The 144,179-nt window shown below is 38.0% G+C and overlaps 1 pseudogene; it reads left to right on the top strand.

Annotated features, from left to right (window-relative positions):
• The first annotated feature begins 134,851 nt into the window (after positions 1–134,851).
• LOC116635748 lies at positions 134,852–135,286 on the top strand (annotated as a pseudogene).
• The last annotated feature ends 8,893 nt before the right edge of the window (positions 135,287–144,179 follow it).

Below are 144,179 nucleotides of genomic sequence, written 5' to 3'. Positions count from 1 at the left end.
CTGAGGATTCCTTTACGAAGCTGGTGAGACTGTGGGTGAGTGCTGGTTCCCACTGTAGAGTGGGGCTCCTGTGGATGAAGCAGGGGAGAATGGCTTATAAGGCAGGGGCAGAGGAAGCAAGCACATCTGTAAACACATGTACATCTCTAGTTATTTTAAGGGTTTTTCAACACTCCAGAGAATGGATGCATGAGCTGCTGTGGCTGATTGTAGAGAACCCACATCTGAAATATAGTAAGACCACAGGGACTTGTAGCAGATGCATCTTGATAGCAGAGACCATAGAATCTGGGTCTTTGAGTCCCTCCCCTCCCCACCCCCTGCAACCTTTTCTTGAAGATGAGGTCCACAAAATGAAACACTTCAGCTTTTCACTTCTCTTTGACAAAAATACGCTCTTTAAAATTCTACATGCATTTATTTTATTGCCTTCGGCAAACCAGCTGCCTCAAAACTTTAGGCCCAAAGTGGGGCATATAAGTGAATAAATAAATACCATGGGCCATCTCTCTGCTTTATTATTCATGGGAGCAATTGTTTGGAAGAGAGAATGCTCAGGAGAATGTTCAGGAAACAGTGAGTGGTTCAGCAAGACTGGTGTATAACATGCCTAGAGAGCCAAAGAATGAGATTTGTTTGGAAAGATGGATTACATAGACTTTCAACATGTGTGTGTGTGTGTGTGTGTGTGTGTGTGTGTGTGTGTTTGTGTGTGTGTGTGTGTGTGTGTGTGCTCAGCTCCCCAGCCTGGCCACTGGGTATTGTCTGATGTGGTGGGATAATTGGGCTGTTCCACCACAGCCCTTCCTGAGAAGGTAGAGAACACAATGACGTGGTTTCCTGTGTTTGCAAAGCAGCTTATTGGCAAAGGGACAACAGACCTGCCCCATTTGGAACTGCAGCGTGGTAGTCAGGACTCAGCTGGTACTCGGAACCAGGAGCGCTGATTCCCTACTCAGAGGCAGTCTGAGGTGTCAGTAGGCCCAGCACCTCCTGTCCCCGGGATAGACAGGCCCCCCGTGGGAAGGAGGGGTGAGGAGCAGGGTGGGGGTGGATTGTGAGAACTTAGGAGAGGATCTTTGCAGGTGTTCGAGAATAAAAGCTAGGTTTTTCTGGGTGTGGTTGGCTGTGCGGTCCAGGTGAGAGTCATCTCCCTGCCCTGTCCCCCTGTGCTTCAGTGTTCTCATCTGCCAAATGGGGGCAATGGTCTCTGTCCTATAACGTACTGTCAGTGTAAGGATCAGATGTATAATGTACGTGAAAGAAATAGATGCCATTTATTGACCATCTATAGCGCACCAGGAACTGGACCAGCCCTCTGTTAATTACCTCATGTAACTCTTAGGAGAACCCTCAAAGGCAGCGCCTCTCCATGTTACAGGTGTGGAAACAAGTTTGACGAGATTAAAGTTGCTTGTGTTTAACACACTTATATTGGGCATGTCACATGTGCCAAATACGGTCATAGACTCTGGGGATAAAGTTGTGAATCAGCTGGATAAGGTCCCTGAGCTATTGGAGCTTATATTCCGCAGGACAGATGGACAGTAAAAACTAATTAATTAGTCAATTAATTAACACAGAAAAACTAGACAAGGTTATGTCAAATGGAATCTCCCTGTTCTCTATTCTCCAAATTTTCTATAAACTTCAAGTTAGATATAAAGCTCGATTAGACTCGGGCTCATCTTTTCTGACAAAAATCGACCAAGGGGTTGTGTGGACTTCATATCAGGGCACATCAGGGGCTCATCATGTCTAGTTGTCCCAACTTTAGAGATGATGACAGGGACAGCCTGACCCCTCCAGTGTAAAGTTGTAGTCCCCCTTTATAACTAGGCATCAATCCATGCAGTAATCATTTGGCATCCTGTAAATATCCAGCTCCCCATCAACCTTTCACCAAATGGGTTTAAAATCTATTGATAATCAATCCCTGACACCATTTATTTATTAAGGGTTATAAAATTGTGATTGTATTATGTTATCATTTGTTTGATATTTATTCCCTGGAATTTTTCTGTAAAGAGAACTTTCCCTCATCAACCGGTATATTTGTTTTACTGAAGACTGCTCATATAGTTCATGTTGAAATATTTAAGCATTTAACTTTTCCCATTCGTTTCCAGTAAGCTTGCCAGTTGGTGCCAATGCTATCTGAATGGTGACTAATGAGTTTATTTTTGGCTTTCCTTCTTTAAAATATTATAATGAACTTATGAATTTTAATATAATAATATATTTCAACCTATTACAGTTGGTCACTTTTGAGTCCAAGCTAGTTAACAGGATTCTGAGGGGGGTGTGAGGGAAAAATCACCTCTGACAGAAGGAGCATCAGAGGAAAAAATGTTATTGGGAGGGTGTTTCATGTTTGTCAAGGTGAAGTAGTTGGTCAGGTGGCAGGTCCAAAGCCATTGCGCCTGCCATTACCCCCAACCCTTTCTAGAGGGAAATGTGAAAGTACGTTAAAGTTAAGCATATATGTCTTTAGGAATATCCTGCTTAGAATGTATATTAATCAGCTTTTGCTGTGGTTACAAACAATCCCCAAATCTCCATGGACTGAAACAACAAACATTTATATCTTACTCATGATATGGTCTTTGCCTGTGACTTGGCTGTGGCTGCTGGATGGCGCCCAGTGCCACTCCATGTGTCTTCTCCCTCTGGAGCCCAGGCTGCAGGAATAGTCTCTAAATTTGGTATGGTCTGGTGGTAGAGCTGAAAGAGGGAGAGAGCTGGAGGAAAATGCTGATGTCTCCTACATCTTCCAGATGTGGTTTATTGCACATCTGCTCACATTCCATTGACGAAAGCGTGTCCTATAGCCAAGCCTGGTTTCAACAGAGTAGGGATGTATATTTCCCCAATACAAGGCCCTATAAATCATACAGTGAAGGCAGAAAACTAACGTTTTCTCACATGGGGAATGGGGGACAAATAATTCAGAAAAAGAATGCAATCTATCACAGATTGTCATTATCTGGTAGCCTTCATAATAGGAATAGACATGAGTATGGGATTGTGCAGACATATTTTCTAAACAATCAAAAGAGATGCAGGGGATATAAAAGTCGAAAGAGGTCATAAATGTAAAAGTGATTAATATGCCATAAAGGATTATGAGGTGTTAATTTTGTTATTTCAGAATGTCTACGTGTGACATCTGAACTTCTTTACTCACAGAGGTATCCTTTAGGCCCTCACTCAAAATCTAATCGCTCTTAATTTACTCACAATTCTAAGAAGCAGGTTAGAAGTAGAGAGTTGTAGATTGTGGTGGGCACAGAGTCTTCTGAAGGGAAACAGTGACAAAAGGAAAGAGGAATGGTTGACAGCAAAGGAAGTCATAAGAATAACTAAATCAAGTACAAATAAAATCTCAGGAACTGGAACTATTTGGGATGACTTAGACACAATTTTCTACAACAAGCTATTTCTTTTCTGTTTTAATTAATTAATTAATTAATTATTTTAACAAGATATTTCTTTAATGTCAGGGCTCTTATTTTGTCTCTAAGTACATTCTCTCCCCCACAAGGTGCATACGCACACATACACACAAACATGCACCTATAATCTCTGATACGTGAAAATCACATGCATTTAGCTCCTGTTTTCAGGAAAATCACTGTTACAGGGCACATGTATATCAGTTTGGACAGACTAAGTTATGACACAGTAACAAACAACTCCCAAATTTTGGTGGATGAAAATATCAAAGGTTTATTTCTTTTTCATGCTTCATCTCCAACATGGGTAAGTAAGGAGGGTGATTTGCTCTTCACCGTTACTCAGGGCTTCGGCTAATGAAGGCTCTGTCTGAACACATGCTTTACTATGACTGGAGGAGCAAAATGGAAAGTGGTGAATCATGTGCAGGCTCTTGAAGCTTCTGTGTGCAGAAGCTACATGTCACTTCTCCGCATCCTATGACCAAAGTAAATCACAGGAGCCCTTTCAGGGGTGGGGAAAAGATAAGAAAGAAACACAGGACCCTTCAAGGGCAGGAAAATGCAATTCTACCATAAACCCAAAGGGAAGAATTAGAAATATTTTGTGAATGGTGTTAATGACCAACACAATGTATTCCCATGTGTGTGGGTCTCCTGGAAATCCAGAACAACTTAGTTGGACAGCCTGCCTGACTCCGAGAAAGATGCAAGGCTCTGAGGAAATGGGACACTGTGTTGGTGAGGTCTGATGGGATATGACAGAAAAAAAGGAGTTAGCGTGGGGTGGTGCAATTGGGGGAGGCTGAGGACATCCTCAGCCTTGGGGAGGGAGCAAATCCCCCAAAGTGTTGAAGATTTTAGTGTATTAAAATCTTTTCTAAATCTCTTTCTGTTCTTCCTGCTTAGAGAGTTAGACACTCTGCAAGCTCCTCATATTCTCCATCCCTGCCATTTTCATTTTCCTCTTTCAATACTGTCTGGATCAACTGACTCCCCACCCTTTGCTCCATACCACTGCCAGGTTTTCCCACAAGCAGAAGTCTGAGAAAGGTTCTCCTTAACATTTCATCTTTTCTTTCTGTTGAGCTCTGTGATATGAGGACTTGGGGTCCTGTTAGATGGATATGAGTTTACATGGCACGGACCACTAAAGGAATCTGCTTCCCACAATGTACCTCATCAATGTCCCTTTAACTTTGGGAAGGGTGGCTTTGAAATCAGAATTAGGTGCTGGCGTGTCCTAGAGGCCAATACTGTAATCATGGGAAGGGGAAGGAACAGTTCTGCAAGCACAGATGAGAATTCAAGAAGCAGAGTCCCTGGTAATAAGACCATGACTTTCTGGAAACACAGCACAATGAGGAGACTGGAAATATGCTCTGTCTTTTGAGAGTAAAACCTCACAATCAGCTCTGGTCCTTCTGAACAGGGTGTTTCTGGATCATTCTTTCCAACTGCAATTAGTCACACTTTTTTTCATTGGTGGCCTGACGGAGAGAAGCATTGGCCACACACTACTGTGGTATGTGAACTTACAGAGCTGGGAGGCACTGCTGCTCACAGACATGATCCACTCCACTCTTGAGGATCTACACTTTCTGTTTAATGAAGCAATGAGTTTGTGGGAATCTCAGGCATGGAACATTTGTAGAATAATGGACTTGAGTGTTGGTAACTCTCTTAAATAATAGAAGTCAGGACCGCAGACCTCATGGCCTCCGATCTTCCACAGAGACCTGGATGGAGCTGAGTATTGTTTGCAAGGCACTGGATGCGTAACTCTGTTTCCAGCTGTGTCCTCAGGAGACTAAGGCCCAGAAGACCCTTGGAGTGTGTGTATGGATTTGTCTGCAAGACCACACACAGCGTCAACAGCCTCACTCTGCACGTCTCCAGTCCTGTTTAGCCAGGTCCTCCAAGGTTGACTCAGACATTTCCACGCTTTTCAAAGGCATTTGCAGTCCATTCTTTGGTCTGGCTCTGGGTTGTCCTTTCTCATTTACATCTAAATTGTCCTCCTTCATGACCCTTGACTGGAGTTTGAGTTTTCCTGCCTTGCTCAGACATTGTCCCCTACATTTCAATAGACCATCCTGGTTCTAATTGTTTTTGAGGTTTGAGTTCAAAACTCACTTTATCTATGAGTCCTCCCTAATGCCTCCTGCTGGAAGGTGTCTTGCCTCTTTTTTCTCATTTTTCACATAGACCAGAACTCTCATTCCCCTTACTCCTCATTTATCTCATGCACATAAAACCATCTTGCATTTAAGATTGTAAATGTATCTCATACTCCCAGGAGTAATGTCCTTAAAGACCAGGGCTCTAAGTGTGGGAAGTAGGAGGGAAAATGAAGAGATGCAAAGGCATCTTACATTCTTTTATGCATCTTGGTTGCAACCTAAATAAAATTGTCTCCCATCCTCTGGGAAATTCAGGGCTTCTCCTAAGATTTCTATAAATTCAGGGCGCCTGAGTGGCTCAGTCAGTAGAGCGTCTGACTCTTGATTTTGGCTCAGGTTGTGATCTCAGGGTCGTAGGACTGAGCCCCGCCTCGGGCTCCACCATCCTCAAGGAGTCTGCTTGTGATTCTCCCTCTCCCTCTCCTTCTGTCCCTCCACCCCAGCTCTCTCTCCCTGTCTGTCTCTCTCCCTCTCTCTAAAATAAATAAATAAATAAATCTTTTGAAAAAAAGACTTCTATAAATTCTGGGGGGTTTTAGCCTCATTCCCATAATTAATTACCATCTTCCCCATTTCCTATTTGTCTGAATCTCACACATGTCTCATCTCCTAAAGACTTTACCTTACCAGCTCTGCACTAACCTGGTCTTGGAAACTGCTCCTTTTCCTCACTTTCCCTGATAAGCTCGCTCATGTGAGACATTTGTAGTAGAAGACTATATTGAAGTCATAGTAGTCCTTGGACTCCTTTTGGTACCACATAGTAAAAATAGGATATTTAAAACTGCTTTTCTTCAGTGTCATTTCAGCACACTTTGATGAGAATTTCTCACTAGCTAACATTTCTCTATAAGCCCTGCCCTATGCAGTGGGATGAGCCCTATACACCTACATCCCTTTTTTTTTTTTTTTCTGCATACCTCCAATAGCACAGAAATCCCCACCCCCGAAATTCTCCTTAATTTCTTATCAAACTTTCTTACTAGCACATTTCCAACCACGTGTTCGGTACCTCATCTGTCACACCCAGAGCAAAGTGGCTGGTCAAGGTGGCAAGCTAAAAGGAAGGCCATCTACCCTGGAGAGGAGGCATGCTATTTACTCCTTCAGGGGCAGGAGCAGCTCAAGTTGTTATTTTAAATAACAAGTGTTCTATTCATTCTGGTATATTTATATCAAACTTTTGTCTTGTTTTGTTTTAGCATCCTTTTGGAGCACCATGCATAGTGCTTTCCACAAAGCTGAAATTCACATCTATATGTTGACTGAATGAGCAACTGAAAAAATGAAACCCAAGATACTTCCCAGCTCAGGGAAAAGGCTGTAGCTCTGACAGAGTTTCTGGTCTCCCTCACCTGCCTCATCCATCCCCACTTCCTCTCCCAGCCTCTAGATTCCTGTCTGCAGCCTGCTATCTGCTTGTCACTTTTATTTTTTAGCTTAAAAGGTTAAAAGGCTTAATCTCTTGTGACCCCTGGGTGGCTCAATCGGTTGAGTGTCCGACTCTTGATCTCAGCTCAGGTCTTGATCTCAGGGTTGTGAGTTTGAGCCCTGTGTTGGGCTCCATGCTGGGCGTGGAGCCTACTTAATCTTACAAAATTATCTTGTAGTGGCATAAGGCATGTCTACCACTCCCTTCCATTTCTCAGTCAGCTACCATAAAACAGAAAAGTCTTCAAGATCTAAAGTAAATCACCTGAGTGCATAAGCTCCTGCCAAATATCCCTTAAGTGTGACTTCCTTTATGGCCCTGTATATTATAAGACAGCTTCTCCAAGTGGATTCTCAGACATGTATCCAAATCACTCTGGGTGCCTGTTAAAAATATAGAATCTTATTAAATCTAATCTATGAAGGTTCTTTCTGTTTTCTTTTTTTTTGTTTTTTGTTTTTTGTTTTTTTTTAATGAAGGTTCTTACTGCCTTCTTCTTTCCCTGGGGGATTCTCATGCTTTTTTTTCATCCACATGTTGAAGAGAAAAGAATTCTTCCCTTCTGAGGGCAAGTGCATCTTCTGTCATGACCTACCTGCCTTCTGGTGGAGGGAAAGGATACGTCCATTATGTTGGGTGGACAGCCATACACTTTCCTATTTTGTTTCCATGTTGGCCACCATAACCTGTTTTTTTTCCTTGAGAATAATTCAATTAGACTTATTCATCATAAACAGATTACTGGACACGACCTCTTGTGTTGTAAACTTCTCCAACCCACTCATATTTCAAATAAGTAGCTAGAGAGCAAACATGAAGCATATGGATGAATTTGGTGGCATTTGAAACCACAGGCGGAAGTGAGCCAGGAAGAAGTAACCTTAGCTGGAGTGTGGCTTGCAAACAGACGTTTCAAATATGGTATACCTGGTGTGAGCTTGGGACATGTAGGTAGGGCCTTCCACTGCTGGACTTCAGCCTCATGCCTTCTTTGGAAGCAAGCCTCTGGACCCTCAGAACCATGGGAAATTATTGCTGGCACCAGTGGGAAATACCTCCCCACACAGTCACCTATGGCAGCTACTGCCTAACTTTTGAGCACTCCCCTCCCCACCCCCCACCCCCGCCCCATGCAAATGTGGCCCCTGATGAGTGTGTGAGCTCTGGCGCAGCACCCAGGTGAAATTGGCACACCCCCCCTCCTGTCTGCTCGAGTGACTCACTGAGTGTTCAGAGCACATTTTCCTTTCCCTGGCTGCCAGCTGTAGCTATTGGCTCACTCCCTCTCTTTTTGGAAAGACTCAGCACTCCTGTGCTAATGCAGTCGCTTGAACTGATGGGCAATTGTGGAGAGTCCTGCAGGAAAGCCTGAAACTCTTCACCACGAGGCTGAAGGCTGGGATCTGTCCCATCTCTTGGAATATTAGACCTGGATCCCTACCACTTTCTACCTGTTGCTACTCCCTAATCCTATCCGGGGCCCTCTTCTGGCTTCCCAGCCTGCAGAGATTTCGCAAACTGCAGAGGCACGGAAGTGCCAGTGGTCAGGAAATCAAAGGCAAATGTATCCCCTTTCATCTGTGTTTTAAGATGAAAAATGAAGGGCTTGTAAATCTGGAAATATGGGCGATTTTCCTTCCTTCTCTGCTATCCTTGGCATTTAGGTGTAGTTTGGAGTGCATTCTCTGGAACTTGTATATGGGACATAGATCTCATGGAAGTTAATTATCTTCCCAGCTAAGCTACTGTCTTTGTTAAGAACAAGGGTTTGGTCTCCAACTTCTTTTGTGACTGCCCGAGAACCTAGCGTCTTCTAGTTCAATGCAGCCTTAGAAACTAGGCTTGCTGAAAGAATGAATGGGGCAAACTCCCATGGAAAAGCCAAGTATGTTGAAGGAAGGGCTGTTTCGCCAGTCATATTAATTTTTCCACACACTTTCTACACCATCAAAGGAAAGCTTCTCTTATTCTTGGATAGGAAAAAATGCATAATAAATCAGTCTGCAGTAACCTAATTTCACCTCATGGGTCAAGCAAATAGCTAGAATGAAGTTTTGAAAAAGAAAAGTGTGGGCATCTGGGCACACAACAGAGGCTGGGTATTTTATGTACGTGTGTATGAATATCTAACTTTTCCAGTTATTGTTCAGTGTGTGGAAGAGGGGGCAGGACCCTGTGAATACTGCAGGTGTGTACAGTGGTGAAGACACTGAGCGCTGGAGTCAGAAATTGAATCCTGGCTAAGCCACATACCAGCTGAGTGAACATGGGTGACATCAGTTTACCTCTTTAAACCATTGAGTGCTTCATTTATCAAATGCATGTAATAGAAGTCCCCTCAGAGCTGTGGTTCGAATTAAATCAGACTATTGACTTCAAATGCCTAGCCGGGTAACCGATATGATCAATAAACACCCAATAAACAATAACTATTATTATTAATGGCATCAGATTAAATGCAGGCCTTGGGGGATGCAACAGTTAAGGCTGATAGCCATGTTTTGGTTTGTTCTTAATATTACCTGGAATCCCTAAGTAGTTCACTTTGAGAGAAAAGGGAAGCCTTACTGAACTGTCACGAAAAACAAAACCAGACTAAAGTAAATGAAATAGAAGCGTTCGGTGCGCTCTCACTGGCTTTCATTAATGCTTTATCTTGTGGAAAGCTGGCTGCATGAGGGACTTTGTGGAAGACAGAATTGTTCCATCATTTTTACTCCCAAATATGTAACTAGTGTTCTTACTGACTCCTTCAAAGATTGAATTTCAAGCTTATGTAACTGCATGGAATTACTCGGTGATTTGAGTGATTCCAATTCCTTGTGACAACTTGGACCCATAAGCCATTTCCCAAGCCATCCCAAATAGATAAAGATCATCTACTGTCAATGGAACAGGGATTTAAGTTAAAAAAAAAATTGGTGGCAGAAGATATGTTTTCCATGTGCTCCCACAGTTCTTCAGGGCCGTTCTATACCGAACTATCAGAAAGTATTGATTTTACCCCAATGGCTTCTGTATTAGAATAGATGTAAGAAACACACTCACCACTTATGCATTTTCAGTCCTTAAAATTAGTGAAATGACGGGGAGATATTTATAGCAAGAAGCTTTGAATTTTCTGGGAAAATCACATTTTATTTTTCCAACTGAGATATCCAAATGTCACCAAGTAGGTTTTATGCAACTGTAAATAAAAAGATGACGTATTTTAAAGAATAATAAAATTGCCCACCATATCCTTTTAAAGTAAACATAGAGAGGTGTTTTCTTCATTAAAAATGGATATTTCTGGAACAAAACAAATGCTAATGTAGAAGTACTTGCTTAATTTATATTTCCCATGAACTCTGTTTAACCTCCACTTCAAGGACACGCAGCAGGAAAGCTATCTGGAATACCCCACCCTAAACAGAGGATGAATTTATTACATCCCAGAGTAAAGACTGCACAAGTATTGGCTCACTACTGATAGAAGAAGAAAAACAAAAATACTCTCAAGCCCTTGTTGTTTAGGGAAAGTTTGGTTTTCAGGTTTATCTTCAATATATTGAAACTGAAGGGACTTGGAGTCTATGGCTTAGTGGTATATTTCAGCTGTGAATAATAAGAAATATGAAGACTTGGTTGCCATTGTAAAAAGCCGGAGAGCTCTAGGCCAGGATAAATCAAAACTCTGCTGAGATACTATTTTTGGACCAAACTCATCTTCTTGCCTTGAAATTATAGAGTCACATGGATGCTTTTCAGGCTCTATCTTACTTGACAGCTCTGTAATATTTGTTTGTTCTTTGGACTCTCCTCCATGAAACACTGTTCCTTGGCTTCTGTGATTCTCCTCTCTGAGGGAGATTTCTCCACACTCTACCTGGCAATGGCACTTTTTTCTCAGCTGATCCCTTAATACTTGGTCTTCTTGTGATATTTGTTGTGATCTTGTTACATCTTATACCGCATACACAGTGTCTGGTGATGTCATTCATTTACGACATCACCTACCACATATAGAGATAGAGAATAAAAAAATCTATTATTTCCTAAGATTGAAATCTATATTCCCACCTCCTTACTAGAATTTTTTTTCATTTGAATGTTCTTCTGGTACCCCAAATTGAACATCTCCAAACCAAAAGCATTATTTTTTTAAAAAGATTTTATTTATTTATTTGAGAGAGAGAGGCAGAGTGCATGTGCAAGCGGGAGAGGGGGGGAGGGGCAGAGGGAGAGGGAAAAGCAGGCTCCCTACTGAGAGCAGAGCCCAATGCTGGGCTGATCCCAGGACCCCAGGATCATGACCTGAGCCAAAGGCAGATGCTTAACTGACTGAGCCACCCAGGTGCCCCTGAAATCATTATCTTTTGCCCTGCCCTGCTGTTTCTGTTCTTCCTTTCTCGGTGAACACTATCACCTAGTTGCCTAATTCGAAAACCTAGATGTCGTCTTTTACTTGTATGCCTCCATTATTCCCCACAATCAACATCCAAGACCTGCTATGTCTCCATTCTACTCGCCTCTCAGGTTTATTTGCTTCTGTCCCTCTTTACTGCCAGAGTCTCAGTTCAGTTTCCTAGCATTGGTTCCTTGATCACTGCCTCAGACTCCTAACTGGTGTTCCCTGACTCCTTCCTCTATGATCCAGACATTCATCAAGTGTTATAGACATTTGATCATTTCTCTCATCTGATTAAAATCCTACAAAAATTTGCCATCATCCTTATGATAAAGTTCAAATTTGTAAACATTGGCATAAAATATCATGTTTGCCCTGACTCCCTTTTCTTTAAACCTTTTTGGTTTCAGCTCTAGGTATTTCTCCTCTCCTACCATTCCCTATAGCCATATCCAAGTACTCAAATGGGCCATTTTCTGTTTCCTCTAGGCTTTTGCATATGTTTTGTCCTCTGCCTGGAATAATCTCTCTTTGTTTGCTTGGCTTACACCCCCCACCTCTCCCTTCAAGTCTAGAGGGCATTTCATCTGGGAAACTTTCCTTGATTTCTTTCTAATTCTGGATCTGAGTTAGATGCTCTTCCTTGTTACTGCTATAATACCTGATACATTCATTTTTCATGGCACTTACAAAAGATCCTGCCAATGCCTATTTATTTATCTATCTCTTCCAAGAGCTATTTGAGGTCAGGAGCTATATATCTTTTCAACACTGCATCCCTAATGCCTTGTTCAGTACTTGGTACACAGTAGACACTCAATAGATAGGCTTTAAATTAACTACTCATTTGTTGAATTACCACCCAAGAAGAAGGACATGATTCAAAAATCTTGCCTTATTTTGAAATCACCAGGCATCAAATGAGGCTCTCTGGGCAGCTTTCCATAGCTGGTGTACCCTTTACTCACATTCTAGACATGAGAGCAATAGAGAGAGTTGACAACTGAACTGAGGCTTTAGTAGCCACGAATTGGGTTTTGAGAGTCCATAACCAGAATTCCAGGAGCCTTCTCTGTGTTCTTCTGAGGAAGCAAAAGAGAGATCTTTCATTGTTCTTGAAGGCATTATGTGCCCTATGGTTTCTGAAACCAGGAAAATATTGAACTCCACATTCATGGCTTTTGGGAACTCATGTGGAATCCAGAATGTTGGACCTGATGCTCCACAAGGCTGTGGGAATCAAATCAAGGTTGTCAGTGGCTACAGACTGCCAAGAGAGCTTGATATTTCCATAAAGTTTTCTTCTTCCAAATGAACCTTGGGATTATTTGTCTATAGTGCTGCCAGGGGCCTCTTCAGACACTGATTCGTTGGGAACAAACCACCATGAACATGTTCTCAGGTCTCCATCTTGCTGCCATTGCATGAGAAAGGGAACTTAGCAAACATGTAACAGAGCCGGATTTTCAGAATTCTACAGGACTGTTCAGAGGGCTTGGAATGACACACACCCACAATTAAGACAAAAAAGAAGGATGAGTAAGTGAGGAACTGAGAATCACATATTTTTCTAAATTAGATTTATCTGTAAGCTTTAAATACATGCGAACATACTTTGAATGATCTGGTATGAATTATGGTTTTGTTATTAAACAACCCCATTTTGCTTTGTCCTTATGTGTAAAGTAAAAAGAGACTGGCTTTGCTGGATTTTTCTCTTTGGTAAGTATTGAATTTTGAGGGGATACTAGTCTTTTTAGCCAAATAGAAAAATTGCTCAGAATTTAAAGGATACTCCATCTGAATTCAAGCTGTGTTTGGGTTTGGCAACGGATTTTTCTTTGGCAATGAAAAGTATGTTTGATTCTTATGACTTGGTAGACCTCAAACAGGCTCACACACAAGCTGCAGTCCCTACGATGTAGATGGGGAAACCGACAGATGGGAGCCAAGTTTGCCTCAAAATGAAATACACAAATGAGGATTTTAAAAGAGAGAAAGGAATTGTTTTGAATTGAAAGCTTTGAGATGTTGAGCCCCTTCTATTTTGTTTTTCAATATTTTTTAAAATTCTGAAATGTACTGGATTTTCTCAGCCTTTGCTGTTTGTTTCAGGTTCCTCTCCATAAATAGTAGAAAGTGGTTTGGCTATTTTCAAGGCTTAAGAGAAATACTACTATCTATAAGCACCTATTATAATGTCACAAAATTGAGCATGGAGCGTCTCAATTTAATGCTGACCTCTTCCCTACACAACGGTACTATTTCTCCCACTTGGCAGTTGGGAACAATGAGGCTCAGACAGGTAGAGAGATGTGCCCACTCACATACATGGATCGTAAGCCTCCAGCCCTTTCCAGCCAATGTTCTCCGTGCCTGGAATGCTCTACCCCATCTCTCTTCCTCCTCTGGGAATGTCCTACCTTCCCTACTTTAGCTGGACGACTCCTATGTCTTTCAGAGCTCAACTCTTTCAGGAGCCTTCTCTGATTTGCTACCCTGCACCCCAGCCGTCGGATAGATGCCCTTCTGGGGTCTGCCAGTTTGTGAGGCTACCTCCAGAAACACTTATCACAAGTATACTGAGTCTCTCTCCTGTCAGGCTCATCGTGTGGACCGTCAGCCTCAGAGCACTGTGCCACCTGTATACTTCGGTGAGTCACTTAGCCCTAGTCAACAACTTGTATCTGCGGAATGCAAAAATAAATAAGTAAATTAGCAACTCCCTTAGGATTTCCATAAATAATCATCCCATTGTCTTATCTTTAAAAAAACCCCAGGATCTAATAAAAATTCTTCTCCCAGCCCTGCCCAGTAGAGGCCATTCACTGAAAGAGTGGGAAAAGGCCGTTTGTTCCTTGTTCCCCACACTGCTTTCCTACTCGTCCAAAATAATCAGTTAAATCGCACTTCAGAGGAAAGGCTACACTATTTATCATGCTGTTCCTCCACACTTGCATTGTGTCTGGGTTCTGTCGTCTAGGACAGAGAAGAGAGAGCCTCAGATAAAGGTTTAGTGCTAGTACTTTTTTGGAAGTTAAATCCCAGGGCAGTGAGAGTGAGAGGAAAGGGAAGCCAAGCAGGGGAGAATGGGTAGCCTCACCACTCCAGTTGCCTTTTTATGGTGAGCTGCAAAGAGGCACTTCCTGTTGTTTGGCAGGAGCCTACACTTCGTCACACAGGACATGTTCAGCCAGGCTGGTTGCGGGAAGGAAGAGAGAAGAAATTGATCTGTCCAGTTTTCTCCTGCCTCCCTTTGGCTGAGATGGGGTGCTGTGAGTCAGCTTCCTGGCATGCCAAACTGTGTCATATATGTCCTTTGGCAGCCTCTGGGGAAGCCAGGTGTACACTCTAGGGTGGCATTTCCCCAAATCTAGATGAGATAGGAGAAGCCAGAGGCTGCAAGCATGATGTGGTTGCTTTTAAAAGACTGACTGCCTGAGCCTGCGTGCACACATATGCTGCATTGGTAACAAAGTGGGTAAACAGCTGAAGCTTCCAGAACAGGTACAGCTGAGAGACTCAGAAGAAACTCATAAGTCTCAGGCAGGTGCATTTTCACCTTGTCTATCCAATTCATTTCTCAATTTACACAGTTTTTGTCATGAATCCCACTGCCTTCCCAAATTATGGTGTATCTGGTCCAAATGTCTTCTATATGGACAATATGCTCACCACTCAAGCACAGCACAACATGTCCAAAACCAAATTCATGTCATACTTTTCTGTCAAAACAGTTCCCTTCCCAGCTCTTCCCCATTTCTCTTCATGGCAACACTAATACTTATAGTCATTCAAGTTGAAACCTCTGAGTTATCTCCGATTCCATCCCTCCTTCCTCGTATAGGCAGGGTCTATAATGTAAACCTATCGCAACTCCCCAGCAGTGACAAGGACACTCGCTGGCACAAATTACACACTCAGTAAGGCATGACTCAAATGACTGGGTGTCTTTGGTTTTCGGTTCGCTGCTGTCATTGTGCAGGAAATGCTACTCACCGGTGAGGAAGGAGGAGAGGAAATAGGGAACTCAATAAACCAGGTACAGTTTTACAACAAAGCCGTACCATCCAACACAGTTATAAGCTTTTGCTGGGAGGTTGGGACGCTCAGGTCCTGTGGGTCTCCATTGCTTCCTGATGCTCTCATGCCATCACTAGCCACTGTGGTTGGAACTGTAGGCATACAGGGACATGAACCAGGTGGCCTTCAAAAGAGAGTTTTTAAAAAAAGATACATGTATTAATTTGTCATGATTACCTGCTTTTGATGGAAGAATCTTAGAGGTACTTATATTGATGATCTTGGGACCTTCGGTTTAGCGCTGAGCTCTTACAAAAGCTTGCTAAGTTTTTGCTAGGTAATTTCTGTCTTCTCTGATAAAGCAGGAGACAAGTTCTAGGAGGAAGCCAAGCATGTTTCTCATAAAGCTCACCTTCTGTTTCTCCTCTTCACATAGAAGATTAACGAGGGCATTTTGGAGGATTATGGGAATAAGACATGTAGACATTTGAAATTTTATGAGAAAGATCATGTCAGATTTGGGACTTTGGAAGTTTTAGACAGGTCGAAAATGGTGAGCGAAAGCTGTCACCTTGAACGTAGGGTTCTCCATTCCAACTGTCACAACCTACTACTAGGGGACCCAGTCTGAGGGAGTTCCTTCACATCATTATTGAATTTCCCCTGTATAGAAAAACTGCCTTTAGTGAAAAAAAAATTAGACTCCAGAAGTGATATTTTGCCAGCAACATCTCTAATGGCCTTTTCGTTTCCCTGATGAACTCACTCTAGCCATGGAAATTCTAATTTCCTATCTTGGGTCAGCTTCAGAAATGTGCTTATTTATGTGCTTCAAATGGACTTATCAACCAATGAACCAAGAAATGATTTTTGTGGGGAGGGCTGTCTTTAGATATGTCTTGCTTGGATTTTAATGATCAGGGCATTTTAGGGTTAGGTTTGCACCACAGTTTTTCTATGTAACATATTCACTTCCCATTAAAACCTAATTTTCTCTACCAGGAAGGTGTTAGGCTTCTGATCTCTCATGGAAATTGTATTTCGCATGAGCATTACCTCATCCAAATGTATGTTCTCAGTGAACCTGTCATCAAGTGGACTTGATGCCTTAATTTTTTCCTTTTGTAGCAAGATGCCTAACTGGTTACTTATGCGGAACTTGTTAGGGAAATTAGGGGGAGTTAAGGGAATAAAAAATGTACCACAATTACAAGCATTAGAACTAAGCACAACTGTTACTGTAGCATCAGGTGTTAAGATTTTATGGCAAGCCAAGTTGTTTCTTCAAAATCAAAATGAGGGTCATTGGACTCAATTCATTTATTCAGTACTTGGGCCAAGGCCACGAACTCTAGAGTTGCGAAGATAACTGTGCCAATGGGTTTTGTTCTCAAGGATGCTAAGACTATCTATGGTTTGTCTATTTATTCAACAAACACTTTCTGAGCATGTTTTGTCTACTGAGGTAGGCTCTGGAGATACAGTGGTACATGGTACAAATCCTTTTTAAGTACTGAATATGGAACTAATATAAAGTAACAGGCTGTGAATGAGAAGAAAATAATGCATAATGGATATTCACAGGCTATGGTAGCTACATGCCTGTGGATTGGATTTAGGGCTTCATGAATGAGGCAGTATTTTCTCTGGGTCTTGAAGGATGGGCAGGATTAGAAATGTGGGGATGCTAAGGAATATTTTCCTCCATAGAGGACACCTCATAACTGAGGACCCCTCCAACACTAATGCTCTCTATTTATATGATTCCAAGCTCAGGTAACTCAGAATGGCTCCTCAGAATTGTGGCAAACTGAACTCACTGGTATAGATTCTCTCCACTGAGGAGTCAGAAGGACCTTAGAAAAGATCAACCCAAAGGAGTACATGCACCCCAATGTTTATAGCAGCAATGTCCACAATAGCCAAACTATGGAAAGAACCAAGATGTCCACCAACAAATGAATGGATAAAGAAGATGTGGTATATATACACAATGGAATATTATGCAGCCATCAAAAAACCTGAAATCTTGCCATTTGCAATGACGTGGATAGAACTAGAGGGTATTATGGTAAGCGAAATAAGTCAGAGAAAGACATGTATCATATGATCTCACTGATATGAGGAAATTCTTAATCTCAGGAAACAAATTGAGGGTTTCTGGAGTGGTGGGGGGTGGGAGGGATGGGGTAGCTGGGTGATAGACATTGGGGAGGGTGTGTGCTATGGTGAGTGCTGTGAATTGTGTAAGACTGATGAATCACAGACCTTGTACCTCTGAAACAAATAATACATTATATGTTAAAAAAAAAAAGAAGAAAGTAGAAAGGGAAAAATGAAGGGGGCTGGAATCAGAGGGGCAGATGAACCATGAGAGACTATGGACTCTGAGAAACAAACTGAGGGTTCTAGAGGGGAGGGGGTGAGAGGATGGGTCAGCCTGGTGATGGGTATTAAAGAGGGCATGTATTGAATGCAGCCCTGGGTGTTATACTCAAACAATGAATCATGGAACACTACATCAAAAACTAATGATCTAATGTATGGTGATTAACATAACATAATAAAATAAAATAAAAAAAAAAAAAAAAGAAAAGATCAACCCCCAGGAGAGTCTAGGCTATCATATGGGTGTGTCATGTTAGGCCGTGTTTTCTTAACAAAATTTCCACCCACTCACTAAATACTCATGGACTTATATTCTAGGTTCACAGGCTTGAGAAAAACTCTGGAAGCCTTTCACAGAGAACTGGGTAAAATAAAAGCTACCTTTTACTGCATATACATTGTTTAGGAAGCAAGTTAGTCTCCATTATCAGAAAGTTCTGAGACAATATGAAATGTGACCCCTTGCTCAGCAGAAGATAATGATGTTTTTGCTTACATTTTCCATGTGCCTTCAATTCTGTTTCAGTTGTCTTAATTTACTATCTAGGTACTTTAACCAACTAGGATTCAAAGTGACCTGCAATTGCCCTAATTTAGATGCATCACTTGTGCAGAGTTAAATTTGCATTAACATTTCCTCTGGAACTCCTTGATACCAAATGATGTCCTCTATCTACCTATCTGTCTATCTATCTATCTACCCATCATCTATCTATCTATCATCTATCTATCTATTTTTTTTTCTTAGTAAAACCATACTGTCCCTATGTAGGTAGGGAGACTACAGATATTTGCTGGTATTGAGCAGGAATAGCACAGATCTGAAGATTTTTCTCTAAGGGCTCAAATTTCATACAGTAGGTGCAGAAAGTAAATGTTCCCCCCAGGGCTCAGGCAAAAGGGGTGATATATATACACATATAAATGTCCCCGTCCCTTATTTCCCATTTAGGCCTATAGGAATCTATCAAGGGGAATTGACAAACCCTGTTTCATCTTCTTCAATGTCTCTTTTGAGGATCAGGATGAGTTTGTTTACCTGAGACTTCATGGAAGTCAAGGATACATAAATCCTGCAATGAATGGATATCTTTTCCCTTCTTATCCTTAGCCCCCATAGGAAACTACCACCATCTTGTTGAGTTTTGGAATTTTATTGCTTTATTGTTTCTTATTATTAAAAAATCTAAATGACATAACATTGTAATACAGTTGCAATCTTTATATTCTCTGAAAATACATCTTGAGCATTTTTCTATATCATTAAATAACCTCCTATAGCACAATTTGAGTAACTATGAATATTCCATTATATGATTGTGTTATACATTTTACCCTTGATGTGAATGTATTATAATCATAAAAAAATGCTTGTAATATACAAATCAATATATTTGGCTTGCTTCACCTACTACCCTAACTCTCACTCTCCTTTATAGAGTTAATCATTCTCCATGTTCTGAAGTTCACTGGTTTGACATTTTTTTAAAAAAGATTTTATTTACTTATTTGAGAGAGAGAGGGAGCATGCACAAGGAGGGTGGTGGGGCAGAGAGAGAAGCAGACTCCCCACAGAGCAGGGAGCCGGACATAGGACTTGATCCCAGGACCCTGAGATCATGACCTGAGCCGAAGGCAGATGCTTAACCAACTGAACCCCCAGGTGCCCCATGGTTTGGCAACTTATATATATTTATATCTGTATCATTAACAAAACTTATTCTATAAAAATATAAATGCTTAATATTTGAATGGATATAATTAAGCAGAAAAATATATGTCTAAACTATATACAGGGTATACAAATAACAATACTACGGAAACCTGTGGACCCAACCAGCCACTTCAGAAGTAGCACATGACTGGTAGTTTAGAAACCACCTTCTTGTCCTCCCCAACTGCATTCTTCTTCCCAGCTCCCAATGGTTATCATGCTCTGAAAATTTTCTGTACATCATTCATCAGCTTTTCTTTATAATTTTAAAACATACATTTCCAGCCCTGAAAGTGTCTTAAAATTTAAGTGGTTTCAGACACTGTAGAAGTGGAGACATGTTTTCCAAATGTACTAGATTAGAAGCCTGCCTTTCACGAAGCAGAGATACTTCCATCAGCAACAACGGTAGGAGAAGGCAGCATAAGCTCCTCCCACACTCTCTTCAGAATTATGACGCAGATGCCATCTCTTTTCCTTCTGTAGATGTATATGGTTTCACTGGGAAGTCAAGATTGATGCCACCCTAGTGGGTTCCTGCTGCAAGGATTGTGAGGACATTCTCCTTCATCTATAGGACATCAAGTACTTAGACATTGTGAAACTTTGCCTTTCAGTTATGACAGGAACCCAGGACAATGTGATATGGACCCCTCTCTGGATAGATCGAAAGGGCCATACATTTTTTGTGTTTTTCCTTGTTTTCACTTTTGGAGAACCAAATTTTGACTTTGTTGAATCTTTATATTGTACATGTTTGTTAATTCATTAATTTGTGCACATATCTTTATGTTTTTCTTCATTATATTTGGGAGGGGGCTCTGTTTGCTTTCTACATCTTAAGCTGAGTGCCTAGCTGAGTAAGCATGAGAAAAAATGGGCAGAAGTAATATAAGGCACTTTTGTCTTGGCCCTTACAATGTCATGAAAGTTCTTCCTTCTCTCTCATTTCTTTTCAACCATTAAATGCAGAGGACCCTGTGGACTCAGTAGGATTTCAAGGGCATCTAAAGATGAAAAATGCCACAAAACAGATGGTGTCATAATCCCTGAATCCTTGGTGACTGATATAAGGAGAAACAGACTTCCACTATGTTAAGTCACTGAGGTTTCAAGGTTTCCCTAATTTGGCACCGTGAGCTAGCATGGCCTGATGCATAGTGTTGTTCAAGTGCTCTGTGTTCACAATGACATTTTGTGTGGTTGATCTGGGAATTACTGACAAAATATATTAAAATATTCCACTCTGATTGTGGATTTTGTAAATTTCTACTTCTATTTCTGTGATTTTCCTTTTTAGATATTATATTTCTATTGTCTTTTTATATTATTAGGTCCATATAAATTTAGAATGGTTTTATTTTCCTGATAAATTTAGTCTTCTATCATTATAGAGTGACTTTTTATTTCTATTAATGGTCTTTGCCTTAGACTCCATTTTGTTTGATTTAGATATAATTATTCCCACTTTATTTGGCTAGTATTTGACTATGATATCTTTTTCTCTGCTTGAACTTCTATTCACTCCATACTTGACATCTTTTAGGTATGTCTCGTAGCATGTAGATGCATTTAAAAAATCTAGTCAGCTATTTTTGTCTAAATGGTACATTTATTTATATTTACTGTGGTTTCAGGTAAATTTTTATTTATTTATAATACCTTAATTTTTCTTTGTGAGTATTTCTCTTTTCCTGAGTTTTTAAAAACTCTTTATTGTCTTTAAAAATAGATTAAATGTCTCTTCTCACTCAATTTTTTAAATTTCTATGAGTTTGGAAAGCATATTAGTCTTCTTCTACCAATAATACATCCTTTAGAATTTTCTTTAAGGAAGGTCTCTTAGAAGTAAATCCTCTCAGGTTTTGCTTGTTTGTTTATAATTCTCTTAATCTTATCATTGTTTTAAAAGTACACTTTTTATTGGGAACACAATTCTAGACTGAAGCTTCTGCTTGCAGGAATTTATGGACTAGATTGTAACAGACCGATTTTCTAAGAATAACTAAAAAATCTGGATAAGTGGGAAATACTGTTTGAAGGCCCTGCAAGGTACTGAGGCAGCTGTAATGTACACGGTCAAGATCCTGAAGAGAAAGGAATTGAAAAAGGGTAAGCCAGGCACCACTCACTGCTTTTCTTCCCAAAGCATTTGCTGATTCTTAATGCTGCATGGGCGAAATGTTGAGGGGAGATTTTGATAATCTCTGGGGATACAAAAATTACATATGTAGCATATTCATTAAAGGATAGTAAATAAATGTGTCACTAAGAAGCTAATAGAAGAAGGAAAGTGGAAAATATTTTACTAATCCAAAGAAGGCAAGAAAGAAGTAAAAGAGGAATACAAAACAGGTGGAACAAATGAAAACAAATAGTAACATGATAGGTTTAAAATAGAATATATCAATGTTTGCATATCAATACTGCAGTGGGGGCACCTGGGTGGTTCAAGTCGGCTGAGCTGTTGACTCTTGATTTCCGCTCGGGTCATGATCTCAGAGTCGAGAGATCGAGTCCCACTTTGGGCTCTGTGCTCAGCAGGGAGTCTGCTGGAGATTGTTTCTCTCCCTCTTCCTCTGCCCCTTCCCCCTGCTCACAGCACTCATTCTCTCTCAAATAAATAAACTTAAAAAAAAATACTCCAGTGATTAGATGAATAATATTATACTGGAGAAAAAAAAAACAGAATTCAACTCTTTACTGTTTTAAAAAGATATGCCTTAAATGTGAAAACAAAAAGGTTGAAGATGAAAGAATGGAAAAAAAGAATGGAAAAAATATAACATGCAAACGCCAATGATTCTAAATTGACATTTAGTTTCTGTCAACACTATGAAGTTACTCTTTTATTCTTTTCCAACTTCCACTATTGCTTTTGAGAAATCAGTTGTTAATGTACTTGTCATTCATTTGAAGATAATCTGTATTCTCTGGCTGATTTTTTTTTTTAAAGATTTATTTATTTATTGTAGAGTGAGAGAGTGAGGGGGAGGGGCAGAAGTAGAGGGGGAGGGGGAGAGGGAATCCCAAGCAGACTCTGTGCTGAGTGTAGAGCCTGACTTGGGGAATCAATCTCATGACCCTGAGGTCATGACCCGAGCCAAAATCAACAGTCAGGCACTGTGCCATCCAGGTGCCCCTTCTCTGGCTGATTTTAAGATTTTGTCTTTGGTGTCACATAGTTTTGCTATGGTGTGCTGAGATGTGGCTTTCATTTTATTTATCTTACTTGAGATTCATTGGCCTTCCTATAGCTATTAACTAATTATTAGTTGTATTAATTTCCTTATCCTTTCAAATGCTTCTTCTGTTTAATTTTCTATGTCTTTTTCCATTTATATTTAAATGGATGTTGGTTGGATCTTCTTATTCTCCATGTCTCTTAACAATTTTGTCATATTTTCCATTTATTTGCATGTGTTATATTCTAGAAAATTTCAGATAAATATTCCTGTTAATTCATTTCAGTTTTGGCTATGTCTAATGCCTAATATATAAAATTAAATATTTTATATAAATTATAATAGTTTTATTTCTAAAGAAGTTTTATGTTTTTATTTTTCAAGATAGGCTCCACCATTTTTAATATCTCTGTGCTCTAGTCATATATTAAACCCCACATTTTATTTCTTTAAACATATTAAGCATATTTGTTATATTTTTAATTGATAATTTTAGTACCTGAGGTCTTTGCAGGTCTCTGTAACCTTGTAGTAGGCTGAATTGTGTCCCCCCTCCCCCCGCCTTAAAAATGTGCTTCCTGGAACCTCAGGGTACGATCTTATTTGGAAATAGGGTCTTTGCATAAGTAATTACTTAGATGAGGTCAAACCGGAGTAAGGTGGACCCTTCTCTTATTTGAAGGAACACTCTTTTCATAATAAAGATCCAGAAATAGTGAGTCGTGCTAGAGGAAAAAAATTTCATCAATAGTTAGTGCTCTCCTGGGTCTTTTTCATTACTGAGAAAAATCTTGTACAAATCTTTTTTTCAGAATAAAAAAAAAAAGTAATGAGGGTGCCAGTGGTTTGCATTGTGGTGCTGCCCACTTAGGACCAGCCTGAAAGCAGCAATCTTGTTTCGTGTCTGGAGTTTAACCAGTAGTTTAGCTTGGCCAGTTGAGCCAAAATCTTGAAGCAAGGGGTGGAGTACTATGAGAAAAGTTAAATTTAATCTCTGGAGTTCCAACATCTTCATGTTCCTGTGGATCAGAATTAAAGTGTGCTTTGAAATAAATTCCAACATGAACAAAGAGAATGAATGAACATTGGACTGAATGGTGTTATTTTTAGAAAGTGGCTTTTTCTTTCTGTTGTTTCCTTGTGGATTTCAGTGGGTAAAGCAATGACAGAAACCTTGTATGTTGTCATGGGATATAATCACTTCTACATGTCCCACTTCTTCTAATATGTTTTGATGCTCTGAGAATAATCCTAGATGTGGTATATGAATAAAGAATAAAGTCCTGGGTTGAATGATAGTATCTTAATTCCAAGATAGATTGTTTAACTCTATCTAGACTGACATCAAATTGGGAAAGAGCTAGAACTGTCTTTTTAGTTATATATTCTATATTAAGGAGAGATCCCCCCCTTTTCTTTAAGGGCTCAATTCATGATGTGATCATATAGTATAGTTATGTACAATAATTCAATTTATATAGAGATATCACTCTATGTAATGAGGTTAATCAAAGAAAGAAATGATTCAGTTACACTTTAAAGAATCAGATCAACTAATATTCATGAAGAACATTTTAAAAGATAATGGAATAAAAGAATCTGCTAAGACTCTTGGAAATTCACTCATTCATTCATTCACTCATTCATCCATCCATATACTTATTCAAAAATATTTCATGCTGACAACGGACCTGTACTAAGTACAGAATATAGGTAGGGGAGGAGATAATGTACAAATTAAGTAAGTAAAATAGTAAAAACTGCTTGTTAGATGGTGTTGATTAATTTGGAGGAAAATAAATGTGAGGAGGAAGATAGAAAGTCAAGGAATATGTTGTAATTTTTAAAGGGATTGCCAGGGAAGGCATGAAGGTGCCAACTGAGTGAACATCTAAAGAAGACGAAGACATATTTAAGTGAAGTTGTTGAGGAGGGATTAAGATTTGTAAATCTGAATTACAGGGAAGAGGTCTGGGCTGGTGATAGCTCACACAAATAGGTTTGGAGAAACTTATTAGAGTATACTCTGTTTTTAAGAATTTCATATTTATTTACAGAGGATACTGGAACTCTAGACCAGCAATACAAAATTTTCAGTTTATTCTGAAGCTCTTTCTCTGCCAGTCTCTATTTGTTCTACAAGCAGTTCCAGTAATTTAGCCAAGGGCTTTGATCACAGGCCATTCAGACACATGGCGGTAAGTGTGCCCACAGGTATTAAGTGTATGATTGTGTGGTGGCTTGAGGTGTAGTCTACATTTTGCAGTCTTAGAAACACTGTGTTTTGCTCTGGTCCCCCTCAAATGGCAGGAACCTTAAGCAGGGCACGTGATTAACTTGCTACTTCTGAATCTCCATATACAAAAATAAAAGGATTAGACTAAATGGCTTTTAAAAAGACACTTTTGTTCTCACATTCCATGATTATATGATATTTACCTTGATTCCTATGTGGAACATTTGCCTACTTCAGCACATTTTAAATTGCGAACATATTGCCTAATTCGGCAGATTTTCCATACAGAATTTTCTTTGGTCTTGTTAGTAATCGTGTGCTTTACTCACAGGTCTTCTCTCACTGAGAAAAGTTATTTACAAATTTGACTCTGGACTGAGGGAAAAAGGAATGCCGTATGAGATAACCTTAGAATATTTCATAAGGTGCTTATGGGATTTTCTGTTTTGTTCTCCATGACACTTAAAGCAGAATTAATACAAATCTAACCTATTTTTGGATCCTAGACAATCATTAAATTTAGAGAGATTTTAGGCTTTTGATGTCTTGAAAAGAAGTGTTATCTTCTGGCTCATTCTAGTCTTTCTCATCATTGAAGCAGCCATCACGCTGCCAACTCCTTACAAGACTGTCATCTCTCTGCTTTGTCTATTTCTCTGATGCCTCATCACTTTTCAAGTTGACTCTTCTGTCATTCAAAAGTAAGGATCTGTACACTTGCTTTGCTTCAAAAGTGTCGTTGGTTTTATTGGTTTCTGGTTATTGCTTTTCTTTGAAGTGGTGTCATTAATAAATCCACTGAACAATGAGATGCTTCCCTCTCTAAAAAGTAGCACCCATCACCAATTGAATCAGGAGAAGCAAAGTTTAGGAAAACATAACCGACTCAGTTAGTATTACAGTAGCCAGCCACATGATTTAAAGCCACTCAGGAAGTTTTTATTCCAGGAAGGGTTGAGAACAAAAACGAAATGTCTCTTAAAACATTAATGAAAGCAGGAAGCTCATTTAACAGGTTGGCACATAGTGAGTGCTCAGTGAGTACTAGTTGATTGAAATAAATAACACACACACACACACACACACACACACACACACACACATATATATATATATATATATATATATATATTTTTTTTTTTTGTCCACTCTCTGATAAAAAGTGCCAAGGAAAACTTGCAAGAAATTATGTATATAGCTTGTGACTGTATTTGGTAGAAGGGTGTGATTATAATTTATTCTTTGTGTTCATATAGCACTTGTGGTGGTGGCTACCGGAACCTGTTTCCTCCAGAATGAACTCCTGAGACGTGGAGCAAATCAGGTGAACTCTCAAAACCTGGCAAACAGACAGAGAGGTGGAGACACTTCAGCTCTAAGGCTATAAATCAATCTCTTTGTTTGGATTTTGCGACCCAAACAGACCTGAAACAAGAAGAATAAGAACAAGAATGGGAACACTGCAGAATCACTGTGTTGTGAGCAGAAATAGGAGCAAACCATAAGGAGAGAATACTCTGAGACACGAAGGCACCGTAAGATGATGATAGTGAGGACAAAAAGAAGAACTGGTATTTGCTAACTACTTATTATATACCAAGCACTAATTTAAGCAGTTCCCATAGATTATTTCGTTTAATCCTCACAATGAATTTATTAGGAAGTTACCATCATTATCCTCTCTTTCTTCCTTTTATTTGTGGGAAAGGGATTTGTCTGAGGGGGTGATGTCTGCTATCATAGCCTGGTGAGAGCAGAGAATCAGGGAGTGGGAGAAGAGAAGGAAGGATAAGCCTAGATATATGTCTGTTTCCGTCTTTTCAATCAAGTTGAAAAATATAAAAAACTTTCCCCACGGTTACATAGTAAAGAAGTGGTAGAGTTGGGAGAAGAATACATGTAGTGTGATTCCAGAACCTACATGCACATCCAGTGCGGTGAAACTTATGACATAAGGAAAAGCTCTGGAAAACTAAAAAGAAAAAAAAAAGCAAGAGTGGAATTCATTTTTATGAATTAACACTTGCACTGGAGGCAATAAAGAAGGAATTGATAATGTTAAACCTTTAAATCAGTGATTGGAAGGCCCCTTGAAACTATTACCACAAAACAAAAAGATGCAATGTGAAGGGGACTTGAGGATCGATGCAGAGGGCAGACGGTGGACATCCAGCCTGACAGTTTGATGTACTTCTGAAGAAGAAATCACGAATGTGGCAGAATATAATGAAAGATATGCTTGAAGCAGACTTTTTTGTTTAAGTGTAAAAATACCTAGAGACGCAAATCAAAAGGACCACTGAATTCCAGGAAAAACAGTCACTGAAGACAGACCGTGTCCCACATTTGCAACATTGTGAGGTGGCACAGATTTAAAAAATAAATAAATAAAAAGCTCCTACAAGCACCTTGATATAAAACTCAGGCTGACAACAAAATTTACCACTCCCAGCGGTGAATATCAGAGAGCCATGGGAACAATCTCTACAGAGTCAGTCGTGTGCGAAGGCAACAGAGAAACACTCTCAGATACTCATAGGCTCAAAAAATATAATAGCTGTACCCTCTTGAAAAACTCCTTGAAGACATACGTCAGGAAACAGACATCTGTAGGTTGTCCCCAGTGAACGCAGCACTGAAACGTGTCTAATAACCCTGAAGAATGGGTGGGTGTTCCACGGGCCACAGGTCACATGCTTGACGGATGTCTGGAGCCAAGTTAGCTTTGGCCACTAAGCTTGGAAGAAAATATTCTTCTTTTGAAATATTTGCTATTCCCCCTTCTGTGCTTTGTATTTTTTTCTTCTTCTTCTAACTGAATTGGAGCTTTCACCGGAGTTTCCTTCAACCTTGCAATTTCTTCAAACCATTTGGATGCTGACATCTCAAATAACAGTGAGATTCCCAATAGTTAACTTCATAGTAACTTTCTCAAAGGTAATTTCTCCAAAGTCAATGGAATTGCTCCACTTTCAGCAGAAATCTTTCCTTTCGGTGATATTTACATAACATAAAAATTTGCTGTTTTACGCAGAAATATTTTTCAAGTGGGCTAGTTTTTATTCCTTTCCCTAAAATACTTATATAAACAATTTATCATTTTAACCAAGTGTGCCAGTGTATTTGTTTTTCCCAGAAATGCCAAGAAGGATTTGTTAAAAACGATGGATTGTCATTTCAATCCTACTTTATATCCCCAGAGTTTGTAAAGCATAATGACTGGGTGGAGGGTAGCAGCAGAGAAAGCCAAACATTTCTTAGACCTTTATGTAGATCTGGAGTGCCTTGAAGCTCTATAGGATTAAACGTAGCAAATTCTGGAATAAAAAGCAACCACATTTTCTGCATATTTTTCAATAATATCTCAGTTTCTATTATTTCCATGAACTCTTTCTCTATGTTTCTTTCCTTATACTATCTTTGCCATGAATAGCTTTTCCCTCCTTCTTATGTGTCCTGAAGGAAGTGTCTGGTTTTGTACTTCACTGTTAAATGTTAAATTTCTCCTCTGTGGTATTTCTCTTGACCTCACATCTTCTTTCCTTCTCTCCACAAGTACGATCCCAAGTACAAGCAGCTAACAGAAGCATTACAATAGTTATTTGATGCTTTTAATAAGGCCATCATCAAACAATCCCAAGGCAATTAATTTATGATGCTATGCAATCTTTTACACATATGCCAAAAGGCAAAACTGAAGTAACATATGAAGGCCTTTTTGAGAAACTGGAAATGTTTATTTTTAAACACTTGCTTTATTGTCCATGCAAGTAATAAATTGGGTTGATTTGCCAGTTGATTCTGGGTTTTTTTTTTTAGACCAAAACCTAAATATTATTATTAGTTGTAGAAATCCTCTGATTTGTATAGCCCTGGGACTTGAAATTGCTATTGAGGTTATTTACTTTTAAGAGAAGAATAGGATAGGAGCTAAATTCATAGACTTGGGAGCCAAACTGCCTGGGTTTGAGTCAATCCTTTCTCTTCTGCTTTCTGCCTGTGTAAGCATTAATTTACTATCTGCGTGACTTTTCTCAGCTGTAAAATGAAGATAATAATAGTATCTATTTTATGGTCAATTAAGGTAACACATTTAGAAGTATTCTTGGCATATGTTATATGTGTTCAATATTATTAATCTCTAAGTTATTATTTTTAGAATTTGGATTTCCCTAGAAGACCCCTTAGCCTACATACAGATGTATAGAATGGTATACCTAGTGGATGTTTCTTTCATAAGAATGAGGTAAAAAATTAAATTTTCTATGCGGAACATGTATCTTTTTAATAATTTCTGCACTGCTTTTCTTTTTCCTTTTCTGATCACACTATACTTCATTTGGAAGTATCTGGAAACTTAGCAAATATGTGTTTTCTTACTAAAGTCTTTTTTAAAGTTAAGGTAATAACAATTATTTACTTAAGGATAGAGACTATTTTCACCTGCAAGATCTAGCAAAGTGGAAAAGAAAAAGAGAGGAAATAGAAAGAGAAATTTGGAAAAAAATGGAGGCAGGTCTTAAAGAAAACAGATCTGAAAATTTCTCCATCAGTGGTTCCTTCTTTGTTCATTCAACCAATACTTTTTATTTTTATTTATTTATTTATTTTTAAATATTTTATTTACTTATTTGTTGGAGAGAGAGAGAGAGAGAGCACAGGCAGGGGGAGCGGCAGGCAGAGGCCGAGGGAGAAGCAGGCTTTCCGCCAAGCAGGGCCTCGATGCGGGGCTCGATCCCAGGACCCTGGGATTATGACCTGAGCGGAAGGCAGATGCTTAACGACTGAGCCACCCAGGCGCCCCTCAACCAATACTTTTTATTTTATTTATATATTTATTTATTTTAAGATTTTATTTATTCATGAGAGACACAGAGAGAGAGAAGCAGAGGGAGAAGCAGCCTCCCAAGGAGCAGGGAGCCCAATGCGGGACTCGATCCCAGGACCCTGGGATCATGACCTGAGCCGAAGGCAGATGCTTAACCATCTGAGTCACCCAGGCGCCCCTCAACCAATACTTTTTAAAACACGGTTTAGGAAATGAATTATAAACACTACTTCCTGTCCTCAAGTTGTCTTTTGCTGAATAAAAACTCCTTGTGGTAAATGTTGCTGTGATATCTAGCACACTCTTTCAAAATAAGTCTTGCTAAAGACAGAATTAGAGCTGGAATTCTGGTTTAGTTCAGAGAAGTTCTTCAGACTGGGACTTTATGAAATCTCCAACAGAAGTTGTTGAGAGTGATGAAACCCAAAGTCAACATTAAAAATGACATAAACTTTAATGCCATCATAATAGCTAATACTTTATCATAATAACTAAATACTTATTAATTATTGCTTGCTAACAACAATTGCATGCATTTTGTTCATTTACAGGTATTTAAATAGAAACTCAGAAAGGAGAAGGAGCTTGTCTGGGGTCACTTGGTCTGTCAGTGGCCTCAGAGAGGTCTTACATGACCATCATATCTAAAGCACATCCCAATCAGGCCCATCCCTCCATGACACTTTGTCCTGCTCTATACCCTTCAGTTGAAATTTTCATTTATTTATTCATTTGCTTATTTGCTTTTATATCCCTAACACTCTGTTGTATATCACAAAAAAGCAGTACAATGCCTGGTACCTAATAAGCTGATTTTTATTAAATGAATACATGTTTAATACAACTCCATATAATCCTTAAAATAATCCCATAAACAATAATTATTTTAATATTATCTTCTTTTTACAAATAGGGAAATAGAAACAGTGGGTGAAAACAGAAGAAGACCCAAAGACCTAGAATAAACTTTGGATTCAAAGTGGTTTTATTTTTACCCAAAGCCCATGCACTTTCTTATACCCACACTAATAGGCTCTCCCCAGAACACCTTTGAATACAATACCAGCAAATAAGGAAGATAAAACCACAAGTTTAAGAATTAGTTAAGACATTGAAAGAGCAGAAAGGAATGGATACTCTTTAAAAAGTGTCATTTCTGTTTGGGTGTCAGATCAGTCTTGTTCCTTGGGATGTGTCAAAACCAGTAATCAATGCCATCTTGTGATTTATGCTCCTTGTTTTAAAATAGAGTGTAGGAATAGAAAATTTGAGGTGTAGTAAGACTAACAGATTAGAAAACGATTCCTATTGAAAAGACAGTTGTTTACTCACAGTTTCCAAGAGGCATGCCATTCCAGTGAGGGCTGCATGAGGAAGTGTTGGGGTTGGTTACGGGGCACAGGGAAGGGGAGAGATGTGGGCAAGAATCTTTATTGTGGTTTCTGTGGGAAGAATGGCAAGGCAGAGTAAACAGGTTTAGGACTGGATAATTTGAATAATTTCAACACACTTTAGACTACAGGGCCTGTCCCTAGTTGTCTGGTACATGGCCCTGGTGATTAGGGAAGATGTATAGTGGCCCAGAGTGTGAGAGCAAGATGGTTTAGGTATATGCTTCTGACTGATTTGCATTTGAAAAGCACATTCCTGGGCAAGTAGTTTACTATCTCTAGGAATTAGCTAACCCTGGGAGGGACAGTCCCTCTAGAGTCAGCAAGGCCCCAGATGTCAAAGTATCAGAATACAGGGAATAGATAGGGTTAATACAATCCTCAACTGAGCTTCTGAGATACTGATTATAGAAAAACTGCTGAAATCACATTTCTCATTCACCTGGGTTTGCCTGTTACCTTGAAACAAATGACAGATTTATATTCAACCAATTGCCTCTTAACCATTTCATATAATTTGCATTATATAGAATCAAGGCAAATGTATGTGGTATATTTTCTATGTTGTCTTTTTGTAAACTTTCTTAACTTCTTGATCTTTATCTTCTAGGAGAAGATATCTACCTATCTATATCTATCATCTATCTATCTATCTATCATCTATCTATCTATCTATCTATATCTATCTATCATCTATCTATTTATCTATCATCTATCTTTCTATCATCTATCTATCTATCTATCTATCTATCTATCTATCTATCTATCTATCTAATATAGATATAGACATTTTAATATAACAAAACTGTTCTCAATTGGGGGCAGTTCTGTTCCCCAAGGTGACATGTGGCAGTATCAGGACACATTTCTGGTTTTCACAGCTGAGGGGAATACTAGTGGCATCTAGTGCGTGGAGACCAAGGGTACTGCTAAACATCCTACAATGCACAGAATAACCCCAACAACAAATAATTATCTTACTCAAAATGTCAATAGTGCTGAGGCTGAGAAACCCTGTTATAATATAGTGATTCTGAATTCACATTCTATTTTCTCACCTTCTCAACTTGCATAGACAGAGACTTGGAAGCTCTTTCTGTTATACCAATAGAGAATATAGCATAAACTTGAGAAATGAATCCTGATTCTGATTTTTCCCTTGCTATTCACATCCTTCCTTCTCCTTGCCTGATTTTAGAGACAGAAATCAACCCTATGTAACTTCATTTCCTTTATCTAGAACTCAGATTACTATTTGTCAAGTCTGTGTTATAACTGCTAGATTACTTAGAAAAAAACCTTTAAATTTGTTTATATACCTGTTGAAAAAGAATGAGAAAAAGTGGATGGAAGAGGTCATTATTTGGAAATACTAACCTTCAACACTCAATGAATGAATCTTTGCTGAGTGAGAACTTAGTCTGATAAACTCATAGCATCAAGAAGTGTGGATGTTATTTATTTTACCTGAAGCTTTCTTTTCAGTAACATTCAGGCTGGATTAAAAGGTGGCATCATTAGTGTTGTTCCCTAGTCTCTTTTTATAGGACATTCAAAAAGAGGTTAAAAAGTAAAACCCAGAGATCAATAATAAGAAGAAAAAAATCATATCAATAGAGGAAAAGTGGGACTCTTGAAAGAGAAGGGACTCCAGAGTTTGGAAACTTCAGCAAAACAAAACATCAACTGTATGTGTCTGCATCTTCCAGATGACACCTGTGAGCCTAGGGATCATAGTGCCCAGCTGTAACACTGAAAGTTTTTCAATCCAGAACACTGAAGAATTTTTTGTTTCTGATAGTCCTGCATCTCCAAATTTACAAAGCCAGGGCAATGAAAAAATTATGTGTGTGTGTTTGTATGTGTGTGTATAATTTTATAATATGGGCTATTTTGAAAAGCTGTATAAACTTGTATAAAAAGTATAAATCAGGAGTGCCTGGGTGGTTCAGTTGATTATGCATCTGCCTTTGGCTTCCAGTGTCCTGGGATCCAGTAACCGAGTACTCGAGTCCCGCATCCCTGCATCAGGCTCCTTGCTCAGTGGGGAGCCTGCTTCTCGCTCTGCCTACCACTTGCTCCCCCTGCTTGTGTTCTCTCTCTCACAAATAAATAAAATCTTAAAAAAAAGTGTAAATCATTTGAATGTTTCAGTTCTTACATTTATAAAATATAAATCCTGACATATTTGAACATTTTTATAAGTGGATTGTATGGATACATATGCAGATTTGTTCCACACATGGATTCACCGTGATGAAAATAATACAGATCATAATTATAAAAGAAAGCAGTGATTTTTACAGCAGGAGGGCTTTTTCAGACACAGATTGCTGGGCCCCACCCCCAGATTTTCTGATTCAGTAGGTCTGGGGTGGGACCTGAGAATTCACACTCCAAACAAGATGTTGCTGAAACAGCTGGTGCAAGACCCCACTTTGCAAACCGGTGGTTGGTAAATTTAGCGATTCCCCCTCTGTGATGTTATCTTACCACAACCCTGGCCAACATGTATTATTATTCTCATTTTATACAGTGGACACTGAGGCTCAGAGGGTTAAGTAGGTTACCCAAGCTCACCTGAATGATGTGACAAGCAACAACAAAAGAGAATTCTCATCTGATACCAGTTTTCTGGTATCCCTTCTTTGATAGATGGGGTTATTCTAGCACTCTATTTGATCATGCTTTATTTTGGAAGGAGGAGTTTTGCTCTGTGTATTATTTCCTCCACTATTTACAGTAGGTGCTATATTTGTGTTTGATCTAGGCGGTTTCATTATTTCTTCATTCATGAATGAGACATTGTCTATGAATTGCATACAAGTCTTAAATATATAATAATACACAGAATCCAAGTTTCAGAGAGGGTGTGGATGATATTTTTATTACTTATTTTAGACACAGTGGCATTTGGCCTTGTGTCACATGTTCAATTAGTACTACACTCTCTTTATTACTAGCTATGGACTTGGATTTCAGAGGTTGAAGCAAAAGAAATTTGGAGATTGGAAGTGAATTGACTTTTATCTAATGTTAATGAAATAAGCTGGACACTTATTAAGCTCATTATTTCATTTGTTTTCTATACGGAGGACAGAGGGAAATTAACACTATTGTAGGGTGTGGATATGCAGGCAAATTAAAGCATTCTTCATGAAGAATGAATGCCTTAATGAACGAAGGAGAATTTTAGGATTTTTAATATGGTAGTGTATTATACTTCAGATTCAAATTAGGTAGCAATGGATCCATGCCTTTTGTAATACCACCTTGTGAGACAAAATTGTGCCAGTTGATGACTCCCATTTTCAGAGTTCGGGAGCTCTACATTTTTCAAGTCTATAGTTTTAAAGTTTTTAAAAAAATTATATATATATATATATATATATATACACACACATATATATACATATACATATATATATACATATTCACATATATATACATATATATATGTATATATATATATATGTATCCAGATTTATTTCCAGGCACTCTGCCTACTTTTGTTCTGGTCTTTCCATTTTTTTTTTCTTTTTCCCTCCTTCATTGCTCAAGTCCAACACAAACGGTTCCCTTTCAACACACAGTTCTGCTCATAATTTAAGATGGAAATAAGGCTAGAAAGGCATTTTCTCATGCTATTTCTAGGACACCTCAAACTCAGCTTTGCCTGTAGGCCAATTTCTATGGAAAACCCAACCAAAAGCTTCTGGAAAAACCTAACCAGTGTCTTCAGCAAAAGAAGTTTTAGATTCCATGGCCCATTTACCATCTTCCCCAGTGAGTAACAAATTGGTTGGACTGTATGGCCATTACAAGACTATCATAGCAGTAAATTTTATGGAATAACTCAACCATAATTACAAAGAAAAACCAACATAGCAATAAAGCAATTTTAAAGAGTATTTCTCATTTAGACCAAATTTTCTATTCTCGGAAAATGGTCATCCTAAACCCAAGAAGGGTCAGCATGCAGGAGGCAAACAACAGCCTGCTGATGTGTTCTTTAAAAAGCACCTCTCTTCACATGAGGGCTCGAATTTTAGGCTGTAAAAATGCATCCTCAAATTTTATGAGAACAAAGGGTTTCTAGAGTACTGATGGTGTAGAATGTGTTCTCACAAGAGGATCTTCGTGGACTATAAATGTATGATTGCTCTTTATATGCAAGGTCTCTGCTTGCCTTGCAAAGGTTTGTAGTTTGAACATAAATGCTGAGAGCACAGTGCTCACCATTAAAGCTGAATGTTAGTTTCCAAACAACTTAACTTGCCCTCCTTTTGGTCTGATGGGGCACTGAGTACGTTGGCCTCCTTTTTTTTTCATCGTTGGCATGTCCAAAGTTCAAGACCAATTGCTTAAAAAAATAATCAATCACTTTTTAAATGTCTTTAACCACTTTTCCTCTTTATTATTCCAATAACATTTTATGAAGCCCCTCCTTTGTGTACATTTCACTTTGTTACAATTTTTCGTCATACCACTGAAGCTCAAAGTTGAAATTTCTTTGTCTCCATTAACTTTAAAATAAATTCACCATGTCTTCTTGATGCAATAGTCATTGGTTGTTTTGACTTGGTATGCCATCGTATATTAAAAAATGTTATATCCATTTAAAAAAAAGTCTGCATTTTCCTAAGTTCTACCACAGAACTATGGTAGAGATGTAGAGGTGAATATTTTGTCCTTGCAGTATGAAAAACTAAACTGGACTCAAGGCTTTCCTACATGCTCTTCTGGTGCTTTGTTATTATTACCTGGACTTCTGCAAGGAAAAAGCAAAGGTCCATCTTGAGTTGGGACCTATACTCTTTGTCCCAATCTCCAAACTTCTGGCATTGAGGGCTCCAGGGTAGAAAAGTGGAACAAGCAATGTGGCTTGGTGGTTAAGGGCATGGGTTACAGTGCCCGATAGAACATTGGTTCAAATCCATGTTCTTTTGCTCCTTAGTTAAGTGACCCTTGAATTCTTATTTACCCTCGGTTGCTTTATTTTTTCTCCAAAGATTTTATTTATTGCTTAGAGAGAGCGAGCGAGCATGAGTGGGCGCAGGGGCAGAGGGAGAGGAAGAAAGAGAATTTCAAGTAGACTCAACACTGGGTGGGAGCCTGATGTGGGACTTGATTTCAGGACTGTGAGATCATGACCTGAACTGAAACCGAGTCAGATGCACAGGTGCCCTATCAGTTGCTTTATTTTTAAAAATGGGATTATACTGGGGCTCCTGGGTGGCTCAGTCGGTTAAGCATCTGCTTTCAGCTCAGGTCATGATTTCAGGGTCTTGGGGTCGAGCCTTGCATCGGGCTCCCTGCTCAGCGGGGAGCCTGCTTTTCCCTTTCCTCACCACTCATGCTCTTTCTCACTATCTCTGTCTCTCTCTCTCTCAAATAAATAAAAAATAAAATCTTTAAAAAATGGGATTATATAATTTCCTATTCGAAGTATTCTTTTGAATATTAAACAAGTAAATATGGGTAAAACATCAGGCATAATAACTGGCATTGAGCGAGCACTTGATATAGAATAGTTCTCGGTCATGTTTAAGTTACCTGATTCAGTGGCAATATTGTTTTAATTTATATTATTAACATCTGTTGTGGTCAGAACAATTCCAGCAGTACCCTACTTCTTCCTTTCTATATTTATTTCTCCAGGCTTCTGATGTATTTCTTCCATGACTCAATTTGACAAGTAACTAATTTGATGATGGCTAGGGAAAAAGGCAGTTTCTAAGTCCTCCCAGAATGCATGGCTCTTCTGCAGAATTTGTTCCTACTTTGTTTTCAAGGGACGCTAAAGAGAAAGCTGGGTTTTGACAACCAAGTATGAAAAGTTTAGGAGACAGATTAGCTTCAGTGCATGCATATTAATATGTAAATGATACTGCTTCTTCTCTCACCGCGTAAGCTCCATTTATATAGAAATCATTGAGCAGTCCTCCCAATTTGTTGACCTAGCTATTTTTTGGGCAGAGGCCTGCACTTTGCTCAATTTAGGGGATACTTAGTTTGCAGGCCAGAGGAAAATTTCAGGGCACAACATATTAAAGGAACTTTGCTATTATCCTGAGCCAGGGTCCCATAAATTTCTGGACACTGCATGAGGCGGAAAAGTGGGCAGACTGGTGATTGGGAAAGTGGAGAGATGTTTTTCTGGTTCTCCTCAAACATCTCTGATTCTTAGGGCCCCTTTCGTCTCTTTGCACATTCAATGCTGAGATTTCCAGGGTTCCTTCCTTACACTAGTGCTCTTCTCACTACACACACTCTTGACTGATCTCGTCGACTCTGGGGGTCTCGATGACCACTTGTATCTCCCTCACAGACATTACCTGACACTCATATTCTTAGTTCTGGCTGCTGGCTGGGTATTTTCTTCTATGAATTTTGTGGGCTGCTCAATTTCAGTGCATGTCAAAGTAAAACCTTTGTGGGACCAACTCAACCAGCTCTTCTCCCTGTCTTTGTCAGAATCTCTTACTGTCCACCTCATACCCAGCTTAGAAATCTGTGGGTCCTTCCTTCCCTTCAGCACCTATACCCACTAGAATCTGACAGTTTTACTTCTGATTCATTTCTTGAATCTATCTCTTCCAACCTGTATCCTAGTTCAGTGCATGTTGTTGTTGTTGTTATTATTATTGTTATTAATTAATTTATTTTTGCAATTTTGGCAGTAGACTTCTGGCTGGATCTATCTTCCATACAGCTACCAGAGTGGTGGGTCTGAAATGTAAATCTGACCATGTTTCTCCCAGCCATGAGATAGAGTTCAAACCTTCAAGGCAACATAAAAAGTCTTTCATGACCTGGCAGTGACTGGACACTCACTGTTCACACTTGATGCTCCCGCCATATGGAGAGGCGGATGAATCCCTGCAGACCGCAGATGACCTCTTTCTTTGTGTCCTTTTCTGTTTTGTTTTTGAATTGTCTACTTAGTCTTTTAAGCTGTTCCTTACTTTTCTACCTGCTGAGCTCCTATATATTCTCCAACTATTAGGTGAGAAGATCATTTCTTCCCAAAGGCCTCGTTGAATTGATTTCCCATTTAGGTTGGATTGCCATTTGTTGTCATTTGGGTTCTCCAGAAGCAGACCCTGAGAGGAGAATTCATGTGGAAATGTTAAGAAAACTTCCCAGGAATTACTAACGGGGTAGTGGGGAAGTGAGACCAGGAAGGGAAAGGAAGCAGACAGAAAAAGCTGTGTTACCACCCAAAGTCTTACCTAAGGGAACCTTTGGCTCAGGCTCACAGGGGTGCTCTGAAAAGAGCATAGGTCACACCTCAGAGTTGTCTTGATTGGTGTGAGGGAGAAGGAGTAGACATAGTTATGCATTTTTCAGCCATTGTTAAGGTTCTCCTCCAGGAGAATGTAAAATCTCAGGTATTTTAAGCACTATGTGTAAATAACCAAGCCAGGGTTGCCTATTTTGAGTAAAAGCACATTCCAAGAGACTGCATAAAAACAGAAAAGGGATTGAGGAGTAGAGATGGAGCATCTGCTCTTGGATTCGATTCTGATGGTCCCACAAGATCATCCTACCCAAACAGTGAGGTTTATTTAGCTTGCTGCAGCAAGGGGAATGCACTGCAGAGGAACTTCAGGGCATCTCAATAAGACAGGGTAGGGAGGGCTTTTCACAGGGTCAGGCTTGTGCTGTAGGATTCTCCTGAGGGATCAGGGAAGTGGCCATCAGCTTTCTATTGATGATGTCAAAGGGTGGGGCAGTGTAGCAGCTGGGTATCTCCTTGATCTTTGTGCAGGAGGCAAGAAGAGTGAAGCGGGGCTGTGGATGTCACTGGGGGAAGCAACAGTTGACTCAGAAGAAGGTGTTAGTCATTGTGCAGCTACCATGTGGCCTTGGAGATGTCACTGTAGAAATATTGTTCTCTGTTGGCCTTGTTCATGTCTAATTGGAAATACTATTGATATTCCATTAGGAAACATCATAGTTCAGTTACTAGTGGGGCTGACTTTCACTTTCTCACTAATTATCACCATCATGAGTTAGTCCATAAATCCTACCATATAGGGAAGATTGATCAAATAACATATTACTTACTTTCAGGGGTTTATGGTTTAAAATAATTTCCCCTAAAACAGAGATACAGACAAGCTTACAATATATCACAGTTACTTTGTTGATGTAGCTACAACGCTCCAGTTTGTATTAGAGGTACCATCAAGAGATTTTGGACAGAGGGTTGGGATTGACAATCTTGTTGATGCAACAGCCTGGTACTCAATGCGCAACTGTGCTTTCTTGGAGCTTGAGGAGGGTGGCGGTGGTGGTGCAAACCAAATGTTTCTTCTTTTAAGATGCGCCAGATTTCCAAAGTGACTCTTACTTTCTAAGTGAAACTCAATGGAGCTACCCTACCACCCAGCAATTGCACTACTGGGTATTTACCCCAAAGATACAAATGTAGCTATCCGAAGCGGTACGTGCACTCCAATATTTATAGCAGCAATGTTCACAATATCCAAACTATGGAAAGAGCCAAGATGTCCATCAACAGATGAATGGATAAAGAAGATGTGGTATATATATACAATGGAATATTATGCAGCCATCAAAAAACCCGAAATCTTGCCATTTGCAACGACATGGATGGAACTAGAGGGTATTATGCTAAGCGAAATAAGTCAATCAGAGAAAGACAAGTATCATATGATTTCACTGATATGAGGAATTCTTAACTCAGGAAACAAACGGAGGGTTGCTGGAGTGGTGGGGGTGGGAGGGATGGGGTGGCTGGGTGATGGACATTGGGGAGGGTATGTGCTATGGTGAACGCTGTGAACTGTGTAAGACTGATGAATCACCGACCTGTACCTCTGAAACAAATAATACATTATATGTTAAAAAAAAATAGTAGGAAGGGAAAAATGAAGGGGGGTGGAATCAGAGGGGCAGACGAACCATGAGAGACTATGGACTCTGAGAAACAAACTGAGGGTTCTAGAGGGGAGGGGGGTGGGGGGATGGGTTAGCCCAGCGATGGGTATTAAAGAGGGCACGTACTGCATGGAGCACTGGGTGTTATACACAAACAATGAATCATGGAACACTACATCGGAAACTAATGATGTGCTCTATGGTGACCAACATAACATAATAAAATTTAAAAAGTACCATAAAGAAAAAAAAAAAAGAAACTCAATGATCAGTCAAGGTCCCTGCACAAAACAGATGGCGCAGTCAAATTGGGTAATTTCAAGAGAGTGTAATAAAGGGGTCATTTAAAAAGATGTGGGGAGGGTACAGGGAAACCACATAGGTAATCTAGGACACAGCAGACTGAGTAGAAAGGGCAACCTAATAAGAAAGTGACCTTCATTCAAGGGATTCTCTAAGGTGGGTAGATCCTCCTCTGAAGGATCCAGGAGATAAGTGCCTAGACTTCATTCTCCACTATCCTACTGGTGTTCCACTGACTGACACAGCGGGAAGGCAGCAAACAGGGAGCTCTTTGATACAGTCCATTAAAATCAGCCTCCTGGGACACAGAATAGGGTGGATTAGGGTGGAAAGTGAATCTGAAGGGGCAGATGGAAGGAGTCTGGCACAGCTCATCGAGAAGTCTCTGAATTTGCTGTCATGTGAATTGTCATATTATGTCAACACAGAAGAATATGAACCAAATTAACTCAGGGGAAGGTTTGCAGTGGATAGCAATGTTCTGGAACCTGCTGCATTTGACCATAAATTATTCTTCTGAAGATTACTGGAATGGTTTTTACCAGATTGCAATGTTTCCAATTACAGGTAAAATAATAGACCTTGTAAAAAACAGAAACTTGGATTGCAGTCATCTGTGAAGATACCTTCCATCAAGTTATCTCTGAAATATTTGTACTTGGATCATTTTACAGTAGTTTATGAATCTGCCAGAGGATTGTTCTGCAGGTAATTCACTTGTATCATGACATGTAGACTTGTTTAAAGTTTTTCTATAAAACTTAATGTATCTGGGTAGAATTAAGACCCCTATAAAAAGCAAAGAAAGACACTTGGGCATTATGTAGAGAATTCAGAGAATGCAGTTTTGAACTGAGAAACAATCTATCCTATTTGGATGGAAAAACAATTGAATAAAAAACACTTAGCAGTTTTCTCACGGGCCGGTTTTGCTGTCAAGGTCTCAGAAGTACTTGAGAATAGAGAGAAGGTGTTGGTAGGGAGCAGGATGGGAAATACCTCTGAACTGCTTTTCAGGGAAAGACCAGTGGCAGGTAAATTAGGTGAAAAAAAATCAGAGAGGACACATCTACCTAAAGCAAAGCCGTCCATGTTAATATCTACATTATCTCCTTCTTTATAGAGCAAAAGAGCAAAGATTATAAGAATTAAAATATGGTGATATGATAAATATAAAATGACTCAGGTAAAAGGTCTTTCAGGGGAATGGAAGGAATCTCTTTGAAGTTTGAATAGGTACAGTTCTTGAATTTTTATGAAATGGTTGAGATTAAATTAGTACATGTGAAAGTACACCTCTAGGGAAAATATGTTTTCCTGATTATAGGTATGAAAGAAAAGATTGGAATGTTTAGTCTAGAGATGCCGAGAATAAAGAGGAAAAATAAATGTGATCAATGTGAGAAAAAATTAGGAAACTGGTAAATATCACTAAGAATTCAATGGTACATTTGGATCTTCTTTTTAGGAATATGTGGCACATGAAATATATTTTGGAGGTATGACCAAAGCATGGAAAACATGTAACAGTTACGCATCTCAGCCCCTGAACATCTGTGTGCCCTAGGGCAAATCTCTGTATCTGTTTGATGCCAGTTCCCTCATCTGTGAAGAACAGAGTAGAGGTAGTTTACCTTGAAAGATTTTTTTTTTTAATGCTAAATACACATTACTCTAAAAAACCTTGATCCTATCACAGACACTAACCCTTATTCGTTTATTGAATGAGGTGTAACTCACAAGTAGTCAGTTTGTATGTGTACAGTTCTTACATGTAGAGCTCAGTGACTTTTTATATGCATCGGTAATCACCATCCAAATCAAGACAGACTATTTCCAGCACCTGAGAAAGTTCCCTTGGGTCCTTTCCCAGTCAATATCCTTTTGCCTAATCTGATACCTACTTCAGTAGATTAATTTTGCCGGTTTTTGAACTTCATATACACAGAATCATACAGTATTGATTTATTTTTTATTTTTTTAAAAGATTTATTTATTTATTTTAGAGAGAGAGAGAGAGAGCATGCAAGTGGGGGGAGGGGCAGGGGGAGAGGGAGAAAGAGAATCTCAAGCAGACTCCCTGCTGAGCATAAAGCCCTACATGGGGCTCCATCTCGTGACCCTGAGATCATGAACTGAGCTGAAATCAAGAGTGGAATGTGACTGAGCCACCCAGGCACCCCAAATTGTACAATATTTAAAATTATTTTACTTAGCTATTTGTGTTATTCAAAATAAATAACCTTAACTCTAATGGATGTTAATCACCTCCGTATGGTGCTATACAACTTTATGTGCTCTCTGTGCTTTATGCAACTAAGGTGGTTCATGTAATTTTATTTAATGTGCCAAAGCCATTCGGGTAATTTTCTTCCAGGTAGGAATATCCTCCTATCTCAACTATAACTGTCCAATTCTCATTCAATTTCAGGATCCAGTTCAAGTCCACTGTCTTTGTGAAGCTTTTTTATAACTATTCCAGTCCACATTACTGCTCTGTTTTTTGACCGCTGTGTAGTTCTTTGTCCATAATACTTAACATAGACATTAATCATACAGTGCTTCATATTATTTAACTCTTCCACATATTTGTAATGTCTGCTTTCTAAAAAATTGCATGTGCCAATGAAAAGACAGTTTCATTTATTATTATTTTTTTAAATCCCAGAATAATGTAAATACCATTGAATAAAAATGGTTGACAGTACACATATGTGTGTTATTCTCTCTGTTATATAATCACCATACAAGAATGTGGGCTCTAGAGTCAGACAGCCTGATTTGAATTGAGGCTACTATTTATAAGCAGTGGGCTCGTGGACAATTTATTAACTAACTCATTTAAGCTTTAATTTTACCATCTCTAATATAGAGGTCATGGCAGAATTTATGCATGCAAAGGTGCTCAGAACTTTTTATTTTGCCTATGATTTTCAATCTTATTATACTCTATTGCAAAACCATTCTTCATATGTGGTTTGATCCCATTTCACTAACATTGTTCTAGTCTTAGAATTGAGCTAGTGAAATGTGTTTGAATGCTTGTCCCTCAGAAAGTAATTTCAGAGTGACCCATTGAGATGATCAGTTAAAAAAATAACTTTCTTTCCCACTTAGGCCCCATCGGTTGGTTTTAATCCATGCTACTAGAAGGAATTGCCACTACATTCTGATGTAGCATTTGCCAGGCTCCTGACAGGTACCAGTGCTATGATGGGGTGTGTGTGTGGGGGGTGTGGGTGCAGTGTTAGGTTTTTAGGAGATGACCTAAGTACTGAGTAACAAGTTAATGGGGATGATATAAAATATCACTATCTGAATATTTAGAGTTCTTTTTTTCTAAAAGTGTTTTTCAGTAAAACCTTTGAAACTAATAAAACTAGAAGTAAAATGTTAGAAAAAATGTCAAATTATATCTTTTTCCAAGTGACTTTCAGCTATGTTTAAACTCAAAGACATGAGATGTTTATTTGTATCCAAAACTTTAGTAATGAGTATATAATTCGGCTGAAAAGTTTCTGGAGGAAAATTAGGCCAAAGTATATTACAAATTAATGGAAAGCTATTCTTTTGAGGATTTTGATTGAAATGAATATATTCTAAAAGTATTAAGATAATTTCATTTTATTTTATTTCATTTTTTAAAAAGATTTATTTATTTGACAGAGACAGAGAGTATAAGCAGGGGGAGCAGCAGAGGGAGAGAGAGAAGCACACTCCCCACTGAGCAGGGAGCCCGATGCAGGACTCGATCCCAGGACCCTGCGATCGTGACCTGAGCTGAAGGCAGATGCTTAACCGACTGAACCACCCAGGTGCCCCAAGACCATTTTAAATTAAGCCTTGAAATGCAGGGGTTAGGGGAAAGACAGAGCACATCACGACACAATGATGTGGTCACAATACGGGGTGCAAATCTGTGCCGTGGATCTTTTCCTGAATCAGCCTCATGCTCAGGTGAGCGCATCATTAAAAAGAACAATAACAACAAGTAAAACATCAAAAACAACAAAAGAACTTTTCATGGACTCCCAGATGAATGTGGCTTTCCTTCCATATTAGAACTAACTGAATTCTGAAATAATACTCCCTTCCTCTCCTCTGTTCCAAGTCTTTGGTATTTATATAGCAATTTTGGTCATATTTTGGTAATGATGTAGATTTATGGAGGATTATAACAGATGATTCATACAAAATCTTTTTTTTTTTTTTTTTCATTTCTGGAATCCTCTTGGCATGACTTCCAAAACTCAACCACTAATAGAACATAAATATAGAGTGGCTATGTTTCTATTTCTAGAGAAAAGAGTAGTAACTATAAGTACCGAAGACCAGGGGGTGGTTGGATTTTGGTACTTCCAAATCGGCAAAACATACTCATTTGCAACTTTTTAGGGTCATGTTCATTCTGTGTTTATCTTGGTGCTTTGTAATAACATGGCTGGCCTTTGGCAATTCTGTTTGTATATACATTCTATATTTTTTCCTTCAAATTTTTCCTACTTATTTTTGGAGAGATTCATTTGGGTTCTAGGAACATTCTGGGAAATTTAGGAGTGAACAGGTGTAGAGAAAATATGTAAAACTTCTAGATGTTGTTTTTGTTAAACCTGCTGACAAAATTTTAACACCTCTTTCTCCAAGACATTTAGTGCTTGCTGTCTAGTATGTTCACTAGATAACATGCTATAAAAATTGCAATTGGACTTCATTTTGATATTCTTGAAATGGAAATAAATCTTTAATTTTTAAGGGAAAGGAGAATCCATCCCAGTATGTGAAACTATACAGAAAAAAAAGACTACACCAACCTGAATATGTAAGTTCAAATTTGTCATTTAAAATTATTTATATTCAATTGCTTATTTTTTATCTAAACTTGAGAACAATCAATGCCCAGCTTCCTTCATTCTTGGAAAGGGAAATAAATTCACCTTTTTTTTTTTTTTGAACTGAGATTTATAATCCTTTCAACATTCACCAAATCTTTACTGAGGGGACCTGCTAGGTGCCCGATCTTTGTTAAGGCCCAGGGATTCAGTGGTGAGTAGAACAGATGCAGATCCTGCTTTGGCCTCCTAGAGCTTACAAAAGACAGTTACACATTTTCTTCATGTCTTCTTTATCTTGCAGTGCAATTTATATTCTACTTACATATGACCAGCTTTTCAATTTCAAGAACATATATATACATTCTTAATTATATCACATAAATGATGACTGATTCATTTGAGTATGTAGTGACTCAATATATTATGCTTAGCTTTTTTTTTTATTGAGGTAAATTGACATACAATGTTATATTAGCTTCAGGTATACAACATAATGATTTAATATTTGTGTATATTGCAAAATGATCACCACAATAAGTCTAGTTAACATCCATCACCATCCATAGTTACAAAAAGTTTTTCTCTTGTTATGAGAACTTTTAAGATTTACTATCTTAGCAACTTTCAAATATGCAATATAGTGTTATTAACTATAGTCACCATGCTGTACATTACATTCCCATGACTTATTTATTTTATAACTGGAACTTTATTTATTTTTTATTTTTTAATTTTTAAAAAAAGATTTTATGTATTCGTTTGAGATAGAGAGCGAGTTAAGACAGAGAGCATGAGCAGAGGGAGGGGCAAAGGGAGAGGGAGAAGCAGGCTCTCTCCCGTGAGCAGGATGCAGGGCTTGATCCCAGAACTCTGGGATCATGACCCAAGATGAAGGCAGAGGCTTAACCTACTGAGCCACCTAGCCACCCCTATAACTGGAACTTTATACCTTTTGACCACCATCATCCATTTTGCTCCTCCCCTCCCACTTCTGCCAACCACTCTGTTCTCTGTATCTATGAGCTGGTTTGTTTTTTATTTGTTTCCACATATAAGTGAGATCATACAGTATTTGTCTTTCCTTTCTCTGGCTGACTTATGTCGCTCAGCATAATGCCCTCAAGATCCATCCATGTTTTTGCAAGTGGCAAGATTACCTCCTTTTTATAGCTGAATAATATTCCATTTTATATATCTCACATATATATTTCCCCTCACCCCAGTCAGAATGGCTAAAATTAACAAGTCAGAAAAAACAGATGTTGGTGAGGATGCAGAGAAAGGGGAACCCTCTTACACTGTGGGTGGGAATGCAAGCTGGTGCAGCCAACCGGAGAACAGTATGGAGGTTCCTCAAAAAGTTGAAAATAGAGCTACCCTACGACCCAGCAATTGCACTACTAGGTATCTCACATCTTCATTATCCATTCACTTATCAATGGACATTTATGTTTTTCCATATCTTGGCTATTGCAAATAATGCTGCAGTGAACATGGGAATACATATATCTTTTCAAGTTAGCATTTTCATTTTGTTCAGATAAATACCCAGAAGTGGAATTGCTAGATCAGATGATAATTTTATTTTTAATTTTTTGAGGAATCTCCATACTGTTTTCCACAGTGGCTGCACCAACTTATGTTCTCACCAACAGGGCACACGAGTTCCCTTTTCTCTGTATCCTCGATAATTCTTGTTGTTTCTTGTCTTTTTGATGATAACCATTCTAACAGGAGTAGATGATATCTTATTGTGGTTTTGATCTGAATTTCCCTGATGAATAGTGATGTTGAGTACCTCTTCATATACCTGTTGGCCATTTGTATGTCTCCTTTGGAAAAATGTCTGTTCAGATCCTCTGTCCAGTTTTTATTTTTTTAATTTTTAAAAGCTTTTTTTTTTTAAATTTATTTGCAGGAGAGAGAGAGAGAGAGCACAAGCAGGGGAAGTGGTAGGCAGAGGGAGAAGCAGGCTCCCCGCTGAGCAAGGAGCCTGATGTGGGACTCAATCCCAGGACCCTAGGATCATGACCTGACCCAAAGGCAGACGCTTAACTGACTGAACCATCCAGGCATCTTCCTCTGCCCATTTTTAATTGGATTGTTTTATGCCTAGATTTTATGAAATGCTTCTTTATAGGAAAAAAATCTGTATATTAACTCCCAGTGTTATTGATCATTTACATTTTATTGCTATCAAATAAAGGCACAACTAATTATTAAATAATGCTGTCTATAAATATTCATAATGAGACAGAATGTTTGTGCATACAAATTGTATTTTAAGCCCACACGCTATAATCAAAGCTGGCATTTGCATTTATACAGGACATTTATAGAAGGTACATTTATCTAGTTAAGCACATTTATAACACATGTGGATGCTGTATAATTAAAATACCTCCACATGGGAGTTTACTTTAGAAACTGACATAGGGAAATATTTTAATTTCCATATGCTTTGAGTAATTATGTTTTAATATCTTTTTCTTCTCAGAAGTGGTTATTTCATTTATTTTTAATGAGAATTCAATACATTTAAATTTGTCTTTTTTCCAGATATATTAAAGAACTAGTAGATACTGTGACTCTGAGCTGATGCTTTATTCCCAGCCCAAAAATGTTTAGTCATTTTTGTATAATACTGATTGACTTGGCTTAGGTTAGATGTTATAGTCTCTCATTTCCATGTCTCTTATTGAAAAGATGATGAGTGTTGCATTTTATTTTTTTATTTTTATTTTTTTTAAAGAATTTTTATTTATTTATTTGACAGAAAGAGAGAGAGCACAAGCAGGGAGAGCAGCAGGTAGAGGGAGAGGGAGAAGCAGGCTCCCGCAGAGCAAGGAGCCTGATGTGGGGCTCGATCCCAGGACCCTGGGAACATGACCCGAGCCGAAGGCAGTTGCTTAACCAACTGAGCCACCCAGGGGCCCTGAGTGTCGCATTTTATGCATATATACTATGGTAGGCTATGTGATGCAACCGCCTCCCCCCCCGATCCCTCTTCTGGATTACAGAAATTATTCTCTTAGTGGTGGGAGTGCCGTTAGAAGAAGGTCATCAGCTATCAGCCCTCTTTGGGATCAGGTTGGATTCCCTGCCCTGAGCAGCCCACATCCAATGGCTGATCAACATACAGTATGAAGGCCCAGTGGTCTCTGAGGGGCTTTCCAACTCCACAGCTCCCTGTAGGGCCACCTGAGGCTGCTAGGGGCACTGGGATTGCAGTGCAGCTCAACTTCTCTGCTACCTACTCTTTCTTCCACAGGTGTTGATTCCAAGGGCTTTCCCACGCAAACCTCCATCTCCGAGTATGCTATCTGGGAGACCCAAGGTGTGAAATACGCCCCATTGAATACTCAGGAGTCAAACGTGTTGATGACATTGCCAATTGACAGTAAGTTCTAGCAGCTATTACTACACTGAAATGTATCCTGATCACTTAAAAGATATAAATGTTAATGAACATAGAGTATCTTGATTTTACTAATAGTTTCTGATGCTTTAAAACGGCCAGCTTCTTAATCATGGTTAGCTAGTAATTAATTAAAAGCAGGTGACAATATGGCGAATAACTGAACGCACCAGGAAAATAAAAACAAAAAAATCCATAGTAATCACATTTTTCTTTTGTCAAGTCTTAGTACTATTTTGACCTGCAGATTGAGCAGGCTGTGGTCTGATTTTAAACAAAGGAAAAGATGAAACAGACGCTTGTTAATCATGCTGGAACTTCAGAAACAGCTGTTGCTATGGGAGATATTGTCCCAGTATTTCTTTTGAATTTTACATGAGGACATTTACTCCCTCTTTGGCATTGCAAATTACAAGAGTGATTTAGGTAGTTCTAAAACACACAACTCCCCTTCCCTATTTGAATGCACAGCTTTGCTTTTTGGCATCCTTTCGAAGGTAATACCTTTTCAGCAAAGCAAGGAAAACTCTGTGAACTATAATTGCTCACTGAAAACGTGTTTTATTATTAGTACAATTTCTCAAGAAAGCTGTAAAGAATAGGAACTGTGCTTAGGGAGTTAATAAAACAATACCGTTGTTTCCCTAGCCAGTGTTTCCAGGTGCAGTGTCTGCCCCTCTCAAACAAAATCTATAGTTTCGGCATAGAGTAACCCCGGTGCATGTATCAGTGGTCAAACCCAGAGAAGTGGGGGCTCATCCAAGAGAAACAAGATTAAAAATTCTGCAAAAGACAGAAATCTGGACGTGCACCAAGCAACTTTTCATCAGCATGTCTGTCCGGGAAGAAACATTTTCCAGTGGCCTCCTCTTTTTTTCTTTAGAAATGAGCTCAACGGCCGTGTTCCCAGGCACTATAACAAACGGATGGCTTTAGGCACGGAGAAGCATTAATAAATGATGCTGTTCGTTAAAGGTAGCTTCGATGCTCTGCCCCCTCAAGTCAAAGTCAAACCCAGCGAAAAGCCAATTCGAGCACAAATTTCTCTGCAGTCCACATGGGGACTCCACGTGATTCTCCTAATGGCGCGGGATTCGGGTCAGGCGGAGAGGGCAGGCGGAAAGAACCCTATTATAGATGCTGACCTCCGCTAGAGAAATGGCAGAATTTCCGGAACTCATTAACTGCGGCCTCTCTCGTTCATTTATATTCCACTTGGGCTCCCTCCAACTCCAGCTGTGGATGCAGAAGCCCCGAAGGCCGGCGGAGCAGGCCTGGTGCCAGCAGAGGGCGCATCCCCAGCCCGAAGCCAAGGAGGCTTCCTTCCACCTGGCCGCAGGAAATGCACTGCTGCGCGTCGGGTTGCAAGGCTTAATCTCCCTCCGACGTTAGGCGGCTTTAGCCGATAAACTGCCCCTATCAGGCAGGTACATTTGGAAGTCAGAGACTTTGAAAACACACAGGGTTCAAGTGTTTTGCACCACGCGGTGTTTACAAGAAAAGGAAAGCCTGGTGAGTCATCCCTCTATTTTTAAATGATAACTACTAGAAATTTATATGTGCACGTTGCTGCCACTCTATGCATTTAAATCGACCAAACATTAAATATTAATATGTTCAGAGGATGATGTGGGAACACAATGGTACTTACCAAAGAACTGTAATAGAGTGATTTCAAAAAGCTCACGAGAAGGTGGAGAATTCGATATTTTGCTTTAGCTGTTTGGTTTTTATCCACCTGGGTGATGGGGTGAGGGGGGCGGGCTGTTCAGTATTCAGAAGGAAGCAAGAACACCAAAGGTCACCATCATCAGTAATGCGGAATTACAGCAAACCCATTCCAAGTGGCAATTTGTCCATAGGCCATGATGCAGGCTGTAGTCTAAAATAAGGGAAAGGAAGCAGGACTTGAGGAGGGCAGAGGAGGGGAACATCAGGGATGCTGGTGGAGAACTAGAGAGTAGCTGCCCCTGTTCAAATGCTCTGCCACTCTCCTTCCAATGGGGGTGCTACACAGATTACTTAAAAATTGTGTCAAACCACACTTTTGCAGAGTCCCTCACCTTGGTGTCATCAGCAAACCAGATGAGCACGCCTTCTGTGCATCATTTCAATTGATGTAAATACTGATCAGAAGGGGGCCTATTGGTCTAGGAATCTTCCACTAGGGTGACACTGTTTCATTAATCAGTATTCCTTGACGTAGTAAACAATATCTAAGTCCTGCTAATTGCTTTAATTCAACTCACATTTCTTATGTTGTCTGTGAGACCGAGACTTGCCAAGTGACTTGCTAAATACAGACACACTTTGCTATTTTTTTTTTTTTTTTTTTTTTTTCCTGAGGAAAGGAGAATACAATGTTTAAGCACAGACTAGCTAGCCCGCCTGGGTTTGAGTCTTGGCTCAACTATATACTATTAGCTGTTTGTCTCTGAGCAAGTTAACTTCTCTGTGCCTGTAAGTTTCCTTATCAGTAAAATGGGATAATAACAATGTGTGGGTTCCTGTGAGAATGAAATGAGTTAGTGACAAGTGGTATACCCAGAACAGCGCTGAGCCCATAGTCAGTGCCGACCAAGTGTTTGCCTTGGCTGTCATCAGCAGCACCACTGGGCCACCCTCCCCAGACAAAGGGTGAGCTTGTTTGCTTTTGGTATTGAACCTGTGTTGACAGCCAACCATCACTGTTCACTTCCCAGTGCACAGAAAATCAAGGTTTGAAAATCAGTTCTAGAATTTTCCTGCAGTTTATCCCTGCTGAGGCATCCCTTCCGTATAACACAGATTACGTGGGCTAGGAAATACTCCATGGGGATAAAATATGTAGTGAATATTAGATATCTAAACGATGTGTTCTCCCAGATACAGCACGAATTCTGCTGAAAGCGTTTTTTCCTACCAGTAGCTAAAGTTGTCACACTTAGGGAAAAGCAGGTGGCTTTGCCACCTCACTGTACATCCCCGAGTAGGCTATTTAACCTCCCCGAGCCTCAGGTTTTCATTTTTTTCTTCTTATTAAATTGGAATGAGAATATACATTTCATATATTCATTTATTTGGAGGCAGTGTATTGAGTAACTGGTATGTATCTTGCATCATCTAGGTTTTAAAGGTTGAGCTCAATGTGAATAAAACAAAGTCTTTGCTGTGACAATAAACAGACATAAAAAACATCTAATACATTAAGCGATAAAAAGTTCCGTAAGCATATAAAGCAGAATAAAGGGCTAAAGAGTATTATGGAGCGAGGGACAGCAGGTACAGTAGTTTTTCTACTCGTGGATGTTCCCGTATTTGAAAATGTTTTACTGTCGTAGGTAATACTACGCATTTTGTGACTGGAACTGAGAGGTGAGAAAATCTCTCAAAACTGTCCGCAGGCTCATGAGGCTCTTCTCCAGATGTCTTCTTTTTGGAGTTCCCTTAGCATGGTTTGTGATAGGCTGGAGGCCAGGGCAGGGGGGCTTTTGGAGGACAGTTGCTCGTCCCCTGTGAGAAGCATGGACGATCCTGTCTTAAGGAGAAGGGCATTTGCTCATGTGTTCATGGCTTCAATATCTCTTCACGGGAAAAGAAGATAGTGATATTTGTAATTATTTCAGCAATGAATTGTTTGCTCTGAAACCACTCAAAATAAACTTAACAATGGAAGCGAAAGGTTTTCCCATTCTCACCTTGAAACTCCTTAGCTGACGCATTGCCGTTATTGTTACCCCGGAGAACTTTCTCCAGAGAAGGCTGTATGCCCGTGGGCCTTTTCACCTCTTGTAGCTTAGAAGGAGCGCCGTGCTACTAGTGGCGGTGGGCAACTGAAAGTTATTTCTGGGCTATCTGAAATACTTAATAAAAGCTCCAGGAACCTCGGCAAACTCTGCACAGCATATGTGATCTTACTGTGGAAGCCGTTGTTCATCTGGCAAAACCCCGTGCAGCACAATTGGATTGGTTCCTCAAGAAGTGTCAGCAAGGTGCCATAAGGATTCCGAGGCTGAGCTCTGGTCAGAACTTGTATGTTTGTAGGTTCTCTAGGACTTCAAAGTGCCCATGGCTGGTACAGAAGACCCCTAGCTGACCATTCCTCCCAGCGTCCTTGAGGCATTTCCATCTTTTTGCTGAGCCCTTGTTCTTTTCCAACTGAAGGGCTCTCAATGTGTAAATCAAAAGTGAAAGTTGGACAGGGCGATTGGACCTGAATTAAGGTCTGTTTTCTTTATTTTCCTTCTCAAATGGAGTTGTCTGAATTTCAAATCACGTCAGTTTGCTTACTCTGGCTGAATTTGTTCTTTCTCTTGTTGATTAATTCTTGATATCAGACCATGGTTTGTCCTAATATTGTGTTCAATTATTTCTGAAGAGGGCTTTGGAAATAATTTATTTAGTATTCAGGGAATATTCTGGGTTTCCCCTCCAAATCTCTGAGCCCTGTCAGTATTGTCCAGAACTTGGATGTCTGAACAGGCCTCCCATGTAGTATGTTCTCCTGGCTTTACCCTTTCAATGTGCTCTACAGAATAGACGCTAGGTTTTTAGATATGAATTAACACTAACACTAAAGCCCACATCGACGCCATATTTCCCATAACCATTCGAATTCCCAGATGAATTATATAAAATAATTGTTGTGGACTTTATACAGTGTAAAGTTCTCTTGTGTAAAGGAAACGTGTTACAATGCTCCGAGGTTCTCCTTAAATTTGAGCAATATTTGAATAAGTCGTCACCCCTGCCAGGCTACCTACTCGGGGTTGGCGCGGCTTTGTGAGCGCTTTCCATTTGGACTTCGCAAACTGCGAGTGGGTTGAGGAAGAATAAACAGTCATTATTTGTTCTCCTCCAGGATTAGATTACATGATAGTTGCTAAGGTGATGTTCTACACAGAGTATGCACTTTCGTGTGTAAACACAGGTTTTAAAACCTCCACAGATATACTCTGGGTCAGACAGGTCAAAAATTTGTGGTGTTGGTTTCTCACAGAAAGGCACTGGTAAGCTTGTGGGTGATGATAGGAATGTAAACGGTGAAGCGGAACTCCTACCAGTGATAATCAGAAAAAAAAGGACTCACCTGATGCCTAGCAGCCAAGGCACAAAACGGCAAAGCTAAGTGGAAAATGCCTCAGGAGGCACATTGTGTGATTATACCAGCGCGAACTGCGACACTGTTTGCTTCTCTCTAGTGAGTTTTCCATTAACTCCATCAAATATTTATAGCTCACCCCCTTTCTTTTCAGAACTGTCAATTCATTCCAGTCAGTACTTAGTCATTTGGTGCTTAGTACCTGGTTCTTCCGTTCGTGTTCTGAGAGAGAAAAAAGGCTCTGATTTTGGTCTCAGCCATGCCTCTCCTGGTAGGCCATTCCGACCCAAGTATTAGGTGGGGAGAGATGCAAAATGGGAGACAGGGTTCGCAGGCAATTTCTTTTCCCTTTTTCTGAAGTGGCTACAATGAAGATGAGATTAACCAGTAACGTTGGTGCAAGGCATCCCTAGCTTCTCTCATGGTGGAAAGGTGCTTCTGAAAGTCGGAGACAGAGAGGAATTGTATGCCTACATCTGCTCCTGGTTAAACGTCCCTTAATTTTGACCTGAGCAGCCTCGGTACTCTCTCCCTTGTTTGCACTCAGAAAAAAGCTTCTTCCTTACAAATGTTCAATCTGCAAACTTTACAGGTTTGAAAAACACAACAGAGTCCAGCACTAAGGGCTCACCTCTAGCAGCACCCACCACCCAAAGGTTTCAGGGGCTGCTTGCAGAGGGATACTTGACAAGTTCAAACAACTGGATTGAGAAACAGCTTTTTGGAACCTACGCTGTTCTTAAAAACATTGTAACAAGATTATAAGTAAAATCCCCAAGAAGCTATCTTTAAATTACTTGAACCATATATAATCTCCAAGAAATGTACACAAGTGAATTCTCCATTTCTCTCTCTCCCACCTTTCCCTTCTCAAATTCCCTCATTTAATTTCTTCTCAGAATTGGAGAAATGAGCTATTTTCCAATTCTGTTAGAATGTCTGTGAGATGATAAAGAGAAAAAAAGTTAATCAAATGGAAGAATTTGTGGAAGGATATTAGGTTCAGAAATAAATTATTTCAACATGTGAGGTTTTTATTGGGCTGCCAAAGAAAATCCTTGCAGTAGGTCACAAGAATAGAATCAGTAGCGGGTAGGCTTAAGTTTCTTGGTTTAGAAAAACTTAAGATGGGTGTTCAGATATTACATTTTCTAAGAAGTTGGGTGGTTTGGAGTAGGGTATGTACTTATGACTATAAATTCAGAAAGTAGATTTTGGCAGACTTGATTAGAAGTGAATTTAACAATTATTAATCACCGTCATGAATAATGATGCACTATATTTGACTGTATTTTGTTTCAGATTTTTAAATTATAAGTACTGGGCTAGAAGAGAGAAAATTGAGTTGTAGTGCTGATTTTGTCGCTAACAAGTAATGTAATTTTGATAAAATTCATTTAAATTGTAAGGGCCTCAGTTTACCAAAATTGAAAGAGCCTCAGTTTACCAAATCGTGATGTCTAATTAGATACTTTCCAACCTTCCGGCTCAAAGATTCACCCCAAGCAAAACAGAGATATTTTCAGCTTCACCTCAGGCTTGTCCTCTGCTTTCTAATCGGATTTGGTTAGAAATGGTACTACATTTCTGGATGCATTGTAGTTTTTACAAATCCGTGCTATCACACAAATAAACTTCTACTCCTTCACCAGAAGTCTGAGGGCTGCAGGTACCAAGAACAAGATGCATGAACTAAAATTTGCATGCTACACACTCGGTTGACCTCTTAAGGTTTTCCAGGAAAAAAATTACATTAATTTTTTTGTAGGCAATAAATGCTTTCTGTGTAATTCTGAGTTAAGTGATATTTTTGTTCTTGTTCTACATTTCTAAACTTCTAGTTCTGAAAATACAATAGGCTTATAGGACAACCAGTAAAACAAAATTAGGAAGCTGCGTTAAGTTGGCTACGATAATCAAGAGCCAAAATCATAGACCTTAGAGACTCTGAGGAAAGCTTCGGAAACCCTCTTCCAAGCTCACACACCATCAGGCATTTGCATGCACATACATTTATGTACAATCTCAAGAGGTTTAAAAGGCAAAATAATTACTTTCTCTAGAGGGTTTTCAGAGGCCCAGTATACGGTCTCTAAATTTCCGACTTGGCATTAATTTTTGTCATCTGCACTGCAGTGTTAGAAGCAGAGAGTGACAACTCTTAACCATCCAAATAAGGGAAGAGCGTAGTGGCATAGATAAAACAAAAGTGGTAGATAATCCTCAAATCATTTTCCTTTGATCTTGTAACACTTCTTTTAGCTTCTTTTGCTTTGAGCTAACGTGGAAATCTGTGCTTCTTGAGACACCGGTTGTCGATTAGCCGTGTTTGTGGCAAATGGCTGGGACAGAGCCAGCTCGAATTTAAAATATGCGGTGGGTGGTCAACAAAGTGTATGCGATATATATGGATAATTATGAGCTTTCAAAAGGTTTTTATGTGTGAATAAGCATTTACTCCAAGGAGAAATCTGATCACATTAAAAAAATTTCAGGCATTTCCACACTGATAGATGTGTTTACCACAGCATGTGAATAGACTTCAGAGGGTGGCTACAATTTCTCCTTCAGATTTTTTTTTTCCTCCTTCCAGATTTTTTGAATAATAATAATAATCTACTATATTTAGAGGTATATTCGGCTCTGAAATAGCACAGGAGAGAAAAAAAAAAAATGTTTGGCTTCTCTCCCCTCTCTCTTCCCCACCCACCTTTTCTTTCCTCTCCCTTTCTCTGTGGTCACTTTCTCTTCTCAAATTCGGAAGGCAATTTCAGTGTGGGCCTTACTCCATGTGTTGTTCTGGAGAATTCTTGGGGACACCCTGAAATAATGCTGAATCTCATTCTTATTAGAGTCAGAGCTGAGCAGAGCTTTTAAAGAAATGAAACTAATTGTAAGGGTTTATTTTTATTTTGCGAATGCTTATATCATTCATTGCACCATTATGACAACAATCTCCAGTAGATACTATTAATAGTGTTTTACGAAGTAAAAATCAGGACCACAAGTGTCTGAGTAAATTGTTCCAGGTGGCTAAGGTTGTAAGTGCCTGAGCCAGGTCCAACTAGCTGCTCATCTACATTCCCTTTATATATCTTGGACTTCAACTTCAGGAACTGTTTAGGGATACAGTAGATGATCAATTAATAGTGAAGGTTGTTTGAAGAATATGACTAACTTCAAAACTTCACTGGCTTCCTCATGTGGCATCCAGCCACACATACGGTCATTTCTCACCCTCTACCCTGGACTAGATATTGAGCTTCTGTGCTCTTTGAAGCAGAGTGGAAGGCCAGAAAACCCCGTCTGAAAACTTCATGTCCTGGAACCTATGAAATTGAATGACTTCCTCCTTAATAAACATTCTTTGAAGTTGAAGATACAATGAATTAAGACATCCACATAAGCCTTTTAGATAACAACATGTATTTTAGTCAAATAATAGAAGATAAGTGTACAAATACACCAAAGAGTAGCTGAGCCATTTTTATCCTTGTGTTACCTAATCCAAAGAATATTTGTTAGAAATATCTTAAAGAATTAGGAAATATTAATGTTGACATTTTATAAATATACTGACTTTTTTTTCTCTCACTAATAATGATGTTTTAATCCTGGAAAACATTAAAATAATTGCAACCAGCTTTAATGTATCAGAGAAAATTCAAAGCAACATTCTTATGTCTGATAGTTAAGCTTTATAATAGTATCTATTGTTAGAAAGTTCTAGAATGACCTTCTGTTATGTTTTGAAGGCAAAAATTTTTCAATAATGCTGTGATTATTTTTTTCTTCAATAAACTTTTTATCATTGGTCATTTCTACTATTAGTTCAGACCTTAAATCTCCTGAATTTTTCAATGTTTATATAAATAATGGCATATATTGAGGAGGTTACCAGGGCTTGGGGTTCTCAAATATATCAAATCCTTTATCACATTTTTCTTGCCTTGGTTGTTGGTTATTTGCCTGGATTCAAAGAGCAAAACAAACCAAAAACTACAAGTGAGAGACTTTTTATTTATTTATTTATTTTATTATGTTATGTTAATCACCATACATCATTAGTTTTTGATGCAGTGTTCCATGATTCATTGTTTGCATGTAACACCCAGTGCTCCATTCAGTACATGCCCTCTTTAATACCCATCACCAGGCTAACCCATCCCCCCAGCCCCCTCCCCTCTAGAACCCTCAGTTTGTTTCTCAGAGTCCATAGTCTCTCATGGTTCGTCTCCCCCTCTGATTCCACCCCCCTTCATTTTTCCCTTTCTACTATCTTCTTTTTTTTTAACATATAATGTATTATTTGTTTCAGAGGTACAAGGTCTGTGATTCATCAGTCTTACACAATTCGCAGCACTCACCATAGCACACATCCTCTCCAATGTCTATCACCCAGCCACCCCATCCCTCCCACCCCCCACCACTCCAGCAACCCTCAGTTTGTTTCCTGAGATTAAGAATTCCTCATATCAGTGAGATCATATGATACATGTCTTTCTCTGATTGACTTATTTCACTCAGCATAATACCCTCCAGTTCCATCCATGTCGTTGCAAATGGCAAGATTTCAGTTTTTTTGATGGCTGCATAATATTCCATTGTGTATATATACCACATCTTCTTTATCCATTCATCTGTTGATGGACATTTTGGCTCTTTCCATAGTTTGGCTATTGTGGACATTGCTGCTATAAACATCAGAGTGCACGTACCCCTTCGGATCCCTACATTTGTATCTTTGGGGTAAATGCCCAGTAGTGCAATTGCTGGGTCGTATGGTAGCTCTATTTTCAACTTTTTGAGGGACCTCCATACCGTTTTCCAGAGTGGCTGCACCAGCTTGCATTCCCACCAACAGTATAGGAGGCTTCCCCTTTCACAAGTGAGAGACTTTTTATAATCCTATTGCTATTTAGCTATGTTTTTTTTTTTATTAAGATTTTATTTATTTATTTGACAGAGGGAGAGAGAGCACAAGCAGGGGGGGTGGCAGGCAGAGGCAGAGGGAGAAGCAGGCTCCCCACTGAGCAAGGGGAGCCCGATGTGGGGCTCGATCCCAGGACCCTGGGGCCATGACCTGAGCCGAAGGCAGTCACTTAACCAACTGAGCCACCCAGACGCCCTGTTTAGCTATGTTTCTTTGTTTCGAGTCCTGCTCCTTAATTTATGAATTGGGCAAAATCCTTGCCTGAATGATGAAAGAAATAATGATAAAAAATTTAATTGAGAACAAAATATCTGTCTATGGAAATGTGTTTATGATTCATAGTAGTGTTCTCTGTATCATCATTTACCCCCTGGTTGGTCATTTTAAGAGGTAGAGTTAGGGAATGGGTATCACAAATTGAGCTTATTGGTTTCTAAACCAGAAACCAGAGTTAGATCTGCCTTAAGTTTGTACCTATATCCTATCATTGACTCTAAGGTTGTGAAAAAAGCTTGAAAGCCAGGAATCCATCTACATTTGCTTCAGACTACAGGGCACTTCAGATGTTTATGGCTTACTTTACTTGCTCCGGCTCTTATTTTCTCTAAATACAACTCCCATGATGGAAAGCCTCTCCAGACATTCCAGGCTTCTCTCAAATGCTGCTGTGAAGGTTTGTGAAACTGGGGGAAACAGGGAAGATGGGGCAGCCACAGGAGTAACATATGGAAGAAACGTGCTCTGTTGCTCCGCTCTGTTTTGGGGACAGAGGGATGAAGATACGAGGACAGGATGATTAAGTAGACCTTCCCACATATTATACATGGGACTTAATAAATAAGCTGTCTTGTGTCCAGAGGTGCTCTGTTGTACTGTGCTTGAGAAAAGCCTGCACAGACACTGTAAGGAAAGGTGGCTCATAAGGTGTGATCTGTTTATGTTGAGAAGGCTATAAGAAGAGTGAATGAACTCTGGGGGAAAACGCCAAACATGAAATTCAGTCTCTCTCTAGGCTCTGCAGCTGTGTGAACACCTGCTGACCTCTGGGTCTCCAGTAACCCTCAGTTACTTCAGCTGTAACCTTTTAAGCACTTTCTAGGGCATTTGGGGACCTTGGTGATGCGATAACGGTCCTCAATAGTATTATTCATTGTCATTTTAAAATCATTTTTGCTCGAAATTACCTCCCCAGAACAGATGTAGGTTGTTTTTTTTTTTTTTAAAGATTTTATTTATTTATTTGACAGAGAAAGAGACAGCGAGAGAGGGAACACAAGTACGGGGAGTGGGAGAGGGAGAAGCAGGCTTCCTGCGGAGCAGGGAGCCCGATGCGGGGCTCGATCCCAGGACCCTGGGATCATGACCTGAGCCGGAGGCAGACACTTAATGACAGAGCCACCCAGGTGCCCCGGAGACAGATGTAGGTTTTATGGAGCCTACTATTTACAATTTTTGGAGCCCTCTTTAAAAAAAGGATACAAAGTTACAAATACAAAATTAACTACAGGAGTGTTTAGAAAGTAAGTGTTAGGCTAATTGTTTAGAATGAGAAAAGAAACCACATTGAATCAGAAAACTAAAAAAGCTGACAATTATCACAGACATAATAAAATTCAGAAAAATAACACAATATCCATGTTAATAAACTGCCTGATATATTTCTGCAATGCCTTTTTTCTCCTTTACTATTTTTTGGCGGCATAATCTCCGCTTCTTTTTTAAAGCTTTATTTATTTTTTTTTTTTGAGCACTTTTAGATTTACAACAAAATTGAGAGAAAGGTACAGAGATTTCTTATGTACCTCCTGCCCCCACACATGCGTAGCCTCCTCCATTACCAACATCACTCACCAGAGCGGGACATTTTTTGCCAAGGAGGAACCTACACTAACACATTGTTATCACCCACAGTCCGTAGTTTACTTTAGGGTTCATTCTTGGTGTTGTACATTTTGTAGGTTTAGACAAAAGTATCATAACATATATCCAACATTATAATATGCAAATTATTTTCACTGAGCTAAAAATCCTCTATGCTCTGCCTATTCATCTCTTCCCCCAATCCCTGGCAACCACTGATCTTTTCAGTGTCTCCATAGTTTTGCCTTTTACAGAAAGTCATATAATTGGAATCCTGCAATATGTAGCCTTCTCAGAGCGGCTTCTTTCATTTAATAATATGCATTTTAAGTTCCTCTCTGGTTTTTCACAGCTTAATAGCTCATTTCTTTTTAGTGTTGAATACTATTCCATTGTCAGAATGTAACCACAGTTTATTCATCCATTCACCTACTGAAGAGCGTCTTGGTTGCTTCCAGTATTTGGCAACTATGTGTAAAGTTGCTCTAAACATTTGTGTGCAGGTTTTTTATGTGTATATAAATTTTCAACTCCTTTGGGAAAATACTGAAGGATACAGTTACTGGATCATATGGTGAGAGTATGTTTGGTTTTGTAAGATCTGATTGCCTCTTTACATGACAGCAATTTTCTGAGATCGTTTTCTGTGGATAGGGTAGACAGATAATTTAATCTTACCTCTACCATGGCTGAATGAAATTGGTTTTTTATCACAGAAGGAGGGGGGATGCTTAATTTCTCATGCAGATGTGCTTCCTGTTTTTCTGTTTTAGGTTTATGTGCTACAAACACAGAAAGTCTGATAAATTCTATTTCTCATGTTGCCATCAAAAAAGGAAAAAAAAAGTTCAGTGTGGTCAGAATTTTTTTTTTTTAAAGATTTTTATTTATTTATTTGACAGAGAGAGACATAGTGGCGAGAGAGGGAACACAAGCAGGGGGAGTGGGAGTGGGAGAAGCAGGCTTCCCACTGAGCAGGGAGCCCGCCCGATGCAGACGGAGCTTGACCCCAGGACCCTGGGATCATGACCTGAGCCTAAGGCAGAGGCTTAACGACTGAACTACCCAGGCACCCCTGGTCAGAATTGTTTTCTCTGCTTCATCAAGTCTAACTTCTGCCCAGAAAAAACTTCTAATTGAGGCATACTAAGGTGCCAGTTCATCTGTTTACAATGTTACAGGTCTGATGATCAAAAGAGTTTTCTGCAGACTGGCTCCTGGGTCTGTACATTTCAAGTCTTGTTTCTCCTTGTATGATCTACATGTTTCCTGGGTTGTGAATTGTGGGCATGCTTCCATCCTATAGGCCTGCACCTTTGAGTCAGGATAAAAACTGAGTTGGTACATTACACTGCAGAGTATTTTGGGAAGCCAGTCCTATGCTGCAAAGGAGAGCAGTTACTTAACGATATATAGAGGTGACTGTGAATCACATCAGTATATGCCGCTAAAACCCGACAAATGTACCCCCAACTTAATTTCTCCTTAGCTGAACCACAAATACTCATGGCCACTCTGTGGGAGGGAAAGTGGGCCAGTGGGGAAAATGAGTAGAAAGAGACAGAAGCCCTACTAACTGAGGTTAAAATATCCTACTCTTGCAAATTTTGCAAAAAAATTATATGACCATGTGAACACACTGGTAAGCCCCCTACCAGAGACTTGGCAGTGTCCTGTGGAAGCGAGGAGCCCTGAGGCTTAAGTTTCATTAGCTTCACGGTGGATTCATTTCCCTACTATTAGATTCTACCCTTTTCTCCAAATGATGTGGTCATAAAGACCTTTATCATTCACACCTGTCTTACCTGTCTTACACTGTCCTGCTTATAATATTTAAGTGTGTGAATATATATATAGATATACACACACATACATTCAGATATATTCATGAGCTTTGTATATGTACCCCTAATACTGATCTCAGAGCTCTTTAAACTGTGAAACGGTTATCTTTGCTTCCTATGTGGTATTAAGGCTTGTGGATAAATCTTTCCACATATATAAATCTATCCGTCATTGTTGGGCAAAGACAAGGGCATTTTGAAAGGCCTTTTTATACATATTTCGCAGTTATCTTCCAAAAAGTTTATCCTTGTGTACTACCAGAGACGTATGAAAATCCTTGTTTTATCACACTTTTCCAAAAATGATTGTCATGATTCAAGTTCCAAAACAGCCCCATTGTATACATTCATTTGGGATAGTTTTAATTTTTACTATATTGAGTTTTGACATTTGGGATCATGGAATATGTTTTTTTCATTACTCAAGTAATCTGTATGTCTCTAAGCAAGATTTTATAGTTTCTTCTCTATATGTTTTACACATTAAAATTTTTCTGGCTAGTTCATATTTTGTTGCTATATGAAGAGCATCTTTTTTTTTTTTTCTCTTGATTGTTTATATATTCATTGCTGGTATCTAGAAAAAGCATTGATTTTTGTGTATTTATTTAGTAGTTATTTGTTATTTTGACTTGTTAATTGTAATCATTGTTCAGTTGGGATAGATATTCTTTGAGGAAGTATTCTTTTGTTAACTAAGGGCTTTGGATATTGAGGTTAAGCCAGTGCTTTCTGAGCTTATATAAAAATTATCATACAATTATTCTTTAAATTTACCTGTATGATAAATTTGATTAGCATATTTCTTTATGTTAAGTCACAATTATATTTCTGAATAAATCCCTTTTGGTCCTGGTGTTTTATTCTTTTAATATTCTGCTGAATTTTCTCTTTAAAAATAATGTGGACAGAAATGCAGCTGCAAGAATGTTTATTGCAGCAGTATATAGGAAAGCAAAGGTTTAAAAACAACCTAACTGTTCAAAACTAGGATATTGGTTAAATAAATTAATGCATATATCCTCAAGTGAGACTAAGCAGACATTAAAAAGATATTATAAAACTGTATTTTCTAATGTGTTTACATTATTTGGTGAGAGTGGTGCCACCTTCTCACTGTGTCCTCACATGGTGGTCCCTGTCTGTGTTTCTGTGTCCTAACCTCCTCTTTATATAAGCTCACCAGTTATATTGGATTAGTGGCCACCCTAACAACCCCATTTAAACTCAGTTACATCTTTAAAGGTCCTATCTCCAAATATAGTCAGAATCTGAAGTTCTGGGTGTTAGGATTTCAACATTTGAATATTGGGGTAAGGGGGGGAACACATTTCAGCCCAACCAAAGAGGTTCTTTACTGAAACATATTTTAATTCCTAAACAATCACTGAAAGGTTAAGAAAATGTGTGCAAACATTAGAATATTGGAATATCTTTCTAAAAATTCTACATTATGTTTTTAGTATGCTTATACTTATCCCCACCTTTATTCCACCTGTTAGTTACGTATATATGTAATATACATATACTATATATTTTGCTTCTACATTGTCAAGATTTATATTCTTTGTGTTGTTACTCAGTAAATATAATTACTAGAGTCATAGTTTTAGTTCTGTGTTTAAATTGATTTGCTGCTTGCCCCCAGCGTTATCACAGTTTCCATATCTCCTTTATTGCCCACTTTCTATCATTAGGTACAGTTTTTGAGGAGGGTCCATAAGTACTATTTCATGAATTCTTTCATATGGAAAGCTATCAGTTTATTGCCCTTCTCCAAGATTAGACTGAGTGGGCACCATTCTTAGATCTTATTTTATTTTGCTTATAGAGGTGACAGACTGGTTACTTACTGGCTAGTCCAGCTCACTTGGTGGAGGTCATCGGGAGGACATGACTGCGGGTTCACCCTTGAGCTGGTCGCGGTTAATCAGAGGCTCCTCCCCTGGCTTTGGAATGTACCTTCTGCCCACCATGCCCACACTTAGGCACTGTTTCAATGACATAGTCTTGAGAGAGTAAGGTGCTGTTGAGGCTATCTGGTCTGCGTACGTGATTGCACCCCGTCAAGGCCTCTTTATCAACTGTTCAGATTCTGGCCGGCAAAGGCAGAGATCTACTCAGCTTGTCTTGCAGGCGCCCAAGACAAGTCTCAGAAGTAAGTCCGCCTGCTTTTTAAAACTGCCACTTACCAGTCTGGAGCGGTCTGCCCCTTTCTTCGCTCTTTCTCTGCCCTACGAACCAACATTAACAGACAAATTTTATTTTTCTTATTTGGAGAATTAAAACGGAAGTTTGGGTTTCTGGATTTTCTTGAAAATATCAAAGGTCTGGTAATACAACATTTAACTTATTCCTTTTAGACAAAATTGGCTGTAGCTATATGTTTTTGGTAATGCGTGTGCTCTTCAGTTCACTGAATCCAATCTATTTTAATCACTTATATGTTCTGCCTCATCCTTGTGGGCATTCGAGTTTGCAACTCTGGCCTTAGAATTTTTTTTTTTTTTTTTTTGACATCACTCTATTATTTTATGGCATGATATATTGAACTAGTCATTTCACGATGATTTCCCCATTCGTTTCTTGGTGGGCTTAATTTATTTGCAATATTTTTTCTCAGGAAGGCCCTATGTATTATATTCCCTAAGTTCTTTCACATTTTGGCATGTCTGCCTGTTGTCCTTATTTCAAAACCAACATGTCAGGTTGGTAATATATTTTGATATAGTATACTTTTTTTCCTTCAAGATATTGTAGCTATTGCTCTACTCTTTTCTGGCTTAGTATGTTGATGTGGAGAAGTCTGCAACCAACCTGATTTCCCTCCTTTTAGCTGACTTGCTTTTTCTGTCTGGATGGCTGGAAACCTATTTGTCCTTGAATCGTAATACCTTAATCAGGATATGTTGTGATGTTGATCTTTCTGTATCTTTTTCTCAGTAGAGAAGATTTGCCCTTTAATTTGAGCTTCTCTCTCATTTCAGGGACTTTTCTTTCTAGTATTTCTGAATATTTCTTCTGTTTGAGTCACAATTACAAAGGTATAAACTATCCTTCTGTTATACTGGCTTTGCCTTCTACCAGCTTCTTTCTAACTTGTTTTCTGATATTGATATTATCTTAAGCCTTTCCTCTATCCTGTTAATATGACTTTTACTGCTTCTTTCTTGCTCTTTCTAATCTATCAAATAGAGGTGTAATTTTTTTAAAAAAAGGTTTCATTTATTTGTTTATTTTGAGTGCAAGTGGGAGGGGCAGGGGCCAGAGGGAGAGAGAGTGAGAATCTCAAGCAGACTCTGAGCTGAGTGGGGAGCCCCTTGCGGGGCTCTATCTCAGGACCCTGAGATCATCACCCCAGCTGAAATCAAGTCTTGACTGACTGAGCCCCCCAGGTGCCCAGGTGTAATGTTTCTAATGGTGGTGTTGCAGTCCCAGGTTATCTTTGCAGACTTCTTTTATGCCAACTCCTGTTGTTTTAGGGGCTTTGTTTTTTTTCCCCCCTTCATGTTGCCACTAAGTCCTTGCATGCAATGAATCAATTTAAGAGAACCTCTTTAGCGCTTAGAATGTTTTCTTTCCAAGTACAATTTTTCTGTCCCTCTTGTAGGCCGTGTCACTTTTCTTCTTTGTATTTTTGTTGTACTTATGTATAAGTGCAATGCTGTTTCTTTTCATCTCGCTCGTGCCTACTGTGGACAGTGGTCCCAACCTTCGATTGCTCTGGAAGTGTGTCTGTGAATTACTTTGGGATACCCTCTCCAGGAGCTCTCTCTACCTTGTCTTTCTCTCAGAGCTGCACTCTGAGGCCTCGGTGTTGCTATCACTTAATTTTTCTCTAGCCTCAGGTCATGACAGTAGGGAAGGTGGAAACTCAGGCTCTGCTTTTTCTTCTCTGATTTGGGCAAACTTCCTGTTTCACAACCTACTCCGTCTACCTGGGAATGTGTTCTCTTCCTGAGTCCTTCAGACGTCTTTTGGCTTGTGTGTGATGCCGTGAAGCTTATGCTCCCAGTAACGAGAGATTGTTTAGATGATTCATTTTCTTGTTTTACTTACGTATTTCTCCCAGCAGTCATGAGTCTATTCACCCTTCCTCCCCAGGCAGAATAGGAAAAGGTAGAGTTAGCTGTGGGGTAGAGCCCCATTAACATGTCAACTGGGGGCCATGGGGGAGTTCTATCTCTTGCTTAATCTCTCCAATTTTGGCACTTGTAGACAGTGTTAATTTTTTTCTTACTTATCTGCTCTTTTGTCTTCATCTTTGCAGTGTCCTGCTGGAGATCTTTAGTGTCCTGTTTTTTCCTCTCCAGCTGGAAGAGGGCAGAATGGCACTCGCTGCAAGTTTTCTCTTCTTCTGTTGTGAGTTCCTTTGGTGGAGATGTTTGCAAAGGTGCTCCCTTGACTTTCTCACCAGCAGCCTGCTCTCCCAGCTTCTTTCTGTTTTTAGAAATATTAATAACGTCTTGAGGACTTATTTGACTCATCTACTTTCCCTACAATTTCTTCTGAGAGATACAGATAAGGTTAAAGGACTTCCTGAGCCAAATAAGCATCTTTTATTTATTGGCTTCGCCATCTCTTTTCAAAGTTTATGTCATGTGTTTTTGTTCCTTTCATCAACTGCTGGAGTAGGCAGAGCCTCTCATTGTCTACTATCCTCACTGGGAGGTCCAAACTTGTTTGCCATTCTTTCTTTTTTCTCCTTTTTAATAAGGTGGCCCAATATATGTGCATTTAAAAAATTTTTTCTCCCAGGGACATATATTTCTCTGGCTGTTTTAAAAATTAAAAAATATTATGTTGAAGCGGGTTTTATACAATTTATTTAAAGTTGTTATAGCTATGTTTGTAACACATCAAACCACAGTTTCTTTTTTGAGCTGCTTACGTCAGTTTTGCCATCAGCGTCGTGCCCGTTTTATATAAGGACACGGGAAGTTGAAATATTTTTATGCATTCTGAAAAAGTTTAAATGGCATGGGAATTCTTAAGTTTTTAAAGATTTAGTTCAACTTACTCATGTATCTGTCTGGTCCCAGTGGCCATTTCAGGGGTATGTTTTGATAACTGTTACATTATTTATCATGGTTATCAATCTAGTTTGGCTTCTTAATTTTGGTAATTTCCTAGAAAATTACACATTTTATCCAGATTTTTCATGTTTGGCATCTCAAATGTTTGTAATTTTTCGATCTGTGCTTATAAAGCATTTCTCATTTCTTCCTCCATCTTCCATGATATCATGGAGCCTGCTTTGTGAGAAAGATGACACAAACTGTTAAGGTCCCACAGTGTATGTCTCATCTTTCCGCCCCCTCCCTTTTGCAGGCCAGGGTGTTTATGCTCTTCTTTTTGGGGCAATGACGAGCAGATTATTCATACAGCGATTAGTCAGGCTTGGGTCCCTGATCTCATGTCCCCCCTGCCCCACAACTACCACTTATCACAGAGTCCTGGAGCTCCGCCTTTGTCTTTCCTGCTGCTGCCACAATTAATCTCCCATTCACATCTTCCTCTTGCCTCCCACTCTCTTTCTCCTAACTGTATCGGTACCATCAAGGCAATGACTAACCGTTTTATTGTTCTTTGCTCCCTACAAAATGCTTCCTCATACTTTTCTTCCATTTGCTCTTCAAAACCTTCCTGCAATCTCTTTTCTTAAATCTTCATTAATTTCAGAGATTTCAGCCTATAAGGTGCACCTAATTAATTAATATGTTTTAGAGGTTACTTATTAAACAAATCCACGCAACTCATGGAGCCGTAACTCAACCCAGGCCTCCTAACCCCACGTTTCATGATCTTTCTACCACACGGTGCTGCGGGTTGCCGCTCTTATTCATTGCTCTCAGCAGTGGCAGTTCAAGTGATAAAAAGTCCTGGATCACAGGTACCTGCGAAGGTAGCCTATAAGGTGCACCTAATTGAAATAGAGACGCTGGGGTCCAAATAGGTGGAGAACATCTTTGCTACAAGTGAGAATGAACAATGCATGGTTCCCAGATATCCACGCTTAAGGACATATGGGCTCCAAAAAATATTCTTTTCTCTTACCAAAGTATTCCTCAAACTGGACAATACTAACAGGACAAACATTGCAGAGGTTCACAAATAATGAACAGCTGCAATAGCAAATCCTCTCTTCCTCTGGAGTGTTTTATCAGAGCTTGTGTGCTCCTGGCTTAGTGCTAAATGCTTCACCAAGGGAAGCAACCCACGGGTGGAAGCATCCATGCAGATCAGATGATTAAGTTTCTTTCCAGTGGATCAGGGTCTCACCGAATGGCCTCAGATAAAAGAGGAAGCTACAGGCAGAAAGCCGTGACCTCCAGGGGCTGGCTGAAGCAGAAAGGCAAATAGGTGGTAGCAATGTAATGATAATTTTTCCCAAGAGAAAGTCAAATTAGACTGCTTTTCAGTGAATTTGAGAAGCACAGCACACATTAGTTCAGATCAAGTTTTTAGCTTCTAAGTTTGGGTTCCTCAGGTTATTTCTTGATTTTTTTTTTTTTAAATCTCTGAAATCTAGAACACTCCCGATGATTCAGATTTCTTTTTTACTTTAGCCACCACACAGGCCATCGTCAGACATAAACCTATTTGCCTAATTTAGCTTCAGTCCAATGCATTCAGCATTTCATCAGGAATTTATGATTTTGCTACCATGAACCACCAGTGGTAGGGTGGACGGTTGCAAAGAAGAGGTCTTGTCTCTCGTGGAAGTATATAACCTTGTAAGGGTGCCTCGTATTTGATCCCTGTGCCGTCTGCTCTTCTGCACAATGTGGCATTTGATCACTAGTGTGATTTGTATACATAATAGAGTTGTGTAATTTTAAAAATAATGCTGTACTTGTTTCTGTTATGCATTTATTTATTTATTCATTCACTCAGTCATTCAAAAGATAGTCACTGAGGTCACTCAGAGTGTGCCAGGCACCGTGCTCCTGCTGCGGGTGCAGCAACGAACAGCACAGCCACAAACTCTGCTTTCAGGAAAATAGTGCCTCAGGAATAGCCAAGAGGAAAGAAGAAACAGACATCACATCTTTTGTTCCATAAACTTGAACCATAATCACAACTAAGAAGCCTGAGGTACATTGGCCCAAATGTGTGTGTTTTGGCCTCTACAGTTATAAAAAGTGTAATATCAATGTCTTCAAGGTTCACCCCAGTGTACCACACTCTCCATCCCTCTTTATTGTATATACCTGACCTGTTTCTTTTATTTACTTTAGACTTGTGGCTCCTGAGGGTGCTGGAATCTCAGACATTTAGACTTAAATCCTGAAAACTTAGGAAGTTGTGAAGGAAGTAAAAGAGAGAAAAGGGTTCTTGGGCCCCAGAGAAATGTAGGTGTAGAAGTGAGGAGCTCAGGGATTTGTTGTCAACCACACACTGGAAAGAGATCACCCTCCAGCCCAAGGGATGGAGAGAAGTAGACGGTCTGTGGGTGCCAGGGCAGTGGGTAATTTTGCCCTCTGGGAGAGGGTAGCAAGAAGGCAAAGGAGAATTGCTCTGTGGGGCCTTTGGTCAGACTGCTTTGTAGGAAAGTCACAGGAGATTCTCACAGTAATGGTGTTGCAAGGAAGCAGCAGATCCTGGCTATGGAACAAGGTCCATGACATCCCAACTATGGTATCTGTGCATTGATGACTAGTGTTTGAAGACCACAGAGGCCTAAACTCTACTACGTCATGCCTGGGCCTAGCTGTCATCCTTGAACTTTCAGTATCACAGCCCTGGGGCCAGGGGGACACCTCACACATAACCGAGGTTACATTTCCCCAGCTGCTGTAGCACTTGGATTTGGCAATGAAGTCGAATCCTGGATAATCGGGAACATGGCATTTTCCATACACTGCAGCTAGTGGACTGAGATTCACACGCATTTTGCTTCCTTATAGAAGGGAGCTTCCATCCCTTCCCATTAGAGGGAGGAGGGGATGACTGGAGGATGATCGTATTCCTGGTGCCGAATAGTTTTTCCTTGTAATCTGTCTTAGTTGCTGTCATTTATGAAGGACTCGGTGTATGTGCTCTCTTTTTTCCCTTGTAAGTTTGTATTGTGGGTTTTTCTTTTTTCTGTTGTCTTCTTCATTCTCATATCCCTTGGTTCAGTTTGACCACATGGAGTATTTCTAAGACTGTAATTCTCTTTCACAGAATGGCTGTCAGGAAGTCCCTTGTTTCTCAGGCCTCACAGGCTCAGCTCCAGTTGATGCCTGTCTTTCCCAGCCCCTCCACTCACTAGCCCACCTGTCCTCTGAGCTGCTCTAAGCTGCTCCTGTTGAGATGGAGGTGTCCGAAGTGTGATCATCAACCAGCAGTATCAGCTGCCCCTGGAGACTTCTTCGAAATACATATTCTCAGGCCGGACCCCAGGCCCAGTGAATCAGAAAGCTGTGGGTGGGACCCAGCAGTTTGCCTTTTAACAAGCCCTCTGGGGGACTCGGGTGCTTGCTTAAGTTTGAGAAACTCTGCTGGACAAGAAAGCACTCTAACATTTACATCGACGTGGATGGAACTGGAGGGTATTATGCTGAGCAAAATAAGTCAATCAGAGAAAGACAGTTATCATATGGTTTCTCTCACATGTGGAATATAAGAAACAGTGCAGAGGATCATAGGGAAAAGGAGGGAAAACTGAATGGGAAGTCATCAGAGAGGGAGAAAAACCATGAGAGACTCTTAACTCTAGGAAGCAAACAGGGCTGCTGGAGGGGAGGTGGGTGGGGGGACGGGGTAACTGGGTGATGGGCATTAAGGAGGACACGTGATGTGATGAGCACTGTTATATGCAACTGATGAATTATTGAACTCTACATCTGAAGTTAATGATGTACTATATGTTGGCTAGTTGAACTTAAATTAAAAAAAAAAAATCCTCCAAAAAAGAAAAAAAAAAAAGAGAGAGAGAATGTGTTGTCCTGTGGCAGGCAGCAATGGCAAGGGTCCCTGTGGGTGAGCGTGTAGCTGGCTTTCACGAAAAAACATACATGCTCAAGGACATGATTGGATCTTCAAGCTCTCCTGTATAAATTACAGCTAATTTCCTCTACACTTAAACCAAAGTGAAATGTTTTGACCTTGTGGGCAACTTTTAGTAGAATCCTAAGGGCTAGAGATTTTATTATTTTTAGTCCTCCTTGTCACATTATCTTAGTTAATTGATTTTCCATTGCATCACGGATATTTTCACTGACACATGCTGCAGGTTATTTGATTATTTGATCGTATTATTATTATTGGCCAAAAAAAAAAGAGAAATGTAAAAAGAAAAATGATTTGACTTTGCAGAAAGCATGTGGAAAGTTAGATGGAAAGTCTTGTGTTAGGTGTGAATACTATAGATTTTCCTCTGGTAATTATGCATGCTCTTGATGAAACTCTTCATAAAAACAAGCACAGACAGCTGAGATTTTTAAAAACTGAAAACTGGACAAATTTAATATTTCCAGCAAGCGAGTCAGCAATCAGCAAGACTTTTTTTTAGCTTCTGTGTTTCCATAACATGCAAAGATTTGCTGCCTACTTGTTTGCATTTTCACTCAGCAGTCTAACATGAATGGAGTGCCTCACTCTTTCTCAGCCAGTAAAGTATTGATTTTGCATCACAAGGGGAAAATATAAATGTAGGTCTTTCTAAGATGATCTCAACCACAACGTTAGAAAATTGCTAAGTGTTAGAAATCTCAAGTACAGTATTAGCAGAGAGCAAAGGTTCACAATTCGTGATACATAGTGTAAAATCCCTAGATTCTGTTTTTAATAATCAAACCAAATAAAAATGGTAGGGTTGTTTAAATCTCTATTAAAAAAACAGAACCATCAAACCCCCCAGGCAATACATTTGAAAGAGTGTCAATTATCAATATAGATGAGGAAGCATGAATCCTGAACATTCCCAAAATTTAAAATAAAATTCTCTGTGGGTCAGTCACTAACTCTGAAAAATATCTGCTTCCTGAATTCCCCAAGAATACTGACTCTTATTTAAAAATGCATTTAGGATAGGATTACCTCTTTAAGCGTATTATGAAGAAATTCTCACTCCTATGTTACAGGTAGTTCATTCCTGAGTATGTACTTTTCCTTTGTGGCAGCAACCGCCCACTCAGAGTCATTTCCATACTGATGGGAGTTGTATTTCACTGGTGATGCTGTTACATATTAGCATTCACTGGCTCTAGTCTTCTTCTTCCATTGCCTTGCGGGAAGGCAGTATTTAGGCATCAAATTATTGTTTTGAAACAAAGGATGGGGTTGTTGGTCAGGGGAAGTGAGATTACTTTATTATCAGAATTGGTTTGTTCTTGAAGCTGTTTGTTCAAAAGAAAGCCAAGTGGAAATGTTCATGTTTCAATCAGGAGGAAAGTAAATGTTGTTTGTGTGTAAGTATTAAAATACTAAAGGAAAAATCAGACATTTTAAAATGCAGAGCAATTGTGTCTGGGTTTGTCCTCATGATAGTTGCCAATATGAATAATTATGTATTAGATGTTAAATCAGGTGGGATTTCCAATTTGACATTGTCTTCACTCTCCTCTTCCTCCTTCCCCTCCCTGTTATTCTCCCCCCACCGACCCAATCTCCCACCACTTTGTCATTTGGTATATTTATTTGGAGGATGTGGGCATCATTAAATTAAAAAAAATATTTTTTACTTCCTACTCTAGGCGAATAACTGAGCTTGGTATAGAGATATGAAATGGAAGAAAAATGGGCCCCCTGTGGGTAAACAGAAGTGCAGTGCTCAAGGAGCCAACAATTTAGTGGTGATGCAGACATGGATGCAAGAACTATAACACAAAGCAGAGCATGCTATATAAAGCCATAAACATAGTTTAGTTTGTAACCAGAGGCCTCATTGCATGATAGAAGAGGGAATTCATGCTTGTTTTTATAGAAGAGATAGTTTTGAGCTGGAGGTCAAAGTATGGATAATATTTGAGAAGTGAAGCTGGAAGGAAATGCTATTCCACATGAAGGTAACTGGTGGGAAATATGACAGATGGGGATGCATACAGCATGAATTATGGTTATGGAAGAATCATTAATATAAATAAAAAAACTCCAACTATGAAAAGACTTAAATAAAAGGGTGTAAAAAATACTAAGTGCTTGACAGAAGGCCTCAAATATGGAAGGCAGGGACCTGAGATGGTCTGTTATATCCTCCCACCCTTCTCCTCCTCCACCGCAATGACAATGGACCTATTCTAGTTGAGAAATATATTTTCTTTCTTTTTTTCTTAAAGATTTTATTTATTTGAGAGAGTGAGAGAGATCACAAGCAGGGGGCAGGGGTAGAGGGAGAAGCAGACTCCCTGCTGAGCAGGGAGCCCAATGCAGGACTCGATCCCAGGACCCCAGGATCATGACCTGAGCCGAAGGCAGATGCTTAACCGATTGAGCCACCCAGGTGCCCTATTTTTCTTTCTTTCTTTCTTTTTTTTTAAAGATTTATTTATTTATTTTAGAGAGAGAGAGAGAGAGAGAGAGAGAAAGAGCATTAGTGGGGGAGGGGCAGAGGGAGAAAATCTCCAGCAGACTCCCTGCTGAGTGCAGAGCCCTATGCGGGGCTTGATCCCATGACCCCAAAATCAGGACCTGAGTGGAAGCCAAGAGTCAGATGCTCAACAGACTGAACCACCCAGGCTTCCAGAGAAATATATTTTGTAACTTAGAAGCCAGGAAGCAGAGATGATAATAGGGTAGTAGGCTCTAGGAGCAGTGAGGTCTATGAATCTGTCCCTAAAACACCAAAGCACTGCAAAATTTCAGGCCACGTTTAATCAATCAAATAATTGGTCACTCACTGTGTATGTTCCATATATTATTTGTCCAAATTAGTTCAGTTCAGGTTTAACCTTTTATAAGCAAAATGGCTTACTGAGGAAAATTTTAGAATTAAATGTACTGGATATTTTGAAATCATGTAGACCCAGCCTATATAAAAAGTATCCTGGCTAATGAGTTGGCTGAAATTATTGTTAAACAAAAGCCATAGCACTTTGTCATGGGGTTGAATTTAGTTTTCCTACCACGTTGTTTTTTTTTTTTTTTTCAAGTGAGTCACTAGAACAACATCCTGACCCCACGATATGTTACCAACGAAAGCAAATCTTTATTTTTCTCTGGTTTCTCTTTGCAGCCAAGCAAGGCTTTGGCTGTATTATATTCATCAGCAAGAAATCCCCAAATACCAAGAAGCATACCAGCATCTGCATGGGCCATGGATTCAGGACAAATTTCAAATCCTGGAAGAGAGAATTAATCTCCTCCTCTTCTTGGGCATGCTCTAAAGCAAAAAATGATTTTACTGACCCATGTCAGACTTAACACTTTGTTTCTCAGAAACAGAAAGGGATCTCCAGCAGGTCTCATTTGTTGAGGATGGCTACATACAGAGCACAAAACAGGAAATTGGCCTTTGCAGTGTGCAGAAATGAGTCTTTGGCCATGGTGTAGCCTTGTCTAAGACTCTTAAAGCTAGCATTCCTGCTGAGGCTTACCCTGAGTGTTTACATGTCAAGATCAGATGAAACTTTTTGCCTTTTCCAAGTCAGCACTGCTGTTCTAAGAGGTCAGCAAACAGTATTTACCTTTAGCAGGGGACATTGCAATGATCAAAACATTAGGTATGGGTATGAAACAGGTGGAGACCCATTCATCATTATCTCACAGTCTGGGTCTCCATACACATAGTCATTGGTAGGGAAGTAGGAATTTTCGTTGACTTAGATCCCAAACTGCAGCAACGTGGACTCCACAGTGAGCTCCTCAGTGGCTACTTAGGACAAGGACAAGACTGACAGGAATGCCAGATGTGTTTAAGCTAGGAGAGGGTGTGGCTTTGCATGCACGTTTACAGTCCCTGGTGCAGCCAGAAGGAGCTTGCATAATAGCAGATGTGGGCTTTTGTTGTATTTAAAACAATAATTTTGTTCACCTCTGGTGATAAAATAAGAAATTCTCTGAGTCCTTAGACTGAAGGAAGACATAAATTATGATCATGTTTTCCATACTTTAATATCTCCCGAACAGAGAAGAGCCTGTTACACGTATGGTGGGAAAATGGTACACTATTGACATAGAATTTAAATATTTTTCATCTACTGTTTAAGTCAGGCTAGCATTAAAACTCAACATCTGGAGACAACATCCAAGAATATTGTAGGGTGTTGTTTTTTTTTTTCTTGGCACTGTTATGCTCACTATGTCTTTCAAACTTTCCTCACTGCATAAGGAGATCTATGATATTTTTTTTCATTTTCCTACCTTTAGAAAAGAGACACTCTTGGTCCACATTTCTTTTTTCTTCCTCCTCCTCCTCCTTTTTTTTTCTTTTTTTTTTTTAATGTAGGCTCCACACCCAGCATGGAACCCAATGCCGGGCTTAAACTCATGACCCTGAGATCAAGACCTGGGCTGATATCAAGAGTTGGTTGCTCAACCAACTGAGCCACCCAGGTGCCACAGGAGTAAAGAGACATTCTTAACCAATGTTGACAGTTGAAGCTCTTTGTGAGTCTTTTTGGTTCATCCTCTTCTAAAATGACTAGATCTATATTCTCAAGTGCCACAAAACCCGAGGTATCCTTCATGCCTTGCTTCCTGATACTTTAGTATAGAGCTCTGTTGCTCAAATGAGATGGACTTAGGTTCAAATTGTGGTTCTATCCTTCACTAATTATGTGAACATGGGCAACTTATTGCTGGGAGATAATTCTCCATTGTTCTCTTCTGTGTCTTCCCATCTTTCAAGCAGAGGCACTGACAGCTTCTGTTTCAGAATTTGTTTCAAGCATGTTTGTATAGTGAATAACTTTTGAAGATAGAGAAAGTGTCTCCTTCTGGAGCAAAGGGCAAGCATGTGTAGTGTCCATTATAAAAATTCCAATAACACAAACTGTAAAAATTCCCGTAACACATTATAAAATTCCTCTAACTCAATCTCTGCATGTGCAGGTGTTACCTGAACCTCTTTGTGTTGCTCTGTGGGAATTAGGGTTCAGGAACTTGGCAAAAGAAAATGGTGATACTCTGGCTATGGCTAGGGCTATGAATAAGTCCTTTGTCTCTGACTCAGGAGTTTCATGCCTTTTACAAGCATTCATGAAACTATGGCAGGGTAGCTTGTTAGCTTCCAAGTATGATAAAATATCAGACCCTTGACAGTTTTTGACACTTACTGTAATAACAGTATTATTTCTCAGGATCCTCACTTATAAACCAGACTTTACAAATAGTACTGACGTACTTGTAGTGAGGACAATGAGCTCAGTACTAATCATATAGTAGGCCCACAATCAATATTTGCCAATGTTATTTATTTAAGTGATACTTCCCCCACCTTAAATAAACCAATTCTTATGTGTAGTCTTATTTTGAAAGAAAGCTCTGTTAAAAGATTCTGCTAAGAAACATATAATTTCAAGATATCCTTCCCTAAATGTAGGTCTTTTGAGAGTCATTTTCTTTCATCTATAAGCTTCACACTTTCTCTTCTCATTTTTTTTTTGCAGTACAATTTTATATAAAATCTTGAATGAATTTAATGTAGAAACTTCCATTCCAAAAAACCAAGCCAAGCCAAAACAAACCAAAAAAAAACAATCCACCAAAATTTCCCTTGTTTGCTCCTGTGGAAAGTGCAAAGGGAAAGGAAACTTTACAACAACTTTCTTCTCTTAGTTTGGTGTATGATTAAAATTTTAATTTCTAAAATATCTTCTCTTTATTCCTCAAGAGAACTAGGTGGAAAGCACCTAGAAAAAAAGCACCAGAAAAGCTGGTTTCAACTGAACATGTCAGCCTGACCATGTGAGAGCCTAAGTCTAATGTGTAGGTTATTCCTGCCCTTGATACATGAAGACAGAAGACATATAAGTTGTAGATATAATTATGTTACTGTTACTGTTTTTTAAAAGCCCCTCCTCCTTAAATCTCTTTTACCTATAGTGAAAAGTCATACTAGTTTGGCCTGGTTTTGTAGGCCCTTCCGATCTGTCCAGCCTCACCTTCAGTTCTTCTGCTTCAATTCTTTGACTTCTTCATAGGTCCTTGAACACTGTAGGCTATTCCGCTCTCCATACATTTTAGACGTAGCCTTCTGTCTGGTATAACTTTCCCTTCCTTCCACTTAACGCACAATCCCATTCATCTTTTAATGGTCAGCTCAAGCTTCTCTTTTTCTGGGAGCCTTCCTGGCTTTATCCAATCAGAACTGGCTTTATCCCTTCTTCGTCTGACTCACAGTCTTAGTTAATATCACTATTTTTACCCTTAAAGAATTGCTCTGTATTTATTTAGCTGTGGTCTGTTTCACCTAACTGATTGCTAGTGGCTTGAGACTAGAGATTGTCTTATTCATTTGTTATGTCTTCTTTGACATGCACAATGCTGGCAAATGATAGATTCTTTTCTTATCAATGGGACAGAGAATGGGACTGGTCACCTATTCTGAGATTTAAGCCATGGAATTTGTTTCATTGGTACTTGGTTAACCTCACTGGTTCTCAGCATTGGTTGCCCACTGGAATCACAGGGAGGGTTTTGAAGAAGTACCAGTTGTGTGAGCCTAGGTACTCTGATGGCATCACTTACACTCCATGGATTAGATTAGTTGGTTTTCAGTGGAGTCCAGGGGTTGTTAATAATAACAGTAGGCACTTATATAGCTCTTACGCTCTTACTGTATAAGGTACTATTTCAGGCACTGTTTTAAGCACTTTGTTTACATTAATTTATAAGCATTTTTTTGGTTTGTTTGTGTGGAAAGTCAACATTGGGAACCACTACAGTCTGGCTAAATGGTAAGAAAATATAATTGCTGAGGTTGAAATAAAATAATGATACCTAATGATAGAACTAAGCTGGATTCTTTTAGCAGAGCCATATTTTTTGTTTATTTGTTGTGTTTATTTGTTTTTTTTTTGAGATGCTGAAAACTTGAAATATTTATTAATGTACAAATCGATACTGAATGAAAGCCATAATATTAAATACATCATATTTATTGGATCTTACAGACCCTATATTGCTTTTTTAAAAAATTTTAGTTTATTATGTTATGTTAATCACCATACATTACATCATTAGTTTTTGATGTAGTGTTCCATGATTCATTGTTTGTGTATTAACACCCAGTGCTCCATTCAATACGTGCCCTCTTTAATACCCATCACCAGGCTAACCCATCCTCCCACGCTCCTCCCCTCTAGAACCCTCAGTTTGTTTCTCAGAGTCCATAGTCTCTCATGGTTCATTTCCCCCTCTGATTTCCCCCTCTTCATTTTTCCCTTCCTACTATCTTCTTCTTCTTCTTTTTTTTTTTTTTTTTAACATATAATGTGTTGGGGCACCTGGGTGGCTCAGTCAGTTAAGCAGCTGCCTTTGGCTCAGGTCATGATCCCAGGGTCCTGGGATCGAGCCCCACATCAGGCTCCTTACTCGGTGGGAAGCCTGCTTCTCCCTCTCCCACGCCCCCTGCTTGTGTTTCCCCTCTCGCTGTATCTCTCTCTGTCAAATAAATAAATAAAATATTTAAAAAAACCCAAAAAACATATAATGTATTATTTGTTTCAGAGGTACAGGTCTATGATTCATCAGTCTTACACAATTCACAGTGCTCACCATAGCACATACCCTCCCCAATATCCATCACCCAGCCACCCCATCCCTCCTACCCCCCACCACTCCAGCAACCCTCAGTTTGTTTCCTGAGATTAAGAATTCCTCATATCAGTGAGATCATATGATACATATCTTTCTCTGATTGACTTATTTCGCTCAGCATAATACTCTCTAGTTCATCCACGTCGTTGCAAATGGCAAGATTTCATTTTTTTGATGGCTGCATAATATTCCATGGTATATATATACCACATCTTCTTTATCCATTCATCTATCGATGGACATCTGGGCTCTTTCCATAGTTTGGCTATTGTGGACATTGCTGCTATAAACATTGGGGTGCACATACCCCTTCAGATCACTATATTTGTATCTTTGGGGTAATTACCCAATAGTGCAATAGCTAGGTCATAGAGTAGCTCTATTTTCAACTTTTTGAGGAACCTCCATACTGTTTTCCAGAGTGGCTGCACCAGCTTGCATTCCCACCAACAGTGTAGGAGGGCTCCCCTTTCTCTGCATCCCCGCCAACATCTGTCATTTCCTGACTTGTTAATTTTAGCCATTCTGACTGGTGTGAGGTGGTATCTCATTGAGGTTTTGATTTGGATTTCCCTGATGCCGAGGAATGTTGAGCACTTTTTCATGTGTCTGTTGGCCATTTGGATGTCTTCTTTGGAAAAGTGTCTGTTTATGTCTTCTGCCCATTTCTTGATTGGATCATTTGTTCTTTGGGTGTTGAGTTTGATAAGCTCTTTATAGATTTTGGATACTAGCCCTTTATCTGACATGTCATTTGCAAATATCTTCCCATTCCGTCGGTTGTCTTTTGGTTTTGTTGACTGTTTCCTTTGCTGTGCAATAGGACTTGATGAAGTCCTATTAGTTCATTTCTGCCCTTGCTTCCCTTGCCTTTGGCAATGTTTCTAGGAAGAAGTTGCTGTGGCTGAGGTTGAAGAGGTTGCTGCCTCTGTTCTCCTCTAGGATTTTGATGGACTCCTATCTCACATTTAGGTCTTTCATCCATTTTGAGTCTATTTTTGTGTGTGGTGTAAGGAAATAGTCCAGTTTCATTCTTCTGCATGTGGCTGTCCAATTTTCCCAATACCATTTGTTGAAGAGATTGTCTTTTTTCCATTGGACATTCTTTCCTGCTTTGTCGAAGATTAGTTGACCATAGAGTTGAGGGTCCATTTCTGGGCTCTCTATTCTGTTCCATTGATCTATGTGTCTGTTTTTGTGCCAGTTCCATGCTGTCTTTCTGATTACAGCTTTGTAATAGAGCTTGAAGTCCAGAATTGTGATTCCATCAGCTTTGCTTTTCTTTTTCAACATTCCTCTGGCTATTCGGGGTCTTTTCTGGTTCCATACAAATTTTAGGATTATTTGTTCCATTTCTTTGAAAAAAGTGGATGGTATTTTGATAAGGATTGCATTAAATGTGTAGATTGCTCTAGGTAGCATTGACATCTTCACAATATTTGTTCTTCCAATCCATGAGCATGGAAACTTTTTCCATTTCTTTGTGTCTTCCTTAATTTCTTTCATGAGTATTTTATAGTTTTCTGAGTACAGATTCTTTGCCTCTTTGGTTAGATTTCTTCCTAGGTATCTTATGGTTTTGGGTGCAATTGTAAATGGGATCGACTCCTTAATTTCTCTTTCTTCTGTCTTGTTGTTGTGTATAGGAATGCCACTGATTTCTGTGCATTGATTTTATATCCTGCCACTTTGCTGAATTCCTGTATGAGTTCTAGCAGTTTTGTGGTGGAGTCTTTTGGGTTTTCCACATAAAGTATCATATCATCTGTAAAGAGTGAGAGTTTGACTTCTTTGTTGATTCGGATGCCTTTTATTTCTTTTTGTTGTCTGATTGCTGTGGCTAGGACTTCTAGTACTATGTTGAATAGCAGTGGTGATAGTGGACATCCCTGCCATGTTCCTGACCTTAGGGGGAAAGCTCAGATTTTCCCCATTGAGAATGATATTCGCTGTGGGTTTTTCATAGATGGCTTTTATGATATTGAGGTATGTACCCTCTATCCCTGCACTCTGAAGCATTTTAATCAAGAAAGGATGCTGTACTTTGTCAAATGCTTTTTCTGCATCTATTAAGAGGATCATATGGTTCTTGTTCTTTCTTTTTTTTTAAAAAAAGATTTTATTTATTTATTTGACAGAGAGAGACACAGCGAGAGAGGGAACACAAGCAAGGGGAGTGGGAGAGGGAGAAGCAGGCTTCCCGTGGAGCAGGGAGCCCGATGCGGGGCTCGATCCCAGGACCCTGAGATCATGACCTGAGCCGAAGGCAGACGATTAATGACTGAGGCACCCAGGTGCCCCTTGTTCTTTCTTTTATTAATGTATTGTATCACATTGATTGATTTGTGGATGTTGAACCAACCTTGCAGCCCAGGAATAAGTCCCACTTGGTCATGGTGAATAATCCTTTTAATGTACTATTGGGTCTTATTGGCTAGTATTTTGGTGAGAATTGTTTGTGTTTGCTTTAAATTAAATACAGGAGTAAAGAAGTAATTCCAATGTGTGTAGTGTGGTGTGTTTTGGTTAGACCAGGAAACATTTTCAGTGATGGCAGGAAGAATTCAGATTGCAGAAGTTAAACATTAAAAGTCACCTTTCCAGTTTAAGGTCCAGTTCTCATAAGACAACACTTTATTAACCAATTTGCCATAAAAATTTGTCTTTGCTCACTGGAGCTTTTCACTTTTGAAATGGTGAAGCTAATTTGATTTGACATCTTTGCCATTATTTAAAAGAAATGTAACATCTGGAAAAAAAAAGACTAATGATTTAAGTAAAATGATACTATAAGAGGTTTATAAAAAATGGTCCTAGGTTAAAATAGTAAGTTTTAGTAAGAACAGTAAGAATAGCAAAAGGATGATTTTATGTATCATATTTAATTGTGACAAGGATGTTTTCATGAAAAACACATTATAAAACTAGTTTGTTTTGCATTAAAACATATTTTTCTAGCTATCATAAGGAACATTACTAAAATTGTTCAGGCCACCCTCAGTACTGCTCAGAGCTTCCTTACTAGTCTTCTTGCTGCTTTGCTGTCTTCTCCCATCTATCCTTCCTGCCTGCCAGTTATCTGTCATCACAGACCCCAGGTGTGCATGGAGGGTTAACCTCAGTGAAGAAAAGTAGAGTTGGCAGTGGACCTGGAATAAACCTACCCACTTGGGTGGTACAGGGAGTAGGAGAAGAGTCTCATGAAACTCAATGTCTATAGAGCAAGGTAACAGGGGGCCATTTGATGGCAGCCACTGAGTATCAAAGAGAGCCAACCCAGAGTAACTCAAATGGCCCAGAAGCAGGAAGAGCATGACCACATGGAAGCCATATAAAACAGCACTGGAAGATGTCCCAGGCATTAGGAGAGAAGTCATGTCTGCCATAGCAGGCCCTAGCCATAGCAGGTTGGATTTTACTTCCTGTGGTGGATGAGGGTTATTTCAGGGATCAGTTTTTACTCCAATGTGTTCTAAGGTGTCAGTAGGGCTATCAATGAAAGACAAAAGTCAGGGACTAATTACTAGAATTGAGAATAAGGTGGACAGAGTATTAAAAATAAGACAACCAGTTATTAGCCCTAGAGCACAAACTAAGAAGGAGATAAGTCATAAAAGTAAGTTGATCTTAGGTCTCAGAATCAGACACGAGTTCCTTAGGTGACTAGGTCCCACCTATAGGTGATGATGGCCAAGTAGTTTAGATGTAGGAGGAAGATGGAGGCCATGTTTGAGATATAGAAAAAGCACATCTTTTTAACATTTAACTCTGATCTTTTTTTTTTTTTTTTTTTTTTTAAGATTTTATTTATTTATTCATTAGAGACAGAGAGAGAGAAGCAGAGGGAGAAGCAGGCTCCCAAGGAGCAGGGAGCCCGATGCGGGACTCGATCCCAGGACCCTGAGATCATGACCTGAGCCGAAGGCAGACGCCTAACCATCTGAGCCACCCAGGCGCCCCTAACTCTGATCTTTTTGATCCATTTTCTTCAATGGCTCCCTATTGATTATAGAATAAGCCAGTCTCATTAATCTGACATGCAAGGCCTTCTATTAATCTGGTTTCAACTATTTTTTATTCTTATTTCTTATTTATTATCATATAATCTTTCTCTAACTCCAGCACCTACTTGCTTTGCATATAGCCTACAATTCCATAATCCAGACTAATTATTCTTTGTCTTAATACACCCTTTACTGGCTTGATGCTTCCCTCAAAAGTTTCCCCTTCATATCTATCTATCATGTAGAAACCATACCTTAATACCAAATATTGGCAGTAATTTATTTTTCCTCTTTTTTTCCACCTTTATGATTGACATGCCTTTTCAAGCAAAGGCTCATGTTGGCCTCATTCATGTTAATATCTTCCATCAAGCCCAATATAGTGGGAGAGACAAAAACAACAGGTTTTAAAAGACCTAATTTATTAACCTAATGTTTTGACATTACATATACTTTTTAAATTACATTAATTTACACACATTTTAAATCTTTGTAGACTTTATTAGACTTGATGGAAAAACCCATATTCTTCTTGAGTGAAATCCAAAGACTTACCAGTGATTTAAGAACAAATCAGAAAATTCAGATTTTTAAGAACTTCAATATTTAGTTGCATAGCACCTGTTTGTATGTATATTGTTTATTCCATTCCATTGTATAATACACAGAATTTTGTGTATGATTGGGTTTTCATGATACTCAGATAGGCAAAGCCATGATAACATAATTTTTATGAACTTAGAAGACAAATAATTAACTTGGATTAAAGAAAAATCCATAATAGAACTAGAAATTACCTTGAACCATTAGTATCAAGCAATAGCAATTACTGAACAATTGTGTATAAATGTGAAGGGGTTGATCATTATTCAAAACTTATCCTCAGTATTATAAGATCAATAGTTGTCGAATAAGCATGATTTTGACTTGCCCCTCAGGGACATATAACAGTGCCTGGAGACATTTTGGGTTTTCACAAACGGGGGAAGTGCTAGAGGTATCTAGTGGGTAGAGGCCAGAGTTACTGTTTAATGTCCTACAAGGCACAAGATAGTTCCCCACAACAAAGACTTAATCTGGTCTAAAATGTCAATAGTGCTGAGACTGAAAAACTGGATATAGGCCAAGGCTAATATTTTGTCTATTGAAATTAACTTTAAAAATATATATAGTTCCATGAAAGTGTCAGCCATAGGAGTATATTCATTTCAGAAAGTCACCCAAAGTTAATCAAAGTAGAAATTACGTAAGGCACAATTAAGATGCGGAATAATAACCTTTCAGAGACTGTGGATTCTTACTACATTAAAATGTACGGTTTTGACTTTCACTTAGTAGGTAAGTCCGATCCTCAGTCTAAGAACTAATTTAATAGTGTAGAGCCTTTTGTAGTGGTTATATAAATTGTGATTGCTTTTGGTTTGGATTCACATGTGATTAAGCTACACATTTCCATAGTTTTACTGAATTTCAGGTTTTGCTTTATGGAGTAATATTGGTAAAGGGAACAATCCAAATAAGGTGATTAGATGTTAATCAGCTGTAACTTTGGAACTTTTCTTTCCGTTTTAAAGCTTTGCATCACTTGGGCTTTTATACTTTATGTCAAACTACTTGTAATCCAAATGATTTAAATAAAAACTCTGCAAGGTGAGGTCAGTGTGCACTTCAAGGCCAGGGCAAAAGACTTTGCCGTTTGTTTTCACTATTTTGTTTGGCCTTGTCCATTAAACCAGATGGATAAGCAGAGCACATATGGTGTATGAACTGGCTGGGGCTCCCAGCAGGTCTGAGCTGTGAACTCTGTGGCCTGCTGCTGTGCTTTCATGTTTGAGTTCAAAATTCCCCTACTCATTCATGCAGGGGCAGAGGCCGAGCTCATCTAAGCTCAGCAGGAAGCAGCACTCTGAAATCCAGAATGCTCATCTAGGAGGAACAGGCTTTCACTGACAACGGCCTTCGCATCTATGGCCTGCTTCTCTCTTCCTTTGTACCACTGGCTTCTCTCGCTAAGGATTAGATAACAATGTGGGGACACAATTCCTGACTCAGGCTTGTGGGCAATTCCATTTTGAATCCAGTTCTGGCTCTGGATTGAATTTTCTTCTGGCTAGTCATGTGGCCACTTCCAGAGGGAGAGAAACTGCTACACAGGTTTGTAAAGATCAGGAAAACAAAGGCCATCTCTAGTCTTGAGAATAGTAGCTCTGGTCCAAATGGAACGTTTAGCCTGGGACCATTGTCCTGTGGTTAGTGTTGTGGAAATACTGGTCCTTTCTAGGGGCAAACCATCTGAGTGAGATGGTAGAATCAGGCCCCTTCTATAACTTGTTTACTTTTGCTTCTGTTGTGTTGGATGGTCCTGGTAACTTTCACATTTTACCCAGTGGTGCTGTATTTAGGAGGATATAGTGGTTTTATGAGCTCATGAGTGGTCATGAGCATGGATTTTGGAATCATAAAGATTAGGCTTGACTCACAGTGTCTATCACATGTTAGCAAAGAAAACTTGTTACTTAAGCCCATTGAGTCTAAATTTCTCCACTTAGAAGTTGATATAATAGTGTCTCTATAAGTAGATCAAATGAGATGTTCTATGGTGCTGTGATAAGAGTATGTATCCCAGAGCCAGACTGCGTGGGATTGAATGCTGGCTTTGCCATTTACTAGCAGGCTGACCTTGAACACAATGCTTCACCTTTCTGTGCTCTGTGGGGATAATAATAAGATCAGTTTAGAGGGTGGTTGTCAGGATTAAGAGACTATATGTGTAGAACACTTAGAACAATGTTGGGCATCTTGTGGTACTTAATAACCATTAGCTAAATGATTCTTGTGAGGGTGAACTTTTCTCAGTAGCAGAGAAATCCTTTCATGAGTATGTATTCATTACCTGTGTGCAGAGCATTTATAAATGTCCAGGCACACCTCAAAGATATCGTGGGTTGGGTTCCAGACCACTGTAATAAAGCAGATACCACAACAAAGTGAGTCAAATGAAAAGTTATACATATATGATATTGTAGTTTAGTAATTCTGCAATAGCATTGTGTCTAAAAACAACAATGTACATACCTTCATTAAAAAAATACTTTGTTGCTAAAAATGCTAACCATCACCTGAGTCTTCAGTGAGTCATAATCTTTTTGTTGGTGGAGGGTCTTGCCTCGATGTTGACGGCTGATGACTGATCAGGGTGGTGGTTGCTGAAGGTGGGGGTGGCTGTGGCAATTTCTGAAAGTAAGACAACAATGAAGTTTGCCACATCAATTGGCTCTTTTTCTTTGTGGATGATTCCTGTGAAGCATGTGATGCTGTTTGACAACATTTGACCCGCAGTAGAACTTCTTTCAAAAGTGGAGTCAATCCTCTCAAACCCTAGCTCTGCTTTATCATCTCCATTTATGTAACACTCTTTGAATCCTTTGTTGTCATTTCAACAACATTCACAGCATCTTCACCAGGAATAGATTTTATTTCAAGAAACCACTTTCTTTGCTCAGTCATGAGAAGCAACTGCCCATCCCATCAAGTTTGAGCATGAGACTGCAGCAATTCAGTCCCATCTGCAGGTTCCACTTCTAATTCTAGCTCTCTTGCTGTTTCTATCACATCTGAATTACTTCCTCCCTTAAAGTCTTGAAACTTCAGTTCATAAAACACACAATATCTGTGGAGTACAATAAAGCAAAGCACAGTAAAACCAAACATAATAAAATGAGGTATGCCCATATTACATAGAAACAATGTTGAAAGCCCTAAAATATTGCAATATTTGGGTAATTTCTCAGTTTTCTACTGTACTGTGAAGTTATTTCAGATACGTAAATGGCCACTAGACCAAGGTACCTTGTATTCAAATTGAGTAACAGTTTAAGAAAAGTGTACATACATGCACGTGCACACACACAGGCGACAGCTGTAGATGAGAATTGGGTCTAATGAAATCCGGCAATTGAAGAGAGCCTGTCACAGTTCGAGTGTTAGAAATTTTTGGCTCTAGATGCCTCTGGGAATTGAAGGTCCATTTGCCACAATGATTCCAAATCCTCTGCTATACAATTGGCAAGTTATACTTGTATTTTCTCCTTCATTGCCATTGTGCTCAGTCTACTCCAGGAGGAACTCCCATGTGTCATCCCTCCCAAACCTCCATCTCCCCTTGAACCAGCTGCTCATTTCTCTTTTCTTCTAACTACTCTGCCTGGGAAATCAAGCCCGATTATACCATGCATATTTTAAAAAGGTAGACCTATTTACTCTTATGCTACACTTAATCCTGACAAGTTTGGATTCCCAATGCACTGTAGGCACACTTTTTGGTTGATATTCTGATAGATTATATAAAACGAGCAGATTGCTCACTTCTGTGCATGTATTTTATGAAATCTATTTGTTTGAAAAGAGGAAAGAAGAATTGCAAAATGGATTATGAAAACCAATATATCTCATATCTAGGTTATGATAGCAAAGTTTCATTTTCAGATAGAAAGAGCCACATCTTGTTTAATTGGTAAAAAAAATAATTTACTGAGAGATAATGTATATATGATAGCTTAATATCTCTTCCTGAGTCTACTGGGGTGTTAGATCTTAAAAAGATGCTAAAATGAGCTGTAAAAAAGTTTCAAAGATTCTTTGTGTGAAAATAAGTTTTAGGAATCTGTAACTTAAAAGAACTTCATTTAAAGTTTAGCTGGTATCTATTGCTTGCAGTAAGCTGAAGTAAAAAATGTTGTATAATTTTTTAATCAAAATTAATGTGTAAAATGTTTTACCTTATTCTTATAATACAGAATCACAATGATTTAGATTTTAACTCTGTAGAAGTTTGGCAATTTTTCAAGTCACTTGTGGCATCACAATGAAATTCCAGGTATGGTGAGGAAGGGTCTTCAGAACTGCAAGACTTCTTTCAAAACAGAAAGGCATTTTTTACATTGTTCGAGTTTTCCATTTCATTTGGCCTGGGCAGCTTCCTGACTGTCTTGTCATAGCTACCATGTTCAGAGAATGGAGAAAAATGTTCAGCACTGGCAGGTGAAAACAGGAAATAAAAATATTGACTCGGGATGTTCCCAGGACAATTAAACAGCTAATGAAAGGATTATAGTCCCTAAGGCCACCATGAATAAGAAAGTGGGCATAAGTACCTCATTTGGCACCCAGTTGATTCCAATTCATGATGCCTATAATTTTGGCCATGTAAGTTACGTGGCAAAATAGCTTCTATTGCAGTAAAATGAAAAAAAAAAAAAGTTCCTCCTAAAGTACTTATATTTTTAGGATCACAGCAGAACCTTCCCTTCTCCATTTCTCCCTTTTTTGGAAACACCTTTTTGGAAACATGCTTTTTTTGGAAATGCTCAGTCTTTCATTTTGATTCAAGTTCTAAACAAAATGAGTATACATCTAATCACCAATGGCATTGTTTACCAGGAAGGACCAAGCTGTTTTGCATCTAATACGACCCCAAACTAAAAATAGTTAGATATGGTGGTGACGCTATCAAAAACTGATTTATTGTTTGTACAGGTTCTGAATAGAACACCATGACAAATTATTTGGAAAAAATTTCTGTAAGAGAAAGTTATTTATCTAGGAATCATTTATGGAGGAGTTACAATGTATGAGACACTGTGTGGAAAGAAAGAAAAATAGTGTTTACATTTTTATCTAGGAAAGTTAAATTTGATGGAAGTTACTGAGAGGTTATGACTTTTCCTTTTAGAGAAATATATGTGCAATTATCATTTTTTGTAGTGGTTTTTAAGATTGATGGCAAAATGTATCAGGCGCTTGCTCTGAATGTATTTTGATTAAGGTATAAATCATTCAGACTGTGTCCACTTTGTTTGCAAGTATTGTTTGTTGAATCCCTTGTCTACAAATGACATTAGGAAAATAACTTTTATTATATATCACGTCTAATGGATTAGATGGGAGCTCTCAGTGCCTGGGGAAGGAAGTGGGAGGAAGTTTCAAAGTAAGTGAGAGAGTAAGTCTTGGAAGTTTTTGGAGGCTAGGAATCTCAGAGAGACAATAGAATTCTCCAGGCCCCCTTCCACTCACCAGATAAAGAGATGTTTGGGGGTATGATCCTGGAGGACTTCACTTGCCTTTGTCTTTGGGTCTGGGAAAATGACCATGAACACTGCCTGGTGACACTGCCAAGCATTGATATAATCAAGATGGCGGAATATTTGGCCCTCAAAAGGGGACAAGATTTATTTAGAAGCCAGTGGTTCCTGAAGAGTTCTCTTGGTTGTGGTGAGGGGATGCCGGGGAGGAAGTGGGTTGGGCTAGGTGGTACAGAGCAGATGGCCACAGCAGACCCTCAGAAGATGCTGGAGTGGAGGAATAATCATGCAGGAGGCTAGCCACTAGCTTAACTCCAAACATCTTCATCCCCTTCCCATGGCTGGATACCCTGGAGGAAAAGAGAAAACCAATTTGGAATTGACTGAGTTTATCTCTCAATTGACTTTGAAGTGACCGAGGGGAAAAAACTTGGGATTGACTTAGTCAAGTCTCAGTCATCCAGCAACTAAGCTCAATCCTAGAGAGATGTGTTATTTTACACCTCTGAATTTTGTCAATTAAAAATATTGTGCTTACAAAGACTGCTATGATTTTGATGAATGTGCCTTATTTCCTACGCGTATATATAAATGGTTTTGGAATGTTTATTTGACACTAGGATCAGCTTCATAGAGAGGAACATAAACTATTTTATAAAGTGCTCTTAATGGATTAATGAAGAGAGATGACCAGATGTTGGTAGTTCAGAAATGTTTATATAATTTATCATTTGATTGGAAGTATTTAAAATAATTAGTGTTTTGAGTAAGAAATCACCAAGGTCAAAAATATCAGTCACAAAAATATTCAGGACTTTGCTTGTCGATTTCTAGAAATGACCACTTAAAAGAGTAGATTCTATTCTGTGGATGTATTTACAGTGTTTGGAATTTTATGATATCCTAATTTTCTTCATAGGTGTAAGATCATTGAAGGAAATAGCAGCTATATTTTTGAATTAAATGCTTACTTTTTTTCCATTTCTTTTTAAAGTAATTAAACTCGAAAATCAGTGTCCGTATAATTTGTAAAACTTTCATTTATGGATGCATAATGGCAATCAACCATTTCCCAGAGTGCTTTGGAGACATCAAAGTTCTGAATATGTCTAAAACTTGGGTGGTTTTCCCAAAGCACAGGATTACAATGATTACTGCCATGCATACTGTCGATCTTAGAAGTTTGTGTCTAGACAAGCTGTATGCTCTAAGACCTCAGAATTTGGAGTACTGGTTTGAATTTATATAACCTATAGCAGCTAATGATTATGTTGTGGAATTTTGACTAGGAATTTGTAATATGTCCAGTCTTTATCTTTCTAACCTTTGCCTCTTTTTTATGTAAGTCAATTTTCAGATATGTTCATTCTTGGTAGGTATTAGATCATACCTATTGCTAAAATTCCAAAGATTACTTCCTACTCCTTTTGTATTATTATTAATAAAGTTGCATATATTATCATAGGAAACCTAGGATGGGTGGTGTTGCTAATAGCCTATAAGTGGAGCCTGGAAGGATTGGTTATGTAATTTTTTTAAAAAAAGCTTTATGTATCCTTGACATATAGCAAACTATGCATATTTCGTAAAATTTGATATGTTCTGTAATATGTATACACCTGTGAAACCATCAGTACAATGAAGATAGTGAACATATTATTCATCATGCCCAAAAGTGTCCTGTGCTTTTGGTTATACCTCCTTCCTGGAATTCTCTGTCCCATCTCTTCATCTCCAGGGATTGCATTGAATCTATAGATCAAGTTGGGAATAACATCTTGGAATATCTCTCCATTTATTTAGATTTTTAATTTCTTTCATCAGTTTTGTAGTTGTCCACATAGAGGTCTTGTACATTCTTGTTAGATTTATACCTAAGTATTTCTCTTTTTTGGGGTGCTAATGTAAATGTGTGTTTAAATGTAAACATTGTGTTTTAAATTTAAAATTCCACTTGTTCATTGCTGGTATTTGACCACGTTTGATATGGTCAGTCTTTTTAATTTTAACCAGTCTGATAGTGGTATCTCATTGTAGTTTTAATTTGCACTTCCTTAATGAATGATAACATTGAACAACTTTTCCTGTGTTTATTTGTCATATATATATCTTCTTTCATGAAGTGTTTATTAAACTCTTTGGCCTATTTAAAAATTTTTACATATATAAATCAGGGGTCCCAAGACTATGCACATGTTTGATGATTCACTAGAAATACTCACAAGACTCAGAGTCAGCAGTTCTCAGGATTGTACTTTATTGCTGTGATCAGCAATGGAAAAGGACACATCAGGCAGGCTGGAGGAATCCCAGTGCAGACTTCCAACAATTTCCCTCTTAAGATCACACCTAACATGCTCCTTCCCCCAAAAGTAAATGCAGCAGTATGTTTGCAGTGTTTTGGCCCAGGGAAGCTTGCTTGAGACTCACAGTCCAGAGTTTCTATTTGGGACTTGTCTTGTAGGTACTCTGTGCTGACATGGCCAGCCATAAGTACCAAATTCCAAAAGGAAAGCAGGCATTCACCATTAATCACATTTTTTTGGTACAGTCAGTCTAGGCAAGCTGGTACAGCAGGTTATAGTACCCAAGGTGGGCAAAACAGCCTTATTAACATAGGGAACATCCCAAAAAGCCAAGTGTCCAGAGGCCAGCCAAGGGCCAATCCTGCAAGCAGACTATTCTAAAGATAACAACCTCAAAAATACTATATTAACTCTTTCCTAAACACACACACACACACACACACACACACACACACACACTCATTCTTTTATTTTCACCAAACACCCTGATTATTATGGGATCTCAAGGAAGAAGTAAGGATATGGTAAGCCAGAAAAAGGCATTGGATTGAAGAAAGTTACAAATATAAGATACAGAGTGGTAAAACTTCTGGGAATCTGGATTTGCCTTAGAGCCATTAACAGTGGGATTTGAATCAGACATAAGTTAGTATTATGGTAAGAAATCCAGTTTCATCTAAAAGTAGAACCTACTTTAACTGATGAGAAAATGAGGCTGGGAAGATGATGGGTTTATGGAAAACTATCTTCAGGATAATTTTTTAGGATGGTCTGAGCCCAGGGGACAAATTGGAGGCTAGGGAGAGAATGAATCCGATAGAAGGAGGTTACCAATTTGGTAGCCTCTCAAGACCAGGGAACAAATCAGAATTGGACATGCTTTTTTTCACCCAAGAAGGCTAGAGGGGGCTCGCTTTGGGGGCATGAATCCTTCTATATTGAGCAGTGTTGCCATCTTGAATTTACTTTGATTATGGTTTATTAAGCAGCTTGCCTCAAATTCTCTGCCCTGCCCTGCCCCTCTTCCAATGAAGATTTCTTGTCATGTAATAAATAATGACCATTTCAACATTCTAATGTTAAAAAAAATTCTTATAAAGTTGTTTCTTTGAATATCCCTCAACATAAGCCAATGAGTTAGGAAGGAGGATGGGGAATATGTGCAAATTAATGATTCAGTCTAAGTGGGCAATGTACAATTGGTCTATCTTAATCCAAGGACAGATTTTAGAGTATCTGGTGGAACTGGCTCCTGACATCCTTCAGGCAATATTAATAAATATTGCTTTTCTTGGTTTTTGATAGGTACTGTAAGGCACTGTGTTCAAGATTTGGCTTTCTAAAAAGTACCTGGAGAGTTAGTATCAGAGGCATTAATGTTAATATATAGAGGCACTGGCTTTGGATTTATATAATCACATGAGAATGAAGGCAGTTAAGAGAAACAGATGCCCAAAGTTAAGGATACTTCTCCTTAGCTGAGAGGATATGAGTTTGTCCACTGGAAGTAAGAAGGCAATTTTCAAAAGAATATTGTGAGATATAGACAAAATAGACCTGGCTCTGAAATTATAATCCCTACTTAATTTATAAAGGTAGTTGGCTAAGAATGGAAAAGGGGCTAATACCAGAAAAGTATCTTTGATGAAGTAATAGGTGTTTCGATTATGGACCATTATCTATAGTTTGACTGAGCTGCTAAATTTTTCTAGGTCATATTACCAAATATGCACTCTCTAATGTGCCCTTTATGAGAGATATGTGTTTTTGTACCTGTATCTTTTGTAGCTGTGTTAAAAATCAATCAATCATACAATAATTAGGGATATTTTATCCCTAATACAAATATTTGGCTGAGATGGCTTTATTTTTGGAATCCTAACTTTGTTAAATAAGACCATTTCTATTGGTGCCATTACCATTGTGGTGCTAATTGTGAGTTATTGATATTATTTTACTATCCAAAGGTCATACACTTAGCAAATTTTCTGTGGTTCTGGGCCTAGTCGCTTGAAGCCTTAAAACAAATATGTTGCACATTATGGTATGCAAGACTATAAGAGCATATATAAAGGACATTATCACTAAAAATGGAAGCCCAAATATTAGGATATTTAGAAAATTTTGGATGTTCTATAACCCTAAATCATAGTCCTGAAATATCTTAATATTACACTCCAGAAAGGGAGAAAGTCATGCATCTCCTCAGCATGCTGCTGCTTAAGATACTACTTTCCTCTTTTTAATGGAGATAAAGATAACTCATTGAGTTCCTTTAGTTTCATGAAACAACTCATGAAATCAATTATGGCAAAAGAAGACAAAGGGATGACATTAGCAGTGAGCAGCAACCTTAGGACCATATCTATGTGTCTACAAAGTGAGGTGAGGATCTGGTAATCATATGATTAATTTTCTTAGAGTAAATGACCACCCCAAATGATGATGATGAATATGGTGGTGGTGGTGATGATGGTGACAATGATGACATTAACAACAATGACCATTTATTGTGTGCTTACCAGGTATCAGGCATTGTTCTAAGCACTATTCTTGCATTAATTCATTTGATCCTTGAAGAACTCTAACAAGTAAGTATTATTTTTACCCCCATTTTTATAGACAAACAAATTGAAGAACAGGGAAGTTAATAACTTATTTGAGGTCACACATTAGTAGTGATAGAGGTGTGATTCAAGCCCAGGCAATTTAGTCCAGATACTTTCCTCTAAGCCACTACTTCTTACTTGCAAAATCAACACATCTGATGTTCTCAGCTCTCTAACTAACTTAAATGATTATCTTCAAAGACAAGTGTGGTAAGTGGGAAGCACTTTGAAAACTTTACTATAGTAAACAATATAAGGATGGATTGTTTAACTAAAACCCTTTATTTATACAGAGAGAGAGAGAGAGAGAGAGAGAAAGAGAGAGAGAGAGAGAGAAATGGCAGACTTGCTTGGTTTTACCAGTTTGGTTTTATACCAAGAGCTAATGATGTTGCCGTCTGCTTTTCAAGGAGCCTAATGTGTAAATCAAGAAGACAATAGCCTACAGAGAATGTTTAAAGGTGCTGAAAAGGCTCTCTTTCTTCAAAAGTATCCCTAATACACCTCTTCTGGTGCTGGGAACTCCTCCATTGGAGGCAACGTAGCACAGGAAGGACCAATACAGGCAACGTTAGCGCCAGTGTGGTTTGGTATAGCATGCCAATGAGGTGGAGAGGGAGGACGATGGACTTGGCTTCAGTTCCTTGTAAATAAACGTCTTTCCCACCTCTAACCACCCTTTAGGTGAAGGCAGTGCCTGTTAAATTGCACAACCTCTGAGGATTGATAATAAAATTAATCAGTAATATCTACTGAGAATTAATTAGTTAGATTCTTACCCAGGTGAATATATTAGAGAAGGGCATGTTTTAGAAGATGGCAAGCAGAGTAGAGAATAGTCACTAGAAGTCCTGCTGTGTGGGAAAAAGTGGCAATAGGGCACTGTAGGTCTTCAAGTGGGTGCTATAGATCCTCAACAGGGTGTTAAATAGATCTTCAACAAGAGTCCTCTGGTGGAGAATAAGAAAGGAATGAGGTGAGCAAGCTATGATCAGAACAGTCCTTTTTTATTTGATATCATTGCTTTTGTCTGTCTTTATCATAGTTTCATTCCTGTCTGTCCCCTTGTTGTACCCCGCAGTCTTTTCCCTTATCTGAGAAAAGTTCTAGGGATTCCCTGACTCCCTCTCCCCTTCATTAATTCCCTTACCTCTCCATTTCATCTTCTCCTGCCCATACAAATCTTGTACTCTACTTCCCACAAGTTGTTTGTGATCAGGCAAATAGACGAGTTATGGGAAGGAACTGAGTGGAGGAAAAAAAGGTATGTTAGAGACTATTGAACTTTTTACCTCACTGTTTACTCCTTCCTTAGTGTAGAAGACTATCTTCTGGATCACAAGTTCAGTAGCTTTAGGTTTTGCATTGTGAATCATGGATTCATAGTTTTAGACCTAAGTGTGACTGTAGTTCAGATCTTTTTCTAAAGGAACAAGATAATGCAGACCCAAAGATTTGAGACTTTCCCAAGATATGGCAAGTCTTCTGGTTCCCGGTATCATGACATTTTCATTCCACTTCATCAAAATCTTAGGTGCCTACCTGTTTGCCTATGAAACCCCCAGCAAACCCATATACATTTACACATTCCCATTGGCTCTAAAACCAGTCCATGTGTCTGAGCTTTCAGGAATGAAAACAGCTTTTCTATTATTTTCCCTCACAGTAGAGTAGAAGAAATACTTTAATCAGGTCTATGATTTGTGAATGGTTTAAAAAGGTGGTTACCATGTTCAGTGTATCTAGTTTGTTCACGTATCTAAGTACTGGTCTAAAGAGATTTATTATTCTTCATGATGTCATGATTCCTAAGTGGCACTGGATGAAATTTCAGACTGGGAGGTGGTTACCCTGGTTACATTCCATTATGCATAGTGAGAAGGTAGGGAGAAAAGGATTTGTGTTTGTATTTTATAAAAATTAGAATTAACATCTCCTTAAGGACAGGGATTTTATCTGTCTTGTTTATTGGGCTATGTCAGCACTGTGAGCTCTGAGTCAGTAATTGTTGACTGAAAACCATCAGCCTCACCATCTGTCTTGATCTTTGCAGTAGCATTAGGCATTAAAAATATTGTGCCCTTTTTCTGTCTTTACCAACTGATTCCTTTCATCCTAACCTCCAACATATTTTTTACCATAACATTATTAGAATTCACCAGGATATAATTAAATCACTATTATTTCATTGATTACTTAGCAAAATCTATGTAGCTGTTTTTAATACCCAATAAGTTCTGGTGGAAAACAAAATTAATATTGACACTGACTGCTTTAAATGATATCTGGACTTGAATAAAAGAATGTATGTTTTATAGCATCTCTGGTCAACATATTGACAGATGCTAATTTTGTCAATTTATTTGGCAGATAGGGAATTATTTCCCAGAAAGCTCTGCTTCTATTTTATAGTTTGGTAACCAAAGGACAAAAAAGATTTTCTCTCATTTTTGACTTCTTGAACTTCAGAAAAGGGGATGAACAGAGGCAGTCAGACCCATCCCTATCCCTCCATGAAGATTATAAAAACAATTTAATCATCTGACTGTGAGTTTACAATCAGAAAGTATGGGATATATTGCTGTCCCAAACAATATTAGGAAATTGGAAATTGGCAAAATAATTGGATTTCCTTGGGGACAAAAGGGACCCTGCTTCCAGCTGCTCTTTTAGAGATAAACTAGACCAGTGATCCTATAACGCTAGATTTGACCAAATATTCCCTAATAGATGTTTTCTTGTTTTGAACTAATTCAGACTTGAAGTGAGCAGACTTCTTATTTCAGTCTGATTTTATTTTAAAGGTTGGAAATATCCTGAAAATTTGAAACAGCTATTAATTTATACCTTATTATATTTTGGATATCTGATTATTCAGTGAGATTTTGACCTATATTGAGTCTGAGTATAAATTTTATAATTTTTATTTTTTTTCATCAGGAATGTATATATGCTGCAGGAAGGGAAAATTGCCAGAAAAGAAACATTTTTCTTTTGTTGAGTCTTTTTTCTTTTTAAAAATAGCTTTATTGAGATACAATTTACATTGCATATAATTCATCTATCTAAAGTGTACACTTTAATGGCTTTTAGTATATTTACAGAGTTATCTCTCTATCACCACCATTTAAGAATTTTAGAACATTTTCATTACCCAAAAGCAACCTCATACCCCCACACTCTTTGCTATCACTCCCTGAACCCCACATCCACCTGGCCCTAGGCAACCACCAATCTATGTTCTATCTTCATAGACTTACCTGTTCTGGATATTTCATATAAGTGAAATCATATAATATGTGATCCTTTGTTACTGATTCCTTTCTCTTAGCATTGGTCCCAAGTTTCATCCAAATTGTTGCATGTGTCAGTACTTCTTTTTTTTTATTACCAAATAATATTACAATGTGTGGATATACTACACTTTATTTATTCATTTATCAGTTAATGGACATTTAAGTTGTATCCGCTTTTGACTATTATGAATAATGCTGTTATGAACATTCACGTACAAGTTTTTGTGTATGTTTTCATTTCTCTTAGCTTCATTTCTCTTTTATGTATGTTTTCATTTTTACTTTGGAATAGAATTGCTGGATCATAGGTTTAACCATTTGAGAAATTGCCACACTGTGGCAAATGGCTGCACCATTTTACATTCCCACTAGCAAAGTATGTGGGTTCCAATTTCTCCATTTTCTTGCCAACACTTGTTATTCTCTTTTTTATTATAGCTATTCTAGTGAGTGTAAGATGGTATCTCACAGTGGTTTTTATTTGCATTTTCCTGATAGCTAATGAATGTTGGGCATTTTTTTCATGTACATACTGGCTATTTGTCTATCTCATTGTGAGAAATGCTTAAAATTTTATAATTTCATCTTTATATTCATATAGTGTTGGTGTTGATTTCTATTTTAAGGAATAACTTTGAGCTGATAATATAAGATATATAAGAGAAGAATTCAGATTCAGTCACAAAGGACTATGTACTGCATAATTCCCTTGATATAAAATGTTTAAAATAGGCAAATCCATAGTGACAGACAGTAGATTACTGGTTACTTGGGGCTTGGAGAGAGGAGAAATGGGGAGTTGCTGCTATGGGTAAGAGGTATCCTTTTGAGTGATGAAAATATTCTAAAATTAGATTATGGTGATGGTCTCACAATTCTGTAGCTATATGGAAAACTATTGAATTGTGCATTCAAAGAGAAGAATTTTATCATATAGAAACTATAACTCAGTATAGCTGTCAAAAAGAAAGCCAGAGCAAAAAGAAACAAAAACAGAAACAAGAATTTAAGCAGATAGTTTTCTTGGGTATCGGTCTATTGAACTCAAAATATCATGCTTTTGCCTTTGCAGTTTGCATAGCTCCTAAGTCACATTTAATTAGAATAGAGAACAAATAATATGACATGCACATTTATCATGCCCTGAACTCCAAAATCAGGTGTCACTTGGTTTGATAACAGAATATCTTCTTTTTTCTCACTTATGAGGGAGAATTTAGATAAATAACATTTCCAAAAAAAATTAAGGGTTTTTATAGTGCATTCATTTTAGGTGTATCTCATATTTTAAGCTAATAATAACAGAAACTTAAAAGATAGTAAATTAATGCTTTTCTAATTTAACATTTTTCAAAAAACATTTATCAAGAATTGCCATGGACAGGCATTCTGCTAGACATTTTTACATGTACCTCATTAAGATACTATTTTTTAAAAAGATTTATTTATTTATTTTTAGAGAGAGAGAGAGAGCACATGCAAGCAGGGGAAGGGGCAAAGGGAGAGGGAGAGAAATCTCAAGGAGACCCCCCACTGAGTGGGGAGCCTGACGCTTGATCTCAGGACCCTGAGATCATGATCTGAGCTGAAACCAAGAGTCAGATGCTCAACCAACTGAGCCACCCAGGCACACTACCTTATGAAAATACTATTTATTCCATGACTGAAGGTGCCTGTATTTCTTCTATTTAATAGCATAATTAGAATAGCATACTTTTGGCTGTACTGTGATATGGAGAGAAATTTCCAATTGATATCATTTTCCCTTGGGATATCCTAAGAGTATAACAGTTAATAGATATTCTGGGTCAACAGAGGAGAAGATGGAAGGTAAACAGGAAAAAAATCACTGGTCCTAAGTAATTTTGAAATCCATCTAGGCAAACCTCATTTAGTTTTAAGACCTGGGAATAATCCTCCATGGCTTGAAGCTCTGACCTCTGTCTTCTCAGGTCTGCCCTATGAGTTATCCTGCCTTTTCAATGACACTTAGCATATGTTTGCAGCTGAGTAGTTTTATTAGCAACTTTGTTGCCTGTATAATTTTAGGACTCTGATGGTCTTCTTTTGTTTTGTCCTCTTTTGTATCCTTCAGTCCTAGTTGGTAGTGCTTCTGTTGGCATATTATTCTCAGGAACTTTGTGAGTCACCTCTCTGTGTCATGGAGGGGTGGGTTCACTTCTTTAGATAAGAGGCTCCTTTACAAGGTTTTCCTAGATAATTCAGTCTGTTTTTGCCTTCAGCTGAGATGGCTTTGGGGATCTGTGAGTCACATGCACAATCCTTTCAAAGAGCCCTTTATGTTACTGACTACTCTGAATTTTTTATTTTTCTTAAGTATTATCAAAACATTGTTTAGCCACATCCTTAGTTCCCGTCCCCCCCCCCCCCCCCCCCCCCCCCCGAGCATGGTTTCCTGACATTGAATCTCTTACTTTTTGTACCTTTTGCAATCTGGATAGGCTGAACATTCCCCAAATCATCATATTCTGGTTCCATTTTGTTTAACAGTTCTTTCCTCAACTGACGTCTTTCACATTTTATTATAAGCAGCAAGAAGAAGCCAGACTGTACCTTCAGCACTTTGCTTGGAAATCTCAACTAAATATCCAAGTTCATCACAAGTTCTGCTTTTTCCATAACAGCACACATAGTTCTGTTGAATTTTCTGCCACTATATAATAAGGCTCCCTTTTATTCCATTTTCCAGTAACATGATCCTCACATCCTTCTATGTCTAAACTAGTACAATCATTAACATCCATATTCTATTAAAAGAATATTTGAGGCACTCTGTCTTTTATTATGGACCTCAGCATTCCTCCAGCCCCTGTTCAATGCCCGTTTCCAAAGTCACTTCCATATCCCTGTTGCTTGTTACAGCAGCATCCTGCTCCCAGGGACCAGAATCTGTGTTAGTTCCTTTTGCTGGTGAAGCAAATTACTATAGCTGAAAACAAAATGAATTTATTATCTTACAGTTTTAGAGATTAAAAATCTGAAACAAGGCTCACGGGTCTAAAGTTAGGGTATTTGTCGGGCTGCATTCCTCTCTGGAGGCTCTATGAAAGAGTCTGTTTCCTTTCTTTTTTCAGTCTCTAGAAGCCACCTGCATTCTTTGGCTTGTATTCCCATTTCTCAGTCTTTAAAGCCAGCAACATTGAGCCATCTCTCTGGTTCTTTTTCTTTTGCCTTCTTCCTCAACTTATAAGGATCCTTGGGTGATTACATTGGGCACACATAGATAATAATACAAAATGATCTTTCTATCTCAAAATCATTGAATTAGCAACATTAATTCCATCTGCAAACTCAATTCCCCTTTGCCATGTAGCCTAACATATTCATAGATTCTGGAAGATCAGGATTTGAACATCTTCAGGGATTCTTTTTTTTTTTTTTTTTTTTAAAGATTTTATTTATTTATTTGACAGAGACACAGCGAGAGAGGGAACACAGGCAGGGGGAGCAGGAGAGGGAGAAGCGGGCCTCCCACTGAGCAGGGAGCCCGATGCGGGGCTCGATCCCAGGACCTAGAATCATGACCTGAGCCGAAGGCAGAGGCTTAACGACTGAGCCACCCAGGGGCCCTTCAGGGATTCTTTATTATTCCCACCACAATACTCCCATGGAAAGTAAAAAGCATATTTCTTCAGGAGCCTGTATTCATTCATAAGTAATATTTAGATTCTTGAGGTTAAAAACAAGCTTTCATTTGGAAAAGATTCTGCCTTCACTTTGTCTAAATATTAAAAAAATCCATATGGATTCCTAAAGTGTTTGAATAGCAAAAGAATATTTTGGAGGTAGGGAAGTAATTTGAAGTCAATTTTTAGTTTGAAATTGACCAGAAAATTTTATTTGCATTTTTTGCTAGTAAAAGGATTTTTCTCAATAAGGTAGCTTATTTTAATCATCATTTATAATAAGCTAGATTTGTAGACTAGAGTCTTATTCCTTATACTTACTTGTAAACCAAAGAAATTATATTTCCAAAATGAAAGAAAAAGTTTTTTCAGCCAAAATAAAAGCCAAGAGAAATCATTGCTATCAGACCTGCACTAAAAGAGGACAGTTCTTCAGGCAGAAGAAAAAATGGTATCAGATAAAATTCAGACCTTCACAGAATAATTAAGAGTTCTGGAAGTGGTAGAGGTTGATAAATGCAAAAAAAAAAAAAAAATCTTTAAAAGCTAATTCACTCTTTTGAGTAAAAATAAAAAATGAATTGGTTTTATAATGCATGTAGAAGTAAAATGCATGACAATAATAGCATAGAGGGTAGGAGAGAGAATTGCAAGTGTCCTGCCATAAGCTTTTTTACAGTATGCATTACGATAAATTGCTTGAGGTTAGCATGTGATAAGTTAAAAAGAAATGCAAATCCTGAGTAACCATTAAAAAAAGTTAAAGCAAAGAGGTAAGTCTAATAAACCAATAGTAAAGATAAAATGGAATATAAAAAAATATCTAATCCAAAATTAGTCAGGAAAGGAAGAACAAGGTGCAAAGAACAGATGGGACCTAGAATACTATTAGAAAGATGGTAAGTTTTTAACTAAATCATATTGATATTTATATTTTAATATATAAATGTACGCTTAATTATATCACATGTAAAAAGCAGATTGTCAGACTGACTGAAAAGCAAGACCCAACTATAGACTCTGTTTGTAAGAGGCCCACTTTAAAGTTGCAGATGAGTTAAAAATAAAAGGATGGGAAATGATGTATCATGCAAACAGCAGTCACAAGAAATCAGGGGACTTTATTTTAGTATCAGACAAAGTAGACTTCGGAACAAGAAATATTACCAGGAATAAAGAGAGAGATTGCATATTGATAATGGGATTGATTTATCAAAAGGACATAATAATCACAGTTCCATAAAAAATATGGAACACCTTGGCTTCAAAATACAGCAAAACTATATGCTGGTTAATTGAACATAATAATAATAAAATTAAATTAAATTAAAAAAACAAAATACAGCAAAAACTGACAGAACTGAATACTTTTTTTGTTGTAAGCTTTTAAGTTCCTCAACAGCAGTTTTCTATTGGAATTCTTAAGGATCTAAAACCCATGGATGAAAAAGGTTTACTGTATAGTATTTACACTATTAACACATGTACTGTTTTGTGAAGATAAAACTCCAGTTTCTAACATAATATATTAAAGAGTATTAGTTAAAATATTTACTCAAATACCAACTCCATGCAGAGCACTTTATGTATGTTATTTAATCAACATATTAATCTGTATTGCACATAAAGAAACTGGGAATCAATGAGATTACATACTTGCACAATTTGCATTGTAAGGAACACAGTCAAGTGGCCTGTTTGCCACTAAGTCCATGATCTTTCTACCACCTAATGGCCTGAAATATAGACATACCTCATTTTATTGCACTTAGTTTATTATCCTTTGCAGATATTGCATTTTTTTGTTACAAATTGAAGGTTGGTGACACTCCTATGTCAAGCAAGTCTATTGACACCATTTTTCCAAAGCGTTTGCTCACTTTGTGTCTCTGTGTCACATTTTGACAATTCTCAGAATATTTCAAACTTTTTCATTATTATACTTGTTATGATAATCTGTGGTCAGTAATCTTTGATGTTACCATTGTCATTGTTTTCGGGCTTCATGAACCACGCTCATATAAGATGGCAAACTTAAATGATAAATGTGTGTGAGTTCTGACTTCTCCACCGACCAGCTGCTCCCCCGCCTCTCTTCCTCTCCTCATGTAACCCTACAATGGCCTCTAAGCGTTCATGAGAAAGAGAAAGTCACAAGTCTCACTTTAAATCAAAAGCTAGAATTAAGCTTAGTGAGAAGGCATGCTGAAAGGTGAGATAGGCTGAAAGCTAGGCCTCTTGTGCCAAACAGCCAAGTCATAAATGCAAAGGAAAAGTTCTTGAAGGAAAGCTGACTCTCTTGTTAGGGGCTATTGCAGCTGGTGACTTTAAGGTGAAGCAGTGCTCATTTACCACTCTGAAAATCCTGGGATCCTTAAGAATTAGGCTAACTCTACTTTGTCTGTGCCCCATAAATGGAACAACAAAGCCTGGATGACAGGACATCTGTTTACAACATGGTTTACTGAGAATTTTAAGCCCACTGTTGAAGTCTACTGCTCAGAAAAATTTTTTTCAAAATACTGCTGCTCGTTGATAATGCACCTGGTCATCCAGGAGCTCTGACGAAGATGTATAATGATCTTCATGCTGTTTTCATGCCTGCTGACACAATACCCTTTCTGCAACCCATGGATCAAGGAGTATTTTCAACTTTAAAGTTTTCTTATTTAAGAAATACATTTTGTGAGGCTATAGCTGCCATAGGCAATGATTGCTCTGATGGATCTGGGCAAAGTAGATTGAAAATTGAAAACCTTCTGGAAAGGATTTGCCATTTTAGATGCCATTTAGATGCCATTCATGACTGGTGGGAAGAGTGCAAAATATCAACTTTAACAGGAGTTTGGAAAGTTGATTCCCACATTTATGGATGACTTTGAGAGGTTCAAGACATCAGTGGAAGAAGAAACTCAGGTGTGGTGTAAGTAGCACAGGAATTAGAATTAGAAGTAAAGCCTGAAGATGGGACTGAGCATCAGGGGATGAGCAGTTGCTTCTTATGGCTGAGCAAAGAAAATGGTTTCGTGAGAAGGAATCTCCTCCTGGTAAAGATGCCATGAAGGCTGTTGAAATGAAAACAATGGATTTAGAATACCACATAAACTTAGTTGATAAAAGAGCAACAAGGTTTGAGACACTTGACTCCAATTTTGAAAGAAGTTCTCCTGTGGGTAAAATACGATAAACACCATCAGATGCTGCAAGGAAATCATTCATGAAGGGAAGAGTCAATCGATGTGGCAAACTTCATTGTTGTCTTACTTCAAGAAATTGCCATAGCCACCCCCACCTTTAGCAATGACTACCCTGATCAGTCAGCAGCCATCAACATCAAAGCAAAACCCTCCACCAGCAAAGATTCCAACTTGCTGAAAGCTTAGGTGATGGTTAGCAATTTTTAGCAATAAAGGATTTTTAAATTAAGATACATACATTGTTTTTTAGACAGAATGCTATTGCACAGTTAGTAGACTACAATATAGTTTAAACATAACTTTTATATGCACTGGGAAACCAAAAAATTCATTTGACTCACTTGATTGCAATATTTGCTTTGTTGCAGCGGTCAGGAACCAAACTCACAAGATCTCTGAGGTATGACAGTAATTTTTTTTTTTTTAAACTGACTCTGGTTTGAGTCTCAATGTAAGTGGATAGTCATCCTCTGAATTAGCAGGAGGTTGCAAAGAAAGTGAAAGCCATTTTTTGATTAACTGTTTTTGTTTTAGAGAACTACTAAAAGTAGTTTAAAAATTTTAAATCCAGTATAGTTAATATACACTGTTATATTAGTTTTAGGCATATAATATAGTGATTCAACAAGTCTATACTCTGGGTCCCCTTCACCTATTTCACCCATCCCTCCATCCACTTCCCCTCTGGTGACAATCAGTTTGTTCTCTATAGTTAAGATTCTGTTTCTTGGTTTGTTTCTTTTTTTCTTTGTCCAGTTATTTTGTTTCTTAAAGTCCATATGTGAGTGAAATCATATGGTTATTTGTCTTTCTCTATTTCACTTAGCATTATACCCTTTAGATCCAACCATGTTGTTGCAAATGGCAAGATTTCAATCTTTTTTTATGGTTGAGTAATATTCCTATATATATATATAATATCTTCTTTTTAGTTGATATAATTTTCCCAACACCATTTGTTGAACAGACTGTATTTTCCCATTGCATATTCTTGCCTCTTTTGTCAAAGATTAATTGACCATATAATCATGGGTTTGTTTCTGGGGCTTTCTATCCTGTTCCATTGATTTCTGTGTCTATTTTTGTGCCAGTACCATATTGTTTTGATTACTACCACTTTGTAGTATAACTTGAAATTTGGAATTGTGATACCTCCAGTTTTGTTTTTCTTTTTCAAGATTGTTTTGGCTATTCAGAGTCTTTTGTGGTTCCATGCAAATTTTAGGATTATTTGTTCTAGTTTTGTGAAGAATGCTGTTGGTATTTTGATAGGGATTGCTCTAAATTTGTTTTTTTTATTTTTTATTTATTTTTATTTAAAAAAAAATTTTTTTTTTTATTTATTTGTCAGAGAGAGAGAGAGCACAAGCAAGGGTAGTGGCAAGCAGAGTGAGAAGGAGGCTCCCTGCTGAGCAAGGAGCCCGATGTGGGACTCGATCCCAGGATCCTGGGATCATGACCTGAGCGGAAGGCAGACGCTTAACGACTGAGCCACCCAGGTGTCCCTGCTCTAAATTTGTTGATTGTTTTCAGTACTATAGACATTTTAACAATATTTCTTCTTCCAATCCATGAGCATGGAATATCTTTCCATTTGTTTGTGTAGTCTTCAATTTCTTTCATCAAAGTTTTATAGTTTTCAGAGTACAGGTCTTTCACCTCCTTGGTTAAGTTTATTTCTAGGTATTTTATTCTTTTTGGTGTAATTATAAACGGGATTATTCTCTTAATTTCTTTTTCTGCTGCTTCATTATTGGTGTATAGAAATGCAATGAATTTCTGTACATTGATTTTGTATCCTGTGACCTTACTAAATTCATTTTTCAGTTCTAGTAGTTTTTCAGTGGAGTCTTTAGATAGTTTTCTGTATATATGTCATCTGCAAATAGGGAAAGTTTTACTTCTTCCTTACCAATTTGGATGCCTTTAATTCCTTTTTCTTGTCTGATTGCTATGGCTAGGACTTCCAATACTATGTTGAGTAAAAGTGGTTAGAGTAGACATCCTTGTCTTATTCCTTATCTTAGGGGAAAAGCTCTCAATTTTTTCACCATTATGTATGATGTTAGCTGTGGATTTTTTCATATATGGTCTTTATTACTTTGAGGTATGTTCCTTCTATACCTACTTTGTTGAAGGTTTTTATCATGAATGGATATTGTTCTTTGTCAAATGTTTTTTTTTTTTCTCTGCATCTATTGATGTGATGTATCATGATGATTGATTTCAGAATATTGAACCACCCTTGCACCCCACCTGAATAAATCCCACTTGATCATGGTGAATTTTTTTTTTTTTTATGTATTGTTGGATTTGGTTTGCTAATATTTTGATGAGGATTTTTGCATCTTTGTTCATCAGAGACATTGGCTTGTAGTCATCTTTTTTTTGTTGTGTCTTTATCTAGCTTTGATATCAGGGCAATGCTGGCCTCATAGGATGAATTTGGAAGTTTTCCTTCCTCTTCTATTTTTTGTGAGTAATTTGAAAAGAATATATATTAACTCTTCTTTAAATGTGTGGTAGAATTCACCTGTGAAGCCATCTCATCCTGGACTTTTGTTTATTGGGAGTTTTTTGATTACAGATTCAATTTCATTGCTGGTAATAGGTCTGTTCAAATTTTCTATTTCATCTTGGTTCAGTTTTGGGAGATTATAAACTTCTAGGAATTTTTCCATTTTTCCTAGGTTGTCCCATCTATTGGCATATAACTTTTCATGATAGTCTCTTACAATCCTTTGTATTTCTGTGGTGTTGGTTGTTATTTCTTCTCTTTCATTTCTGATTTTGTTTATTTGAATCCTATTTTTCTCTCTCTCTCTCTTTTTTTAATGAGTCTGACTAAAGGTTTATCAATTTTGTTGGTCTTTTGAAAGAACCAGCTCCTGGTTTCATTGATCCATTCTATTGTTTTTAAAATTTTTTTAGTTAATTAATTTTTTTTGATATAGTGTTCCATGATTTATTGTTTGCATATAACACCCAGTGCTCCATTCAATACATGCCCTCTTTAATACCCATCACCAGGCTAACCCATCCCCCCAGCCCCCTTCCCTCTAGAACCCTCAGTTTGTTTCTCAGATTCGATAGTCTCTCATGGTTCGTCTCCCTCTCCAATTTCCCCCCCTTCATTTTCCCCTTCCTACTATCTTCTTTTTTTTTTTAAACATATAATGTATTATTTGTTTCAGAGGTACAGGTCTGTGATTCATCAGTCTTACACAGTTCATAGCACTCACCATAGCACATACCCTCCCCAATGTCTGTCACCCAGCCACCCCATCCCTCCCACCCCCACCACTCCAGCAACCCTCAGTTTGTTTCCTGAGATTAAGAATTCCTCGTATCAGTGAGATCATATGATACATGTCTTTCTCTGATTGACTTATTTCGCTTAGCATAATACCCTCTAGTTCTATCCATGTCATTGTAAATGGCAAGATTTCAGTTTTTTTGATGGCTGCATAATATTCTGTTGTGTGTGTGTGTGTGTGTGTGTGTGTGTGTGTGTGTGTGTGTGTATATATATATATATATATATATATATATATATATATATATATAGCACATCTTCTTTATCCATTCATCTGTTGATGGATATCTTGGCTCTTTCCATAGTTTAGCTATTGTGGACATTGCTGCAATGAACATTGGGGTGCACGTACCCCTTCAGATCACTACATTTGTATCTTTGGGGTAAATACCCAGTAGCGCAATTGCTGGGTCATAGGGTAGCTCTATTTTCAACTTTTTGAGGAACCTCCATACTGTTTTCCGGAGTGACTGCACCAGCTTGCATTCCCACCAACAGTGTAGGATGGTTCCCCTTTCTCTGCATCCTCACCAACATCTGTCATTTCCTGACTTGTTAATTTTAGCCATTCTGACTGGTGTGAGGTGGTATCTCATTGTTCTATTGTTTTTTTAATTTCTGTTTTGTTTATTTCTGCTTTAATCTTTATTATCTCCTTCTTTCTACTGTTTCTGTTTTTTTTTTTTTTTTTGCTTCTTCAGGTAGGCCTATATTGCTGTAAATATCCTTCTTCCCTCTTAAAAGAAGAGCTTTTGCTGCATCCCATCGATTTTGGAGTGTTGTGTTTTTATTTTCATTTGTCTTCATGTATTTTTTGACTTTCTTTTTGATTTCTTGGTTAACTCATTCATTGTTTAGTAGCATGTTGTTTAACTTCCATGTATTTGTGTTTTTTCTATATTTTCTTGTGTTTGATTTCTAGTTTCCTAGAGTTGTGGTCAGAAAAGATGCATGGTATCACTTCAGTCTTTTTTAATTTGGTAATGCTTGTTTTTGGCCTAATATGTGATCTGTTCTGGAGAATGGTCCATGTGCACTTGAAAAGAATGTGTATTCTGCTGTTCGAGGATGGAATGTTTTGAATATATCTGTTAGGTCCTTCTGGCCCAATGTCATTCTAAAGCCAATGTTTCCTTGTTGATTTTCTGTTTGGATGATCTACCCATTGATGTGAGTGGGGTGTTAAAATCCCCTACTATTATTGCATCATTATCAATTACTTCCTTAATGTTTGTTATTAGCTTCTTTATGAATTTGGGTGCTCCCATGTTGAGTGCATTAATATTTACAATTGTTATATCTTCTTGGATTGTTCCCTTTATGATTATATAGTGTCCTTCTTTGTCTCTTGTTAGTCTTTCTTTTAAAGACTATTTTGTCCCATGTAAATATTGCCACCCTGGCTTTCTTTTCACTTCTATTTACATGATAAATGTTTTCCCATCCTTTCACTTTCAATCTGCATGTGTCTTTGGATCTGAAATGAGTCTCTTCTAGGCAGCATATAGATGGGTCTTGCTTTTTTATCCATTCCATCACTTTATGTCTTTTGATTGGAGCATGTAGTCCATTTACATTCAAAGTAATTAATGATAGGTATGCACTTATTGCCATTTTGTTACTTGTTTTATGGTTGTTTTTTTAGTTCTTCTCTTTTCCTTTCTTCTCTTGCTGCTTTCTCCCATGGTGTGGTGGCTTTCTTTAGTGATATACTTGTATTTCTTTCTTTTTATTTTTTACATATTTATTACCAATTTTTGATTTGTGGTTACCATTAGGTTTATATATAACATCTTCTGCATAGAGCAGTCTATATTAAGTTGATGGTCACTTAAGTTTGAACCCTTTCTAAAAGCACTAAATTCCCTGTGCGGGTCCTGCATGCTTTGGGTGCTTGGCTTGGGGAACTGCCCCTCTCCCTTCTCCGCACCAAAGGCACCCCTCCCTCCCATGGACAGTCCTGCTCCTGAGTGTGTCTCTGCTTCTCCTACCCTCTGGCTCCTTACCATTTGGTTCCTGGCTGTGTCTCTGCCTCTCCTACCCTCTTCTATGTGGCCTCTTTACCTTTAGTTGTGGAGAGTCTGTTCTACCCGTCTTTGGTCATTTTCTGGGTTATTTACACTGTAGGTATTATCTAGTTGTATGCATGGGATGAGGTGAGCTTAGGATCCTCCTACTCTGCCATCTTCCCAGAAATCCAACCCCATTTATTTCTGTTGGGAACCTCATTCTAAAGGAGCTAGAAATATTAGCATAGTCTAAAGATGTACAAGAAGCCATGGCAAATTTTTAGTAATGCCTACTCTGTAATTTCAAAAATCTATATTCAACACTGCTATATTAATATTTGTTGAATAAATTAATGGATGCATAGTATTTCTGGAGTCAAATGATAATATTATGAGGTTTTAGTGTGATTAATTCACATTTGTAAAAAGCTTGTTGACTAAATTAGTGGGATTTGTAGGAACTGTTGGTTTTTCTGAAATTGATTATATCTTTCTATTGTAATATTTCCATGATCTCATTAATTAACCCAGTCTTGAAAACTTGTTTTAGTAAAGTAAGTAGAAATGAATCAAAGAAATAAAGGAAGCACATTGGTTGAAAAAAAAAAAAGGTTGAGGTAAAAGATGTATTTTCTGATTGTCATAATTTAAAAACCATATTGAGGATCATCAAAACATTAAAACCTATGACAGTCATTTTCATATTCATATCTCAGACATGTTCACTCCCTAAATCTTAGGGAACAGTGTTGGCACAATCAATATGTTGCTAAGGAAACATATCAAGCACAAACATAGAAAGCATAACAGATTCAAAGCGTTCTGGGGAATTATTATAAAGCCATAAAACCTGCCAAATAATTGCAACAATAAAAGTGGAAAATTAATTTCAAGCAAGACTAAACATTTCACCTGACTGCTGAGAGAATTTTGAAGAAGATATACATGCTAGGAAGAAGAGGTGAGGACTTTTAAAGATCCAAGTGGTTAATTAATGGAGACTGAAGCCAAATGCAAGCATTGGGAGCATAGCAGAAAAATTTGGTTTCTGGTTTCACAAAGGGGAATTTGCCTTAGTCAAATTTATTAGTAAGAAAGAGGAGGGTACAAGGAACAGACTCCTTGAAGCAGTTGAAAAATGGACCAATAATCTAAGCTTTGAGATTTGATGTGTTTCTTAGTCCAAGTAAAATATAACCAGGGTGTTAAAGGAAGTAGAGACAGAAATAGGAGACCCTTTTTATGAATAGTTTTACAAGTGCACTTAGCTCTGGAGAGACCCCCTAGGATTAGCCAGATGATGGAATTATTTTTAAAGGGTCTGGGAATGTACCAAGTGGCTTGCATACCAGTTGACATCACTCATAAGAAAAGTGTTAAAAGGTGTTTTGAAGGTCAAATGAAGAAACACTTGGAAGCTTACTCGCTCGATGAAGGAATGCCAACTGATTTTCTCAGATGGGAAAGAGATGCTTCATTAACTTGTCAAAATTTCAGAAAGGTATTATTTCTGTGGAAGGAAAGAGGTGTTATAACACATCCTTAGCATTTCTATAGTGGGCAATTTATTGTAATGCTTTACTGGGGTTAAAATGATCCTTTCTCTTAAAAGTGGCATAATGGGAAAATTGGTAGATTGAACTGAGATTTGCTAAATTGTAAGAAACAGAAGTCATTTGGCAATTGAACCTTTGCCAGTTCAGAAAATCACCGTCTTTAGAGGACTTCATTTTGGCAGCCATGGTGAAAGCCTCCCCTTTTTAGGCAACATCAGTATAAAAACTTCTTCTTAGGCAGTGTGTGTACGAATTCACATATACAGGATGTGTGGCTAAAAGATGTAAAACTTATTTTTTAATACAATTTGAAAACTAAGGGAAAGTTAGTCCCATCAAAGGTATCACCTTAGCAGACTCCATACTCATTTCAGGGATGCTGCCTTTGGACAAATCATTCTTAGAATTTCTCTTGAGGAATTGTCCCACAAGACCGTGGCAGACTTTAAAAATTATATTTAATAGTGAAAAATTTCATCCTTTGAGTCAAAATATTATATTTGGGAAAGGTCCAGAGAAATCACAGTCTCATCTGGTAAAGAAAGTGAGTGATTAAACTGTTACTAATTAAAGAAAAATGAGGTGTTACTATTAAGTAAAGAAAGTGATATTCTTTTGTGGCTTATCATCTGGTTTTCAAAATAGTTCCTGGAGCATTTTAAACATATTTCAGTCAGTGAGGTATGCTTGTAATAGGGCTAAAGATTCTCAAGCTGACTGCTTTGAAGAATAACTTGAGAATGAGTCCGGGTATGTTGGCTACAATGCCAGTCTCATGGTGTTTATTATTTTAACTTACACAGAGAGAGAAGTAGAGGGATATTGGTGTATAGTGAAAATCCATTGGTGATTTTAAGATATGAGAGCAACATCTATTTACATTTTTATAGAAAAGGGAAGAGTCAAGTTTTTGTTGTAGTGTGCTATAAAGAGTTATGATACTTCCCGGAAGGCGAGTTGAGGCTATGTGAACTTGGATCAGTCATTTTAATATTTTTTAGTATCTGCTTTTTCTCTTAAAGGTGAAGCTATGTTTACTTTGGAAGATGAGCCAAAATATTAGTGTCCCATGTGAAAAACATGCATGTACACACATCATAGGGTGATTGTGAGGTTCAAATGAAATACTGTGTAAAAAAGCACTTGAGAACTCTAATGGTCAAAAAATATATTGTCAATCCAGAGAAAATATTTTATGAGGAAAAATTAGAAGCATTTAGATAGAATAAAGTATTTAAGACAGAAGCATTTAGAAGAATAAAGACACTGAACTTCATTCTGCCCCTTGACTTTCTTGAAATATTAAACTGTTATTTTTTTTGCATAAAGAAAACCTAAACTTTGTCACAATTTTTCTATATGTAAATGAAATGGAGGTAATACTGCCTTTCATTTATCATGTGGAAATACAAATGGAAATGGTAGAAAAGTCTGGAGAGAAAGGCCCTGTATAAAGTATAAGTTTATCTTTTTTTTTAAAGATTTATTTTTTATTTTGGAGAGAGAGAGAGAGAAAAAGAGAGGGGGGCAGAGAGAGCATGCATGTGAGCCAGGGGGAGGGGCAAAGGGAGAGGGAGAGAAATCCTGAAGCAGACTCCTCACTGAGTGGAGAGCCCAAGGCAGGGCTCAATCCCGGGACACTGAGATCATGACTTGTGCCAAAATCAAGAGTTGGCTGCTTAACTGACTGAGCCATCCAGACGCCCCAAAGCATAATTTCATCTTATGTCAAGTGGCCTGGCAAGTGCCTGGCATATAGTCGGTTTACAATACATGCTGTTTATTACTGATGTCCTTAGTATCCATGTACAATTGTTTGCCATTCAATCTAGTACTTCCAAACTTACATATTCAGAACTCAGCTTTGAGCATGCTTTCTAGTAAAAATACTGATATTTTATTTCCTTAATACATTAATTGTAGTCCAGGAGATCCTAGAGAAGGGAAAAATAACCAGCCTTTATCAATAGAAAATCCACCAAGTAATGGCAAATATGACTTCAATTCATGAATTACTTTGAGCACAAAAGAGTCAGGAAAAAAGGCCCTAGCCTTATTTTTAGATTTCTAAATTACATATTGAAATTGAGGATATATAAAATGCAAATGCCCTGAACGTAAGGGATACTTTGCATTTGGCATGGAAAAATTCTCAGTCTCTGAAAGGATGAAAATTTGTCATTACTCTTTTTTCTCTATTACTGGGCCAGGCTGGTGTATGTTATAAATCAGCTCATTATGCCCAGGGAAGGATATTGAATAGTCTCTATTCAGTTAAAAAAATGTCAGTAATATATCTTAGAAGAAGTCAGACCTTTTCTGGTTCTCTAATATTCTTCAATGTGCACCCAGTGATTCTGTGTACTGGACTTTGCCATGTGAAAATTCAAGCTCCGAGATGCAGGGGGAAGGAGAGTGAGTGGACACTGGGGACATTGGCGTACAGCATGATGCCACAGAAAAGCTAAGCTAGCTTCCTTTTATAAAACCCAGGAGCTATCTTTATTAAGGTTTCAGTGCACTGAGAAGATAGACACACTCACTACAGGCTAGATCATCACATATTAGCAATTCTTCCTTCATCACATGGAGTGTTTCTAAAATGTCTTGTTCATTTTTTCTGAATCCTGTGGTAGAGGACTGGAACTACATTTTTAGGGGCTGAGAGAAGTACCTCATACTTTACTTCATAGACATTTCATGAAGTAACCTGCTAGTTATCATGAGACCTGCAGCCTGCCCCTTGGTCCAGGTAGAGATATTCTGAATGGATATATGTAAGAGACATAGCCTTACATACATATACATATATATGTATATATATATATACATATATATGTATTTTAAAGGTTTTATTTATTTGAGAGAGAGCACGTGCATGCGAGAGAGCATGAGCAGGGGGAAGGGCAGAGGGACGGGGAGAAGCAGGCTCCCCGCTGAGCTCGGAGCCCAAATCGGGACTTGATCCCAGGACGCTGGGATCGTGACCTGAGCTGAAGGCGGACTCTTAAGCAACTGAGACGCCCAGGCGCCCGCCTTACTTATATATTTTAAATATATTTATAACATAAATATAAATTTAATATTTATATATTAATTTGGGTAGAGGTGAGATTTTTGCTACAGTCAGCAAAACCTGAGCAGTCTCTGTTAGGTAGAATTCTGTCCATGCAACATGAGATAGTAACCAGTGGTTCTTGAATTTGGGATTAGTTAAGGGATTTATTTAGTATGCTTAAATCTTAAAACTGAGTAATAACTACATTAATTTTATTGTAAATGAACTTAAACATAAAATATTTTTTCATATAAATTCTTCTCCATGGACCAATGGTATTTACTAGCGACTGGAGATAACCTTTAGCTACAGGGGTCAAGCAGGAGAGTGTTCTAATCAGATAGGACTGTCATTTTCTTTGTGTTGTCCTGGTTCTACTGACTTTATCCTGAGAGTCCCATGGGAACCTACTCTGGGCTTGTTCCTTTTCAGTTTCCGTTTTCTTTATTCTGTTTTTATTTTTTGGTCGTTCTTTAACCTTCATTAAATTATAGTCTTTGTCAATTGTTTTATATAGGCACTTTGTTTCACTGCTATATACTCTGCAGAAAACCTGAGTGCTTAAACTGATGAATCATTTTTGTGTATTTACTTGACCTGGTACTTCTCCGAAAAATTCTTGATTTATGTATCTATGTCAATATACTTTTTGTTGTCTGCTTCCTGTAGGTTACTGTGTGAAGGTAGGGTTTATAATTCATTTTCTTTGGTGGTAAAAATGATTCATGTCTGAGATGCAAGCTGAAAATGGATGCCCAATAAATCAGAGAGACTGCTTTTGACCACAGGTAACAGAAAATCAAGGTGTCTTAAACCATTAGGATGTTTAATTTGATGGATAAGAAGCCCAGGGGTAGACAGTAAAGGGGTAGTTCACTAGCTAGGTGATACCCGCAAAGACCCAGACACCTTAGTTTTTGCTCCAGATGTTGGCCTTGTCCTTTGCCTCATTTATGTCACAAAGGGCTGCTGTAGCTCCTGACATCTGTCCTAATGTGATGGCATCTAGAACAGAAAGAGAGAGCAGACAGGCAGATGGGATTACTTCATGGGCATGTCTCTGTTTTTAAGACCAAAATATTTCCCGATTCAGATTTCTTTTTTTACATAGTATTTTTCAGAATTTTGTCTCATGGACACTTTGAGCTGCAGAGTGGCTGGGAAGAATTTCTGTCATTTCTTATGCATTCTGACTTAGGAGCAGGGATTGGCTATGGAACAGATAACTAAGGATTCATACCAATTACAATCATTGTGTTTGAATTTCCTGTGTTATACATTCACCTTTCAGCCATGGCAGAGGGGCATTTCTAATATCTCTTACTATCACAAGAGCCACATATACCCAAGCTTTTATCCTTCACACATTTTATTAATGGGTCATAAAGAACAATAAAATGATTTAATAGCAGGATTATGTAGATGAATATAGAAATTTTCATGCACCAGAAATGAGTATTTTGCTGTGTTCTACATGTGAATAATGTATGCTCAATAAATATATATTAAACAAAATTATGAGCAGAAATTGATCCAGCATTTGCATTTCTCTGAGTCCCGCTGGATATAACTCTTTATTGCTGCAATTAAAGCAAACCTTAAAACCCACTCTTGATTAATATGAAAACAAAAATGTTCTGTTAATAAAAGTAACCATTGAAGTCATTGATCACATGGATGTATAGACCACAGAGGTTGATCCTCAGGACCGGAAGAGGTGGGTGTTATAAATGTCAAGAAGGTTAAAGCTATTTTAAGAATTCATTTGTCACACACACAGACACACATACACACACACACACACGCCACACTTGCACTATTGGGTTTTGTGAGTAAGGGACATAAAAATATAAAGGGGGCTTAAGGCGCCTGGGTGGCTCCGTTGGTTAAGCGTCTGACTCTTAGTTTCGCCTCAGGTCGTGATCTCAGGGTCATGGATTTGAGCCCTGCATTGGGCTCCACGCTCAGTGGGGAGTCTGCTTGGAGACTTTCTCCTTCTGCCCCCGCCCCCACTCTCTCTTGCTCAGTCTCTCTCTAAAGTAAATAAATAAGTCTTTAAAAAAAATAAAAGGGAAATTCCAAGGGTGATGTAGCCCAAAAATGGCTGGATAGAAGGGTTGGAGATGTTAGCCAGGGCAAAGACAAAACTGTTCTATAGATTAGGGGGAGTGTATAATAAAATATGTTCATTGGGCAGTTTCTTTACAGACATTTATCTGCTTGGCCCACATGGTTAGGGCTTTATATGGGGTGAAGAAGAGCTTAATGATTTTAAAGACAAAGCCGTATATTACTATTCTGTTTAAAATTTGAGGAATTTAGGGGGATTTGTGAGGCTAACTATATGTAATCTTGGCAACTCTTTTTGAGTTAATCAACAGTGTGTGCTTTGTGCAATTTTTGAAGAAAGAGCATGAAGGATAAATTTGTGATTTATAAGGGATAAATACCTTTATTAATGTTTGTAGGTTTGAATTTTTTGGTTAAGGTTTTAAATTTCATCTTGACTCTCTAGAATATTTTTAGAAAAAAGGCGACATAAGAATCATAATGGCGACTTTATAAATGGCATCTAGTGTTTACTTTGTCCCTAGAAGACTAATGAGAGGGAGTGAAAAGAAGATACTTACCTTTGAAGTGCTTACCTTATTCAGATATTTATAAATACCTACTGTGGGTCAGATCCTATTCAAGGGGATGAAGCCATAGGAATGAAAAAAACAGACAAGGTCTCATAGACCTTATATTCTGGGAGGGGAAACAGATAATAAACAAATAGCAAGTACATTTGTAGTAGGTCAGATGGCGTTAGGTGCTTATAGAGAAGAACAGCAGAGATTCCTCTTCTGGGTGGGTGGTGGTGATTGTTGCCATTTTATGTAAGGGAATCATGGAGGACCTCATGGTTAGGCACCTTGCAGATGAGAGTTCTAGCAGAACTGAGGAGACAAACTCTATGCACAGCTGGGAGAAGACATTCCACACACAGGGAAGTGAGGATGAAGAGTTTTTAAAAACTTTGATACATTTATATAATGTAATATGATTGTCACTGTAGCAATAATTAGCACCTCTATCGTGTTATATAATTAGCATTTCTTTTCAGTGCTTGGAATAATTAAGTTCTAGTCTCTTGGCAAGTTTGATGATTATAATACAATATTGCTGTCTATATTTACGATACTGTGCATGAGATCTCTAGAACTTATTTACATGCTACTCGTTGCAAGTTGTACCCTTCAAGAACATCCGTTCTGTACCTCACCTCCTATACCCTGGTAACCAGATTTTACACCTTGTTTTTACAAGTTTGGCTTTTTTAGATACCACATATAGGTAATATCATAAAGTATTTGTCTTTCTCTGATTTATCCCACTTAACGTGATGTCGTCAGGGTCCACCCATGTTGTCACTAGAGTATGAAGACTTTAAGTCAAAATAAAACTTGGCCTATTTAAGTAGCACGCAGCAACAATACATAGGTATCCTTTATTCAGGCACTGGTGAATTGGGCTTTCTTAGAGAAATTCTGTTCTAGTTCTGTCTAGGTCTTTATTTACAGAACCAATTCTTTGTTACCCACTGATTTTCTTATTGTAATAGTTACCATTTTGAGTACTTACTGTATGCTGGATCTGGTGCTAAATGATTTACACACATATCTTACTTAATGATTTTCTCAGTCTTCAAGACTAAGATTCATCAAGGTTAAGTTGTCTAATAACAAAGCCAATGAGTGGCTGAAACAGAATGAGAACTTTGCTTCTTAAGTGGCTCCATACTCCAAACTAATTCACTGAAGCTCAGACTGAACTTGTAATTTTCTTGTATTTAGTATCATGGACAAATTGAAAAAGATCTTTCCATGTCTATAGTTGTTAAAAATTTAGACTTGAGATAAACTTCATTAATTTCTGTAGGTATATGTTTCCTAATTTATATTCTTTGGAAAACTATTCTGAAAGATTTAAATAATTTTTATATGAAAAAGTGGTCCCATGGCCAAATAATTTTTAGAAACATTAGCTTATATAATGATGAATAAGCTGTTTGAAAGCAAGCCTCCCAGAGTCTTTGAAATGGTAATATGCATTGAACATCTCCATGAAATGAGTATCTTCAAATTATTTGATCACAGAAGGGCTGTTTGTGAAATACCTATTAATATCTCAATGACCTAACTTATATAGAACATAGTTTTCAAAATGATGCTTTAGCTATTTTCAGTTTCAGAATGGACTACCCACGTCCATCCGATGAAGGGGATTTACTATGCTTCCATGAGAAAGCACTCTGGTTATTGTTTACAGCAAAATACCTTTTTTCCTACGCTGCTTCAATTTGAACGAACTCCTGTAATTTGAATTTAGGTAGTAAAATGTAACATCCGGGATGACTGACATCTAGAAGCTTTCCCTTCAAAATTTAGAAATCCCTTAGCATTGATGTATATGTTATGCTTTCAAATATCCATCTCTTTTATTCCTTCTTACTCATTTTTAGTAGCTGGGAATAAAGATGAGATAACGATCTATCCATGTTCTTCTTTATTGTTTGCTATTTAACTATTTCTTGTCTATCTGTGTGCAGTTTAGTTCTTCTCAACCTGATTGGATAGTCACTGACAAGCTTCAAGTAGGGCTATTCTGGTCTCAATGTATCCTCACAGTATACTTTGAGAACAAACACTGTTATATCTTTGTCTTGTAAATGAGCCTTCTGCTTCTTGGTGTTACCTGTTGGGGCTTTGGTGTAATTTAAAACCAGGAGAGAGGAAATACAGGAGAAATTTCCAAAACTTACTATATCCTTTTCTTGATTTCTACTTTTTTTTAGAGGTCCCAGTTAGCTTGGGAAGTCTTAGTTTCAAAAACATCTCTTCATTCTGCAGTTTCTCCAACCACATGGTCAGCAGAACATAAGATGGTGGCCTGAATCATCATTCTATTTTGTTTCACATTTTCTAGAATTAGGAGTGCCTTGAGACCAATACTATTTGTTGGAGCAAGTTGGCTCATTATTTCTGGGACAACTTCAACTTTCATTTCCATAGGCTCTTCTTTGGGACGTGTGATAGCTTCCTACCTTTGTTTTTGTCTGTGCTACTGTGGCATAGTTGTTTCTGGTTCCACATTGTGAGCCACTTGAAAAGAAACACCTGGGTGCAACATACTAGGGTCCAAGGGCTTGGGGAGATTTTCACAGATCCCTCTACTTTCCCTTGTACACATCTTCTGGGTATAAACCCCACAATGTTTACTGGTAGGAAACCTCTGTTCATTCTACTCAAGAAATACATGCAAAACCTGGCACTCTCTTTTCTCACTCAGATTTTAAGGAGTGATTCATACTAAGATGGCAAGGGCTGGACACCTCAGAGCCATAAGGTAACCACAGGCTCACACGTGTCTACAGATGGCAGCTGTTGGCAGGACCCCAGCACAGGTCTGAGGCGGCGACCCTTACTGGCCTACTTCAGTCAGCATGGATATGGCCCTGGACCGTGGCAGCTGGTCCTGTTAGCCAAAGCTCTCTTTGGCAGCAGCTTTCAGCAGGTCGGTTGATAGCTGAGCCCTCTCAGTAGGAGAGGGCTACAGTGCTAAAAAGCCCACAATTCTTTTGAAAAATGTCCTCCAAGTCCTCTGAAGTTGTATCAGCAAAGCAGATCCCTGCCGAACGCTACACTCCTATCTTCCCACTCAATTCTCTTTCATTCATAAAGCTGTTGAATTTTTGAGTTGGAAAAAAATGTCTCTAAGCTCAACTCCTTATTTTGTAGAGTGAAATATGGGCTTCAGAGAAGTGTTCTGCATACAGACATTACTTAGGAGATGGGGACACAGTGTATCCCCAGTTTACCAGTGGGTAATGTAGGCAGGTTATGCTCCAGTATTGGGATATCTTGCTTTGTGACTTAGCCTGACGATCCTCAAGAAGCTGAAAAAATGCTATGGGCATGCAGACAAAATCGCAACACTGGACTTCTAGTCATTTGACAAAATGAATAACTCTAACCATCTGTGACTTTCAAAAGTCACTAAGAGGTACCTGGGTGGCTTAATCGGTTAAGCATCTGCCGTCGGTTTGAGTCATGATCCCAGGGTCCTGGGATCAAGTCCAGCATTGCATTGGGCTCCCTGCTCAGCAGGGAGTCTGCTTCTCCCTCTCCCTCTGCCCCCCCCCCCCCCAGCTCGTGCTCTCTCTCTTTCTCTCTCAAATAAATAAATAAAATCTTTAAAAAACCTCACAAACTAGGGTAATGTTTTTTGGCTATTGTTAATGAGTTGTTAACTGATCACCATTATTGTTTTACTAAAAGTTAAACTCTTATTAAATACTATATCCATTTGACCCTAAGATAACATTTTAATGTTTAATTCTTTGTCTCAGTAAGATATAGAAAACCCAATAGTAGAGTCCCCTTTTTAAAAAAAATTCAACGACAATTTAAAATTTAAAGAAAATAAAGTACCTGTTTAAAGAAGGGGAACTGGAGGGTCCTGCTTAGAAAATACTCAACTACTCTGAGATGCTCTCTTTTGAAATATATTGCATAGATGGGGCAATAAATATTGACCGACTATACTAGACCTATATGAAATCAGGCTATGAGTTTTACCTTTTATTCCTCAGTTTCTAAGACTTCATGGAATATGAGAGAAAAAGTTTGCCCTCTGCTAAAAGGAATCTAAGTGGATGGTAGATTATTATCATGTGGGTAAAATGTTCTACATTAAAGTGTTACATTTCTTTAAATTTTGTATCAGGTGGAGTAAAGTAAAATGTATTCATCTGGGAATTGAAACCTTGTGAAGTGTTCAGAGGAATCCTGCTGGTCAGATCAGAGAGTTGCACATTAATTCATTCACTTATTGAATGTATTTATTTGTGGGAACATTGAAGCACAGTGGACTTAGTAAACTACAGCATGGAAACAATGTACATATAGTGATTTCTTCTTTTTTATTGAAATGAAATTCACATAACATTCGCCATTTTAACTGCATTTAAGTATACATTTCCATGGCTTTTAATATATTCGTAATAGTGTGCAACTATCATCACTAATTCTAGAACATTTCTTTTTTTAAGATTTATTTATTTATTTTAAAGAGAGAGAGAGCTTGAACAGGGAGGAGGGGCCGAGGGAGAGGAAGAGAGAGAGAGAGAGAAGCAGACTCTGCTGAGCCTGGAGCCTGACATGGGGCTTGATCTCATGACCCTGAGATTATGACCTGAGCTGAAATCAAGAGTTGGATGCTTAACCAACTGAGCCACCCAGGCGCCCCTCTAGAATATTTTTGTCCCTAAAGAAATAAACCCTATACCCGATTCTTCTCTCTCTCATCCTCTAGCAACCACAAATTTACTTTTTGTTTCTATGGATTTGCCTAATTTGAGCATTCCATAAGTGGAATCATACAATATATAGCATTTTGTGTCTGGCTTCTTTCACTTAACAGTATTACCAAATATCCATGTTGCAGCATGTGTCAGTATTTCATTACTTATAACTGAATAATATTCTGCTATATGTACCACATTTTGTTTATTCATTCACCGATTGATGGACACTCGAGTTGTTTACACTTTTTATATTATGAATAATGTCAGCATGAATATTCATGTACAAGTTTTGGTGTGAACACGTTTTCAACTTTCTTAGGTATGTACCTAGGAGTAGAATTGCTGGTTCGTATGGTAACTAACTTTTTGAAGAACTGTCAAATTCCACAGTGACCAAATACCATTTTTCATTCCCACCAGAAATGTATGAGGATTCCAATTTCTCCACAATCTCCCCAACATTTGTTCTTTCCCTTTTTCTTTAAATTCTAGCCATCCTGGACAGTATCTCATTGTGGTTTTGATTTGTACTTCCATAATAACTGGAATGATGATGAGTATATACTATTTTTTAATCTACACCTTTATGCAAAATGAAACAACAGACGCAATTGCACAGAAAATTCAAACAGTATATATAAGTTAACATTATGATGAAACCATCATGTCAACATGCTGCAATTTTAAATCTGTAACATTCATGTGTATATTTCCTTTAGATCTCCAATTACTTGTATGTATAGGGACATATGAAAATAGTCTCACAGAAGACTGAAGTGGGCCTTACTATCTGGGATTCTCAGCTGACTATGACACACACCTGAGCTGTTTCTGAGGAGAAAAAAATCTTTCAGGAATTGTTAGAAGCCATCTGAATGTTAAATGCAAGAAGAGTCCGAGGTGTAAAAAGTAAAATGGTTGATTGCTTTCATTATCTCTAACCTCCCAATTATGAACCGTTTTTTTCTTCTCTCTAGTGCCCCATTTCTCCTCCTCATGAGATTTTTAAACATCTGGTGTCCCTGGTTTCTCCAGTTTTCTTCTTTCTAAATTCACTCTCTTAAAAGAATCTTACTGCTTTTATCTACATGTTAAAGTGAATGTCATCCAATGTGTTACAATTGCAACAAGAACAAAGGAGTCAGGATTAGTAGTCTAGTTTGCTGCTTGAACTAAGTGGACTCCAACTCCCATGCTTGTATTCTTAGTGTTTTTCTTTCTCCTATTCCTGACTGGCTGTCAATGGTCACCTGACTTTTCTTTCTGTTGAGTGTAACTGTTCACTTTCAAATATGGGCCTTGAAGCTCTATTCTAAAAATCTGTTGAAAAGGTGTTTAAAATAATAGCCATTAGTTGCTAAGTGGTTTCCTTTATAAGATTACTTTAGGGCTTTAGAAGATGGATTCTGTGATGACTGTTTTGACTGTTTAGTTATTTCTCCCTTTCTGTTACTAGGTTATTTTTGGATACATGACACCTGGTATTTGATTGCAAATACACCAATGACCTTGGTTTTTAAAATCATCCCATTTGTGTGGACTTTTGACACCTCACCCTTTTATGAAGCAGATAATTTAGATTATAAACCAGCAGAGTTTAAGGAAATTCTCAGACAAGGCTAAGATGGTCTGATGTCCCAGCAAAACATACACTGTGTTGCTACATGGCTGATCTTATGTCTATTTTGAGTTCCATGAGCCTGATGTTAATTACCTCTTTTAGCAGATGTTTGTTGACAGTTAATGTACTCTACTACCTGTCCTTTGCAAAAGCAATTATAGATTCTGGGTTGCACTCTTAAATTAATAGCACACTTGCCAGATCTAATAGAAGAGCTGTTCTTACCTTTTAACACTCCCACCCCACAAGATGCATCTGAGTTGTGATAAATGTTACTTTGGCTTAGATTAACGTGTTTTCCTATCTTTGTGCTTACTTATAATTGCCATTATAAAAGAGGGTATGAATGCCTTTTATTCTTCCTTACTCAGATGTAAATCAATCATTTATATAAGTACTACTGTTTATCTTGGTTACCTTGTTTTACTGTCTCTTTGCCATGTACAGTCAGTGATGTCAGTATAGCCAGTTTTGGCTAATAATTGATTTAGGGAAACTGTTTTAAGTATTATTATTTAGAGTAAAGCTATTTTGTTTTATCCTACATAAATACCACCTGGCATTTTGTTCCTATTCTCCACCCTCTTATCCAGGAAACTACCAGCTTTTACTTGATGGAGAGAAATAATAATGATGATTTGACTCATTAGTTTGTCATCTAATATATTCAGATAAAAATTATGAGTAACCTAAATCACGTCTGAACAATTTAGAAACTGTTATCTCCAAGGAAAATAAAGTAAAATCCTTTGACAATAATTTATAGGTTGTGTGGAGAAGTTGCTATGAGTAACAGATTGGCGTATGAAAATTTTATTTTCCCAAGGGTTATACCGCCTCCCATATTTCTACACATGTGTTTCTTTCTTTCCCCAATTCATCTGATTGCTTGTGCAGGTTTCAAACTGTGTATGGTTACTAAGTCATGTTTAATGACTAAAAGCTGAATATTGCCAAGCCCAGTGAGGCCCAGATGAACATCTACAAGATGGAAGGCCTGAACAAAGAGTGAGTATGACTTGGAGGAGGCTTAGGAAACTGGAAAGTCATGCAAAGAATAATGAACTTGAAGTGAAAAATAGATAAGGAAAGGTATCAGACTTAAGAAATATTGTTACCAGGCAGAGAGAGAGAGAGTGCAAGGAGGGTGAGATGCCAAGGAATTATCATGCATGAAGGTGGAGGTGGAGGATAAGGAGAGAAAAAAGAGGTTCTCTTGCCTAAGTTGCATGTCATTGACCTAAACTGGTCGCTAGTGTCATTAACAGTGTAGGTTGACTTTTTAAGGGATTTTTCCCCCCTGGATGTTTAGACTCTGAAATATAGATATTTTCTGTTCTATTTTTTCTCCTCCATTTGCATGTGAAATTTAATATTCTAGGTTATGTTTTCTTCACAAAGCTCTGAACCATTGGGAACAAGATTTCCTTTAAAAGTTTAGATATTAAGAAAAAAAATAATGAAACAAACTGTTACTAAGTCTTAGGACAGTAGTTTTTACAAAATACAAAAATATAATCTAATATTATAAAGCTGGTATAAATAGATGTACCAGATATCAGGATCTTTGCTTTACTGAAGTGATGTCATCCTCTAAATCTATACCATTGACTGTAACTGCCAGAGCTAAGGATATCTGTAAGTGTTTATTAACATTTTAGGAAGACAGTACATTATAGTGGTAAAAGCATATATTCTGGCATTAGACAGGCTTCAGTTCAAATTCTGACTTGGTCACTCTTTATCTGTATAACTTTGGGCACATTACTTAATTCCTTTGAACCTCTATTTCCTACTCTGTAAAATAAATATATTTGTAAAGCATACACAGTTCCCTCTGTACAGTAACTATTCATAAATGTATGTATTAAGATGGCTATTATCATCCTATTTTTCCTCCTCTGTTATTTAAAAATAATTAGTAATTCTTTTAATCTTTTACTTTTCTGACTGCTTTTTTGACACTCTTTTTATTCATGTACCATTTATTAGGGCTTTTGATGAAAGAGATTCATCAATTCTAGAACCATGGGACCCAAAAAGACCTTAATTGGCCACCTCATCCATCCCTGTTTCGAAACAATGGAATATATGGATGATTCAAGACCAAAAGGAATATTTCTCTTTGCATAATTTAAGAACAGAATAGTTATGACCTCTTTCGGTAATGCCATGTAAGATATTATTTATGTGTAGTCTAGGTTTCTCTCCAATCAATCCACTTAAAAGAAAAAGTGTATACTCCTATTTATGTAACAATTACTGCTTAAGTTGTAAATCCTTTACAACTGACTCAGGCCTGGCTGAATGTCTTTTACATTTCTTATAGTTGGTTCTGCTTTCAGTTAAAATGCAGGGGGGTTCACAAAAGATTACTGCTTATGACATAACAATGAGGAGAAAACTAAATTGAGTAAACTAAAAAGAAACGTATTTTCTTTAAAGCCATAAAAGAGCTATGAATGCCATTGAATTTTCAATGATTATGAGTGTGGTATCATGGCAGATTGGAATCCCATGGAGATACAAACACAGAGCTTATCCACCCCACCTTCCAATACTCTTCTACAGGATTTCTGCTGAATAAACAACTGCATGGAAACTTAGGAGCTAGGCTGGAGAACAAGAGATTTCATGAGGTACTTAGATCCCAAATCCCTGTGGAAAGATACACTTAATTCTACCCTTAAGACACTTGAAACTAGAAGTGAACTAAAACCAGTCCAAGTAGAAAACCAGCCCCAATGGTGTTCAACTTCTTATTAGGTCAAAAAGATCAGCCCCTCTAGATGTCTGCCAAAGAAAAGGGGAGCTGTTTCTGTGGAAAATATCATCTATTTCAGTCTTGACTATTGTTTCTTACACAACAACAGATGAAGAAATAAAAACTAAGAAACATGAAAAGAAGTAGGAAAATATGGTTCATAATAAAAATAAAAAACAGAAGAGCACTCACAGAGAAGTTGAATTAGTAGAAAAGGACTTAGAAATAACATTTTAAATGTGTTTAAAATTTAGAAAAAAAGGTGGCCAAAATGGATGAAAAGATGAAGGATGTCAACAGAGAAAAGGAAACTTTAAAAAAAGAACCAAATGTAAGTTTTGAACTGAAAACTACAATATTTGAAATCAAAAATATTCAGTGGGATTAACAGCAGATCGGACAGAACAAAACAAAGAATTAGTGAACTAGACAATATGTCAGTAGAAATTATCCAAACTGAAGTACAGAAAGAAAAAAGAATTTAAAAAACAACAGAAGAGAGTATCAGATCACTGGGACAAAATCAAATGGTCATTCATGAAATTAGAGTTCCAGAATGAGAGGAGAAAGTGAGACACATGTTTGAGAAATAATGGCCAAGGGTTTTCAAATTGATTAAAACTACTATTTCATAGATTCAAAAAGCCCAGTGAGGGTGCCTGGCTCAGTTGGTTAAGCATCTGCCTTTGGCTCAGGTCATGATCCCAGGATCCTGGGATCGAGCCCTGAACTGGGCTCCCTGCTCAGCGGGAAGCCTGCTTCTCCCTTCGCCTGTGGCTCCCCCTGCTTGTGCTCATGCTCTCTCTCTGTCAAGTAAATAAATAAAACCTTTAAAAACAAAACTAAACAAAACAAAACCCAAAAAGCTCAGTGAGCCACAAGCAGGGTAAATACAAAGATCCACACAGAGACATATCATAGTGACCTTGCTGAAAACCAAAGATAAAGGGGAAAATTATAAAGTAACCAGAAGAAAAAGACACAATACATTCAGATGAACAAGATAAGAATAAAGAAACTCATAGTCAGAAACAACAGAAGCCAGAAAATAATGGAAGGACATCTTTAAAGTGGTGAAAAAGAAAAAAACCTACTATAACTTAGAATTCTATACCCAGCAGAAATAGTCTTCAAAAATGAGGGTTAATTTAAGACTTTCCAGATATACAAAAGCTGAGAGAAACTACCACCAGCAGTTCAAACGGTACATACAGTTGGCCCTTGAACAATATGGGGGTTAGGGCACTGACCCCTTGCATAGTCAAAAATATCAGTGTAAAACTTTTGATTCCCCAAAAACTTTAACTACTAATGGCCTACTGTTGACTGGAAGCCTTACCAATAGCATAAGCAGTCGATTAACCCATCTTGTGTATATTATATGTATTATATACTGTATTCTTACAATAAAGTAAGCTAGAGAAAAGAAAATGTTATTAAGAAAATCACAAGGAAAAGTACATTTATAGTACTGTAAAAAATTTGCATATAAGTTGATCCAAGCAGTTCAAACCTGTGTTGTTCAAGGGTCAACTGTAATACTAAAGGAAGTTTTTTATGCCAGAAAAAAAAAAGTCTCAAGTAGAAGTCAGATATCTATAATAAGGAATAAAGTATACTGGAAAAATAAATATATGGTAAATAAAGAAGACTACCTAAAATATTTCCTTAAAAGACTATTGATTATCTGAAGCAAATGTAATTACAAAGAACTGTAAGGTTAATAATTTATTTAGATGCAAAATGTATGAGGATAATGTCACAAATGATGGACTAAGGTAAATGGAATCATACTGTTGTAAAGTTGTTACATTATTTATGAAGTGATATAATATTAATTCAAGGTGTCCTGTGATAAATTAAGGATGCATATTATAATCACTACAGAAATTACCTAAAGAATAATGCAGAGTGACATAGCTAAAAAAAAGTTAATAGAAAATATGAAGTGTAATGCAAAACAGAAATATTGGAAACATTTCACTCAAAGGATGTCAGGAAAGCATAAAGAAAAAAACTCTGATAAGGCAAATAGGAAGCAAATGGAAAGATGGTAGGTTTAAACTCAATTATCTTAGTAATTACATTAAATGTAAATGGGCTAAATGATCCAATTAAAAGGCAGAGAAAAGGAGATAGTGTATCAAAATAAGATCCAAATACACGTGATTTATAAGAGGCACATCTTAAATATAAGGCCACAGCTAAATTGAAAATAAAGGGATGGAAAAAATATACCATGTTAACATAAATCATAGAAAACTAGTGTGACTATATTACTACCAAACAATATATATTTCCAAGTAAATAGATGAAGGCAATGAGAGATCATAGATGAAACTGAATGTTTTATAGTCATAAAACCATCAATTCATCATGAAGGTATCACAATTGTATCTTGAGTATGCACCTAATAGCACACCTTCAAAATTTCACAGAAGTCCTTACTGTTCCTCCTTTCATAGGCTCCTTCTTCTAGTAGTTCTGTAATATTAGTGCTAATTTAACCATCACTATCACCTGGGCTCATGCCTCTGTGGAGTACAATACTGTTACCCAGACAGGAAAAGGATTATTTGATATATACCTGTTTATCTTTTTATTTATTCTCTCATAGAAGGCATCTAGTACACTGGCACAGAGTCTACCAGGAATTAGAGAGCTGGCATTAAGCTGTGGTACTGTTGGTAACATCAGACAAGTCACTCAAATCACTTTAAGCCTCAGTTTCCTCATGGGGAATGGGGATGAAAACACTTGCTCTGCCTAATTTTTAGACTTCTTAGGAAGCTTAAATGAGAAAACACATGCAGTGCTGGATACATAAAAGACATTGTTGTGAACACAATAGTGAGCTTGCTTTTTAACACCTGCCTAATCCTGGCTCATGTGCAGCTGCTGGCCTCCAGGTGCATTTTCCTTATTCATCAGTTTAGTCTATTTTTATCCTGAGTCCTTTACAGACAGAACCGAAGGAGACTGATAAAACTCTATGAGGAAGCTCAGGAGGTTCTGCCCTTAATTTGTACCTTTTATATTCACCCATGAGGGAAATTTGAAGATTCTTTTTAAAAATATTTTTATTTATTTATTTGAGAGAGAGGGAGAGAGAGAGCATGAGCAGGGGGGAGAGGCAGACGGCTGAGCCTTGATGTGGGGCTCGATCCCAGGACCCTAAGGTCATGACCTGAACTGAAGGCAGACGTTTAGCTGATTGAGCCACACAGGCGCCCCAAATTTGAAGATTCTAAACAGGATAATTAAACCAGGAGGCAAGTCCTATTCTGAGATCTGGTTAAAGATTTTACAAAGAGACAGTGGAAAACATTTAATGTAAAGATTAAAATTTTTGACTAAATTTTAAAAAATGTATTATTTTTTACCTAAAAAGTGGTTTTCCATTTGGTTTTGTTTTTGGAGAGAAACTGATTTCCAGGTGTAAAAGGAATAGAACTGTTTTTGTGTGGATTGTCTTTTATGGAAGTGTATTTTTTAGTGATAAATTTTCCTGGAATGAGATGAGGTTACCAGAATAGGTTTCCTTGGCATGTGAGAAAATTATAGGACTATGTGAAATTATAGTTTTAAGATTTGGGAAGTTTGAAATTAATTAATGTATCCATATTATACATTAAGGGCTTGCTAATTAAGGTAGACCTTTTAAAAATAATTAACCAATATAAATATTATTTGAAAGTTAGTTATGTAAAACTTACATAAACAACATATCTAAATCATGTCTAAATTTTAATAATAATATTTCTAATAAGAATAATAGTACTTGAAGACTAAGAGATCTTCTCTTCAAGAATAGCACTAGTTGTAATATAATTATTACAATAAGCATGAGAAAATTGTGGGACACCTGGGTGGCTCATTCATTTAAGCATCTGCCTTGGGCTCAGATCATGATCCCAGGACCCTGGGGTCGAGCCTCATGTGGGGCTCTCTGCTCAGAAGGGAGCCTGCTTCTCCCTCTCCTGACTGCGTAGTCTCTCTCTCTCTCTCTCAAACAAAAAAATAAAATCTTTAAGAAAAGAAAACCATGAGAAAATTGCATCAGAATCTCCTAGGTATTTATTGTATTCAAAACATTAATATTATGTTTCATGATATTTTGTACATGAACATATACACTATATACATGGGAGTTTTCTCCAGTATTTGAAGCAAAAAAATTGCTTCTCATATACCTGTATGAATCATTGTATGCTTTATGCTCTGTTAAAAGCAAACATGATTATGAAGAAAATTTCACTGTTTAAATCTTGAGTATGACTGTGCAGTTGCTCATTTGTTTTATTCCTTAACATAGTGTAGGCCAATTTGATGCTTACAACATAACAGAATAGTTTCCTGTTCTGAATGGATTTCTTAATAGTAACCTGAAAAAAAATGTAAGAAACTTTGTAGGAAGGTAATAAGGGAAAATGATAAAGGCATTGAAGGAAATGCTCCTGCTGGTAAAGTAGTAGGATCAGAGTTCTATATGTATGATTTCCTCATCTGTAAAATGGGGATAATAATACCTGCCTGATAGTATTGTTATGATGATGATACCAGATTATGTTTGTAAATAATTTAATACAATGCCAGGGACAGGTACATAGCAAACATACAATAGGTTCAACTAATAAAGTGAAAATTAACCTTTCCACTGAAATGGGATTTAAGAAGTTCTGTCATTTCCATCTTGATTTACTTGATCTCTCTATATAAATGATTAGTTCTAGATCAGCAGATTACCTTTGGAAAACCTTTATTGAAAAAGTCATTTCTCTGTCACATCATCCATTAACATAAGGTTGCAGCTCTGGCTTATTCGATGAGGCTTTGCTACATAAAAATGGAGCTATTGATATTATTGACTATTAATGAATGCTTATTCCATATTATAACTTATTGTTTCCACAAAATATAATCTATTTTAATAACTGAGGTGAACCACAAATTTTTTAACAAGAAATGACTTTCTATATTCAATTTCTTAAACTAACCAGGCACTCAGCATATAGCTTTAATTAAGTTATTTGCCTAGAGGCCAATCAATAATTAATTTCCCCATTCAAAAACTATGACTTGGATGTTTCTCTTAAAGCATGTCAGTTAAAAATAGAAAAGCCAAACTATAAAAAATATATGTTTATTGACAAGTTAGAAGATGTTGCCAGGCTTTTTAACAAGCTCTTTGAAAATATTGCTTTATTTGAAAAGAAACCTTAATTACCCTTGATCATGGCCCTTAAGTCTTAGCATTATATTCCTACTCGGTAATACGTACTCATCTCATGGTGATAATTCCCTCAGAGCTTGTGGTGATTAGGGAGAATCATAATAGACAATTGATAAGTTTGTTATGAGTTGACTAAGGTGGAAATAACAGCTTTGAATTATTCTCATTAATTTAACCCATGTATTTTACAAAGCTAGCGATAAGCTGGTTGCCATGAAGTATTTACTACTACAATATGATAAGTTTTAGCACATCTTACTAACAAATCTGAAACTGAGTTTTGAGAGAAAGGAAAATGGGACTCATATTCTCTTTTATTTCCCGAACTATGAGTTTATCTAAAATATAGAGCTAACAATCATTCTTCCACTTGCTCGCTCTGTTCTAGCACCACTGGCCTGCTCGCTGATCTTACACAAGCCTGAAGTTTGCATTTGCTGTGCCATCTCCCTGGCATACTCTTCCCTTGGATATTTACTTCACTTCTTCACTTTGCTCAATGCCATTTTCTCAGAGTTGTTTAATTTGATCCCTCCTACTTAAAATTACATAGTACAGTGCCCCTAATTTCCTTTAACCTGCTCTGTTTCTTTCTACCATGGTAAGCTAGTCATCTTCCAATGTACTATATTATCTTAACCTATTTGTTTATTGGAGACTCCATCAAATGTAGACTCCAGGAAGCCAGGGAGTTCTGTTTGCTCTACTCGTGCTGTATTTCTAGTACCTAAAATATTGTCAGATACCTAGTGAAAACTGGATAACTATTTGTTGAATGCGTTAGTAAATGTAGAAGTAAATAGATTCAACATCCTAGCTTAAGCACCTAGAAATGGTTCTGATTATTTGCCTGATTGCCTCAAACCTGGACTCATCAATGGACTGTGCCAAATGAAGTTAAAATGCCAGAAATGGTATCTCTTAGAATGAGAAATCCAAAGAATTTAGGGAGGTTTCATATCTCCTAGCTTTGTTCCTCAAGAGGATAAAGGAAACACAGTCTTCATTAGACATTAAGAAATTCACTAGTGAGGGGAGTGCAGCGTCCTTGAAAAAGACTGCAGTGACTGTCATTTCTAGGGTGGGATGATACCACCACATACATTGGCATCCCATATTGACTGAAGCCAAATAGCAGCACTCACTTGAAAGCAAGGTGGTGTGGTTCCCAAGGTAATTAGCAGGGTGAGAGTGATGATAATAAAGTTTAACATACAGAAACCTTTGGAAGTGCTTAATTGATCCTGGGGATTCCAGAACTGAAATTGTTGCTATCGCACTAAGGTCCTACTTAAAAACTCTCTAGGTTTGGCAGTGTCATGGGTGGCCCACCACATTGGAAATTTATGGTCCCTCCCACACTTGCCTAACCTGAATCAGATCATAGACTCAGAGCTCCTTAAATGAAAGGAAAGATTTGTCTTGGTGAGGAAGGACCCTGTAATAGTCTCAAGTATATCTTCTTCCTAGTCTTTCTCTGGTATTTTTATAGAAAATGTATTACTGATGACTAACTTTATTGTTTGATCCATAGGTAGCCGCATATCAAAACTGGCTTGTGACAGAACTAGATAGAGAAGGACTGACTATTTCTCAGAAACAGCTATGGTGACTGAATGACTGTGGGTATTCACTTTTGAGTAGAGGATGCCCATGTTTTAATTTGGAATATAGATATTTTCTTTATGCAAGGTATGAGAATGCTGTTGTTGTTATTGCTATTGTTTACAATAGTATGTATAGGAAGAAGGTTGTGCTTGGGTGGAGAAGTCAAAGATTGCATTATTGATGCTAGTTTCTCTTGCTCTCTCAACAACCACTCCTATCACTTTCTAGCTTGTGTTCTATATCACTCATTGTTAAGTCTTCATGCAACTCCTGTCCCTTGTTTATGAAATTTTCCCACTCTCTGAAGTCTACAACATGTAGATTTAGTTTTTAATTGTAGTCTGCCTTATTCTTAAGTAATTTTACGTATGTGTTTTTACCCTCTTTGAGGTCATTTTATTTTTAGACGAGGATGTCATATATTCCCTTTTGTGTCATGCTCAATAACCTCTGGTCTGTTAATCTAATAGAACTGCCATTTTCATGGTATCTCTTTCCACCTAATATTTCACACTCATTTATAATTGAACAAGCAAAAACTCAGCAAACTCAGTCATAGCAAACCAAATTAGACAATTCTTGATGCCCAAATTTTGAAAGTCTGGTAAAATGAAAATACATCAGCATTTCTGGAAAGAGATCAAAGCACCCATTCTTTATTTTATGAAACCAACCAGCAGAGGGAGCAAAAGAGATATTTAAGTGTTCCTGTTTCTGCTTGGGGACTTTCTACTATGGTTGCTGTCTAGAACTAGGCTATATTTTTAATATATATTCCCCCTAATCCCTAGGCAGAAATTCTGCTGTATAATCACCACATGCCTGTGAAGTCAGTTCTAAGAGATTCTACTTGCACAATTTCTTTCTTCAATCTTGAGTCCCATGAAAACCTCAAAAGCTACTGGGTGAAAAACCAGGACTAAAATTTTAGGCCTTCAAAACTCTATCTAGGTAGCTCAGGAATTAGGGCAAAGAGATTTTGAATGAATAAAAAAATAGCTTTCTAGTTATTAGGATAAATGGTATTAATGAATCTCTGCTGTGTTCTGTATTATTTAAAATATTTTGAGAGATTTTCACACATATTCTAATGGAGGTTATACTACATTCATAGTAAAGTTGTATTTTTTATATGACCAGGAAATAACAAAGAGAAAGTTCTTTTGAAAAGAATCATTTATATTCTTTTATATGTGTGTGTGTGTGTGTGTGTGTGTGTGAATCGTGTATATATACTATATATATTTCTATATTCCCATATAAAATATCTTTTAAAACATTATAGATCAAAAGAGTTTCTCATTATCCTGGATATTTTGGTTTAGATAATTCTGTTAAGTATAATCATGAAGATGGCCAAAGACCTGTGTGTGGTTTACAGTGTCCACTGCAAAAGCTTTAAGAATGTCATTACTTGCATTCTTTGGATGAGTTCAATTACTTGCATTCTTTGGATGAGTTCTTTGGATGTATAAGATCTTATACCCAAACTGTCCCTTGAATTTAATGAAGATATATATATATATATTTTTTAAATTTTTTTTAAAGATTTATTTTATTTTAGAGAGCACGCATGAGCTGAGGGGAAGGGGAAGGGGAGAGGGAGAAGTAGAGAAGCAGGCTCCCTGCTGAGCAGGGAGTCTGAAGTGTGAAGTATAGCTGGATCCCACAACCCTGAGATCATAACCTGAGCTGAAATCAAGAGTCTGACGCTGAACCAACTGAGCCACCCAGGTGCCCCTTTAATGAGGTTATATTAAAGTACAGTCACAAAGATGAAGAAGCAAAAAGAAAAATCTGTGATAATGCAAAGCTAATATGAATTTAATATGAATCACTTTATTCATCTGCTGAAGAATATCAAAAGGAAAAAGAAGCATTATAGGGCATTTCATTTTTAAGAGAATATAATTATAAATAATATCATTCATGTAGTTTCTTTTGTGTTGGGGATGTATAAACTCTTACACCAACAAAATGTAACACAAACATTGGGAATTTCCAGATATCATGGCATGGTGGACATCTTTATCATTCTTGTAATTCTTGACTTTAGGTAGAGTTATATCCACCTGAGTTATTTGAGCTGATCTCTAAAAACAAGTCATATGGAGCTCTTTTACCAGGGACGCACCAACCTTGGCTATGTTTGTACCAAAACCGTGAGGAAGGTGGCGTAGGTCATCACTGAGAAGTACTACACTCACCTGAGCAAAGACTTCCATACCAACAACCCTGTGTGTGGGGAGATTGCCATTATTCCCAGCAAGAAGCTCTGCAGCAAGACAGCAGGCTACGTCACAGATCTGATGGGGTGGGATCAGAGAGGTCTGGTGGGAAGTATCTGCATCAAACTGCAGGAGGACAGAGAGAGAAGAGATAATTATGTTCCTGAGGTCTCAGCCCTGGATCACGAGATCACTGAAGTGGATCCTGACACTAAGGGCCTGTTGAAACTCTTAGACTTTGGCAGTCTGTTCAACCTGCAGGTCACTCAGACTACAATTGGGATGAATTTCAAAACACCACATGGAGTTGTTTGAATCATTCTGCTGTGCTGTAATATCTTCCATAAACCTTGGGGAAAAAAAATTCATACAGAGATTCTCCTGACTGAGGTTAATGAGATTATTTTTATGAGGAGTAGATTGGATATGTGTATGTGTGTATACATGTGTGTGTCTGTATAACTGATCAACAACAGAAATAACCTTAATATTTGCCTCCTCAAGGGAGGAACAAACAATCTAACTATCTTGTGGAAGTCTTTTTTTCCCTTGTTGTCTATTTCTATCCTGTAGGGAATTAGTTTTTATTACAATGTGGTCATTCCTTGTGCTGGAGGCCTAAACTGGCAGGGTAACTGGACCTCTATGGGGGACACCTTGTCTGTCTTCTGGCTGGGTAGTTGGGTTGTGCAACTCATGGAAAGAACAGCATTACAGCTTGAGAAGAACACACCACTGAGTGTTTTGTAAGAACATCTAAGAGAGAAACAAACTAACCAGTGTTGGCATTCATTTCATTAAAGACACTAATAAAGCAAAGTTTGAAAACTTAAAGGAAAACAGCGTCTTTTACTTTAAAAGAATTTAATCCCCCAGATTTCACTGTCTAATGCTTCATGGTAATACAGCTTAATGAAGCTCATTGTTTTTAGATTTTTTGGTAAAGGGGGTATGGATGACATTTGAGCTTGTTGAATTGACTCAAAGATTGGGAAAAGGTGCCAGAAAGGAGGTGGTCTGGTATGGTTCAGTGAGTTGGCTTGGACTAGCAATCCAGAGATGTCAGTTTTCAACCCAATTTTATCATTCAGTAATTGCTTGTCCTTGGCTAATTCAACAAATTTGTTTCCTTATCTGCCAAATGTCTTACCTCTTCTTATAGGATAACATGATCACATGGAGGAACTGTGAAATACCTAGCATTCCATAAAAATATGAGCTACCTTTATAAAAATTATTTGTTGTTATAAAAATACTCAAGTGGATGATCATTATCGCTATGATCAAGATGCATTTTTATTGCGCTCTAGAATATATAGCTTGGAAATGACAAAACTTAACTAGGACTAAGCCAAAGTGCTCTGATCTTTGGGAGTAAGGTGAAAAAAATGCAATATTCATTAGGACATTTGTGGTGATTAGGGAGATGACCTTAGTAGGTTATCAAATTCACAGCCTTTCACAATGGACCAAACTTAAGCCAATTTAATTAAATGAGATTTTCCATTGTTTACAAAGATGGCCACAGCCAGCCAGGACTCTTCCAATACAAGCAGTTTCAATATTATGCAATTCTTTCTTATGTAATTCTTAATTCTCAGGCCTCACCAGCATGGGGATAAAAATAGAATGTTACGATTGTTGCAAGTTGGTATTTCTCTGACCCAGCTCCTATTTTACTGTGTGAGAACTCTAGACCACCCTTACATGTCTGCTAAATAGTTATAGCATTCTGTATGTCATCTATAATCAGCAGATTTACTCTAACTACCAAGTGGCATCCTATGTTCTGTTTTCTTTCTCTTTTACCCTGACTCTATACAGTCTGTCTACTGCCTTCTGGTCTGAAAAATAACAGCTTTGTTGCCAGAGCCACCCTATGGAGATGATTCTAGAAGTAACAGTGTTTGGTGCCCAGGCTGGCAATGCCTATTGCTGAGTGAGCTGATGAATCTGTCTTGGGATCAGCCATCAATATCTCCTACTGTTGGGGGTAAGACTAGCCCTAATTCTGCAGCTGTCTTGTGTATTCCATATCTGTCCCACGTATTCTTGTTTTTACGTGTTCTTTAGTGGGTGCTTCCATGTTCTGGTACTTAGCCGTGGGTCTGTAAGTCCTGAGGCCAGGCGAATGAGTGACTGACATTGTGCTGTCCTCATAGTTACATCTTCCCTTCGATTCTGGCACATCATCCTTGGACAAAACATGTGTGCCTCATTCCTTTTTTCTGTACATTTTACCCAAGAGGGGTTTTGATCTCCTATGTAATACTCCCTAGGAGGCACCCCTCAGAGCCTGATGTGTAACTGACACACTTACTATCCCAGAATGCCTAAATAAAATCTCTTCATCAGACTAACTTTCAGCCTTTTCCTTTGGTTTAATACTGAGAGAGGACTTTCATTTTTTTATAGCAGTACTTTATGCTCTTGTGGATCATACTCTCATACTCATACTCTCAATCATCCTTTCTGCAAAAAAAAAGAAAAATCAATCTCCACTTCTTTTTAAAGCAAGGGTGTAGTTTTATCGACTCTTATTCATCTTTGTGGTTGTAGGCTTGAAGTCTTCAACTTATTCACAAAGTAGGACACCTTATTCTAAAATGTGACTTCTCTCTTCCACAAGGTTTCTTTGTTTCTCAAACCTAAGTGACGAGATGAAGCATTATTTATGGGGTCCTAACATAACCCCCGTTCTCAGTATGCCTAGTGTTATTGGAATCACACGAGGTGTACATGCCTTTTAAATGATGCATAAGAATGAAGTGTTATAGCAGGCCCCTGGTTTACCCTGGCTTGTAATTTCCCGAGAGATGCCAGAATTGGCCAAGGAACTTCTTTTTAAAAAGATGGAAAAAATTCCATGGAAGACAAACATAGATCACTTTAAAAATCATTTTTCTCCTATTTCTATTTGGCTCCTCAGTCCATAAATATCAAAGTCTACTTTCTAAAGGTGCACATAGCATATTTGTATTGGAATATAATAGCAGGATTTTGAGAATCTTCTAGACATTTGACAAATGTCAGTTCAAAACAGATGATTTTATTCCTAGTTTAGTAAAATCTCAAGTAGACATCAACTTTGGATGTGTCTCTTAAAGATAGTATGTTAATTCATTAGTGAATATCAGAAAGCAGATTGACATGTTTTGTCAATATAATTTTTCCCTTATTTATCTTAGTGTATCTTATAGGGTCTGTTTTTCACATGATCTTATGAGATATTCTGAGAAGGGAGGGTTCCATGATCAGTGAGTTTGGGAAAAGCTTCATACCATATTCAGAGGTCCTGTAGGAAAAAAAAAAAAATCTACTTAACTCATTTAACCCATTTAGTCCCAAACTAATTTGACCATAATAACCACTTTTCTTTCTCTCTTTTTTAAAAAAAGGGACACATTTAACATCTTATGGAATACACTTTGGTAATTATTGCTCTGTTTTAACCTTTCCAACTAACTTTTTTGACTGCATGGGTCATTTATTTCAATTTTCCTTTCAATAAATATTTCAGGTATTTTCCTGGTTTGACTAAGTCAGCTAGGAGTTTTGATATCGTATGTATACCTAGCCTCGTTCGACTCACATTTTCACATGTAGTTTTCCACACATTCTACTTTGGAAAAATAAATGTTTGAATTAGGTTTTCATCACAGGATAAGACAATTGCAGAAAGGATCTAAACTTGTGTTCCTTAGGTGAGGCCTAGGCAGTTTCTTAAGACCAGAGTGGTGCTGAGTTTGCCTGTCTTTTGCCTGGGAAAATACAAATGTGCCGGACCTTGAATGAATGGACAGGCAGCTCAGAGAAGCAATGAATTCAACAGCTGCAAGAGACTACAGACATCATCCAGTGTTAGACCCTCATCTTGTGCCAGTAATCAGAGGCCCAGATTACCAAAGTGACTGGCTTCAGGTTAGATCCCGCTGTATCTGAGCTGGATTTAGGCCTGGCTTTCTGACTCTCAGTCTCTAAATTTTTTGCTAACTTTGGAGCCTCCTAGACCTCTGCTTGGAATAGTTGGATCTGGTCTCAAAGTCACCTCTGCTATTTTCACCAAGAGCAAAAGTCCATTCCATCACTGTTGTCCTTGGTTTTCCAAAGCACAGCTGTAGAGATGACAATGTATACCATGTGATAAAAAGTTCTTTCGAATATTAAACTCCACAAAAATACTTTCAGACAAAGAAATGTGTGTGTTGTGTGTGTGTAGGGTGGTGGTGGTGGTGGTCATGGTGGTGGCAACAGCAATGGGGTAGGTAGGAAAGGGGAATGCACATTCTAATTGACTTAACTAGGTTAGAAATACTCTTGTCCTGGTTTCCAGGAACAAAGTAAAATAAAATAAGTAAAACTGTCATCCTACTCAAATAATTGTTGAATATTTGTTCTTACTCAATTTCTGTTCTGAAGAGCTAATAAATAGGCTGTGAAATGGGTTGGTGGTGAAAGATGAGCTGGTAGCAATTATTTCCCCATATCCTTACTGACTTGGATAACATTCACTTTTCTTTGCTATGTACAACATAACTGAAAATGCAGATCCAATGACTAATGTCTTGGGTGTGTCAAAATGGCAGGCAGGCAGGGTTTGCAACTCATCTCTCTATTTAACATTTCCCTCTGTTTTTAGATTAATGTTATTTTTCTTATAACGCATTAAGCTAAGTCTTTTCACAGGGGAATGCAGATTCTCTTGCAGTTACCTGAGGAATCTCCACTCAAGTACTTGTTGGAAGTCCTTTGGGTTGAATAGAGGTTTTAACAGGGAAATAAGCACTGTAGAATTATGTCCAGCTGTGTACAAATATTTATGGGAATAGTCACAGTGACTGAAATAATTGATGCAAAGAAAAGCAATTACCAAACAAATATGACATTGTTTGGATACAGTAGAATATTCCATGACTTCCCCCGCAATTCCTCTCTATTATGGTTGTATTTATTGAATCTCAAGGAATCAGAATGATTTCTGAAATTAGAAAGTGGTTACCAAGAACTAGATATGCATAATTGCCATTATTTTTAAGAACAAGGACCATTCTTAAAATAAAAAGTGATAATGATATTCTGGCCCATTTACCAAAACATGACATGATATTTGACAATTAAAAAATGAAAAAAAAAAAAACAACCAAAAAGTTGCAAGTTACATTTTAGAAATGTCTGTGTAAGAAACTGTAATTTATTAATCACTACAGCCTTGACATGAATGAGAAAAATAGTGGTAAAATATATGGGGGGAATAGTATTTATTTTATTTACAGCAGTAGTTTGAAGTTCATATAGATTTACATATCTCTAGTTCCCAGGGATTCAGAGTCCAGAGGCTGTGGAAACTGGATTTTAGCATAAAGACAATATTTCATGTAACCTTCATGTAATTTTGCTGGCTTTATCACCTCTCCCTCTTCCAGAACTCTGTGGAATATCCTCTTGGTGAAAGCCACTTTAGACTTTCCTTTCTTAGTCACCCTTTCCCTGCATTTCACTACCTTACCAGTTCACAGCTTCCCACCACATGCCAGAAAACTATCGATTCTGTCTCCTCAATGTCTTACAAATCTGTTTTTGTGACCAGAATTATTGCAACACCTCCCTTGCTTGTTCTCCTTCCTCCATTTTGGATTTATTTAATCTGTCCTTAAAATAGCTACCAGAGTAACGTGTCTCTAATAATAAAATGCACTGAATGGTTACTATATGCCAGGCACTTAACATCCATCAGGCCATTTAATTCTCATAGTAATGTCATTACACCCTCTTTTGTTAGATAGGAAATTTTGGCAGAGAGAAACCTAGTTGCCTAAGGGTCACACAGCAGGAAGAGGCAGACCCAGCAGTTGAATCTTCAAGGATCTGAAACTTACGTTGCCTTTCTAACTATTACACTGTGCTGCTTCTTTAAGCCAATCAGATCGTGTTGTGAGTTGTGTTAATTCTGATGTTGCTGTCATTCATGAAATTGTCAATTTGGGAGGGCAGTAATTTTCTTAGCATACTCTTGTTCTGCAGAATAGAACAATAAGGAAAAACCATATGATGCAATTTTTTAATGGCTGTTTTATGGTATTGACTGTTAATTAAGCCCATCCCTAAATGAAAATTGTTTCAATGGTGCAGAAAGACAATGAATGGATTGATTTGTAGGTTGGAGGTGTGTGAGTGGTAGAGAGGTTTGGGTCTTTAATTAGCTGTGGTTGCTTAATTCAGTTGATTAAAGCACCATATGAATGAAGTCACATTTATGGATTCAATTCCTGTGTGGGCCAGTTTATTTAGTCATCCTTGCACCGTTAACCTCAGCCCACCTCCCTGCTAATGTGTACCATTAGCTGAAAAGGACAGTGTGAGTGGAAAAGTGCAAATTCCTCCCCATACTCGGAAAAAATTACCCAACATGCATGTCCTATTGACACTGGCGGAGAAGCAGGGCACATTATTAAATCTTTGATTGTTTTCAGTTCTCCTGAAAAATTCATTATGTGACAAAATGCCATAAATCATATACAAATTTGAATCCCCTTTATAAAATTGCTTTAACTGTATTTTAACAAATTGAAAATTGAGCTATAGCAAATTTAGGTGAATATAAAAAAGAGACTATATAGATATCCTCAGTTTTACAAAGAAAAATACATTTACTTACCTAGATAGGAATGAATAGTTGATAGCTACTTGAACATTTTCACTTGAGGCATTCATATCTCTCTTTCTTAAATTCTTTTCATTAGAGGTGAATGATAGCGATCTATGTTACTAGGTTCATGTTCATACACTTGAAATAAGGCTGTCATAATCAGAGAAAAATAAAGGAAACTCAGGTTAATATTTTTCAGACCCCTTTTCTTCTTTTCCAACTAAAGTAACAAACAGCCCATATAAACAGACCACCCGCACCTTTGAGGTGTGATAACTTAAAGCCTATTTAAGTTCCTCTTTACATACCATTACTTTTATATTGTCATTCTGCCCAACTATCATGAAAGAATTATTCTTTTCTTTGTAGTGTTATCCAATATAGGGGAATAAGCATACTTATTTAATACATTTTTATTGAATTTCTACAAAATGAATGCATATGTATTGGATGCTAGTACCTGGAGATATAATCGTAAGCAAAAAGAGGGCATAGTCCTTCCCTCATAGAGGCTTGGAATATAGTGGGGATGATAGACATTGACCAAATCATAATTTATTAAATGTTTATTGAGTATGTCTATGTGCCAGGCAATTTTGCCAGCACTGAGGATACAGAGATAAAAAGGACCTATAAACCTTCCTTGCCTCAGTGAGCTTATATTCTTATGAAAGAGTCTACAAACAAACAAAAGTAAGTAAAAAAATAAAAGGTGCCCTATGATAATAGCTGCTATCAGGAAAGTCAAAGCAGGAGGGTGATATGGAGAGGGTGGTGTGAGTGCATTTTTAAATGAAGTGGTTGGTAAGTCACTAAAAATGTGACATTTGAGCAAAGAACAGAAGGAGGTAAGGGCAAGAGTCATATTTCTAGGGAAAGAGAGAAGGACAAGGGTGAAGTCCTGGGGCACGAAGGTACCTGGTGTGTTCTCAGAACAGAAAGAAGGCCAGAGAGGTTAAGGAAGAGTGAGCAAGGCAGCAACTAGCATCAGATGAAATCACAGATGTAACAGGAGCCGCAGATGGGGCCTCAGTGGGACACGTAGGGAGGGAGACAGGGAGCCACTGAGGGTTTTCTGATCTGGCTTAGGTTTTAATAAGATCATTCTGGCCGCTGAGTTGAGGATAGATGGCTGAGAAGCAAGAGGAAGAGGGAGAAACATCTGTGATCCAGACAAGAGGTGATGGTGAATTGGACCTAGGAGGAAAATGATGGGGTGGTGAGAATTGGTTGGTTTCTCTATATATTTGTTATTTCCAGTAACTAGTACAGTATCACTGATTATATTTGGGGGCAAAATTGTTAAGTTTATATATCATATCAAAATATTTTCTAGCATATTTTTTTATAATGTTTGAATGTTAGAAAAAAAATCTATCAATTTTCAGCAGACAGTTCACATTGTACTATCCTTTCACTGAAAACCACCCAATGGGTTCTCATTCTATTTATATTAAATTGCAAACCTTACAATGACTTAGAAGGCCAACCTGATCCAATATGGTAGCTTCTAGCCATATGTGAGCACTTGGATCAATGCTAGTCAAAAAGAAGATGTGTTATATATATAAAATCTACAGATTTAAAATCTTAGTGAGGAAATAAGAATGTAAAAATGTTACTGATAATTTTCAAATAGTGGCTATAGACTAAAAGGATAATGTCTTGAAATTATAGTGGAAATATAGTACTAATATTAATTTTACCTGCTTCTTTCTACTTTTTAAAAATGTGATGACTAGGACATTTAAAATTATAAATGTGGATGCAGTTTTCTGGCTCACATTGTATTTCTGTTGAACTGTGGTTGTTCACATTTTCTTTTTCTGACTTTATCTGAAACTATTTTCCTTGTTCACTATGTTCCAGGTATACTGGGTTTCTTTGAGATCCTTGAACTTGCCAGGCTTATTCCTGCCTCTGGGTCTTTGTATATTTTATTCCCCTTTCCTGAAATGTTATTCCTTTAGAACTTCCCTTATTTTTCTCTATTATTCATATCTCAGCTCAAATGTCACTTCTTAGACAAGCACAGAGCTGTCTATGATCCCAATATTGGTGCCATCACCAATGGTCATTTACTGCAGCCACCTCTGGATCCAGCTGCCAATGGAAACTCACATTATGGCATAGGACTTTCAGTTCAGCACCAGGCACTACCAATAAGGCAGACTGTGTCATGGCTGCAAGTCACTTGCAGCAGAATGAAATCCCAAGTTTGAGTGTCTGACTTGTCTAGCTGAGGAACTGAGAAAGTGAATATCTCAAACCTTTGGCTTCTTTAGTCACTTTGGGATTCCCTCAAATATGAGGATACCTGGGCAATCCAAAATGGTAAATGTCTATGATAGCATATTTTTCCTTGCATCAATATTTAAAGAATTTTAAAAAGTTTAAATTATTGTCTTTTCCTTATATTTTATGCCATTTTGTTGAAAATAAAATATTTTTGAATCTGTGAATCTATGAACTGAATGTGAATTTTTTGTATTTAAGTAATATTTGCAGTGACATTTGCCTAGTTATTTTCTCAATAGTAAATACTTTTTAAATAAGCATTCA

This window comes from Phoca vitulina, unplaced genomic scaffold (genome assembly GCF_004348235.1).
Source record: "Phoca vitulina isolate PV1807 unplaced genomic scaffold, GSC_HSeal_1.0 scaffold11, whole genome shotgun sequence".
NCBI lineage: Eukaryota > Metazoa > Chordata > Mammalia > Carnivora > Phocidae > Phoca > Phoca vitulina.
The sequence above is the reverse complement of the archived record's forward strand: the minus strand, read 5'-3'. Positions and strand labels throughout refer to the sequence as shown.